This window comes from Tursiops truncatus, chromosome 3, assembly GCF_011762595.2.
Source record: "Tursiops truncatus isolate mTurTru1 chromosome 3, mTurTru1.mat.Y, whole genome shotgun sequence".
Taxonomy (NCBI): domain Eukaryota; kingdom Metazoa; phylum Chordata; class Mammalia; order Artiodactyla; family Delphinidae; genus Tursiops; species Tursiops truncatus.
Genome location: NC_047036.1, coordinates 29,924,606 through 30,068,784, shown reverse-complemented (window position 1 = coordinate 30,068,784; position 144,179 = coordinate 29,924,606). Strand labels below are relative to the sequence as shown.

General features: G+C 41.3%; 2 long non-coding RNA genes and 1 pseudogene across 3 annotated transcripts; 2 read left to right on the top strand and 1 right to left on the bottom strand.

The window, feature by feature from the left end:
• The first annotated feature begins 40,772 nt into the window (after window positions 1–40,772).
• LOC109549135 (uncharacterized) lies at window positions 40,773–116,282 on the top strand. Of its 2 annotated transcripts, none has more exons than XR_012330519.1 (3): window positions 40,773–40,938; window positions 101,711–101,856; window positions 115,842–116,282. It is a non-coding gene; the product is annotated as an uncharacterized lncRNA (long non-coding RNA). The 2 variants fall into 2 exon arrangements; XR_002175353.3 differs by lacking the exon at window positions 40,773–40,938 and adding an exon at window positions 98,728–99,403.
• On the bottom strand, window positions 44,982–46,087 carry LOC101332012 (uncharacterized; annotated as a pseudogene).
• Window positions 116,283–123,242: 6,960 nt separating the features above from the next.
• LOC109549036 (uncharacterized) lies at window positions 123,243–128,482 on the top strand. The gene is made up of 3 exons (XR_002175174.3): window positions 123,243–123,316; window positions 127,154–127,223; window positions 128,191–128,482. It is a non-coding gene; the product is annotated as an uncharacterized lncRNA (long non-coding RNA).
• Window positions 128,483–144,179: the final 15,697 nt, after the last annotated feature.

Below are 144,179 nucleotides of genomic sequence, written 5' to 3'. Positions count from 1 at the left end.
GCGCAGCAACAAAGGCCCAATGCAGGCAAAAAATAAATAAATTTATTTTTAAAAATCCATATAAGGTAATAATGAACCATATGGCAAAGAAGTTTTTGTGTACATTTGATTCAAGTTAATTATGCCTGATTTAGGTTTCTTCTACAGTGACCAGATAGGAATCCTATTTGAAAGTAATCCATTACTATATAACTTTTAATACCTAGCCAAAATTGCTATCTAATTATTTTGGTAACATTCTTAATTCATCCTGTGAATATCGCGCTACCTTTTAGAACCACATCTCTTTAACACCACAGTATTTTTAAAGAAATATTTCCTCACTTTTTAAAAAAAAATAGTGTCTATAGTATCATTGCAGGCTCTCTTTTTCTAACAATGGTATGCTATCTCAGTGAATGCTTCTGTTAAGCTTCTGTTAAGCATAACTAATTGTTATGGTAAACTTAAGTCCAATTTTAGCTTATTTTACCAAATTAAAAATATAAGGTAGCATATATTTTTAATAGATAGATTTCTTTAAAAAATTAATCGGCCCTTTATTTTTGTTGTCGGTCTGTACTAATCAATGAAGAATTGTTTTTTGATGAATGATTTAGAGAGAAAAAGATGGGTTTAGGCTTATAATGTATGCCTGTCATGCTTCTAATTGATACTTTGTGCGTTGTTTTTATACATATTTTAGGGCCAATTAATATTTGGGAAAGTGTTCAAATCATTAAGTTTTTCTTTAGCACTTGTGCAGTTCTTTTTTTAGCATAATAATTTATCTGGAACTGGTTTGTTATTCTGATATAGTTACTGTAAATCCTTGCCTATCCAACATCCATCCTTCAACAACTCTGAATCTTCAGGTACAACTCTTAGCCCATAATTAAAGTAAACATTGCAGAGAAAGTGTCAAATCAGAGCTTATGTTTATGCCTTCTGCATCATGATGGTTGGATTGACCACACCAACCAGCAAACAGACAAAACAAAAAACCACCAGAGTACTCTGATTGATTAATCCTGCCCATAAAAGCAATTTTGCTAACTTTTGCTTGTTAAATCCATGAAGCAGGGGATTAGTGGAGGGAGTTAGAGAAGAAAGAAGATGGGAGAGTAAAGGTAGTAACTGCAGAAGTGGCAGAGGTTAGAAAGGGCAGAAATGATGAGAAGAAGCTGTGGGCATGGGTGGCAACAGAGAGCCCTTAATGAGTGAACAGAGATTAGTCAACTCTGCAGGCCACCTTCTCTGGAGCTCTTGAAAGCATACGATATTTCCTTCATGGACTGTTCGCAGGAGAGAAGAATTGCCATGTAGGCATAACCTTTCTTTGTTTTTTTTAAAATTGAAGTATAGTTGACTAACAATATTATATTAGTTTCAGGTGTACAGCATAGAGATTCAGTTTTTTTACAGATAATGCTCCATTGAAAGTTATTACAAGATAATGGCTATGATTCCGTGTGCTATACAGTATATCCTTGCTGCTTATCTATTTTATACATAGTAGTTCTTAATCCCATTCCCCTAATTTTCCCCTCCCCCCTTCCTTCTCCCCTTTGGTTATCATTGTGTAGTTTGTAAACTATATAGTTTGTTTTCTGTATCTGCAAGTCTGTTTCTGTTTTGCATATACATTCATTTGTATTATTTTTTTAGATTCCATATGTAAGTGATATCATGCAGTAGAGGCATAACCTTTCTAAAGGCACATATTGTATATCTGTAAGATGTAGTAAATTTCTTTCAAGCTAATATGAATGAGAGCCATGCTTTTTTCTGTTGTTGTTCAGTTGATGAGAAATATCAAGTAATACACAGTTTAATATTTCACAAATAATTATATATGCCATGCATTTTTGGTGAAAGAAAGCACCTGTAAATGTCTTCCTTTTTTGTAGAAATACTAACCATAAATAAAACAATTTTCTCTCCTATTGGCTAAATGCAGTGTGCATAAATGGCAAACTTTTAAAGCCTATCTGCCTTAAATAATATTTGTAGAATAAGACAGGGTATAAATAAATACAAATAAATAAAATCATGCTAAATGTAATTTGTATCCTTTGTAACTAGCTTCATAACTTTTGTAATTAGCCAGCCAAAATAAATTTTTTAAAAATTTATTTATTTATTTATTTATTTTTGGCTGTGTTGGGTCTTCGTTTCTGTGCGAGGGCTTTCTCTAGTTGTGGCAAGCGGGGGCCACTCATCATCGTTGTGCAGGGGCCCCTCTTCATCGCGGTGTGCGGGCCTCTCACTGTCGTGGCCTCTCTTGTTGGGAGCACAGGCTTCAGGCGCGCAGGCTCAGTAGTTGTGGCTCACGGGCCCAGTTGCTCCGCGGCATGTGGGATCTTCCCAAATCAGGGCTCGAACCCGTGTGCCCTGCATTGGCAGGCAGATTCTCAACCACTGCGCCACCAGGGAAGCCCAAAATAAATATTTTTGTACTTAGCTTAAAACCTGGACTGTACTGCCTTCCTTTTTCCCCCCATTTTACTATGTGACATCTTTTAAAAATATATATTAATGTGAAAAAATCAGTTTGTGTATGATTCACTTTTCTGTAATCCACTAAAACGTCATCAACCCTCAGTAACTAGAAAAAAAGTTAGTAATGTTTACCCTAATACTGTGGCTTTCAAAATGCTGTGTTCTGTGGAGCTGTGGTAGGCAGAATACTGCCCCTAGCCTACCAAAGATGTTCATGCCCTAATCCCACACTTTGCAGATGTGATCAAATCTATAAACTTTAAGATGAGAAGATGATCCTGGGTTATCCCAGTAGGCCCAATGTAATCATGTGAATCCTTAAAATTGGAGAGAAAGTTCACAACAGGAGAAGGGTCAGAGAGACGTGATGTGAGAAGAACTCCACCCCCTGTTGCTGGCTTTGACAATGGAAGAAGTGAGCCATGAACCAAGGAATGCAGACAGCCACTAGAATTTGGAAGAAGAAAGGAAACAGATTCTCCCCTAGAGCCTCCAAAAAGGAATGCAGTTCTTCTGACATCTTGATTTTGACCCGTGCCAGACTTCTGACCTACAGAACTTTAAGATGATAAGTTTGTGTTGCTTTAAGTCACTAAATTTGTGGTGATTTGTTATGGCAGCAATAGAAAACTAATGCTGTTTCTCAAACCCAGCCTGGAGAAGGGACTTCTGATCATGATGGAAAGGCCTGGGGAAGGCCACAGACCCACCCATGATCTTCCCACTTTCTGCTTGCATCTACTTGTCCCTTCAACCACACCTTATCTGCTTCATAATGTTATTGGAATTCAACGTGAGATTTATTTTGGGGGAAAAAAACCTACTGTTTAAAATTAACACAATATAAATACATATACTGGGTTGGCCAGAAGGTTCCTTCGGTTTTTAGGTAAAAGTAAAAGACACATTTTTCATTTTCACCAAGAACTTTATTAAACAACGTATTCACCATTTTGTTCCACTACCTCCTGCCATTTTCAGGCAACTTCATAATTCCATCTTCCCAAAACTTTTTATCTTTTTGAGCAAAGAACTGTTCCAGGTGCCATTTACAGTCTTCCAGGGAATTGAAATTGTTTCCATTTAAGAGTATTTTGTAAAGACTGAAATAAATGGAAATCCGAAGGTGCAATGTCTGGTGGATACAGAGGATGATTCAGAACTTCCCAGCCAAGCTGTAACAGTTTTTGCCTGGTCATCAAAGAAACATGTGGTCTTGCGTTATCCTGATGGAAGATCATGCGTTTTCTGTTGACTAATTCTGGACACTTTTCGTCAAGTGCTGCCTTTAGTTGGTCTAATTGGGAGCAGTACTTCTTGGAATTAATTGTTTGGTTTAACGGAAGGAGCTCATAATAGAGGACTCCCTTCCAATCCCACCATATACACAATATCACCTTCTTTGGATGAAGACTGGGCTTTGGTGTGGTTGGTGGTGGTTGATTTCGCTTGCCCCACGATCTCTTCTGTTCCACATTTTGGTACAGTAACCACTTTTCATTGCCCGTCACAATTTGTTTTAAAAATGGAACGTTTTCCTTATGTTTAAGTAGAGAATCGCTTGCTGAAATATGGTCAAGAAGGTTTTTTTCACTTAACATATGTGAAACCCTCACATCAAAGCGATTAACATAACTAAGGTGGTGCAAATGATTTTCAACACTTGATTTGGATATTTTGAGTATGAGGCTATCTCCAGCATGGTATAACATTGATTGTTCTCAGTTATTATCTCAATTTGATTGCTATCAACTTCAACTGTTCTACCGGACTGTGGAGCATTGTCCAGTGAGAAATCTCCAGCACAAAACTTCGCAAACCATTTGTGACACGTTCGATCAGTCATAGCACCTTCCCCATACACTACACAAATCTTTTTTTGCATTTCAGTTGCGTTTTTACCTTTCTTGAAATAATAAAGCATAATATGCTGCTTTTTTCCTTCCATCTTCAATATTCAAATGGCTACACAAAAATTCACCAATTCTGATAAGTTTTTTTTTAATGCACGCTGATATGACAGCTGTCACAATACAATCTAACAAAATTGTTTCGAATGAAGTTAAAGACACCTAAGCACTGTAGAGCCATCTTACGTAAAAAACTGAATGAATGTTTTTGCCAACCCAATATATGTATATACAATATCTATTCATACATGTATTTATTTATAAACATTTTATTTGAACAAACTATACAATTTAAAATAATAAGTACATATTTTGTTTCCCTGAAAAAGTGGTTATGATTAGTAACAGGGGCTTAGACTTTAGCACTGTACTGACTTGGATTCAAATCACAGCTCTGACACTTACCAGATATATAATTCTGAATCTCAATTTGTTCATATGCAAATTGTAAGTAATAGCACAACCTATCATTCATTGAGCGTTCTATGCACTCAGCACTGTCCTAAGCATGTTTCCTGAATTAATCATTTAACCCTCCCAAACTAAAACTAGTAGTAAGATGGTAGGTACTCTTATTATCACCATTTTACAGATGAGGAAACTGAAGAACAGAGGTTAAGTAAGTGGCAGAACCAAGCAATCTGGCTGTGAATCCTGAGATCTTAAACAACTATACTTTCCCTGGACTTTGCCTCCTCCTATGACATAACTAAACAGAAAAGAAGCAGCAACTGAGGCACTCAGGCCAACCACAAGGGTAACATTTTCTTCACTTCACACATCTGAGCTGGAACCAGCGCTGGAGGGGCAATGGCCTTGACTCAGGAGATGGCAGAGCACTAAAATTGGCTGTCATCACCAGAAAGAGAAACTAGTCAGGGCTGAACACAATGAGGAATTAATGAGATGATCATAATGACTAACATGAATCTAATACTTACAATATGTCATGTACTGAACTAAATGCTATACATATATTATCTCATTTACTCCTTAAAAGCTATGAGATAATTACTACTGTTTTCTCCTTTATACAGAGAAGGAAATTAAGCCTCAGAGAGATTAAGTACCTGGACTAAGGGTCAACCAGCTAGGAAGAAACAGAACAGAGAATTTAATTGAGATTGCCTTACTCCAAAGACTGGGCTCTTGGCCAGTTCTTTACATTTACATAGACTGGCAGAGTAGAAGCTTGCAAATCTATGAGCTCCCCATCCTCCCAGCCCCACCCTGTGATTTAGGCAAATATGAATAAATGTGATGACTGAGCAAGGCCTGTGGAGTCTGAATCCCAGGAATCCTTATATCTCCTACTTGCTTGCTAGTGCATGAACATAATGTAGGTAACTATTTAATCTGGTTTGATGGGCTCCTTTAAAATGCCTGAACTTAGCTAAGCAAAGTGCACCAAGATTTTTCCAAGCAGCATCACTCTGGAAACTTAACAATTGTCACCTTAGTACTGAACCACAAGCTTCTCTTGCTTGAATCTTGTGAGGAACCATTGTGAAGCTGAGGCTCGTCTCTGTTACTTACTTGCTGTGTGACCTAGTGCAAATCATTTGTATTTCTGAGAAAGTTACTTGCCCCATCTGAAAATGGGTGTATAAATACCTTATATAGAGTAGTATAAGGGTTAAAGTAAGATCATAAATTTGAAAATCGCTGGCATGTAGTAAGTTCTCAGTAAGATGAATTAAATGAAATAAAATGGCCTTCTTATTTCCAGCCTCGAACTGTTTCTCCAGCCTCTCTCTGCTTAAGTTCAGTCTGACCTGCAGTGATTGCTCCATCTCCCAACCTTTTTTCCCCCTCTGACAAACTCTGCAACCACATTCATAGGCAACAAAGGGGAAGGCCTGGACTCAGGAATAGAACCTCCTGACTCCTGAGCGGGACTTAAGTCTTTAAAACCTAGTTCTGACATGTTTAATTATGGTATTGCCTTTAAAAAACATAATGTACTTCCATTATTTTTCCAACTGAAAATTTTTCTAAGCTCAATGAGAAAAGTTGGAAAATTTCAGAAAGAAAAAAACCCACCATAATCCAGTGACCTCTAAATAAACATTATTAACAGTTGGAGGCATATATTTAAGTGTTTTTATTGATATATCTCGAGAAAGGGAGCCTGGTCTCTTTTAAAGATTTTATTCTGAATCAGAAATTCAGCCATAAAAAAGTTAAACCAGCTCAAGTTAGCATTTGATATGGAGGACCTACTGTGTGTGAGACATTTGACTAATAGTCTACAGAATTTAAAGTGAAATAATCAGTGTGTTACCTCAACAAAATGCAGAAAGGCAGACTGGAGCACACTATGAAAAGTTAGATGAAAAAACAAAGGGCTAGATGGTAATATATACAAAAGTAGGAAAAATTTCACATAGCAACTCACGAAAAAATTCCCAAATGAGTGATATCAATAGTGAGTACTATGAGTTCAAACTTGCCAGGATCTTTCAGCTAACAAGAGCAATTATGAAAAGATGAAGTTTCTGATAATAAAATGAGAATAACATAGGTCCTGTGTCAGATTGGGGGTAATGTCTGAAGGCTTTTCCAAACTAGAATAAACAGGTTCAGACTTAGAATTTAGATGCCAGGGAATTCGTTGATTTGAAAAAGACTTGGAAAGAATTTTCTAGTCTAGAAATCATTTTTTTCTATATTAATATTTCAATTTTATCCTCCTGGGTCACAAATAAACAGAGGGAGCTGAAGGAATTGTAGGGGATCTTGAAGGATAAAGTCAACTTTTCATTCACTTTATTGGATGTTTATTGAACACCTACTATGTGCCAGGCACCTAGAGAGCAAGGTGCCATGTATGTACACACATAGACTATGACCTGATTGTGCAGTACACGATCTATACAACTGTTTGTGATAACCCTGCAATAAAGATACAGCAGTGAACAGGTTCCTGCTTTTGTGGAGTTTACAGTTGAGGGAAGAGTGGGGAAGCTAACAATAAATATGTCAAAAGTAAGGGCATTTCAGACAGTGATGATTGTTTTGAAGAAAGTAAAATAGGGTAATGAGATAGAGAGTGATGAGAGCAATATCACAAGAAAAGCCTCTTTAAAGAGGTAACATTTGAGTCGAAACCTGAATGACAAGGAGTTAACCATACAAAGATTTGAGAGATGACTATTCCAGGTAGAGGAAAAAGGAAGGGCAAAGTTTCTGGATGGGAATGATTTTGCCATTTATTCCAGTATGTCAGTGACATAGTGAATGAGGGGTGGACAGCAAGGCTGTAGCTGTAGGCAGGGACTAAATTATGTAACTATGGTAAGAGGTCTAGATTTTATTTTAAAAGAAATATTAAATCTTTAATAATATATGATAAGAAAGAGTCAGGTGCTCCATATTGGGGTGAAGATTTTGGTGAACAAAAATTCTAGCAGAAGGATGGGTATAATAGTTTTGGGGGTTTTGTTTGTTTTGTTTTGTTTTGATTTTTGGCGTTGAGCCAGCCTGGCTAGAGATCTTGGAACCAAGAACAAGCTATGGACCAACTGTTATTCCCAGGTCACCCCATGAAAGCCTCAGGTTTGGTTACATTGACTAGTGATGTAGTAGTCTAAAAGATTGGTGACAAAGGTATCTATACAACAAAGAGATAATACTACACACCCATTAGAATAGTCAACATTCAGAACATTAATAAAGTCAAGTCCTGGCAAGATGTGGAGCAATAGGAACTCTCATTCATTGCTCTGGATCTATGACTCTGTTTCTATATTGTTATGTTTGTTCATTTGTTTTGTCTTTTGATTCCACATATAAGTGAAGCTGTACAGTATTTGTCTTTCTCTGCCTGACTTATTTCACTTAGCATAATACTTTCTAGGTCCACCTGTGTTGTTGTAAATGGCAAACTTTCATTCTTTCTCATGGCTGAATATTATTCCATTGTAAACAAATATACCACACCTTCTTCATTTATTCAACAAATGAGAGTTCATTCAATGGGGATGATAAATGGTACAGCCACTTTGCAAGACAGTTTGGTGGTTGCTTACAAAACTAAACATACACTTATATGATCCAGCAATCATGCTCCTTGGTATTTACCCAAAGGAGTTGAAAATTTATGTCCACACAAAAACTCGCACATGGAGTTTAGAAAAGATTTATTCATAATGGCCAACACTTGGAAGCAACCAAGATGTCCTTCAGTAGATAAATGGATAAGTTAACTGTGGTACGTCCAAACAATAGAATATTACTCAGCACTAAAAACAAAGGAGCTCTCAAACCCTGAGAAGACATAGAGGAAACTTAAATACATATTGCTAAGTGAAAGAAGTCAGCCTGAAAAGGCTATACACTGTATGATCCCAACTATATGACATTCTGGGAAAGGTAAAACTATAAAGACAGTAAAAAGATCAGTGGCTGGCAAAGGTTGGTGGGGAAGGAAGGAATGAATAGGCAGAGCACAGAGGATCTGGGGGGCAGTGAAACTACTCTGTATGATACTATAGTGGTGGATGCATGCCATTATAAATTTGTCCAATCCACAGAATGTACAACATCAAGAGTGAACCCTAATATAAACTATGGAAGTTGGAGGATTATGATGTGTCAATGTAGGCACATCACTTGTAACAAATGTACCCCTCTGGTGTGGGATGTTGATAATGAGGGAGGCTATGCATGTGTGCAGGCAGGGTGTATATGGGAAATTTCTGTACCTTCTGTTCCATATTGCTGTGAATCTAAAACTGCTCTAAAAAATAAAGCCTATCAAATACTAATAAATATATCTTATACTTCAGTGTTTATATTTCTTTTAATTTTGCTTTAAATTTTCTTTTTTAAATTTTATAAACCTTTCTTATTATCTCAGCTCTTCTATCATTCTAGTAACCATAATCAGGTATACTTTTCACTAGCGTTCTCTATTTCTCTAACTTCCCTTTCTGTGTGTGAAGAACTAAAGTGGCCCTCCAGCTTTGCCACAGGGCAAAGCCTCCTTCCATACTTCATCAGGAAGTGTAGAAGAGTGTGGACTGCATGCTTGCCAGCAGGGTGACTCTGGGGTTCTGACTTTTGGACTAACAGAAATACAATATGAGATACATATGTTACTTTAAATTTTTCTAGTAGACACACTAAAAAAGTAAAAAAACTAAAACAAAAAACTCAAAACCCCAAAACAGGTGCAATGAGTTTTAACTATATTTTATTTAACCCAATATACCTAAAATATTCAATACTATCATTTCAACAAGTAATTAAAATAAAAAAATTATTAATGAGACATTTTACATTCTCTTTCATAACACCTTCTAACTCCAGTGTATGTTTTAGGTTTATAGCCCATTTCAATTCAGACCAGACACATTTAAATGCTCACTAGCCACATGTGGCTAGAGGCTACCATGTTGGATAGGGCAGTTCTAGATCTTACTTCCATTGACTTTTGAGGCTTGGTGATTCCAATCTACTTTGTCCTGTGGTGACTGGGCCTCTTGTCTTGGCTCTGACGTGACTTCCTGTTTCTAGATTTCTGTTCACCTTGAACCTTAAACTCCTGAATTGCTGATACCAGAAATGGCTCCTTCACCTGACTCTCTTACTACCTGCTCCCTGGGACTAACATTGCCCTGCTGCTACCTACCAGATGCAACATAAGTAATTACCTAGACTTTTCTGCATTAGAAGAGAGTTCTATTTTATAGAAGTATCATTGAATGGAAAATCATGCTGAATTCTCTGTGGCTCACTTAAATTAATCTGTGGGGAGATTAACTACTTAGAACATAAAACTATTATCTGGTTATCACATCCACCTGTGGCTGCTTACTGCTTGCTGGCATTGCAGACAGAGGAAAACCATTTTTGAATATCAGAAGCTGAATATTACCTTGGTCTTTCTCTTTGAATTTTTTCTGTGAAAATTCCTAATCTTTACCTCAGGCCAATGGATGATTCAAACTTTCAGGTAAATTAGGGCCAATGTCATGTGCTCAGAGAGGCAGAAAAAAACAAAAACAAAAACAACACAATAATTTCCAAAATATACCTAACTCGACCCTTCCCGGTTAAGTTGGAAATCTCAATAGTCTTCTACTCTGCTATTTTACCTTTGAAGGCAAAACCCTGTGGTTGCAACTGTATGCTCATAGGTGAAATTCAACCCTGAAAATGTGTTTTGTTGGCACACACAGTGTTTAAAATTCTTTTGAGCCACTGTTTAGAAATGAGGAGCTTTCACATAAACATTCAGTTTTCTAGCTTCCCTTAAAAATTTTGAAGACTCATCCACATTGAGCCATCTTCTCGCATGGTGCCTTTTGGCTGGGCTAGATTTGAGAGGCTCTATGCTCTTTCTATTTTGATATGGTCAATTACCTCTGGCTCATTTCTTCTATATAATAGATAGATTTGTCCTCATCTGAGCCCTTGAGTTGGCAACCTCCATAACTCATCACATCTGTCTGCCCTTTGTCTTCCACTATTCTCTAGGGTCCAGGCTGTCTTCTGTTTTTTTTAAAAAAGTTAATTAATTAATTTATGGCTGCGCTGGGTCTTCGTTGCTGTGCGCAGGCTTTCTCTAGTTGCAGCAAGCTGGGGCTACTCTTCATTGCAGTGCTCGGGCTTCTCATTATGGGGGCTTCTCTTGTTGTGGAGCTCAGGCGCTAGGCGCACGGGCTTCAGTAGTTGTGGCACACGGGCTCAGTAGTTGTGGCTCGCAGGCTCTAGAGCGCAGGCTCAGTAGTTGTGGCACACGGGCTTGGTTGCTCCACAGCATGTGAGATCTTCCCAGACCAGGGATTGAACCCATGTCCCCTGCATTGGCAGGTGGATTCTTTTTTTTTTTTTTTTACATCTTTATTGGAGTATAATTGCTTTACAATGGTGTGTTAGTTTCTGCTTTATAACAAAGTGAATCAGTTATACGTATACATATGTTCCCATATCTCTTCCCTCTTGCGTCTCCCTCCCTCCGACCCCTCCAGGCGATCACAAAGCACCGAGCTGATCTCCCTGTGCTATGCGGCTGCTTACCACTAGCGATCTACCTTACATTTGGTAGTGTATATATGTCCGTGCCTCTCTCTCGCTTTGTCACAGCTTACCCTTCCCCCTCCCCATATCCTTAAGTCCATTCACTAGTAGGTCTGTGTCTTTATTCCTGTCTTACCCCTAGGTTCTTCATTACATTTTTTTTTCTTAAATTCCATATACATGTGTTAGTATATGGTATTTGTCTTTCTCTTCTGACTTACTTCACTCTGTATGACTGACTCTAGGTCTATCCACCTCATTACAAATAGCTTAATTTCGTTTCTTTTTATGGCTGAGTAATATTCCATTGTATATATGTGCCACATTTTCTTTATCCATTCATCTGATGATGGACACTTAGGTTGTTTCCATCTCCGGGCTATTGTAAAAAGAGCTGCAATGAATATTTTGGTACATGACTCTTTTTGAATTATGGTTTTCTCAGGGTATATGCCCAGTAGTGGGATTGCTGGGTCATATGGTAGTTCTATTTGTAGTTTTTCAAGGAACCTCCATACTGTTCTCCACAGTGGCTGTATCAATTTACATTCCCACCAGCAGTGCAAGAGGGTTCCCTTTTCTCCACACCCTCTCCAGCATTTATTGTTTGTAGATATTTTGATGATGGCCATTCTGACTGGTGTGAGATGATATCTCATTGTAGTTTTGATTCGCATTTCTCTAATGATTAATGATGTTGAGCATTCTTTCATGTGTTTGTTGGCAGTCTGTATATCTTCTTTGGAGAAATGTCTATTTAGGTCTTCTGCCCATTTTTGGATTGGGTTGTTTGGTTTTTGTTATTGAGCTGCATGAGCTGCTTATAAATTTTAGAAATTAATCCTTTGTCAGTTGCTTCATTTGCAAATATTTTCTCCCATTCTGAGGGTTGTCTTTTGGTCTTGTTTATGGTTTTCTTTGCTGTGCAAAAGCTTTGAAGTTACATTAGGTCCCATTTGTTTATATTTCTTTTTATTTCCATTTCTTTAGGAGGTGGGTCAAAAAGGATCTTGCTGTGATTTATGTCATAGAGTGTTCTGCCTATGTTTTCCTCTAAGAGTTTGACAGTTTCTGGCCTTACATTTAGGTCTTTAATCCATTTTGAGCTTATTTTTGTGTACGGCATTAGGGAGTGATCTAATCTCATACATTTACATGTACCTGTCCAGTTTTCCCAGCACCACTTATTGAAGAGGCTATCCTTTCTCCACTGTACATTCCTGCCTCCTTTATCAAAGATAAGGTGACCATATGTGCGTGGATTTATCTCTGGGCTTTCTATCCTGTTCCACTGATCTTTCTGTTTTTGTGCCAGTACCATACTGTCTTGATTACTGTAGCTTTGTAGTATAGTCTGAAGTCAGGGAGCCTGATTCCTCCAGCTCTGTTTTTCGTTCTCAAGATTGCTTTGGCTATTTGGGGTCTTTTGTGTTTCCATACAAATTGTGAAAGTTTTTGTTCTAGTTCTGTGAAAAATGTCATTGGTAGTTTGATAGGGATTGCACTGAAGTCTATTTTGTCTGATATGAGAATTGCTACTCCAGCTTTCTTTTGGTTTCCATTTGCATGAAATATCTTATTCCATCACCTCACTTTCAGTCTGTATGTGTCTCTAGGTCTGAAGTGGGTCTCTTGTAGACAGCAAATATATGAGTCTTGTTTTTGTATCCATTCAGCCAATCTGTGTCTTTTGGTGGGAGCATTTAGTCCATTTACATTTAAGGTAATTATCGATATGTATGTTCCTATTCCCATTTTCTTAATTGTTTTGGGTTTGTTATTGTAGGTCTTTTCCTTCTCTTGTGTTTCTTGCCTAGAGAAGTTCCTTTAGCATTTGTTGTAAAGCTGGTTTGGTGGTGCTGGACCCTCTCAGCTTTTGCTTGTCTGTAAAGGTTTTAATTTTTCCATCAAATCTGAATGAGATCCTTGCTGGGTAGCGTAGTCTTGGTTGCAGGTTTTTCTCCTTCATCACTTTAAATATGTCCTGTCAGTCCCTTCTGGCTTGCAGAGTTTCCGCTGAGAGATCAGCTGTTAACCTTATAGGGATTTCCTTGTGTGTTATTTGTTGTTTTTCCCTTGCTGCTTTTAATATGTTTTCTTTGTATTTAATTTTTGACAGTTTGATTAATATGTGTCTTGGCGTATTTCTCCTTGGATTTATCCTGTATGGGACTCTCTGTGGTTCCTGGACTTGAATAACTATTTCTTTTCCCATATTAGGGAAGTTTTCAACTATAATCTCCTCAAATATTTTCTCAGTCCCTTTCTTTTTCTCTTCTTCTGGAACCCCTATAATTCGAATGTTGGTGCATTTGATGTTGTCCCAGAGGTCTCTGAGACTGTCCTCAGTTCTTTTCATTCTTTTTTCTTTATTCTGCTCTGCAGTAGTTATTTCCACTATTTTATCTTCCAGGTCACTTATCTGTTCTTCTGCCTCAGTTATTCTGCTATTGATCCCATCTAGAGTATTTTTAATTTAATTTATTGTGTTGTTCATCGTTGTTTGTTTCATCTTTAGTTCTTCTAGGTCCTTGTTAAATGTTTCTTGCATTTTGTCTATTCTATTTCCAAGATTTTGGATCATCTTTACTATCATTACTCTGAATTCTTTTTCAGGTAGACTGCCTATTTCCTCTTCATTTGTTTTGTCTGGTGGGTTTTTATCTTGCTCCTTCATCTGCAGTGTGTTTTTCTGTCTTCCCATTTTGCTTATCTTACTGTGTTTGGGGTCTCCTTTTTGCAGGCTGCAGGTTCGTAGTTCCCGTTGTTTTTGGTGTCTGTCCCCAGTGGCTAAGGTTGGTTCAGTGTGTTGTGTAAGCTTCCTGGTGGAGGGGACTGGTGCCTGTGTTCTGGTGGATGAGGCTGGATCTTGTCTTTCTGGTGGGCAGGTCCACGTCTGGTGGTGTGTTTTGGGGTGTCTGTGGACTTATTATGATTTTAGGCAGCCTCTCTGCTAATGGGTGGGGTTGTGTTCCTGTCTTGCTAGTTGTTTGGCATAGGATGTCCAGCACTGTAGCTTGCTGGTCGTTGAGTGAACCTGGGTGCTGGTGTTGAGATGGAGATGTCTGTGAGATTTTCACCGTTTGATATTATGTGGAGCTGGGAGGTCTCTTGTGGACCAGTGTCCTGAAGTTGGCTCTCCCACCTCAGAGGCACAGCACTGACTCCTGGCTGCTGCACCAAGAGCCTTTCATTCACACAGCTCAGAATAAAAGGGAGAAAAAGTAGAAAGAAAGCATTAGTAGAAGTAGAAAGAGAGAGAGAAAGAAAGAAGGAAAGAAAGAAAGGAGGGAGGGAGGGAGGAAGAAAGGAAGGAGGGAAGGAAGGAAAAAAAGAAAGGAGATAAAGTAAGATAAAATATAATAAAGTTATTAAAATAAAAAAATAATTATTAAGAGAAAAAAATTAAAAAAGCAAAAATAAAATGGACGGATAAAACCCTAGGACAAATGGTGGAAGCAAAGCTATACAGACAAAATCTCACACAGAAGCATACACATACACACTCACAAAAAGAGGAAAAGGGGAAAAAAATCATAAATCTTGCTCTCAAAGTCCACCTCCTCAATTTGGGATGATTCGTTGTCTAAAGGAGGGAAGGAAGGAAAGAATGAAAGAAGATAAAGTAAAAATAAAGTTATTAAAATAAAAAATAATTATTAAGAAAAAAATTTTTAAAAAAAGGACAGATAGAACCCTAGGACAGATGGTGGAAGCAAAGCTATACAGACAAAATCTCACACAGAAGCATACACATACACACTCACAAAAAGAGGAAAAGGGGAAAAAATAATAAATCTTGCTCTCAAAGTCCACCTCCTTAATTGGGGATGATTGGTTGTCTGTTCATGTATTCCACAGATGCAGGGTACATCAAGTTGATTGTGGAGATTTAATCCGCTGCTTCTGAGGCTGCTGGGAGAGATTTCCCTTTCTCTTCTTTGTTCTCACAGCTCCCAGGGGCTCAGCTTTGGATTTGGCCCCGCCTCTGCGTGTAGGTCGCCTGAGGGTCTCTGTTCTTCGCTCAGACAGGATGGGGTTAAAGGAGCCGCTGATTCGGGGGCTCTGGCTCACTCAGGCCGGGGACGGGGGGAGGGCGGGGCACGGAGGTTGGGGCGAGCCTGCGGCGGCAGAGGCCGGCATGACGTTGCACCAGCCTGAGGCGCGCCGTGCGTTCTCCCGTGGGAAGTTGTCCCTGGATCCCGGGACCCTGGCAGTGGCGGGCTGCACAGGCTCCCCGGAAAGGGGGTGTGGATAGTGACCTGTGCTCGCACACAGGCTTCTTGGTGGCGGCAGCAGCAGCCTTAGCGTCTCATGCCCGTCTCTGGGGTCTGCGCTTTTAGCCGCGGCTCGCGCCCGTCTCTGGAGCTCCTTTAAGCAGCGTTCTTAATCCCCTCTCCTCGCGCACCAGGAAACAAAGAGGTAAGAAAAAGTCTCTTGCCTCTTCGGCAGGTCCAGACTTTTCCCTGCACTCCCTCCCGGCTGGCCGTGGCGCACTAACCACCTGCAGGCTGTGTTCACGCCACCAACCCCAGTCCTCTCCCGGCGCTCCGACCGAAGCCGAGCCTCAACTCCCAGCCCCGCCCGCCCCGGCGGGTGAGCAGACAAGCCTCTCGAGCTGGTGAGTGCCGGTCGGCCCTGATGCTCTGTGCAGGAATCTGTCCGCTTTGCCCTCCGCACCCCTGTGGCTGCGCTCTCCTCCGCGGCTCCAAAGCTTTCCCCCTCCGCCACTCGCAGTCTCCGCCCGAGAAGGGGCTTCCTCCTGTGTGGAAACATTTCCTCCTTCACAGCTCCCTCCCACTGGTGCAGGTCCCGTCCCTATCCTTTTGTCTCTGTTTATTCTTTTTTCTTTTGCCCTACCCAGGTACGTGGGGGGTTTCTTGCCTTTTGGGAGGTCTGAGGTCTTCTGCCAGCCTTCAGTAGGTGTTCTGTAGGAGTTGTTACATGTGTAGATGTATTTCTGGTGTATCTGTGGGGAGGAAGGTGACCTCCACGTCTTACTCTTCCGCCATCTTCCCGGAAGCCTGGCAGGTGGATTCTTAACCACTACGCCACCAGGGAAGTCCCTATCTTCCGTTTTTGAGAGGCCTTCTTTTTAGCTCCTGAGTCTTCTGAAGATCCAGAGGGTGCAGAACAATGGAGATAAACTGGTGAAGTTATTCGGGTATCTACGTCTCAGGTGCAACTCAACCAAATTCCTTGATTGCCATGTGTTTTAGGGGACTTCTTGGCCAATGATCTGGGGAAATTCCTTTTCCTTGCTAGATCCCTGGAAATAATTGGTCATTTTGTAAGCTAGTGAGTGAAAGTTTCAGATGTCAGTCATAATTATTTTTAAGCAAAGTCTCTTTATTGTCTGCTCAATGTAATATTAATGAATATGCAATATTACTCATACTAGTTACTCAACCCTCTGGTGATGAAGTCTCTTTTCTTAAGGGTTGAACTATTTTAAAACGCCAGAAATTAGAGATCCCCTGCTCTCTATCCCACCCCGACCACTTATCTTAGGGGAGGCATAAAGAAAAGAGATTTGTCTAGGTACAAAGCCATATCCACAAACTGGTTGTTGCTTCCTTCCTAACAATCGTTGATTAATAGTTTTACTTTCTCATGTGGAGCACTGAAAGGCAGTTTCTATCAGAGGTGACCCAATGTAAGTTAAAAGAAAAATTAGTGTTCCATGAACTATGTTATTTCCTTGTTATCATTTATATAAATAACTTCATCAGAAGGGGGAAGACTTACTGTGCTGTACTTTCCTGATGAAAGTTTAGAAGTTCGTATGTTCACGGGCAAGGAACTTGGCAAATGGCCAAGAAAACCCCCAGCTGGCCCACTTCAGGATTATTTAAGGATCTCAGGCATCGCATCTCAAAGTCTCCTTTACCTCTAACCTAACTCTATTCAAAATAAGTCACCTTAAGCCTGTGGTTCTCAACCTTTAATGGGGGAACTTGTTAATATACATATTCCTGGGTCCCACCTTTAAAGACTTCAGTTTCACCAGTTCTAGGATGGGACTGAGTACTCTGTTTTAACGAGCCCTGCAGGTGCTGCTGGTGCAGATGATCTGTGTATACACGTTGAAAAATCACTGCATACGGGAATCCAGCATCTTATTTTAAGATCATACTAAGGTTATAACTATCTAATATTCCTTTCTGAAAACACATTCTAATGTTGGTGGTGGGGTTTGGGAGGAGACTGAATACTTTAAAACTTGGTGTATCACAATGGTAGGGGAAGGGTACTTACAATGGGGACTTTGCATGTACTTAATTCTTTATAATTTCATAAAGCTTCCTTTCAAGTAACAAAATCTTGCTAGAAACAAGAATAGGTGCACAGCATAAGAGAGGAAAAAGAATGGGAGATGAAAACATTTCTCCTCAAAGGGGGTGTCATTAAAAGGCTTTAGATAATGCTTGAAGTTAGGAGGAACAGGCAAGGTGTCATCTTTTAATTTTCAAAAAATCAGTTAAGAAGATTTCTGCTGCAAGTAACAGATTACCCAGCCATTAAATCTATAATCCATAATCCATAAAAACATTCAATTATCTCAGAAAACAAGGAACCTGCCAATAGGGTGTTCCAGATGTGGAACTCAATGATCCAGGCTCACTCCTCTCTGTCATCCTCAGAATGTTGGCCTATTATTCCAGACTTATCACCTCATGGTCGCAAGATGGCTTCATCTTCAAACTTTCAAGGAAGAAAAATAGGTTCATCTTTCTTTGAGCAAAATTCTTCCCCAAAGTGCACCCAACAGATTTCCCCTCATCTCATTGTTCAGAACTAGCCAGAACTGACTCATACCAAACGTTAACAAAGGAGAATGAGTTTACACCCTTGGCTTATGCCAATTATGGTCCATGTCCTGGCCTGGAAGGAGAGTCCACCTTCTATGAAAATGCTGCTGCTGGAAAAAACTCAAGGTCTCTTATATTGATATATAAACTATAAAGAATTGGTGAAATAACAATAGATAGGCAACTAATCATATCTGCCTTGATTTTTAATTAGCCTTAGGATTTTAGTGGTTGCAGAATCCTAGGAATGCATTGAGAATGGGTTGGTAGAGTGGGAGGGAGAGATTATGGTCAGAATTGCTTCTGAGGATGGTGAGAGGGTGGAGTTGGGATGGGAGTGGGAGAAACAGTTGGCTTTCTTTTTTGATATTTTGATCAGTCACGCCTTGGTTGAGGACGCCTTGGTAAGAACTAGAAGTGTTTGTAAAGCTTGTATTGTCATAAAGAATAATAAAATAAAAGTGACAGCAAACTTGTAGCTCTTCTGTAAGCTAATAATCTTTGGTTATGTTCAAACCCTATCTGTAAGATTGCTTATTGCAATAATTTAGTATCTTACCACCTTCTACTTGAATATAAAACAAAGTATTGTTTCAGCTTCTTACAACTCCCATGAAAGACTGTGGTAAATAGAACTGTGTAGTGTTTGCTTTTATCTTCAGCTCTTGAGATCTCACGGGGCATTTAGACATGTTGGAGAAAAAATGTCAGCCATATATGTAATGCATTTGTTTATTTTATGCTTTGCCTTGTTCCGAAAATACTTGAAGTGGCTTAAAAGAATGTACCTAATACGGATAATAATAAGTAGAAATGTCAGCCTATCACCAAAGTAGGAGAAGGTTACTATTTTTAAATTATATATAATGTAAAATGATAAAAAATGCATTTAATCTTTAAAAAATGAATTTAGTCTAACTAATGTTAGACTTTCAAGGATATTATTTCAAAATTAAAATGTAAATTGTAATTGGGAAGTCTGCTTTCAACTTTGTTCTCATTAGAGTTGTTTTAAACAAAGGACTTTATTTCTTTTGTAACAATTTTAGAATAATAAACATGAACATTAATATTCGTGTCAATACACTTAATGGTTATTGGAATTTTTACTTCATAAAAATTTAATTTCTATTTCAGAAATAGTATATTTAATAACTGTTGACATTTAAAATACTTAAAGTCTCTATTGATATGAACAATATTGAAAAAATAGGTATTGGTTTATCTGACATTGTAATATCTTAATAGATATATTTTAACATTTTATGAGGAAGTTAAATTTCACTTAAGTAAACTGGAAATTACTGTTGCATCAAAGTGGTGCAATGCAATACGCTTTAACTTTAATAACTGTTTTAACAATATCTTGAAATATATTGAAACAATATTCTTGAAATATGAAAGAAACAGACAACAGTGTGTAATATAGTCATTTTAAGCTAAAACCTTGCCTTTGGAAAATAAATCTGGGAAAATGGCCCAATAATAGGGATTCTCTTGAAATTTCTTTCAATTAAACAGCAGTAAAGATTTTAATCTCATTTCCCTCAGGAATGGAAAACATGCCATCTGTGTTAATGGTTTTAAAATTTTAACGTTAAGCATTTTGAAATGGTTAGACTATCAAATTCTTAATACTGGACTTTAGAATGAAAAACAAGTTAAATCTAAATTGCAGTGTTTTAATGTGTGTATGTGTATGAGTCTGTGTGTGTGTGTGTGTGTGTGTGTGTGTGAGAGAGAGAGAGAGAGAGAGAGGGATCTGAGAAACTTTTCATAATCATTTGAAATATGATTTTGAAGAACTGAAAAGTGAATTAATTGAAATAACCATTTGATTAATTCTCACTTATTCAAGAGCTTTTAAAATTATTTAGGCTAATGACTGACAAAACCAAAGCACATAAATCAAATAGCATAAAAAGTTAACCTATGGAGGTTGAGTTAAAAGAAGAACATTCTAATAAAGTGTGGGCAAATGGTTAGATTAAGCACTGACTCTTGAGAGTTAAATGTTAAAGAGAAATGCACTAAAGTGTCTATATACTTTTTTCTTCAAAATTTACTGTGCATGATATTTATCATTTCACTTAGTAATGCTATTGAAATATAACTATTTTATAAGAAGTTATATTTTGGAAAAGGGTAAAAAGGGATTGGAAAATTCACTATCTAACATGGTTTTGGGTAAATATACCTAGGGTAAAAATATCATGTGACTGACACATAGTAGGCGCTCAATAAATACTTATTGGAAATGAATGAATATGATGAGTTAATTGGGGCAGCAGAGCTATATGCAGATTCAGTTCTTCTTATTTATGAATAAACTCCTTGAACATTATTAATGATAGTAATATCACTATTACCACAGGGCAGCCACTTTATTACAGTTATTTGACAATGCCATACTTTAAGGAAGTGAAGAGAAACACTTGGGAAACAGAAAGAGATACTATATAATTGTTGAAGAGGGATTTGCCCAGAATGTCAGAAGTAGTAGTTTTTATTCTTCTATCTAATAATGTTTGGCACGGTTGAATCATGTGTATTCAAAGGCTAGTAATACTAAAAGTATTGTAATCATGTTAATCTTATTTCAAAGTTCATCTGGTATATATGTGATGATAGTCATAATTGTACTATGCTACCTGATCTTTAGGCAACAGTAGTGACATAGGGATCACAAAAATGGATATATGAATTATTATCCATCTTACAAGATTGGGCTAGGGTTAGCAGAGGTGGATCAAGGGAATGGGAGGTGGTGGAGAGGAAGGAGGGTGGGGCAGTGACGGGAGACTGAATGCTTCAGGAAGTTACTTAATATCTAACTTTCTCAAGAAAAGGAACTGGGAAGTCACAAAACTTCCCCTCCTCCTCACCTAGGGTGGTGTTTACTTAAAGGAGAAATCTGTTTGATAAATTTAAACGTCATTCAGCTGCTCTCAAATTTCCAGTTCCAAGAGGGAGAGAGAAGGAAATCCCATGGGTGTTAAGGACCGAGGAGTAGCTTTGGGAAATGCACTGAAATATCTGCAGGTGTAAACATGCTAACACCTCTGAGAGATCGAAAAGGAAGTTTTCATTCATTCATGTTTCATTCATTCCTTCAGCGAGCATTTATTGAGCACCTAGTATTTTCTCCAAGCCACTGTATAGATATAATGCAATTCCAAGGAATCTAATCTCTGTTGTCAGAGGCCAAGAGGGCACTCTTTGTGTTTGCTGTAAGACTGTCCCTTCCTAGATGTCTTCGCTTTCATCTGACGGAAAAGAGGAAGCCCTAAAAACATTACTTCCTAATCACAGCTTTGCCACCAATATCTGCTGTGAACCCACAAAAATTAATTTCATATTAAAACTGCAAGTAGTCCCAGACTCCCCTTCCTAATCATTTCCTACTTGAATTCATACACTGCTCACACCCTCTATTTAATTCCTTTCTCCCACTTCTCCCTAACTTCTGAAACCTCTAACACTATGTCCCTTGGAACTTATGGATCCATCATCAACAAATTGTTCTATATCCTCAACCTTCTCTGAAGGTTCCCCTCACTTCCTTGCTCTAATCGAAACCTGACTCCCTCCTGAGTCTACTTCTACACTATCAAGTGATAAGATGTTTTTTCTCCCATAGGATTGGGGTTAGGGTGGGGGGAGTATGTGGTCTATTCTTTATCACCACTTTTAGAGCATTCTCACTCTCCCTCTTCCCTAAAAAATACTCAGATGTGAGTCTCATGTCATCAGACTATCCCTACTACCTCCCTTATTACTTCCGTCTTCTGGCCCCCGGGTCACAGTTCATCATTTCTTAGTTTTATCTCCTGACCCACTGTACACTACTCCTATCTTAATTCTTGGTAATGCCAGTAAACATGTGGGTGATCCTTCCAACACTCTGGTCACTTAGTTCCTTCACATCTCTCTTCTAATAATCTTGACCCTACCTTAGCTCCTCATCCCATAATTATAACCTAGACTTTCTCGTTACCAATAATTGCAATGGCTTCATAATCTCAATTTGCTGCATGCTATTCTCTGACAACCTCTTTTCTTTTTGGTACGCTGGCCTCTCACTGCTGTGGCCTCTCCCGTTGCGGAGCACAGGCTCCAGACGCACAGGCCCAGCGGCCATGGCCCACAGGCCCAGCCACTCCGCGGCCTGTGGGATCCTCCCGGACCGGGGCACGAACCCGCGTCCCCTGCATTGGCAGGCGGACTGCCAACCACTGCGCCACCAGGGAAGCCCTGACAACCTCTTTTCTAACTCATTTCTCTGTAGAGTAACTTTAACAAGCTTTGGATCTAACCAGAACCTCAGTCCATTGATCCTATATAATCACTATGTAAATCACTATATAAGCACTATAATCACTTACTTTCATTCATCCTCAAATCCCTTGCCCTTCTCTCTTACCTCATCACTGCCATAGCAAAACCACAACCCTGATTAATCTAGCCATTGCTGCTGAGTGCCTGCAACCCCACAACTGAACAGAGCTAGGAAACAACACACAACTGTGCTTTTGGTCTCAATGGAAATTCATGATCATTAACCTCATTGGGCCCTTAATGATTTTTGAGAATCGTCCTGTGTTCTCCTAGTCCATTCACTTTACCACTCTCTTAGGTGACAAATTCATACCTTCTCTTTTCTCCTCAAACCTCCAACATCTCTTTTCATATCTTCATGCAAGTGAAGTGTAATTTTTCAATGAACAAATAGCCTCCTTTTAAAGGCCAATCTCATCTTCTCTTCTATTAAAGTACATCTCCATCAACTCTTCTCTCGCCTACATTATCATTTTTTCCCTCTTCATGGTCATTCCCATTAGCATGCAAACATTCTATTTGTTCTTGCATTTTTACTTTAATGGAAACATTTATTGAGCATCTACTTGTGCTGGAGGTATGAAAAAGAAAAAGAAAAAGAATCATTGCCTGTTACCTCTACAAGTCAGAGGTAGCGCTTACCTGAGAAAGATTTTAGGATTAAAGACTGTAGATATAACGAGTTAGCTTACTTTAATATCACCTGTGAATTTCCATAATACCAGCTTCCTATTGACCAGGTAATATCTATAATAGAGGTCATTTTACTCAGAGTAGAAGATTTTTGTGAGGCTTTGCACACTTTCTGTCACTAGAGATGATAATTCAACTTAATTGTGAATTCTCATGCATAGTACCTGGCTATTTTCCTTGCAAACAACAAAGATGACTCTGCTCCTTAAATTAAGGTTAGGGTAATAATAATTGCCACAATTTATTAAATGTCAATAAATTTACTGAATGCCAGACTCTTGGCCCCAAGTTTTTGTACATCTGTTCATTTAATCCTCACTGCAATCTTGTGAGGCAAAGGGTGATCCCTTAATTCAAAGGTGGATAACTGAAAAACAAATAATTTTTTACAGCTAATAAAGATCCTCCCCATGGGTTTTATAAAATTTTTATTCTAATTGGAATAACATACAAATTCTGGTTTGAATAGTCAAAGACAAAAAAAAGCATGCACGCAGATGGTCTGAACTAAATAAATCATGTGCACTTGAGAATGAATGCCGTCTTATGAAAGAGAACACGTCAATAGCTACAGTGGACTTATTGTGTGAGTGGTTTCTGCATGACACCAGAAACCCTGGGCAATGACAGGACAATTTAGCCAACAGACAACTGGTACCATGAGGGGACATGCGGGCAGGAGGGCATGGGTGAGAAAGGAGGAGGGAACACCCAGTTATTGTTAGATAAGGTATACTTTTAAAATTAGGTGGTTTAGCTTTTTTACTCTCAACTTTATACTTTGAAAAATTTCAAACCTATAGAAAAGTTGAACGACTAGTACAATGAACAACCATATATTATTTATATACGTTCAAAAATTAACATTTTGCCGTATTTGCTTCTCTATATATATTTATATTTTTTCTCTTTTTTTGGCCGCGCAGCTTGGAGGGATCTTAGTTCCCCGACCAGGGATTGAACCCACACCCTCGGCAGTGAAAGCCAAGTCCTAACCCCTGAACCACCAGGGAATTCCCTTACTTATTTTAAAAGTTAATTGCAGGTGTCCTGATGCTTCAGCATGTATCTCTCAAGAACAAGGACATTCTACATAATAACAAGCCTTTTTATCACACTTACCAAATTTGACATGAATCCATTATTATTCTCTAATATGCAGTCTATTTCCAAATCATTCCTACTGTCCCAATGTCCTAATAATATCCAATATAGATCAGGTTTAACTCTGCTTTAGAACCTGATCATAGATCCTACATTGCATTTGGTTGTCAAGCCTCTTTAATCTCCCTTAGTCTAGAACACTCCCCCAATATTTTGGTCCTTCGTGACATTGATCTCATAGAAGAGTCCAGGCCAATTGTTTGGTAGACTGTTCCTCAGTTTCGATTAATATGATTTTTTTCTCTTCTGATAAGATTCACGTAAAACATTTTTGGTGGGAGTACCACATAGATGATGTTAAGATTAATTTGAACACATTTTCTTAATAAATGTATTGCCGTAAACTGTGTTTCATTTCAGTAATTTATATGCACATTAAAATTGTTTTTGGCTTATAATGCAATTTTACGCAAAGCTGTTAAACATGAGATGAGGGGCTTCCCTGGTGGTCCAGTGGTTAAGACTTCGCCTTCCAATGCAGGGGGTGTGGGTTCGATCCCTGGTCAGGGAGCTAAGATCCCACATGCCTTGGGGCCAAAAAAACAAAACATAAAACAGAATATTGTAACAAATTCAATAAAGGCTTTAAAAAAAATGGTTCACATCAAAAAATCTTTTAAAAAAAATGAGATGAAATGTGGTCTGTACTAATTGTCATGAATAAGAAATCCTTTGCAGATTAGCAGATTATATATTTTCATAGAAAATTTTAAAAATTAAGAATGATGCAAGCTAAAATGTGTGGATGTAATTGGTTTAAAATATTTATATATTTACCGTGTACAAGACTAACAAGTGCACTATATTATTTTTGTCTCGGTGATAATGAAGTAATGTGAACCCTTTTTAGCAAGTCTTAATAAGTCTTTGCTGCAATGTGGAATAAAACTAGCAAGGTTTTTGGTGAGAAATGCTAAAATTGTGAATTATAGAAACAGGAAATAGAGAAAATCTCCTGAAATAGCCTAATGCTTATTTACAATATTTATTTACAAACTGTTAATGCATGGTTTACAATAACAATGGCTGCTGTTTACTGAGTATGTGCCAGATCTGTAACAAGTATCTCCTGTAATTAGCACAACAATCATAGGAGAAAGATATAAATATTAGCATTTTATAGGTTGGAAACAAAGCAGCTTTTAGCCATTATTCTAAATCCCTTTGGTTTTATCAGTCTACAAAAATGCTATATTTTATTGCCATTATTGATGCTGTAATGTATTCTAAACTTCAGGGTTTGTGTGTGTGTCTCTCTCATAAAAAAAAGAGAAGAACAAGCTTAAACTTATATCTTTCTAAAATTCATTTTTACTGTTTTCCCTGACAGAGTCTTATATTCTGGATAGAACTCTGAGGATAGTATTATTTTTCTTGTTTATCACTTTATTTTTTCAATAAAAAATACTAATTTGGTACAATATAAACAGTTATATCAACAGCCAAGATGGCTAAGAAAGAAAGCTGCTGTTTATATTCTCTTTCTTAATAAGTGTTATGTTTGCTTTGGCTAAATTGTCATTTTTACAAATTATCAGTTTGTTATTTTTCCATGTAAAAAGTGATGTGAAGGCTTAATTTTAACTTCTAAATTTTGAATCGAATTCTTAAATGAACATTATAATGATTAACTACAATATTTCTTTATTTTATTATATAAATATCTTAAAAATAACTTACGGTAAATTCATAATATTAAAGTAAACATGGAAGGCAGGGACTCCATACAGTAAACTCTCTTATTTTTAGTGCTTAGTTGTCAAAATGCCTTTATAGTAGGAGTAATTTTTAGTTCAAATCTTCACCCAGCATCTGATTTTAATTTCTGCATGATCTTCTACACCTAACTGGATATATAGAATGAAAAAATGGAGTGTGTAAACAATTGTGCTCCAATATTACTCCTAAAAGAAGATTTCCCCAAATGTCTGGCTAAGCAATCCGATGAAGGCAGATCTGGGGGAAAAAAGACTTTTGGACACATGTACATGCCTGAGGGATCAAAGAAAACCAGGGTCTAACATGTAATGCAAGTGCTATGATTCGACACACTTATTTAATTTGATGATTTAAAACTGCGATAAGAGGCATGCGAAATGTGGTGTCAAATTCAAAAAGTGTGGTGATCTGCCTTGTTTTCAACTTGTTGCTATCTGATGAAAACACTTTTCCACAAGCAAGACTGATGAGCAGATGGTGCTAATAAGGCCAATTAAGTGCTAAGCTTCTGGAAATGTTTTTGTTGAGTGACATCTTCAGACTGGTTTCTGCTAACATGCATCTTAAGCCATGTGTTTCTAAGGTGCAATAGCATTAATGCTAACCGTCACTGGAATTTTCATTTTCAAGAACATGCAGTCAGTCAAGACAAATACAAGCCCTTTGCCCCAGTTCCAAAGACAGTATGTGAAGTTGAATGATGAGATTCTAACCCTTTTGGGATTCTGGGGGGCTCAGTCTAGGTCACTGGTTTCTAGTAATTGGGGCATGAAGAAGTTTTCTCTAGTCTGCAATGAAAAGAAGAGTATATAAAAAAAAAACCCTCAAAAAAAGTAATAGATATTTGGGGGTGCTTTTCCCTTTTCCCTCTTAACTTTTACTTTCTTTTTTTTTTATTCTTGTAGTTTGGAAGTAATTGACCCTATTCTTATATTGATTTCTATCTGCATACTATGTTTTATTTAGATCACAGGTAAACAGAATTGAATTAACGATAATACATTGCCATCACTGATCCATGAACAATCCTTCTTTAACTTTTTATTTTATTTTTAAAAATTTTACTTCCCATCCCCCCAAAAGATATGACTAATACTCACCCAAGCCAATAACTACCAATAATTTACCTCCACCTATATATTCTTCTATTATCTGTCTACCTACATATATCTCCCTGCCTGTCTCCCTCCCCCATGTATACATTGCCTTCTCCATGTATTGGGTTGGCCAAAAAGTTCGTTCAGGTTTTCCTGTAACATGTTATGGAAAAACCCGAATGAACTTTTTGGCCAACCCAATATGTGTGCATCTCCAAATTTCTCCTTTTTTATAAGGACACCGGTTAGAGTGGATTAGGGCCTACCATAATACCTCGTTTTAACTTGATTACCTCTGTAAAGACTCTGTCTCTAACTGTTACATTCTAAGGTACTGGAGGTTAGGATTTCAACATACAAATTTTGGGGGAATACAATTCAACCATAACAATAGAGAACTTGCTTTTTTGTTTACTACTATCAAGTTAACAGTGAGTCTCTTGAAAAAGTTCAAAGAGGACTTGGTTCAAGTCCTTTCCTGGAAAGGAAAGTGGGGGAAGAGAAAAAATGGAGTAATAGGAAAAAAGAAATTTTTTCTCCTTCCTTTGGTAGCATCACCCTGATTTTGCTCCAAACAGGGTTCAACCAGGGGCTGAATTGGAGCGTACCATTCCATCTTCCTATGCTGAGTTATTGGAGTAGGGATGGCTACTTGACCTAACATGGGCCAATCTTAACATCTGAGAGTGTTATTTGGGACTTTCATTGGAGCCCTTGACCTGTGGTATGATCTGTCTCCTGGAGTTGCCGGTGGCCAACTTTGACACTTCTTCGAGAGAACCTAAGTCAGCACAGGAGAAAGTATAACTGAATGATGAGGGAAAGCAGAATTATAATGACATCATCTCGAGTTCTTAGATTCAGCCATGCCTGAAGTTCACCCTTTAAACTTCCAAGTTACATGAGCTGGTAAATTTCCTATTTGGTTTAGGTTGGGCTCCTGTTATTCTTAACCAAGAGTCTTAACAGATGCTCAGTCAGTTTTTGAGGAAAGATAATAAGAAGTAGGCAATGACAGAAGTGGCATAATTTGTCACATGCTTCAAGTGAGTGCACAAATAACAGGACAGCTCTACATCTTTCTAAAATGAACTAATATATTGTCTCCTCCTTTTTCTCTTTCATTGATTGCTTCCTCTTTCAAAATAATCAAGTGAGAAGAAAAACACTCACATTGTCTATAAGTGGCTGGATATGAGCATCACTGATGAGCTTTAACTCATGTGTACTTATTAAATATTTTGTTATTAAAACATATTTCTAATAAAGTTGCCATTCTATTATTGGTAAGGCCTTGAGCATATATGCTCTGAAATTCCATATTCCAGATGGAAGTGTATTAATCTGTGGGTAGTTACCAATTTATGAACAGGTTGTATTCTAATAGAAATTTGTAAAAAAGACTGGAGATCAGAATACATCTTCCCACAGAAATAATGTTATATAAAGTTGTTGCATACCCAAGCTAGCAACTATGGAGAGAGGCAGTATAATATGTACTAGATAAGAACTTTTCTTCCGGACCCAGGCTACCTGGGTTCAAATCCTAGCTCTGCCACTCACAAGTTTGTCCTTGTAAAATTTATGCCCACTAGAATATCTAAAATTAAAAAGACTGAACATACTAACTCTTGGTGAGGAGGTGGAGCAATAGGAACTCTGATACACTGATGGTGGGGATGTAAAATGGTACAACCACTTTGGAAACTGCTGGTAGATTCTTAAAAAGTTAAATTTATACCTACCGTATAATGCATCCATTCTACTCCCAAGAGAGATGAAAGCGTATTTCCATATAAATATTGATATATATATATATTCATGACAGTTTTATTTGTAATAGCCCCAAACTGTAAACAATCCAGAATTCTATCAGTAAAAAAGTTGTTTTCTATCCGTACAGTGGAATCCTACTCAGCAATAGAAAGGAACAAACTACTGATACATGTGACAACATGGATGAGTCTCGAAGTAATTATACTGAGTGAAAGAAGCCAAACAAGAAGAGTACTTATTGTAGCATTTCATTTGTATGAAATTCTAGAAAATAAAAAACTAGTTTACAATGATAAAAGCAGATCAGGGTTGCTTGGGGATAGGGATGAAGAATAGAAAGGATAGGATTACAAAGGGGGATGAGGAACTTTGGGGGTTGATTTCATGGGTGTAGTTATACGTCAAAATTCATCAATAAACTCATCAATAAACAGCACTTTAAATATGTGCTGTTTATTATATGTTAATTATACCTCAATAAAGTTGTAAAATATATTTTTTAAAGATTCTCTTGTTGCTTCCTAATTCCTGGAAAGTCTGAAAAGCAAAGTGTTATATTTGTATTCCCTTCACCCATCTTTTATTAAAACAATAATAACAAAAACCTCACCTTTGAACAAAAAAACAAGAAAACAAACAATTCATTCTATTTTTAAAATAAAAATTTAAAAAATACAAAGGCAAGCAATAGTCATTTATTTTATAAATCATATCAGCTTATGCCAACATTACTATAAGTGCAACACAAGGTATCAGGCACTGCTATTCTGTACTTCACCACACTTTTATGTGTTTATATAGCAAATGATAAATTTTGTACTATTAAAATTTTTCAGCTTTTCATGACACATTTTAGGAATACTAAGGTGTCATTAAGACAGAGCCCTTCTACACTAATCTAAGAGTGAACACTCTGCTGACACATTAGTTGCTGGTAGTTGGTTAATCAAAAAAGTGGTTAATGCAATGAATAGTAAATAAAGTAAAATCAAAAGAAAAGATAGAATTATCACAGAAAAAGAACAAAGGATGGCAGTAATTTTAAGGTAAAATTGAGCAGAATAAAATGACAAAGCAAGATGCTAAAAAGAGTGATTTATCTGAGTTATAATTGTGAAAGAAGTAAGTATTATCTTCGTGAAATATTAACTACATTAACATATTAAAATGGTTTATATGATCTCAGGGGAAATAATCATCAATATTCCATACCCTAGATGGCTAATTCTAAATATAGAAGCAATTACCTTTATGTATTGCAAAAGCAATGTTTGTGTCACTGTGAATATTTCAGTTAAGTAATAAAAACAAAAACATATGTTTTTTTTGTTATACTGTTTATCAGTTCTTCCACACATCCTCTGCACCAGTTTATGAGTGCATTTGCATATTTTCTACTATTGCAGGTTATATGGCAGAGTTTTATCTTTGAAATTTCTTGTGAAATTACACAAAAGAAAAATAACTGATCTTGCATCAACAGCAAATTTATCATTTTTGTCAACCTCTGAGGGGATTCCCAAGGAATACGTTGAGGCACTTAGACGAAGAAATTACTATACTGCATACGAATACAGAAGGGAACTAACTACTCATGGAAATTTTTTGAAAGACTGCCTATGCCCTAAAAGGTTCAAAACTGGTAAAATTCATATTTATCTGGCATGTATAATTTCCATAGCTGGATTAGTGAGTAATGAAATACATACTGGTTCAGTGAATAATTTTGCTATCACTTTCAACTGAATTGTACAATGACTTATTCTTATAGTATGTAGTGTGTTCACACGTAGAGGTAAAGCAAAGTAAGTGGGAATCTTTTTATCCACATTCTAACTGGTATTCCGGAAGGCTATGCCATTCACAAATGGAACAAAAATGTAAAACTCCAGTAAATTGTCTTTGCTTTGTCTAATTTTCTATCTAATTGTATCCTTGATAACAAGTAGGTAAAGCATCAGTATCATGGAATTTTTATCTAGATGTACTATTTTTAACCTTTTTTGAATTTTTTACTGTGGTAGAATATACATAACATACATAAAATATACATAACATAAAAGTCATTATTTTAACTGTTTTGAAGTGAACAATTCAGTGGCATTAAGTATATTCACAATATTGCACAACCATCAATAGTATCCATTTCCAGAACTATTTATTTATCTATCTATCTATCTATCTATCTATTTATTTATTTAATTTATTTACTTTTGGCTGCGTTGGGTCTTCATTGCTGCGCGGGGGGCTTTCTCTAGTTGCGGTGAGTGGGGGTTACTCTTTGTGTGTTGTGTGGGCTTCTTGTTGTGGTGGCTTCTCTTGTTGCGGATCATGGGCTCTAGGCGCGTGGGCTTCAGTAGTTGTGGCACACGGGCTAGGTAGTTGTGGCACGTGGGCTCAGTAGTTGTGGCTCGTGGGCTTTGTTGCTCCACGGCATGTGGGATCTTCCCCGACCAGGGCTCGAACCCATGTCCACTGCATTGGCAGGCGGATTCTTAACCACTGCACCACCAGGGAAGCCCTCCAGAACTATTTCATCATCCCAAACAGAAACTTTATATCCACTTAAATAACTTTCCATGTCCCTCTTCCCTTAGCCTCTGGTAACCTCTATTATACTTCTGATCTCTATGACCTTGCCTGTTCTAAGTACCTCACGTAAGTGGAATCATACAATATTTGCCCTATTGTGTCTGGCTTATTTCACTTAGCATAACGCTTTCTATATTAAAGCAGGTATCAGAACTTCATTCCTTATTAAGGCTGACTAATATTCCATTATATATACACAAATACACACACACACAGACACAATTTTGTTTATCCATTCATATGTTGATGAACACTTGGGTTGTTTCCACCTTCTAGCTATTAAGAATAATGCTGCTGTGAACATTGCTGCACAAGTATCTGAGTCCTTGCTTTCAATTTTCTTGTTTATATACATGGGAATGGAATTGCTGGATCATATGGTAGTTCCATGTTTAATTTTTTGAGGAACCACCATACTGTTTTCCACAGTGGCTGCACCATTGTGCATTCCCACCAGCAATGCACAGGGTTCAATTTCTCTACATCCTCCCCAACACTTGTTATTTTCCATTTTAAAATAATAACCATCCTAATGGAAGTGAGTTGTATTTCGTTGTAGCTTTGATTTGAATCTCCCTAACGATTAACGCTGTTTAATGCATTTGCTTACCATTTATATATCTTCAGCTAGTCCAGGTTGCTTGACTGCGTTGGGGGATGAAAGTGACTCTGAGGGGTCTGAGCAGTGATCAGGCCATGGTGGACTATGGCTGCTGCAATTACCTATTCACAACTTAAGTAGGCACGGAAGCGCCAAGAGATGCCCCCATGAATCCTTTGAGTTACAAAAATCCTGCCTAGCTTCTCATGATAATCAGAGTCTGTTTTTCTCCAACAGTAGAGTAACCTCTGCCTTTGCTGGTCCACTGGCACAAGGAGCCCAAAGAGACCAGATGGTATTAATAGTTGCAAGTTCAGTGAAATTCTTATTTCATTCTCTAGTACAAGTGTTCCCTTGAGAATGAGAAGTTAATCTGACAAAGCCCAAAATTTCAGAAAAGAGAAGCACAAAATCTGAAAATATGTCACTGGTAATGATGATGAGAGGGACTAATCTCTCTTCTACCTCTTGTTTTCTGGATCTATGTACGCCAACCATTGGGAATTAGCGCCACGTATAGGTCACTGATTCAAAGCTTTCCCCACATTTCTGGGACTGTGCTCTCTCCCACCTTCTCAGAACATTGTCCTTGAAATGGAGAATTGCCCGAACCTACTGAAGGTCATTTAACCATCTAATAAGCTAGACACTTTGTGCTAAAGAAGTATGTGACAAAGCCAGTGTGTCTCGTGCTCAGGTACCCACTGACACACCACTTTTGCCACAAAATGGGTCCCCTCATTAAAGGTAATGTTGTGCTGATAGACCAGGCATTCTGTAAACCTCTGAAACTGTCCTTCCAGCCCTCAGCCAAGACTGAATCAGAAGTAATACCTAATCCAGAGAAAAATGCAGTGACTGGTGCCTCCGTCAATATTTAAAGAATCCAGGATACATCTAAAGCCCAGGTCCCCGACCCCCGGGGCCTGTTAGGAACCAGGTTGCACAGCAGGAGGTGAGCAGCGGGAGAGCAAGAGAAGCTTCATCTGCCGCTCCCCATCGCTCGCATTACCGCCTGAATCATCCACCCCACCCTGCCCCCGTCCGTGGAAAAATTGTCTTCCACGGAATCAGTCCCTCGTGCCAAAAAGTTGGGGACCTCTGAAGACCAGCCGTCATTATATCCCTGCGCAATCCACTTGTTTAGTCTTTACAAAACCTTTCAAATCAAAAATATTTGGGGCCACCTTGACAATCGTTATCATTAACGTGACCACCACTAAGTACCACTGCTACTGCATGTCCCAGCACTTCGCCTTCCACCTGCACTTCATCTCGACCTCTGGCAACTGAGAGTCTCAGGAATTGCAGTGGGGTCTTATTGCTGTGAGTGATGCAGTTCCCAAGTCCCATCCCAAGGGCCTGTTTTCTAGGTCTACTACTGGTACCAATTGTCTTGGTTTAGTATCTTAGATCATGTTTCCTAGGAAACGTACTCTGGGGTGGATATTTACATGCAGGAGGTATACTGAGGAGTGTTCTCTACAGCAACACCTGTAAGGGAGTGAGGAAAGCAGGAGTGAGCGAGGGAGAGGATGAACTGTGACACAGTTGCAACAGAGGGTTTGGGGGTTCCATGGAAATCTCTGGAGCTGAGCTTGCCTTTCGAAGATGTCTCAAATTGAGGCAAGGCTACTTTACCCCCAACTCTACCAGTCATTGGGTTGGGCTGGGGGGATGGGCTGTCAGCTTGGGGGAAGCAGCTCTTTTTGGCCAGGGCCACACCTGAAAGGTACTCAGCTGTGAACCATCAGCCGGCAACAGTCCCAGTGACAGAAGGGGCTGAAGGCGAGATCTGGGGTGGGGGTGGGGGGTGCACCCCTGCATTTACTACTTTTAAAGAGAAAGTAGGGTCAAGACAAATGCTTTGCTGCAGATACTCTATTTGGGAAGTGATGTCAGGGGGCAAGAGTGAGGCACAGGAGAGTGAAAAATAAGGAAGAAAAGCCAGTGCAAAGACGTGCTATATGGTTGGTTGCTGCTTTAGAAGACTGCTGCTCAATGCGCGAGATCTCAGGAGCCTTAGGAAGTTCAGCCCAGAAGTTTCTGCCTAGGGCAATAACAGAGAAGAACTTATCAATTGGCTCCCACCGGTCAAGGTTGGCACCATGGGTATTAAACTTCCCTGCGCTTCTGGGTTCCCATGTGTGAGCGCCGAGAGTGCCAAGAAAAAGTGTTGTAGAAGCCAGCATGGCTTCCCTAGGAGTAGAGTGAAATTGAAGGGTATCTAGTACTTCTGAAAATATCTGGCAGAATTTAAAATGTAAACACTCTATGATCCACAAATTTCACTTACAGGAGTTTATACTAGAGATATTTGTGTTTAGAGGTGCAAATATCTATGTGAATTTGATAGGCTTTGGGCCTCACTGCCTGGGTTGGAGGCCAGGCTCTACCACTGTAAATGCGACACCTGTAAATTATGTCATATCTCACATAGGGTTGTTAAGAGTGTGAACTGAGTTAAAACATACAGTAGGCTTTGAACAGTGCCTTGCACATAGTAAAGTCTCAATGTATGTCAGTTATTGTTAATATTACTCTTTCAATGATATTTATTACAGCTACTATTTGTAGTGATAAAAGATGAGAACCTAAATATCTATTAATTAAATACTAGGTAAAGAAATTATAGTATGACCACACATAGAGAAGTATCACACACACCATATGTGGAAAAAAAAAAGTGGAGAAAAGTGTGCCTAGTATGCTCCCATTTGTGTCAAATACGTGTGTAAGTACATATACAATACAGATTTATTAGTGTTTACCGCTAGCCGATTCTCCTCTGCTTCCTGGGTACACAGAAGTTTGATGCCACAAAGGAGATGAAAAAAATGAAAACACTGGTTGCTCCTGGGGAAGAGAACTGGGGGAACAAAGGGTCAGGGGTTGGAGGGAGACTTATTTTGCCCACTATACCCTTTTGTATAACTTGAAATTTTAGATTACAAGTGCATAAAATTGAAAAATTAAGGGGACTTCCCTGGCGGTCCAGTGGTTAAGACTTTGCCTTCCAATGCAGGGGGTGCACGTTCAATCCCTGGTCAGGCAGTTAAGATCCCATGTGCCTCGTGGCCAAAAACCCAAAAACATAAAACAGAAGCAATATTGTAACAAATTCAATAAAGACTTTAAAAAATGGTCCACATCAAAGGAATCTTAAAAAAAAATTAAATATAGTTTGGGTCTGACGAAACCATCAACCTTCCCTAAAATTTAGGAGAACCTGAAGCCCTCATCCCCCTGAAAACAAGAACAGAAACAAAAGACAAAAACCCTCCACCCTCCCCTCCCTGAAAGACAAAAACCACAGATTGTTTAGCCTGATTACATTGTTTTCTCCAAGAATGTTCAGCAGCTTGAATAAAGATGCAGAAAAGGACCTTTTGGGCAAAGAAGGCAGTAAAGGTAGGAGGGAGTGGGGGAGTAGATTGCGAGGAAGTGGGGGGTCATTTCACTGGAGGTCTCCAAGGGCTGGAGTTTATGCAGTGGTGCCAGAGGAAGTAATGAGGAAGAATAATTGCTGGTGATCAGGAGTTAGACACTTGAGGAAAAGATGTACTAGTCATGAAGGGGTCCAGGAGCTGGCAGCTGAGATAGGCTAAAGTAAAAGGTAGCGTGATTTTGATATTTTAATACAAGTACTCTAAATGTTGGTCTTCTTTCATATTTCATTATGCTTATAATATTCTGACTGATTGCAAAATACATGGCATATTTCATGACATAGAGGGTAATGAGGAAAGAAATCTTTATCACTTTTCCCTCAGGAGCTTTTGCAAAGAAATTTCTGATTTTTCTATAAATTTTATATGCAAAGGATGGCATGACATGTTGCTGATCAATAGTGACCAAGCCAGATATTTGCAGAACAGTTATGACAAAAGGGGATGAATAATGAAGAAGATAAAAGATAACCTTGACAGATAACTCAGTTAAGAGGGAAACTGGAAAGTGTTTAAAGATCCTGATTCATACCAATAGGCCATTCTATGGAATTACATCTAAAATAATAAACAATATTTATATAGATGATCCCCTTGAGTCAAAGAAATTTTTTTTTTGGTGACTAGAGAACTATGGCATTTTGCAAAATAAATGAAGGATTTTATTAACATGAAATAATAGAACCCTCCTCAATAATACTGTAGCAAATATTGTGGGAGAAAATTAATTAATCAAAGTAGTTATTCAGCAACTAGACAAAAGGATGGGGCTGTTTGATCCCAGATCTTAAGGTACTTTCAGTTCATTTGGAGAGATGTGTAATAATGAGATATTCCTCACAAGAATGATGGAAAGAAAATGAGATAGTACTCATTGATGAATTTCAAGATAAAGAATAAAACTGGTATGGAAACTCAGAGAACGGTGAGCTCAGGGTAGATGAAATATGTAGTGAAGACTCAGTGGAAGTTATCATCAACTGGATTTGGAATTAGAAGACCTGGGTTAGAATCTGGTGCTGTCATTTACTAGCTTGAACAAGTTTACTTAATTTGCCCCTGCTTCTTAATTTGTAAAGTAAGAGTGATAATATTTACCTTGCCGTATTGTGAAGTACTTGTCCTATTGTCCTCAGATCTATTTCTTGCTCTTTCTGTATCACAGTTGAGTGGAGGTGACAAGCGGCTGCATGTTCTGGGTGCTATGGATTAAACTGTGTCCTGTCAAATTGATATATTGAAGCATGTATTGAATATGACTGTATCTGGAGATAGGGTCTTCAGGGGGTAATTAAGGTTAAATGAGGTCATAAGAGTGGGGCCCTAATCCAATAGGACTGTGGCCTTATGAGAAGGGGAGAGAGGAATCTCTACCCACCTGCTCCCACTGGCCATGTGAAAACACAAAGAAAGCAGCATTCTACAAGCCAGGGAGAGAATCCTCACCAAAAAATGATCATGCTGGCACCTTGATTTGGGGCTTTCCAGCCTTAAGAACTGTGAGAAATACATGTCTGTTCTTTAAGTCACCCAATCTATGGTATTTTGTTATGGCAGCCTGAGCTAAGACACCAGGTTCCCATGTCAGGAGCATCAGGTGAATGGCAGTTACAGGAGGAGACTGAAAAGTGGGATGAAGGGAAAAGCTAGAGTATTTCTCTTCTCTCTGCCTCAGCAGCATCTCCAGCCTCTTTCATGACTCAGCTCTCTGCATTTAAGCAGACTGTGCTTCTAGCTTTTGCTGGGGAAGTATGGCCCTGGGTTCCAGTAATGCCACCTCCTCCTCCTTTTGTCTCTCAAGCCCAACAGCTCTCTGCTTTTACTCATCTCTGAGTTGCCTCAACTGTCTCCCATTTCCCTTTCACCTTTTCCATCACCTGTATTATCAATTTCCTGTATTAAAGTGCCTCTGTCGTTAACATGTAACTACGTTTTCTATTCTCTGGTTGAATTTTGACCGAGACAAAGAGTAAATTTTAAAATGTAATATTGTGAAGCTGTATGTAATGTGCCATACAAGTAATAATTATACAGGCATACAGATGTCATACTACACATATCTGTTTTTGCTTGCCCTGCCCGTTATGGCTGTGGAACCATATTTGTGATGTCTTCTTTGATCTAACTGATAATTCCAGAGAACCCAAAGAGGGCCCATCACAGGGCACGAGGTTGATCTAATCACAGTCCCTTTCTTAGTAATTGGAACTAAGAAACATAAAGGAACATTCTAGCTGGTGGTTGTCACTGGAGCTGAGAAGCCAAGCTATGAAGTCATGTCTGACGACCATGTTCCGATAAGTAGAAGAATCTAGTTAAGAGAGAGAGGACCAAGTGGTAGGTCACATGGCTCCTGGGAAGTAGAGAGTGTAGCCTTGGTTCCAGATAACTTTCCATTCCCCAGTTCCAGTTTTATACAGGCTTGGTACATTCCTACCACTATATTTTATGAGATTCTTTTATATGCTTTGTGTATCTGCATTGGGATTAGCTTATTTGGATATCTGGGTTTTTGAGTCCTAACTAGGACATCCCTGTACACACACACACACACACGCACACACATACACTTCTTCAGATGTTGAGTTGCCTTTAAAAATATTTAGCTTGTGATAGGGCAAGGAGACAGTTTTATGGAATTCTGTTTAGAATGAAGAACAGGAGCAAAAGTTTGTAGATAAGAGATTAGACTCTAGAATACCTTGTTGACTGCTCTGCTTGTTTTCACTAACCGAGAATTTATCAAGATGTCTTAAAGGTTTGGGTGAAGTTGTTTTTAAGCTAACTTTAGTAGGAATTTTATCATCTTTATTCTATAGTTACCTAATAATGTTGGTGTTCCCTGATGCTTGCTTTAAAATAACGTTAAGTATATCATTCAAAACAAAGAATCAATGATCATAACATTAAAATGTATTAAAAACTATATTTATAAACAGCATGTTTCCTCCATGCCCTGAAGGTCATGCCACCAGGTTTCTGCAAAATCAGATCAGGAAGAGAATACAGTAAAAAAGGGCTCTCTGGAAACTATCTTATTTATCATTTCCTGAAGATAAATTTTTGAAACTCACTCAGACCACTTAATGGATCTTAATGACCAGACAGCACAGTTTTCGTGTGTTGGTTTGTCTTGCTATGAGGTATTTTGCAGTCATTCATTCCCTGCCCAGAAGCATCTTGCTACTGAGATGAACAACACTCCTGTGTTGATCAACGGCTACACTCTAAAACAGGCTGCAATGCTGTTTGGTTTCAATGTAAAATATAACCAAGAAGTGACTTGGATGGAAACATGAAATGTGCTGTCAGAGGAAAGTCTCAGTTACAAAGTTTTAAAAGACATTGGTCAACTTCACCAATATCTGGAAATTGTTTCTTTTAAAACAAAGAATATTTTCTGGACACAGTATTTGTGTGTACTATAGTGAGTTTTAGCTGATTACACAAATCCATTTGTTGTCAAAGGGCAACATATATTTTAATGAACTTTATGATTAGAGATAGTCATGTATTTTTTATTATCTTCAACTATATAATTTGAGCTGGCATTAAAGATCACATAGCCCATGTAAGAAAGCATAAGAGTTTCTCCCCACTCCAAGTATTAGATCATATTAATGATACCAATAATCATTTATATGTTATGTATATTTGGCTGCTATTGTAAAATGGTCAAATATTCAAATTAAGATATAGAGTGTTGTCTTTCATGTTATCAGAAAAATTCAGTAGGATGAGAGAGGGTTAGATTAGGAGTTTGGGATTAGCAGATGCAAACTGGTATGTATAGAATGGATAAACAACAAGGTCCTACTGTATAGCACAGGGAACTCTATTCAATATCCTGTGGTAAACCATAATGGAAAAGAATATGAAAAAGAATGTATATATATATGTATGTATGTATAACTGAGTCACTTTGCTGTAAAGCAGTAATTAACACAACATTGTAATTCAACTATACTTTAATTTTAAAATAAATTTAAAAAAAGAAAAAAAGAAACAATCAGTAGTCATTATTAGAAACAAGACTCATTCTAGGTTTCTAAACCTGTTTGTCTCTTACAGAATCATACTGCTATGAAAAGGTCATAGGGCAGACTTTCTGAAACCTAATTTTGATGAATTAATTGATTAATAATTTAGCTTTCTACTGAATGCTTCAATAATATAACGTAAAATTAGTATCAGAAAGCATTTCTTTTTTTAATAATTAAAAATATTTATTTATTTATTTATTTATCTTATTTATTTATTTTTGGCTGCATTGGGTCTTGTTTGCGGCATGCAGGTTCTTTGTTGAGGCATGCTGGATCTTTCGTTGTGGCGCTCAGGCTTCTCTCTAGTTGTGGCATGCGGGTTTTCTCTCTCTAGTTGTGGCATGCAGGTTCCAGGGCACGTGGGCTCTGTAGTTTGCAGCATGTGGGCTCTCTTGTTGAGGCGTGCGAGCTCAGTAGTTGTGGTCCGTGGGCTTAGCTGCCTTGTGGCATGTGGGATTTTAGTTCCCTGACCAGGGATCGAGCCCACGTCCCCTGTATTGGAAGGTTGATTGTTTACCACTGGACCACCAGGAAAGTCTCGGTACCAGAAAATACTTCTTTAAAAGGCAGGTGTTACTAGAGAATGGACTTGAGGATATGGGGAGGGGGAAGGGTAAGCTGTGGCAAAGTGAGAGAGAGGCATGGACATATATACACTACCAAATGTAAAGTAGATAGCGAGTGGGAAGCTGCTGCAAAGCACAGGGAGATCAGCTCGGTGCTTTGAGATGACCTAGAATGGTGGGATAGAGAGTGTGGAAGGGAGGCTCAAGAGGGAGGTGATATGGGGATATATGTATACATAGAGTGGATTCACTTTGTTGTACAGCAGAAACTAATACAACATTGTAAAGCAATTATACTCCAATAAAGATGTATTAAAAAATAAAAGGCAGGTGTCTTATGCATTTTAAAATTAAATGTTTTAAAATAAGAAAATTTTGTTTAAAAATTGGTCCTACTGGACCCTTTAACCATAACAGGTGCTGTACTAATATTTACTGTTTTGCATTTCATTGCTGTCAAGATCTGTCTTTTAAGTTCTGCCACTTTTCTTTTTTACACATCTGATGTCGCTTCTGACATCACCATGAGATGAACCTGCTCCATAAGCCCAGTGGCCCCAGAAGGTAGATGAGAGACATATGGAGCAGAGCTGCCTCATTTGAGCTGCCCAACCACAAGCCCAGCCAAGATCAGCCAACCACAAGCTCATGAGCTATAAATACCTCTTGATGTAAGTAAGGCTAATGAAGATTTGTGGTCATGTTAAGTGTTGTTGTTGTAGTCATAGTTAATTGGTATGACAGTAATGGTAGATTATTATTGAACTCAGTAGTTCCAATAACATTTTGGTTCCCTCTTTTGTAATTGTGACAAATGTAATAGCTTCCCTAGTGGATCAGTTTATGGTGTTCTGGGAATCATTCTGGAAGCTCAGTATAGAGTTTGCTGCTTCAGTACTTCAAACAATTTTTATCTAATTCCCTTTCTGCTTGAAATAACTATACAACCTCACATCCATTAGCATGGCTACTATAGAAAAACAAAACAGAAATAACAAGTGTTGGTAAGGATATGGAGATACGATAACATTTTCACGCTGTTTTGGGGAATGTAAAATGGTACAGCTGCTATGGAAAACAGTATGGTAGGTCCTCAAATAATTAAAAATAGAATTATCATGTTAGCCAGCAATTCCACTTCTGCATATGTACCCAAAAGAATTGAAAGCAGGGACTTGAAGAGAGACTTGTATACCCATATTTATAGCATTATGCACAATAGCCAAGGGGTGGAAGCAATCGAAGTGTCCATCAACAGACAAATGGATAAACAAACTGTGGTATATACAGACACTGGAATATTATTCAGACTTAAAAAGGAAGAAAATTCTGACACATGCTACAACATGGATGAACCTCGAGGATATTACATTGAGTGAAATACTACATGATTCAATTTATGTGAGGTACCTAAGGTAATCAAATTCAAAGAGATAAAAAATAGAATGGTGATTCCCAGGAACTGGAAAGAGGGAGTTTGGGGTATTATTGCTTAATGGGTACAGAGTGTCAGTTTTGCAAAATGAAAAGAGTTCTGGAGATGGATGGTGATGGTGGTTATACGACAATGTAAATGTACTTAATACCACTGAACTGTACACTTAAAAATGGTTAAAGACATAGAAAACAAACTATGGTTACCAAAGAGGAAAGGGGTAGGGAGGGATCAATTAGGAGCTTGGGATGAATAGATACACATTACTTTATATAAAATAGTTAAACAACAAGGTCCTACTACATAGCACAGAGAGCTATATTCACTATCTTGTAATAACCTGTAATGGAAAAGAATCTGAAAAAGAATGTATATTTATACATACATATATATATGACTGAATCACTTTGTTATACACCAGAAACTAACACAACGTCGTAAATCAACTCTACTTACATTTTTAAAATTTATTTATTTATTTTTGGCTGTGTTGGGTCTTCGCTGCTGCGCACAGGCTTTTCTTTAGTTGCGGTGAGCGGGGGTCACTCCTCGTTCTGGTGTGCGGACCTCTCACTGCGCTGGCCTCTCTTGTTGTGGAGCACAGGCTCCAGACACGCGGGCTTCAGTAGTTGTGGCTCATGGGCTCTAGAGTGCAGGCTCGGTAGTTGTGGCACACAGGCTCAGTTCCTCCGTGACATGTGGGATCTTCCCGGACCAGGGCTTGAACCCATGTCCCTTGCATTGGCAGGTGGATTGCTAACCACTGCACCACCAGGGAAGTCCCAACTCTACTTAATTTTTTAAAAAAATGGTTAAGACGGTAAATTTTACGTTGTATGTCTCTTACCACAATTAAAAATAATTTTAAAATGAAAAAAATAACTAGAGAGATTTCCTTGTCTGTACTAAAACCTGAATGATTCACCAGATGAGAGCAGAGACCTCTGGGAAGGACCATACGAATCATTCACAATAATTCCCAAACTGGGCCTCTGCATTTGATGTCATTCATGACATTCCACATGCCCCCACCCAGTAGAGGGAGCCTAATTAAGGTTGAGGAGGGGACCCTCTTTCTGATCATGAAGGGGTGTTTCTTCCTAATCTGAGTGAAGAATAGAAAGTAGAGAATTCAGTCTTACAGTGTCTCATATCTGCAGAGTTGTTTTCCTTATTAGGATCCTCTTTGGTGGCTGATACAGACGGGTTATCCCACCTAGTAGCTCACTGGGATGACTGTCCACTCAGATGAGGGCATTATAAGTACCACATAATGAGACCCGGCAACTCATGGAGCCTTCCTGGTGGGGCTCCATGTTCTATGTGAGGCCACGCATACCTGCCTCGACTCTTCTGAGGAGAAGAGCAATGCCATCTCTTCAGCTTTCCTCCAAATCACTGAGATGTGGGATTTGAGTTGCAGAGATGCATTATGAAGCCTGATAATGGACCAGGCTTCAGTCCCAGTGATTTCCAGTGGAAAAAAATCAGGAAGTCCTAGTGTGATAAACTGAGATGGGCGTGTGGCAGGTTGTGGGAGCAAAGAACAAATTCAGGAAAAGCAAAGTGAAAGGGTGGAAGACAGTTGCTAGAAGAGGAAGCATGGGACCTAGCTTTCAATTTTACTGAGTGCTAGTGCTGGTTACACAATGTGTGATGAGTCAGCCTGGGTTAAAGGCACAGTTGGAGATAAACCTTAGATTACCTTGATTTTTGTACAAGAAAATTATCTTACTAAAATTGGTAAATATTTTGGCCCTGAACCTTACGCCTTTAACCTTCTGCATTAAAACTGAACAGATTAAAAGGAAAAAGTCACTGCAGGTGAAGGTTGGCGTGAGGAGTTACTCTGGACTGTGCCTCCCACTCTCCCTATCAAACTTTGTTCTCCCTGGCTCCTGTTTTGTGATTCCACACCCACATTATCCTTGCATCACCCAGAGGACTGACCACTCTGGCCCTAACCTTGAAGAACTCAATTTAGTTGAGGAGACAGCCATATAAACAGATTCAAATAGTAGATAGCAAGTGCTGAAACAGGGACATAACTCAAGTGCTATGGAAACAGAAGACAAAGCAGCTAATTCCACCTGGGGCTATTGGAGATGCAAGAACACAAAGGCTCTGAAAGATGAAGAGGGGATATCCAAGCCAAGAGGTTAGGCAAGGACATTTCAGGAAGAAGGACCACAGGTCTTCTCTATCTAGTTGTGATTCTTGGGATCTTCATTTTTAGGCAAGTAAAGAGTCTGGGCTGGTTGTGAACTTGGAGACTCACCATGTGTTCCTTGACAGCTACTGGGGAAAGAGAGTCCATTTGGAAAGTTAGTGTTTTGGAAAAAATTTTTTTAAAAAGTTAACTCCTCTTTGAGAAACCATCTCTGATATATAACTTCTAAAAAGATAGGCATTTGCTTCTTGTGAGTTGAGAACTTTAATGGATGAGGTACATCATCTGAAATTAATAGCCACAGGAAATATTAGGATCAGATCACAGGTACAAAGTCAACTTGATGTATATATTGCTTTTCCTTTTTTTGGACTGGCTGTTTCATTTTGTTTTTTTTTTTAAAGGAAAAACAATTGAACCTCTGAATCATGTGATTTTTAACTTAAAAAAAAAAAACCCAAAAAGCAAAATCAAACAACCTCTAAACATGCTACTGTATGTTCCATAAACAAAGAAAGCAAAGTGGCCAAGTAGAGGTGTTTAGGACAAGATAGTACCTCAGCCTGGAGCAAGCAGGAATTGAAGTAATTAATGTTTTTGCAGACCAGTGACAGAGAGTCTCTTACTCAGGTTGCTAAAGGGAGAATGTCACAACAGAACTGACATCACTCCTTTCTACAAAGCAACAAGGCATCTTGAAAGCTCAACTTCTTGGTGAAGTTTTATGGTTGGTGGCAGGATTTAGTTCACGCATGTGAAAAGACAGCTCAGTCTGCGATGAAAACTCTTCAAAGGAAAACCTTCCCTCAACAGTCTTACTGAGAAACTTCAGCCAACACATAATCAGATTCACTTTTGGGATAAGCCTATCCCAAAATTTTGCAGTGGGAAGAGAGGTAGGTACAGTGACCCAGCCCACATTCACTGCTTCTTCCTTGACTGAATTAGACGGTAGTCGAAGAGAAGCTCTCCTACATTCATCTTCTAGGCCAGGAAAGATGAACAGAGGCAAAAGTGGGGTCTTGTCCTTCACAGATTAATTTTGGTTCTGGCAGACTGTGAGCCATAAGCGTCCTGTTCCCACTACATGCGCTCTGGGATCAGAGAAGTCAGCGCCCATGCTCATGTCTGTCAGTTAGATCTCCTTGGTTTAGTGACTCCTGTGGATCTATGGCAGTTGAGACAGAAACCTCACATGGGTGCCTCCATGACTGCATGGTCACCAAATGATGTGTCACATCAGGCACTGAAGACAGAGGACATGGGGATCCTTCAGTGAGCACCTCATCATCAACTCCTAGGATAGAATCGGTATTCGGTAGTTTCAAGGACTCTCCACCAAGGCTGGGCTGAGAATTCAGACACCAGGTTTTTACTGGTTACTGAAGGCTCTTCGAGCAAAGTACTGCCCATTAGTGGCTCATCAGTTTGTTCCTGCTCTTGACTCCCAGCTGCTCCCATCTGCAAGTGATGCTTTCTCACATGCACATTCCTGCTCCCACTCTGAGAGAAGGTCTTCCCACGGACTTAACACTGATGTGGCTTCTCTCCTGACTGAAACACCAAATGTTTTGGAAGACTAGAATACTCACCAAAGGAACTGCCGCATCCTTCGGCTTCACAAAGGAAAGGTTTCTCTCCTGTGTGGACGCGCAGGTGGTTCTTCAGGTTTCCAGCTGTAGTGAACTGCTTACCACAGTTAGACTCAGGACACATAAAGGGCTTCTCCCCATTGTGGGTCCTCATGTGCCCCTTCAGTCTCTGCAGCACATAGAAGCTTTTCCCACAATCTGCTGCAGGGCAGATAAAGGAGCGTCATTTCGATCAGTTGTTTTTTTTTTTTTTTTTTTTTTGCGGTACGCGGGCCTCTCACTGTTGTGGCCTCTCCTGTTGCGGAGCACAGGCTCCGGACACGAGGCTCAGCGGCCATGGCTCACGGGCCCAGCCACTCCGCGGCATGTGGGATCTTCCCGAACCGGGGCACGAACCCGTGTCTCCTGCATCAGCAGGTGGACTCTCAACCACTGCGCCACCACGGAAGCCCTCAATCAGTTTTGAGGTGGTACTTAAAGTGAGCTGGCCACACAAATGTCTGGTCACAGCCTTCAACTGTACACTTAGCTTCTTCTCCATTTGAGGAAGGGGCCCAGAATCTTGGAGTTGCCCATCATCAGAAGCAAGGAGGACATTTCTCCATTGTTGCTGGTTTGCGCATTCTTTGCCGGTTGTGCACGAGTAGCAGCAATCAAACTGTCATGGGCCAACTCCTGAACCCGGAGGATCCATGGAATGCTACTGTCTGTGCTCTCACTGGAGAAGAAATCATTCCCTGAATCCTTTGCCTCATCTTGTACAAACACGAAGTGTTCAGCTGAAGAGCCCAGACTCTTGGTAGGTTAAGAAGAATAAAAGAAGTGCTATCACTTGGCTATAGATCTTGCAACAAGCTAAGAGACTCTGGAGTGGACAAAGACTCCGGAGGCTTCTGTACAATCTGAGCCCTCGTCTCTTCTCTGTCTGGACCCACATTCACCTGAAGGCTTCTCAACACAGCTCAGTAAGGAACCTCCTTGGAGGAGTTAGTATATTTAGAGTATTATCTGGAAACATTAGCCGACTTCATTCTGAGGCCTCAGTCACTGGAAGGAGGGACAAGCAAGTAATGTCTTTAGCTTCTGATTCTACTAGTCCCTGTCCCAGTGGGATGGACGTATTCTGAACAAACTGTAACAGGAGGTCTGGTTTGAATCCTAACTCATCTGATAACATTGATTCAGCTTCCAAATCCTGTAGCTGTTCAGGGGACAGGTTAAAATTTTAATTCAGAGTCAATGAGACCTTCCTGTTACGCTCATATTCCTCTAGGAAGTGCTATTCTTTTCCTGTAAGATGCTGTGCTGGGTGGGTAATCAATTTAGCCTTTCTGTCCCGGGCAGCCGTCCGTCCATCAGTCGGTCTATTGCTTTCTTTTTTTAAATCGTTCCAATAAAATTTTTTTTATAAATTCAGGCAAGGGGCCTACCAGCCTAGTTTGCCAATTCTTAGTCTTAGGGAGCCCTGCACTATCTTTTTTTTTTTTTTTAAACATCTTTTTTGAAGTATAATTGCTTTACAATATTGTGTTAGTTTCTGCTGTATAACAAAGTGAATCAGTTATACATATATATGTCCCCATATCTCTTCCCTCTTGCGTCTCCCTCCCTCCCACCCTCCCTATCCCACCCCTCTAGGAGGTCACAAAGCACCGAGCTGATCTCCCTGTGCTATGCAGCTGCTTCCCAATAGCTATCTATTTTACATTTGGTAGTGTATATATATCCATGCCACTCTCCCACTTCGTCCCAGCTTACCCCTCCCCCTCCATGTCTCCTCAAGTCCATTCTCTATGGCTGCGTCTTTATTCCTGTCCTGCCCCTAGGTTCATCAGAACCTTTTTTTTAGATTCCATATATATGTCTTAGCATACGTTATTTATTTTTCGCTTTCTGACTTCACTTTGTATGACAGACTCTAGGTCCATCCACCTCACTACAAATAACTCAATTTCGTTTCTTTTTATGGTTGAGTAATATTCCGTTGTATATATGTGCCACATCTTCTTTATCCATTCATCTGTCAATGGATAGTTAGGTTGCTTCCATGTCCTGGCTACTGTAAATAGTGATGCAATGGACATTGTGGTACATGACTCTTTGAATTATGGTTGTCTCAGGGTATATGCCCAATAGTGGGATTGCTGGGTCATATGGTAGTTCTATTTTTAGTTTTTTAAGGAACCTCCATACAGTTCTCCATAGTGGCTGTATCAATTTACATTCCCACCAACAGTGCAAGAGGGTTCCCTTTTCTCCAAACGCTTTCCAGCATTTATTGTTTATAGATTTTTTGATGATGGCCATTCTGACCAGTGTGAGGTGATACCTCATTGTAGTTTTGACATGCATTTCTCTAATGATTAGTGTTGTTGAGCATCCTTTCATGTGTTTGTTGGCAATCTGTATATCTTCTTTGGGGAAATGTCTATTTAGGTCTTCTGCCCAGTTTTGGATTGGGTTGTTTGTTTTTGTGATTGAGCTACATGAGTTGCTTGTAAATTTTGGAGATTAATCCTTTGTCAGTTGCTTCGTTTGCAAATATTTTCTCCCATTCTGAGGGTTATCTTTTCGTCTTGCTCACAGTTTACTTTGCTGTGCAAAAGCTTTTAAATTTCATTAGGGGGCTTCCTTGGTGACGCAGTGGTTGAGAGACTGCCTGCCAATGCAGGGGACACGGGTTCGTGCCCTGGTCCGGGAAGATCCCACATGCCGTGGAGGGGCAGGACCCGTGAGCCATGGCCGCTGAGCCTGCTCGTCCAGAGCCTGTGCTCCACAACGGGAGAGGCCACAACAGTGAGAGGCCCACGTACCACAAAAAAAAAAAAAAAAAAAAATTCATTAGGTAACATTTGTTTATTTTTGTTTTTATTTCCATTTCTCTAGGAGGTGGGTCAAAAAGGATCTTGCTGTGATTTATATCATAGAGTGTTCTGCTTATGTTTTCCTCTAAGAGTTTGATAGTGTCTGGCCTTACATTTAGGTCTTTAGTCCATTTTTAGTTTATTTTTGTGTATGGTGTTACAGAGATTTCTAATTTCATTCTTTTACATGTAGCTGTCCAGTTTTCACACCACCACTTATTGAAGAGGCTGTCTTTTCTCCATTGTATAGTCTTGCCTCCTTTATCAAAGATAAGGTGACCATATGTGTGTGGGTCTATCTCTGGGCTTTCTATCCTGTTCCATTGATCTATCTTTCTGTTTTTGTGCCAGTACCATACTGTCTTGATTACTGTAGCTTTGTAGTATAGTCAGAAGTCTGGGAGCCTGATTCCTCCAGCTCTGTTTTTCTTTCTCAAGATTGCTTTGACTATTCGGGGTATTTTGTGTTTCCATACAAATTGTGAAATTTGTTGTTCTAGTTCTGTGAAAAATGCCATTGGTAGTTTGATAGGGATTGCACTGAATCTGTAGATTGCTTTGGGTAGTCATTTTCACAATGTTGATTCTTCCAATCCAAGAACATGGTATATCTCTCCATCTGTTTTTATCATCTTTCGTTTCTTTCATCAGTGTCTTACAGTCTTCTGCATACACGTCTTTTGTCTCCTTAGGTATGTTTATTCCTAGGTATTTTATACTTTTTGTTGCAATGGTAAATGGGAATGTTTCCTTAATTTCTCTTTCAGATTTTTCATCATTGGTGTGTATGAATGCAAGAGGTTTCTGTGCATTAATTTTGTAGCCTGCTACTTTACCAAATTCATTGATTAGCTCTAGTAGTTTTCTGGTAGCATCTTTAGGATTCTCTAGATTTGGTATCATGTCATCTGCAAACAGTGACAGCTTTACTTCTTCTTTTCCGATTTGGATTCCTTTTATTTCTTTTTCTTCTCTGATTGCTATGGCTAAAACTTCCAAAACTATGTTGAATAATAGTGGTGAGAGTGGACAACCTTGTCTTTTTCCTGATCTTAGAAGAAATGGTTTCAGTTTTTCACCATTGAGAACGATGTTGGTTGTGGGTTTGTCATATATAGCCTTTATTATGTTGAGGTAAGTTCCCTCTATGCCTACTTTCTGGAGGGTTTTTATCATAAATGGGTGTTGAATTTTGTCAAAAGCTTTTTCTGCATCTACTGAGATGATCATATGGTTTTTCTCCTTCAATTTGTTAATATGGTTTATCACATTGACTGATTTGCATATATTGAAGAATCCTTACATTCCTGGGATAAACGGCACTTGATCATTGTGTATGATCCTTTTAATGTGCTGTTGGATTCTGTTGGCTAGTATTTTGTTGAGGATTTTTGCATCTATGTTCATCAGTGATATTGGCCTGTAGTTTTCTTTTTTTGTGACATCTTTGTCTGGTTTTGGTATCAGGGTGATGGTGGCCTCGTAGAATGAGTTTGGGAGTGTTCCTCCCTCTGCTATATTTTGGAAGAGTTTGAGAAGGGTAGGTGTTAGCTCTTCTCTAAATGTTTTTTAGAGAAGAATTCGCCTATGAAGCCATCTGGTCCTGGGCTTTTGTTTGTTGGAAGATTTTTAATCACACTTTCAATTTCAGTGCTTGTGATTGGTCTGTTTATATTTTCTATTTCTTCCTGGTTGAGTCTCGGAATGTTGTGCTTTTCTAAGAATTCGTCCATTTCTTCCAGGTTGTCCATTTTATTGGCATATAGTTGCTTGTAGTAATCTCTCATGATCCTTTGTATTTCTGCAGTGTCAGTTGTTACCTCTCCTTTTTCATTTCAAATTCTGTTGATTTGAGTCTTCTCCCTTTCTTTCTTGATGAGTCTGGCTAGTGCTTTATCAACGTTGTTTATCTTCTGAAAGAACCAGCCTTTAGTTTTATTGATCTTAGCTATTGTTTCCTTCATTTCTTTTTCATTTATTTCTGATCTGATCTTTATGATTTCTTTCCTTCTGCTAACTTTGGGGTTTTATCGTTCTTCTTTGCCTAATTGCTTTAGGTGTAAGGTTCGGTTGTTTATTTGAGATTTTCCTTCTTTCTTGAGGTAAGATTGTATTGTTACAAACTTCCCTCTTAGAACTGCTTTTGCTGCATCCCATAGGTTTTGGGTCGTTGTGTTTTCATTGTCATTTGTTTCTAGGTATTTTTTGATTTCCTCTTTTATTTCTTCAGTGATATCTTGGTTATTTAGTAACGTATTGTTTAGCCTCCATGTGTTTGTATTTTTTACAGCTTTTTTCCCTGTAATTGATATCTAGTCTTATAGTGTTGTGGTCAGAAAAGATAATTAATACTTGATTTCAATTTTCTTAAATTTACCAAGGCTTGATTTGTGACCCAAGATATAATCTATCCTGGAGAATGTTCCATGAGCACTTGAGAAAAATGTGTATTCTGTTGTTTTGGGATGGAATGTCCTATAAATAACAATTAAGTCCATCTTGTTTAATGTGTCATTTAAAGCTTGTGTTTCCTTATTTATTTTCATTTTGGATGATCTGTCCATTGGTGAAAGTGGGGTGTTAAAGTCCCCTACTATGATTGTGTTACTGTCAATTTCCCCTTTTAGCTAACAGCCATAAGGCAAATGACTGTTAGCATTTGCCTTAGGTATTGAGGTGCTCCTATGTTGGGTGTAGATATATTTACCATTGTTATATCTTCTTCTTGGATTGATCCCTTGATCATTATGTAGTGTCCTTCTTTGTGTCTTGTAATAGTCTTTATTTTAAAGTCTATTTATCTGATATGAGAACTGCTACTCCAGCTTTCTTTTGTTTTTCATTTGCATGGAATATCTTTTTCCATTCCCTCACTTTCAGTCTGTGTGTGTCCCTAGGTCTGAAGTGGGTCTTTTGTAGACAGCATATATACAGGTCTTGTTTTTGTATCCATTCACCCACACTATGTCTTTTGGTTGGAGTATTTAATCCATTTACATTTAAAGTAATTGTTGATATGTCTGTTCCTATTACCATTTTCTTAATTGTTTTGGATTTGTTTTTGTAGGTCTTTTCCTTCTCTTGTGTTTCCTGCCTAGAGAAGTTCCATTAGCATTTGTTGTAAAGCTGGTTTGGTGTTGCTGAATTCTCTTAATTTTTGCTTGTTTGTAAAGGTTTTAATTTCTCTGTCGAATTTAAATGAGATCCTTGCTGGGTAGAGTAGTCTTGGTTGTAAGTTTTTCCCTTTCATCACTTTAAACATGTCCTGCCACTCCCTTCTGGCTTGCAGAGTTTCTGCTGAAAGATCAGCTGTTAACCTTATGGGGATTCCCTTTTATGTTATTTGTTGCTTTTCCCTTGCTGCTTTTAATGTTTTTTCTCTGTATTTAATTTTTGATAGTTTGATTAATATGTGTCTTGGCATGTTTCTTCTTGGGTTTATCCTGTATGGGACTCTCTGCACTTCCTGGACTTGATTATTTCCTTTCCCATGTTAGGGAAGTTTTCCACTATAATCTCTTCAAATATTTTCTCAGACCCTTTCTTTTTCTCTTCTTCTTCTGGGACCCCTGTAATTCAAATGTTGGTGCGTTTACTGTTGTCCCAGAGGTCTCTGAGACTGTCCTCAATTCTTTTCATTCCTTTTTCTTTATTCTGCTCTGAGGTATTTATTTCCACTATTTTATCTTCCAGGTCACTTATCCTTTCTTCTGCCTCAGTTGTTCTGCTATTGATTCCTTCTAGAGAATTTTAAATTTCATTTATTGTGTTGTTTATCATTGTTTGTTTGCTCTTTAGTTCTTCTAAGTCCTTGTGAAATGTTTCTTATATTTTGTCCATTCTATTTCCAAGATTTTGGATCATCTTTACTATCATTACTCTGAATTCTTTTTCAGGTAGACTGCCTATTTCCTCTTCATTTGTTTTGTCTGGTGGGTTTTTACCTTGCTCCTTCATCTGCTGTGTATTTCTGCATCTTCTCATTTTGCTTAACTTACTCTGTTTGGGATCTCCTTTTCGCAGGCTGCAGGTTCATAGTTCCCATTGTTTTTGGTGTCTGCCCCCAGTTGATATGGTTGGTTCAGTGGCTTGTGTAGGCTTCCTGGTGGAGGGGACTGGTGCCTGTGTTCTGGTGGGTGGGGCTGAATCTTGTCTTTCTGGTGGGCAGGCTGCATCCAGTGGTGTGTTTTGGGGTGTCTGTGAACTTAGTATGATTGTAGGCAGCCTCTCTGCTAAGGTGGGGTTGTGTTCCTGTCTTGGTAGTTGTTTGGCCTGGGGCATCCAGCACTGGAGCTTGCTGGCCATTGGGTGGAGCTGGGTCTTAACTTGAGACGGAGATCTCTGGAAGAGCTCTCGCCGACTGATATTATGTGGAACTGGGAGGTCTCTGGTGGTCCAATGTCCTGAACTCGGCTCTCCTACCTCAGAGGCTCAGACCTGACACCAGTCCAGAGCACCAAGACCCTGTCAGCCACACGGCTTGTAGCTCTCAAGCCTTTTCTTCAAGGCTCTGTCCTGAGGGTGCCAGGTGGGGATGGTCCAGGCCTCCCCATTTTCCCATGGATGCTCTTAGAGGTGATGTATGGCTGCCCTAGAATCCTTGAGCTTTATTTTCTTCTCTGACGTGGTTAAATTACTGAACCCACTTCACGGTATCCACAGCAGGAGCACCACCTGGGAAGTGGGTGTGCTCAGACTACCAGTTGTTTCATCACTTCTGGTCTGATTGCTTTTAGATTAAAGGAACAAAATACCCAGAGTTCAAATTTCCAAAGCAATTATCAAACAACTTTGGGCAAGGTATAAATTCATGCCAGGATTTTTCATCCAAAAATCCACTGATTTTTTAATGAAATCTTTCATCTTTTAAAGTGTCATAAAATGAAGATTTTGGAGAGTTTTGAGTAAGGAATGATGATGTTACTTTTGTTGCAGGGCTGAACAAATATTGGAGACGCTTTTCATTTTTTGATGGAAAAGTTTTAAAAATTTAGGTATATTTTTCATTGCAATTATGGGGTTAATGTGAAAAAAATTTTTCACTTGAATATTTGTATTTGTAACAGATTCGATATTTGAGGGAGATTAGATACTGTGAAGGAAAATGCTAATAATGAGTATGTAAATCTCCCCAGTTCTACCATTTACTAGGAGTCAGTGGGTTAAATTCTGGGTTACCATAAATGGTAAGGTCCTTTTTGGCCTCAAACTCTGCTCTCTTCTCCTTCTTCATCCATCTTTCTATTGCCAGTGGTGGGAAATTATTTTATCTCTTGGGAGTTATGTTGAAAAAGTAATATATTAGTTAGGGAACAGATTAGGTTGCTGTAAAAAGAGGACCCCAAATATAGTAGCTTAAGCAAGACAGACTGTGTCTTTCTCGCATGGAATTCTGGGGAGGCATTCTAGTGACAGTATGACTGCTCCATAGTGTCAGGAGCCCTATCTTGTTATTCGGACAAGATCAACACTCAGGTTCTATCTCTCATTTGAAAATGCTGTTTCAGCTACAACCAGTGATCAATTTGTTGTAACACTAATGAAGATTCAACTTCAGGATCCTTTACTTGCATGGGTCTTTTCTACACGTCATGTAATGTTGGAGGAGCAGCAGGCTTTTCTGAGATACGACTGTAGGGGTACTTTTAGTGCCATAGACCCTTTTGGCCCTTTGGTGAAGTCTATAGACCCCTTCTCAGAATAATATATTTTTAAAAATATTTATTTATTTATTTGGCTGCACCGGGTCTTAGTTGCAGCACACGGGATCTTCTTTGCAACCTGCAGGACCTTTAGTTGCGGCATACGGGATCTAGCTCCCTGACCAGGGAGCTATTTGCTCCCATATAATGCAAGAGATTTCTTGACTCTCTTTCAGCTCTGAGACCACGTTTTCCCTCTGAATTTTCATGTGGAGCTGGGGGGTTTTGTTCTCCATTTTCTCTTCTTTAACTTGAGGAAATGTGGCCTGTAGTGTGACTGTGTGTGGGAGGAGGTGGTGTCTGTGTTATAGCACCTAGGTTTTGCTGAGAACCAAGTTTCACTCCACCTCTTTTGGATATGTGTACCGTTCCAATGGAGCAGACTATGTACAGCACTGAAGGCTTCATTTGTTAACTGGCTAAAGAAAACCAGCCTCGCTATTCACTTTCCTTGTTTTATCCTCTTCTTTTCCAGTTTCCATAGCTCCTTACTAAAAAGAATGATTATAAAAAAAGAAGAGGAAGACAAGGGTGGTTGCTCAGTTTGCTTTCCTCTGGACTTGAGATAAGTGAGAATTCTCAGGATTCATTAAAATGTCTGGATAGTGGAGGTGGTGTTAGGAGGTGATCCAGTTGCTCCTTTGCTCAGCTCCTGAATCTCCTGTTTCTTTCTTTGGACACCTGTTACTGAGGTCTGTAGCATTAGCTTAAACACCTTTTCTAGTTTGGTGGTTGCTAGTAAGTTTTTTGATCATTCTATTAGGTGAAGTAAGATAGAATTTCTTTGAAGAAGTTTCAGTCTCCCATCTTATCCCAGGAGTCTGAGCCTCAGTTTTCTGAGTAATAAAATGGACCTATGTATATCTAATTCAAAGAGTTGCTATGATGATAAGATGGATTGATGTTTGTCAAATGTCTAGTACAGTATTTAGCCTGAAGAATGTAGGTGGTAGTAGATGGAATGCATTTAATTTAAATAAAATGAATTATTTGTCAAGTATACCCATAAAGCTGGAAAAAATAAATAAAATGAATAACTATAGTAGTATCTTTATATATATTATAAAATATATACATTATTTACAAATCTCCTCCTCAAGATATGTTCAAATTTCTAATACTTAAAAATACTACTTTTTAATACTATTTTAAAAGTAATACTTTTATTACTAACAAAGAACACATCATCAATTCAAACATTCAAAGTAAGTGTCATGCTTAGGCCATTAATTTAAGATTGGCCTCTAATTTATTTCCTAAATTGTCATCTTTTTAAGTGAGTTGGGAGAATCAGGAGAAATCACAGTCATCTAGGAAACATGTCAATACATCTGCAACCAATTCTTGATTATCCACATGGGGATTTTCTGCATGTTCAATTATCAGTTCCTTCCAGATGATGTCTAGAAAACAAGAAAAGATCATGCTTTAGTATTATGCAGATTAATGGGTTTTTCTTCATATTAGTGAAATTTAGGCCAGATGGTGATTCCCAAGCAAACCCTCCTACTTAGGAGAGTCTCAAACAGACGATCTCTTTCCATACTAACCCCATGTTAGAAATCTGTGCTGTCTCTTCCACGCACCTTTTGGAAGAATGACACATTTGTGTTTATTAAATGGAAAGTTAAAGGAGATAGGGAAAGCCTTATAGAACTACTTGGTCAAAGAATCAAATACATGTGTTTGATAAAAATAAAAAATATAAATTTAAAGAGTCACAGGTGAACTTTTCCCTCCATGCTTTCTCTCTCCCTTGTTTTTCCCTTGTATGATTGTAAATTCCTTTGGAGGGAGGAATTCAGTCTTATGCATCTTTTTATTCTTCTTTCTGCTCCATCACCTAGCACAGTGACTAACATTTAGTAGATGTGTAAATATTTTTTGAAGAAATCGACATGTGTATTTAATGTGTGAGCTGAATAAACACTCCAATCTGAATCACAGACATCCTTTATTGAGCTTGTCAGATCCAAAAACATATTTTTTTATTTTTCTGAGGAGCTATACATGTAATTAGAGGACTGTACTATGAGCCATTGTCTAGTACTACCAGAGAAATTGCTGTCACAACTGTTCTTGGAGACTAGACTATGTCTAACCTTCCTTACAATTAGGGTCAAGGGTATCATTTTGCCACATCCTACCAGGAAGACTAGATTCTGGAAGCCATTTGGAGAGGACATTGTGGAGGCAGTCGCCATATCTTCCCCAGGTATTGATAGTATCCATAGTATGATTATTAGAGATTCCTCATATTTCATAGCTGTGCCCTGACGATAGCCTTTTGTCAAAAAGTAAATGACTCTTTTTGTTATTGGGGTGTATGTGGGTGTGTATTAAACAATACATTTGACCAATAACGTTACAGCTAAATAGTCAAGAAAATGTTATGACTCATGCTTCCTTGGGCGTTCCCTGTTTTGGTTGATGGGTGGCTTACCTAAGTCAAGGCTATTGCATTCTCCAAAATTAACAGGTGTGTACCTACATACAGGTGTGTTTTAATATACCTCCTTTCACAATTGGTAGCATTATTTACTTAGAATCAAAGGGTATCTAAGTGCTGAAAAGGTTTTGACTTCCCAGTCTCCATACCTTTGCTTATCCTCATCCTTCTACAGTGAATACCATCTGTTGTCTCCATGTATCTGTTGAGGTCACTTCTATCCTTTAAACCCCATGTCAAATGCACTCATATCTCACAGAGTGCTTTTCATTATAGCACCATTTAGCTTAGCTTTTTTTTTTTTTTTTGCGATACGCGGGCCTCTCACTGTTGTAGCCTCTCCTGTTGCGGAGCACAGGCTCCGGACGCGCAGGTTCAGCGGCCATGGCTCACGGGCCCAGCCGCTCCGCGGCATGTGGGATCTTCGCGGACCGGGGCACAAACCCGTGTCCCCTGCATCGGCAGGCGGACTCGCAACCACTGCGCCACCAGAGAAGCCCCTTTATCTTAGCTTTTAACATGAAAACTACATATATGCATCTCAAGCAAAGAAGATTCAAGAACAGCGATAGGAAGCCAACCAGGTACAGGGAGACCAGCATGAAGTACTTTGAAAAGACAAATCAGTAATAAGAATGTAATGATACCTGTGCTGGGAATATATCTTTAGAATTCAGCATCCCTACTTCATTTGTTATTATCTTTCATGTTCTAGTATTTTCCATTTATTAGGTAGGTTGGGGTGGGGATGTGGGCTGTATCTTGTGGTACCTTGCACATGAATCTTGAAAATTGTTATGGGCTCACACACTTAGGACATAAAAGAAAACCCGTCAGGTCAAGTGAAATGAGCTGGAAGATTTTTAATTAACTTTGAAATGATTGCCAGCCAGGCTGATACTATTTTTCTTCAGGTGACAGATCTCCCTCTCATTAGCTACATTAATTCATTAATTAATACAAGGAAATTTAGTGGGCACTTATTCTACACCAATAACTATGCTTGTTTCTGGACACTGTGTGAAGTGCTATATTACCTTTACTGACATGGGGACCTGTGGAAAGAATTATGGAACATACATAGCATTTAAATTTTTTAAAATTTTAAAGTCATGGTTTGGGACATTAAAACAAATATGAATACTTAATGCAGTCTCTCCATTTTTGTGACATAACTATAGTTTCATTAGGAACTTTTCTTTTGCTTTGTCAAAATAATTCTGAAATATCTTGCCAAGTTTACTGTTGCATGAGGGTGGTCTCTGTTCATAAAAGGGAGGGCATGCTTTTTTTCAGGGTACCCCTTTAAAAATAATTTTACTGCTTCTTTAAAAATTATGTAATAAATTGAAATTATTCTTATTTGTTCTGATTCACTTCTTCAATGAATTCAGTAAGATAATTCAAGCCCTTTTTACTCCCTTACCCTGACACTTTTAAAGTGACCTACCTATATTTTAATAACTTGTGGGGATTCCTGTCATGAAACAATTGTAGAATTTTATTTTTCACTCATAAAAAAGGTAGGTCTGTTGTCACTGGTAATAGTGACTATGGGGACAGATCTTATCTTTACATTAGCTTGAGTAAGGAGAGGCAAATTGACCTTCATGAAAACTTGCCTTTGAAGGAGAAAAATTAGGATGATAAAAGAAAGAATAAATAAATGTGACCAGTTGCCAAAAGGGAAGAGATAATCTTATTTGGGGTTATTGGAATTGTTACTAATGATGAGAAGTATTTTGCAAGTGTTACATATTATATGCAAACTGCATAAAATTTATACAAAATAATACAGTTTCACATCTGTAGAAGATTATGTGGCAGCTTAAAATATGTCCACAAATTCTTTGACACTCCTCCCTTCAAAGAGTGGAGCCTAAATTCCCTCTCCTTGAGTGTGGGCTGTACTTAAAGATTCACTTCTAACAAATAGAATAAAGCAGAAGTGATAGCCCACAACTTAGGAGACAAAGTCATAAAAGGCACTGCAGCTTCCTCTTTGGTTTCTCCCTTGGACTGCTTTCTTTGGGGGGATTTGCTGGTTGCTAAATCTTTAGGACACCCATGCAGCCCTATGAAGAGACCCATGCAGTGAGGAAGTGAAGCCTCCTGCTAAGAGTAAGTGGAAACTGAGGATTCCTGTCAGCAGCTTGTCAGTGAGCCACCTTGGAAGTGGATCCTCCCACCCCAGATGATTGCAGTCCTGTCTGATATCTTAATTGCAACCACAGAAGAGGCTTTGAGCCAGAAACACTAAGTGAATCTGCTCCTAAAGTCCTGCCCCACAGAAACTGTGAGATAATAAATATTTATTATTATAAGCCACTTAATTTGGGGGAAGGGGCAATTTGTTACACAGCAATTGATAACTAATGCAAATTCCTATAGGAGGATTCTTTTTCAAGAAACGGAACTAATTCCAGCTGTTTTAAGCTAAAAGAGGTATAATATAAGTTGTTGAGAGGACTAGAGGAATGATATTTAGGCCATATTTGCAGAATAATACCACTATTTTCACCTATAAGGGGAGCTGCTACCATTGCCACTATTAGGAAAGTGAAAAATTGAGAAGCTCCCCCTGAAACTGCTGACTTCAGTGAGCTCTGCTAAATGAATCAGGAAGCCTCTGCCACTATTGCCACTGCTACAATACCCACAAAGTTTCCTACATGGATAGGGGAATGTGACTGCAGAAAAATGAACAAACAAACAAACATTATGTATATCCATAGCTTCAACCAAAGTATCAAAAAAAAAAACCCAACAAGTCTCTGCTACGCTTTTGCCTTCCAAGTCACATGAAAATATATCTGGTTGGCAAAAATATAACACAAAACAAGAACCAAAGAAAAACTCGTCTTCAGGATCCCAGCTGTTAGGGAATCTGAGAAATGTTGTTCATAGGTTTCTAGCCTCTGCAGTACAGGAAGGCATACTTATTGGGTGCCGGATTGTTTGTATTTCTAGAAATATTCCTGAGCTTTGTTCTTCAACATAGGTAAGTTACTTAACACATTTAGATTCTTTAGAGTCTTGCTTTTAGGATTTGTTAAGCTAGGGTCAGTCTAGGGCTAATTATTTCCCACTATTGAGGCAAGAACCTTCACAGTATTCTACCCAATGCCCTGTGGATTATGAGGTTTTCCAGTCTGGTTGGTGAGCACTGTTTCAAACCCTATGCAGGCACTAGGCACTCCTCTCTCTTGCCTAAGGCATTTTCCTCACACACATGAGATGTGCTGAATACTAAAGGAGTAGCCTCTGTAGATCTCTGGGGTTCTTTTATATGTGCAGCTCTCTCCTATCTGGTATTCTGTCATGTGAACTCTGTCACCTTAGTCTCCCTGAGCCCTCAGTTCCTTCTTCTTAACTCAGAGACTCCATCCAACTCTACCTGGGTTTCTCCTCCCTGCACCACAGCCTAGAAACTCTCTCAAGCCAGTAAGCTAGGGCAATCATAGGGTTTACCTCATGTGTTTCTTGTTTCTCAGCGATCACTATCCTTTATTGCCTCATGTCCAGTGTCTTCAAGACTGTTTTTTCAAACACCGTGTCCTTTTGTTGTTGTTACAGATGTGAGCGTAAATAGGGTCCCTATTATTCCATCTTGGCCTCTTATTGATTTTTTGATCAGAGTATATATCCCACCCTGTAGGAAAGCATTCAACCTAATTCAGTGTTATTTCCCAGGTGACACCGTAAGCAAGTCTTCAATAAGTCATTCTATTGTTCTATAAGACTGATTGCTTCTGGGTGATGGGGTACGTGGTAAGATCAGTGATTGCCATAGGTATCGATTTATCGCATACCTTATTTTTCTGCACATTTTAGTTCTTTGGTCAGTAGTTTCGTGAACAAGACATTTAGTAAGTGTGGTAGAAATATGACAGGGAGGAAAGATAATCTGTATCCAGAATACATCTCTATGCCATTAGGACAGTCTCTGCTTCCCTATGATGGAAGGTTTCCCATGTAGTCAGCTTGCCTCCAGGTACTAGTTTATGGTACTACATTGTGGGTTCATTGCTGGGTTTTGCCATTGGCAATGCTTAGCAGTGGGTACCAAGCAGATCAACATTGGTGAGACAGAGTTCACCCCTCCCAGCTTGGCTACCTGTTCATAAGCCCATTGGACAAGTACAGGTTGGCTGGAGAAAAAATCTGACTAATATCCCCAAACAGTTGTACCTGTCCACCAGATTTTTGAGAACCTCATCTTCAGTGGTTGACTTTTGGCTAGCCTTCATAAGGGCACATATAATTTTACACTTTGGGCCAAGTCTGAGAGGTTATCTATCTGTTATCTATTGCCGTGTAACAAATCATCCCAAACTTAATGGCTGAAGGCATTTATTTTGCTCATGAATCTGCTGTTTAGGCAGGTCTCACAGGAATAGCACATCTCTTTTCTACTTAGTGTCACTTGCAGTGACTTGAAGGCTGGGAGTAGGATTATTCCAAAGGCCTGCTCACTCACATACCTGGAGGTTGATGCTGCTGTAGGCTGGGTCTTCAGCTGGGGCTGAGACTGGAACATCTGTCTACATGTGGCTTTTCCATTTGGCTGCTTGGCTTCCTCACAGCATGGTCACTGAGTTGCAAAGGTGAGCATCCCAAGAGGACTAGAAGCAAGCTGTATTGCCTTTTATGATAGGCTTAGAAGTCATATGACATTGCTTCTGCCATGACCTGCCCAGACTCAGAGAAAGGAAACATAGACCTCATCTCTCTATGGAGGGGTGTCAATGTCACACTGTAAGGAGCACATGTAATATGGGACACATTGGCATGGCCATCTTTGGAAAATAAAATTCTACCCCACCATCACGTACCTCTTCCCCAGAATTCCTCATCTCTAATTTTTCATTCTTGTTCCTTCCAAGACCCTAACCATCTAGGCAAATTCATAACCCTTGCCCGTTAATTGATATTGATTTGTACTTTGGGGCATCTCCATTTCCAAGCAGAGGATAAACACATGTACTTCTCAAAGTTCTCTGCACTGAAAGAATGTATCTGCCTCACTACCCTTCATAGTTCACCTGCATGGCACTGTGATGCTGAGACATTCCACTTACAGAAGGTGCCAACAGAGTATGCAGAATAATTTTAAAAACCTTGCTTTAAATTTGTTATTCCTCAGGCAATTGTCATAACTGATTAGATGAGAAGGATGTGGCAGTGCATCAAGACTAGGAATATTAAGAATGTAAACCATATGTTTGTGAAAAATGCTGGTGTCTTCAGGACCTGCTTGGGCCTAATCTTTTTCCTAGAGGATGGAGTGCAGCTGCATACAAATTTAGGGTTTGCTGGATCAGGAGACACCTCAGCTCATGACAGGAACGTCAGGTTGCATAGTCACTTGAAATCCAGTGGTTAGATAGTGTGGTAGGCTAAATAATGGTCCCTCAATACATCCACCTCCTAATCTCTGGAACCTGGGCATGTTACCTTCTGTGGCAAAAGGGACTTTGTGTATGCGGTTAAGAATCTTGAGATGGGGAGATTACCCTAGTTTATGTGAGTGGACCCAGTGTAATCACAACATTTTTTATAAGAAGAATGTAAGAGGAGTCAGAGTCAGAGGAAAGGACAGTGGGATGATGGAAGCAGAGACTGGAGTGATGCTCTTTGAAGAAGGACAAAGGGGCCAGAAACCTAGGGCCCGAAACCAACTGCCACAGCCACCAGAAGCCAAGAAAAAAGCAAGGGAATGGATTCTCCTCTCAGAGCTTCCAGGAGGAACCAGTCCTTCTGCCACTACTTTGACTTTAGCCCAGGGAAATTGATTTCAGACTTCTGACCTCCAGAACCGTAAGAGAATAAATTTTCACTGTTTTAAGCCGTTGTATTAGTTTCCCGTGGCTACTCTAACGAATTACCACAAACTTGGCGGCTTAAAACAACACAGATTTATTCTCTCACAGCTCTGGAGGCCAGAAGTCTCCAGTCAGTATCACTGGGCTACGGTCAAGGTGTTGGCAGGGCCACCCGCCCTCTGGAGGCTATAGGGGGTATCCATCCCTTGCCTCTTCTGCTTCGGGGGCTGCGGGCATTTTTCAAGTGGGTGGTCTCATCACTCCAATCTCTGCTTTCATCTTCACGTTGTCTTCTCCTCTGCGGGTGTCATCTCCTCTTTATCAAATCTCCCTCTACCTCTGTCTCCTGAGGACATGTGTGAGTGCATTTAGGGCCCCCCCAAATAATCCAGGATAATCAACCCATCTCGAGATCTTTAACTTCATCACATGTGCAAAGACCCTCTTTCCTTATAAGGTAACATTCACAGATTCCAGAATTAGGACTTGCTCTTTGGGTGGCCACGACTGCCCCTACTATAACCACTAAATTTGTGTTAATTTGTTACAGTGGCAACTAATACAGGTAGGTATTAAGTCTCTACTAGGGCACAAGCAAGCCAAAAGCCGTTTCTCAGAAGGAAAATTGTTAGTTTTCAGGAGGGCATGGCTTTCCTATGAAACTCTGGGAGCCTGGGCAGTAATTCTTGGAATGCAGCTTTTCAGATCTGCCACAGACATTTCAAACTCTATTGGATATGTTGTTGGAAGGGACTCATGTTAGCCTAGACCAGCTGGAGAGCTACTCTTTCTCTCTGCTCCATTCAAAGCAGGCTGCCTTGAGGGTCATTTAGCGAATGGATGGGAACCATGCACTTAAACGTGGTATATGTTGCCTCCAAATCCTGGGAGGCCTATTAAGCATTGTGCCTCTTCCTTGGTGGGAAGTGGTGCAAAGTACACCACCTTTTCTTTCACTTTTTGGAGGAAACATTCTGGCATGTTCCAGTCTGGGCTCCCAGAAACTTCACTGAAGTAGCTGGTCCCTGGATTTATCTGCCACATGTGTGCCTTACTAAGGCATTCCAGTCCTATTAACCATTTGTTACATATTCTTTCAAACCCCTTTATTTTCATTTATATATACATAGATATTGCACACTTAATTTACTTCTCACCCAGCTGCTCTCTGTCTTTTTCTCACTATAAAATATACAGTGGTGGGATTGGGATAATCAGTTCTGACATCTACACTCTCGACTCCCACCCACAGAGTCCCTGGTGAATTGAATGAAAGAGAGATATTCTGGAATGAGAGTATACAATATGAGAACAGGCATCCTTTTTCAAGTTCAGTCAAACCAGATGCAAAAAGAATTTGTTATTAGGCGTGATGGGTGTGGTTTTTCTTTTTTGTGTAGATTGGGGAATTTGCAGGTGGGTCTGACTACTAGATTCTTCTATTTCTGAACCAGATGTGCTCACAAATAGAAGTGGCACACATTTACTGCATGTATGTTTGCATGAATAAATTCCTCTCTCATTAAAAGCCGAGGATTGGAATAATCGGTAACCTCTTTCTTCATCTGACAGGCACAAATAGGTGTTGTATTTATCCTTCAATGTATAATTTCCAGAAGAACTTTTTTTTTCACTTCTATTCTGGTTTTATTTATATGTCTCCAAGCCTGGTTATTTACAAAACTATCCGTATATGAATTTAGATGCTTCTGAAACCTTAGTTCAATTGTTTTTGAAACAACTGAAAAAAAAAAGAATATTCAATAAAACCTTTACATCTTGTAAGGAAAAAAAATCTAGTTTAGATAAAATTGAAACACATGTCCGCAGATTTTCTTTTAATGCAGGAAAAAAATAATCATAGGGTTCAATGGAGATTCTTAGAAACTGGGTCCTTAAAGGATATAGGGGAAAACATTTCATTTTGTAGATTGCACACGTGAGGTCCATAGGAGTCAAGAGAGTTGGGACTAGAATTCCAAGGTGCTTTTCTGTGCCTCTCCAAGGAATCAGAGAATTAATACAAAATCCTTGATAGTAATGAAATCTTAAAATCAAAGAAAGATTTGTACAATGAAATATCACCCAGCCATAAAAAAAAATGGAGTACTGATGCATGTGTGACATACGTGGATGGACCTTGAAATCATTATGTTAAGTGAAAGAATCCAGACACAAAAGACCACACAGTGTATGATCCCATTTATATGAAATGTCCAGAGTAAGCAGACCTATAGAGACAGGAAGTAGATTAGTGGCCGCCAAGGCTGGAGGAGGAAATGAGGGGAGGTGAGTACGAGTGGGAATGGAGCTCCTTTCAGGGGTGACAACAATATTCTGGGATTAGATAGTGGTGATGGTTGCACAACTCTGAACATATTAAAAATGACTGAGTTTACAGTTTAAAAGTACGACTTTTTTGATAGATGAAATTATATTTCAACAGACCTGTTATATATTAAAAAATCAAAGCAAAATATCTGAAGAATTTTGCCTAATTATTTCTCACACTTCATAAGATGTAGCATTTCTCCAAGACTTGGAAGAGCAGACATATGTAGTAACATTACAGGTAGCTTCTTACCAGGTTCATTTAATTAGTATGATGGCTCATCTAAAAAGAAAAGGAGAAATATCACCAACAAAGTACTTAATTCACTTAATGATCGAGAGAGATAAAAATCTTCTGACACTAAAAAATTAGGAAGAAAGAGTTTGCCCTGATTAATTATAAATTGAATTATAAGGGCCTCAGCAAACATTAAGAATAGAGATCCTCAAGGAAGCAAATTCTCCTTTATTTGTGATAATTGCTATTCAACATAACGGACACCTGCTGGTATCTTCCAGAGTATTCCTAATGAGAACGTAGCTCACGGCAGCTGGGGAAAGTCTTACATTATAAGAAAAATAAAACACCTTAAATAAATAAGCAGGCCTTTCGTTAAAGCTAGGTAGTCCTCATCATGCATCATGTTGATAAATATCTAAACGGAACTGGGGGCAATTTTCAAGCTTTTCTGTTCGTTTGTTAAAGAAAATCAAGCAATATCGTAGGTTTGGCAGACATTGCAGTGTATACCCTGTATTAATTTCCCCCTTCTTTCTTACTAACAGAACCCTGATTATGTTTGGAAGGGTGTTGTGGGCTGAATCTTGTGCCCTGACAATGCATATGCTGAAGTCCTAACCCCAATACCTCACAATGTCACTGTGTTTAGAGACAGGATAATTGAAGAGGTAATTAAGGTTAAATGAGGCCATTAGGGTGGGCCCTCATTCATTATGACTGGTGTCCTTATAAGAAGAGGAAATTAGGACAGAGACACACAGAGAAACGACCATGTGAAGGCACAGAGAGAAGACAGCCATATAGAAACCAAGGAGAGATACCTCAGAAGAAACCAACACTGCCTATACCTTGATCTTAGATTACTACCCTCCAGAATTGTGAGAAAATAAAGTTCTGTCATTTAAGCCACCCAGTCTGTAGTACTTTGTTATGGCATCTCTAGCAAGCTAATATAAAGGGTAAACAAAAAACTTTTTTTTTTCCAGTTTCCTCGCAACAACATGCCTCAGCTTTCTGGCCAAGGGGATAAAAAAGTGGAAGAGTTCCTGGGTGGGCCAATTGCTAAAACTCTAAAAGGGGTCAGAATTAGCTATCACGTGCCTTTTACTCGTTGCCCTTCCTTTTCTTCCTGTCTGGAATAGGAATATGAATCTGATGGTAGAGTAGCCAACTTGAGACCAAGAATCAACAGCCAAAGATGGCCAAGTGGGAAGACAGAAAACCCGAGACCTGATGGCATCACAGAGCCACTATCCCAACCCAGAACTAGTTAACTCCAGAATCCTTTCATGTGAGAAAAACAGAACCTTTCATTTATTTGGCCACTGCTTTTTTTTTTTTTTCCATTCAAGTTTCTATTTCTCATAGCTGAGTGCTATTTCTAAACGATACCTTAGATATTTAGTAACTGTTATTAACCTCATGAAAAAGAGGACTGTGCTATATTGGGCATAGTCGAAAGATCTAATTGGAAGCCATGCAGAACATGACATTTCTTTACTTCCAACCATCTGATGGCTAGACAGTTACCACCTTCTCACTTGTGAACAAATTTCAAATTAGTTTAATAGTTAAATTAGAGTGATACAGACTTTTTTCTAAGTGGGCAATGATGTGTACAAATATACTTATTCAGTACTATTAAAGAAAATTTCAAAGGAACCATAATTTGGTAGCCAGCACATCAAGATGTAAAGGAACCTTCCACTGTGAATCACTAGAGTAGGTTTCAGAGGAGAATCATGGGATTTCTCTCCTTGTAAATGATCATATGTAGGCTACACAGGTACCTGACTCCTAACTTATTAGCCTGTGTGGTTGTGGACCAGCTATGGGCCTGCACACTGTTACCAATTAGCAAAGAGATAGGGAGATAAGGAACTTGTCACCAAATGTAAATCAACTACATCACTAAGCACATTGTTTAGTTCAGCTTACCTTTTTTGTGGCAAGACTGCTCGAGGAAGGAAGCAAGTATGTTGGTTTACATTCTGGTGTGATCTACGTATCTCATCGTGGATTGGGACTTTGAGTAGCACTGAGAAAGACAACTTGATTAGGTATAATCAACTAATCACTGTGGGAGGTTCGACTGTCAATGTCTGCCCTCTGTAACTCACAGGGCTGTGAGTCCAAAATCATATTTGTGTTAGGTCTAGACTGTAATGACTTTGAGCCGCAACTGTCTGCAAAAGAACTTGGCCATGCTTATGAAAATCCCTAGAAAACTGTCTCATATTTGTTCAGGAAATATTCACTCACGTTCTTGTTCTTCGAGCCAAGTTACCCCAGCATGGCCTCTGAGGCTGATATTCTCAGTGATGAAAGTGAAGTGCTCTATTATTTAGGATACATTTGGCTGCAAGCAACAGGATACCCACCTAGTAATATCTTTAGAAATAAAGATGTAATTTTTTCACATAACAGAAAGTCTGGGGGAAAGCAGATGTAGGTTTGAAACTGGCTCAAGAGTTATCAGTAGCACAGGCTCTTTGCATCTTTCCACGGTGGCATCCTCACTGTGTTGACTTTTTGTCCTTTCACAACTCTAGGCATTATGGTCTAAAGTAAAAGCTTTCTTTTCTTTTATTCAGAGGAGAAAACCCTTTCCGGAGGAGGTATCCTCCTCCACCACACATACCCAGAAGATTTCCTGTGACATCTCATTGGTCAGAATTAGGTCTTATGAACTGCCCTTCAAGGAAATTTGAGAAAGTGATCATCTGCTGAGGGGAAACAGAATAAATATAACTGGCTTAGTCAGATAGGATTCATCCCCTTGGGCTCTACTCATTGATACCCCAAATTAGATCAAGTTTCTGTTGGCAGAGAGGAAAGGGGGAGTTCTGTTGTGTAGTTAGCCAACAGTATTTTCCAGGGATACTGCCTTCCCAAAGTCATCTTTCTTGGAGGGCCAGAGAAGTGCTAATGGTACTGGACAGACCTATGTTTCAAAGCATCTCCTTGACCCGGATCCAGAATCTTGCAATTTTGCTCTTGCAAAGAGCTGCCTAGCCTCTAGCACTGAGTTGCTGAGTCCTTGACAGCATCTCCTTAACACACATTCACATTCTTCCATGACAAAGAGCCAAAGCTTTCCAGCAACACAGCAGTTTCAAATGTGTCCTTGGAAAGAAAACATTTTCTCAAAGGACCATCATTCTACTGAGCTGTTACTGCCTACAGCACAGACATTATCATTCACTGTAGCTTTAGCCCCTAACCCCTTGGAACCAGTCTCAAACATTTTTTGTTTCAGATTGCAATCTTTACATTTGTAAAGATACCATCCAGGTAGTTTTTCCAGAACAAAGAAAAGTGTGTGCAACTCTCTACCTTTTGCAGACACCAAACTGTTAGATGCTTTGCAATGGCAGTTTTCCAGCTTCCATTCTCCCTGTCAAGGTTTCAAAAGTCTTAGGTTCAAGTTTCAGCCAGCGGTCATGCACTTACTCTGACCATCCCCTCCTTCTAGCAATTTCTGAAAAAAAGAAGCTACTCTCGAGAAACTGGCCTAGGAATGGGATCTCAACCCTGAGGTGGTGGCAAAAGGTTTACTTCCCCTTCTTCATCACCTATTTAGTGATCCTTGTAATTAAATAGTACAAAGGAGGGCATGATACATATAAAAACAATTGATAGAATTCTGTTAGATTCAATTTGTGTGTGTGTGTGTGTGTGTGTGTGTGTGTGTGAGCCTACATAAGCTGGATGATTTAGGAAGACTTTAAACAAGATGTAGAGTTAGAACTATGGGTAGGTTTTGGCCAATGGAGAGAAATAAAGAATGGGCATTCCTGGTGGAGGGATGTTTAATATTAATATGTCTCAAGGTAGGTACAAATAGGAGACATGGATGGACAGGTTAAGTTAGGACCGGTCAGTGGAGGGAGCATAATCATATTACCTAGGGTAGAAGTAGTTTAGATAAAGACATGAATAATTTATCTATATCATTTCAAGGTTTTCTGTTCTATGTTTATGCTGGTTATTACAGTTATTGTGGTGGGCTTTTTAGGAAAAACTTGAGCTGTGTGTATTCAACCACTTCATGTTTCCTGTCCAGTTTCTGCATGTGATCTGGATCTCGACCTAGCTGCCTCTAAAACAACGAATTCTGAACTCAAATGAATCAAAAGTTTTGCAAGATCTGCATTCCTTCACATTATCGTTCATACCAGTGAAAGAAAATGGGGATATAACCTGAATTCTCCTGAACTTCCTCCAACTGGTATAACTGCCTTGTATTAATAGGGAGTTATAGAGGAGACCATCCCTGCTTTCAAGAACTTCCAGTCTTATTGGGAGAGGCTGGGAGACAAGTCATGACAGACCATCAGTAAACCTTTATTTAATGAATAAACGAGGATCAAAGACCTAAATATAAGGCCAGACACTATAAAACTCTTAGAGGAAAACATAGGCAGAACACTCCATGACATAAATCACAGCAAGATCCTTTTTTTTTTTTTTTGCCATACGCGGGCCTCTCACTGTTGTGGCTTCTCCCGTTGTGGAGCACAGGCTCTGGACGTACAGGCTCAGCGGCCATGGCTCACGGGCCCAGCCGCTCTGCGGCATGTGGGATCTTCCCGGACCGGGGCACGAACCCACGTCCCCTGCATCGGCAGGCGGACTCTCAACCACTGCGCCACCAGGGAAGCCCCTTTAGCACCTTCTGATCTTCTCCATGCATGTATTCTGAATAGAATCCTCCAAATGTACTATTATTATTATTTTAATAATTCTTAAGCATCCTTTTAATTTAGAGGGGGAATAAGAAATGGGTTGACTATTACAGGCATGAGAGTCAGTTTTCCACCTTTCTATTTTCTTTTTCAAGAAAGTTTGACGATACGCATAGAAACGTGCAATCCTTGTCTTCTGATAAAAGGCAGTCTCTGGCTTCTACTGGCTGAGTTTAATCTCATTAGAAAATTTGGAAAATTGGATTCCACGTGTCAGCAAAACGGATTGTTCCTTAAAGCATTTGAAAAACCAGTGGGGGTGGTGGAGTCAGACAAATGGGAGAGGATATATGGATCCTGAAACAGGGCTGGAGAAATCTTTATTCACACAAGACCAAATGTGTGTTTACTGAAAACAACACATGGAGAGGATGGGGAGCTAGAACTTGCTTTGTTAAGCTAAAGCTTGGGAAATATTGTAATTGAAGATCCACCTGGTGTGTTCAAAGCAGATTATAAAAGCCTCTTGAGCAGCAACTAGCTTCTCTTCTCTGGAGATCAGCTTACACCTACGAACATAACTGGATTGGCTTAATGATATCCAAATCAAACCATAGTTTTGGTCTCACCCATGATACTCTCTCCTACTCATTCTCTGTCTCTCTGTCTTTCTCTATCACACACACACACACACACACACACACACGTTTTGATGGGTATTTTAGTAGATTGAATAATGGCCTCACATATGTTCATATTCTAATTTCCGATATCCTTGAGTATTACCTTACATGGCAAAAGAGATTTTGCAGTTGTGATTAATTTAAAGGTGTTGAAATGGGAAGATTATCCTGGATTATTCAGCTGGGCCCTAAATGCAATCATAAGTATCCTTATAAGGGGGAGGCAGAGGAGTATTTGCTACAGACTGAATAGGAGAAGGCAATGTGACCACAGAGGCAGAGATTGTAGTGATGCAGCTACAAGCCAAGGAATGCTGGCCGCTACCAGAAATTGGAAGAGGCAAGCATTAGATTCCCCCTTAGAGCCTCCAGAGAGAGTGCAGGCCTGCTGATACTTTGATTTTAGCCCAGTGAACCTGATTTTGGACTTCTGGCTTCCAGAAGTGTGAGAGAATAAATTTCTGTTGTTTTAAGCCACGAAGTTTGTTGTAATTTGTTACAGTAGCAAAAGGAAATGAATATAGATACATAGTAGAGTAACATCTTAGATATCAGAATTTAAGGCAAAAATCATATATAGATACGTTGACCTGAAAATCACTTAAGAATATACCACATTGGAGAACAATATAGCACGTTTTCCCCCAGGACTGGAACAAATATTGTTTCCTCAGTTGAGATGCCAAATGCAGTGGTTGGCTTGGTTTAGAGGCTTGTCGCAGAAAAAAAATTTATCTTTAAACATTAGACTCCTCACAAAAATACCTGAGAACCAAGTTCCCCTGAGGAAACTGCAGATTCACATCTCCCATCTTACTCTCAATCAAGGCATATGCTCTCTGAAAGGAATAATGGGCAAAATTGCTCATGTGATTCAAATTGTCCTTTCTCTCCCAAGGTTGAATTTGCATACGATAAATAATAATAGCTAACTGGTATATAGACTCACTATTTGCCAGATGCTTTCCTAATTGCTTATATTAACTTATTTAAGGCTGTAAGCTGGAGTGTAGAGAGGTCAGTAGCCTAATATGCATTTTTCTATTGTATACATATATATACTTAAAAAGTTAAACAATCTTCCAGTACAAAATTAAAGACATTTGAAAATCCCAACTTCTTTTCCTATAAGGCTTCCTTGGGGAGGCTGCCTAATAAAGATGTGTACTCCAATTTGAGAATCTGTGGACTCTAAAAATATGCTACCCCGAAAGAAAACTCCCTTATTTATTTATTTTTGGTTGCGTTGGGTCTTCATTGCTGCACACGGGCGTTTCTCTAGTTGCAGAGAGTGGGGGCTACTCATCATTGCGGTGCGTGTGAGTGGGCTTCTCATTGCGGTAGCTTCTCTTGTTGCGGAGCATGGGTTCTAGGTGCGCGTGCTTCAGTAGTTGTGGCATGCGGGCTCAGTAGCTGTGGCTTCAGGGCTGTAGAGCGCAGGCTCATGTAGTTGTGGCACATGGGCTTAGTTGCTCCACGGCATGTGGGATCTTACTGGACCAGGGCTCGAACCCATGTCCCCTGCATTGGCAGGCGGATTCTTAACCACTGCACCATCAGGGAAGTCTCTCCCCTTTCGTTTCATGTGGACTTTTCTATTACCCATTCAGCTTGAAATGAAAAGAAGTTCTTAGAAAACCCTTTCTCTTCTTTGCTACTAACTTGAAAATATTCTATTTCTAAACTTCTATTTTCACAATTCAGTCTGATGCTGTTAGATTAATACATACTTTATTCCCAGGTTCTGTTTCTAGCAACCTCTGTGGATATCAGAGCTAATCCTGTCCACACTCCCTTTTACTTATTTTTAGCCCATTTCTTTCAATTACCCATTTTCATTTGTCTTTCATATAATGCATTTGAAATAATTTATTTTCCCTTTCTAAACACAGAACATTTTCTTGGGTTCAGTAAGATTGCTGCAATTTTATACAATCTTCGATAACACTCTTACTAGAAAACCTTCATAGTTAAGCTTCAGCCACAGCTTAAAGCTGCCATAAAGCTTTGTCTCTAACAGTTATATATCCAGACTGTAGCACACTTGATGGGATTCTTCAGGTCCCCTGAATGACTGAGAATTGTTGCTGCATAGTTGATGGCCACCCAATGATTCACGGAGATTGAAAAAAGGAGTGAATTGGCGGTGGCTGCCAATTCGATCACAAAGCATGCAGGGGAGATCCAAGAATAATTCTGTAGTGTTAAAATCACCTGCTTCATTACTGTACACCCCACTTGTCTCACTGATCATTTAAAAAATACAGACTTCTTTTTCTGGCTTTTTATCCAGGCAACTCGGCGGTCTACCGTGGTATCGTTCCTCTTTCTACAGCCTCGAGGTTTCCCTCCTTCTTTGCCACAGCAAAAACTTGGCTCTCTCTTAAGGACACTGATGCCTCTGCAGCCCTTTCGGGTTTATTTTCCCACTCCCAACATATCTCAGGTTTGTGAAGAAGGATGGTGCAGTTACCACACGGTTGCTGCCCTGCCCAGATTCCCCTTCCCCTCTGGGCAGCCGTCCTGTCCCCTGGCTGCTCTAAGTGGTGGTTGCCGACAGCACACAGCTGCTCCCTTCTGCAAATTGCCCTACATCAGTGTTTCTCAGAGTGCGGTCCCTGGACCAGCGGCATCAGCATCACCTGGGAATTGGTTTAAAATGCAAATGTTCAGGCCCCTCCCAACCTACTAAGTCAGAAACTTGGGCTGGGTTCAGCTCTCTGTGTTTCTGGTGCACAATTAAGTTTGACAACTACTGTCTTAGAGTGAATGGAAACCCAACTTGGAAATGTACACGATGATACATCTTCCTTTCAGGGATGTTTGTAACCAGTGGCCGACTGAGTCATGGAGAACAGAAGGCTGCTAGCTCCTTAACCTTGACAGGGGGCAACACTGTGATGCCATTCAGGCTCCAGAACTCCCCACGGGATTAGACTGAGGCTGGAATTGAACCGAACCTATATCTTGGCCAAACTTCTTCCCTGCCCTTTTCTGCATCCTCATTCTCTAAAGAGGTGTTATGAGTTGAATTACGTTTTCCCAGAAAAGAGATGTTGAAGTCCTAACCCCCACTAGCTCAGGATGTGACCTCATTTGGAAAGGCTTGTTGCAGATGTAATTAGCTAAGACGAGGTCATACTGGAGTAGGGTGAATCCTTAATCCAATATGAGTGGTGTCCTTATAAGGTGAAGACACAGGGAGAGTGCCATATGAAGATGGATGCAGAGATTGAAGTGATGCACCTATTAACTAAGGAATGCCAAGGATTGCTGGTCACCACCAGAAGCTAGGAAAGATTCTCCCTCTGAACCCTCAGAAGGAACCAACCTGGCCAACATCTTGAGTTCAGATTCTAGCCTCCAGAACTATGAGAGAATAAAAACCCCTTGTTTGTAGTACTGTGTTATGGCAGCTCTGGGAACAAATAGAAGGGGTTTCATCTAAGCACAGTACCTTACTGATCCTCTTGCACAAGAATCCCTGCCTCAGGATCTGCTTCTAGGGAAGCTGACCTAAGGCACTGGGAATTTTCCTTATTCTTCACTAAGACTTCCACCTTCTTGCAAAACACTCTGCTCCTTTGAGGTTCATGTCATGCAGCTACACCATCTTCTCTCTGAAACTGTTACTATTATAACAGCTTTGTTAAACTAGTTGAACCAGCCAGGTGCACTTGGGAAATCCCTTAATGGTTTCTCTACTAAACTGCCTTTAAACACACTCAGTTGTATTTCCCTGACCTTCCCCTGATGGCATCTCAGACTCCCATAGCTTTTCTGGTCACATGTTGTTAACAAAACAGTCTCATTTTAGTGTATTAAAAAGTCCCATCAATATGTACACCTCTCATTTAGTTCAAAGCTGCCCCCCTCTCTCATCGTAGGACTGCTCTGAGATCCTGCAGGAGGGCATCACAGAAAGGGTGAAAGGTCTTGTCCTCTACCTTTTCCTGTACTCTCTTCACTGTCTCTGGCTCCCTCAAGGCAGGGAGAGGAAGGATTAGAGAAAATTTCTCAACCTCAGAACTACTGACATTTTGAGCTGCGTAATTCTCTGTTGTGAGGGTTGTTTTGCGTATTATAGGACGTTTAGCAATGTCCCTGGGGATGGGGGGCAGATTGCCCTTCGTTGAGAACCACTGGATTAGAGGGAAAGGGCACTTTCTTACTTGACCATTGCAGGTATTATCTGGCCATTGGTGTCCTCTGTCATGGTCTATAATTTATTGCTGGTTGCTTCTCTTGTGGAGTGCTTTTGTGTGCTCTTCCCAGACACCCACCACTGCCACTCAGCAGACCTCCTACTGCACATTCCTTGCCAGGGAATCCCCTCTCTGGCTGACATCCTTACCCCTTCCTCTGATGGATATCTTCAAGGCTGTTCTGCTGGGGTTGCCTTCCCCCAGCAGGCAGCTCTCTTGGGTGGAGTCCTTTTGAGAAGTCTCATTCCCAGATGCTCCTGCAGGGACATCTTGGCTCAGAATCAACCTGTACCCCATTTGCTTCTCCTCACCATGTCATTGCAGACAGCTGTTTCAGACAACCGTTTACTCTCAGACTTCTCCAGGTAAGAATCATTGTCATTCTCCAACTCTAGGGACAGGCATGAATATGTCCCAAGAATTCTCACCACTTTGCTGAGGTTCTGTATTCATTTCCTATGGCTGTGTAACCACAGGCTCAGCAACACAAATTTATTATCTCACAGTTTTCATGAGTCAAAAGTCTAGGTAGGAGTTAGCAGAGTCCTCTGCTCAGGGCCCCACCAGGTTGAAATCAAGGTGTTAGCCAGGGCTGTAATTCTCATCGGTGATTCAGGATCCTCTTGCAAGCTCACTGCTTGTGGGCAGAATTCATTTCCTTGCAGCTGTATCACTGAGGTCCCCATTTTCTTGCCAGCTCTTAACTGGGACCACTCTCAGCTTCTAGAGGCCACACAGTGTTCCTTACCATTTGGCTCCACAGACAGTTCACAACATGGCTATTTGCTTTCTTCCAGAGCAGCAGAGCACATCTCAGACCATTAGCCCTCCTCCCCGCTTTTAAGAGTTTACCTGCTTAGGACAGGCCCACCCAGGATAATCTTCCCTTTGATGAACTCACCTGACCCTAGGGGACTTTAATTACATCTGCAAAAATCCCTTTTGTCATCTAATCTAATCTAATCATGGGAGTGATATCCCATCATATCTACATGTGTCAGCCACACTCAAGGGGAGGTTATATGAGCATGGGTCACTGGGGGAGGTCCTCTGAGAATTTTGATAATCGTAAGCCTCATGGGGCTACTGGGCCAAGTGAGCCCCCTCATTTGGCTTGAGGGTAGTGACCATCAAACTCTTCTTCCCTGGAAAGGAGAGGGGAAATGATGCTTTTCCTCAGGACAAATGTTTTGTTTTTTCTTTTATAGCCTAGAGATGGGTAATAGAATAAGAAGTGGTTTTTGCCTGCCTCTTTGCAAGTCCTGGACATAGGCGTCTGATACCACTTCTCTTTTGAATCTGTAAACAGTTATAACCAGTTATCCTTAGACTGGAGTCTCAGCCGAAACTCTGGGATAACAGGAAATACCATCAAACATCCTGTTAAATTATTATTTTCTGATTTCCTGGTCGTGGCACTCATCAAAATCTATGACACCTGACTCACAGTCTCCCTCTCCTGTCCAGATAGGTGCTAGTGGAGAAAGTCACACAGGTGGCTAGGTAGCCGTCGCCACAACTTCACAAGCTCAGGTGGGCCCTCGGCACTGCCTGAACTCTCTTCTCCCTTCTCTAGGCTGCACACATCCCCACTCCCCATGGGGGCTGTTTCAGGCCTTCACTGTCCTTGCACCCCAGCTTCCCCTTCTTTACACAGTATTCCTTGTGCATATAATTAATCCTAGGGTACAATGCAGTGCTGGGGATTCAAAGATCTATAAGACCAGTCCCTTCCCTTAAGGATCTCACAGTCTACTGGGGAAGACTAGATAAACAGATAATTATAATACAAGATGAAAAGAACAAAGGCAGAGCTCTTTGCAGAGGACACGATCAGAACTTAGACAACCTTTGTAAATAGGTTTAAGTTGATTCTATTTTGGTCAAAACTATTTTCTTAAATCTGATTGCCCACTTTTGACTTACTCTTCTAAAAGACCAGTTGGTTCATATTATTCTCAGCCAGACTGGTTTTCCTAAAGCCATCAGGGAACCTGATAGTTTTGGGTTTGTTTGTTTGTTTTTATTGGGGTATAGTTGTTATTACATAATTGTGTTAGTTTCTAGTGTACAGCGAAGTGGAGTTCCCTGTGCTATACAGCAGGCTCTCATAAGTTATCTATTTTATACCTATTAGTGTATATATGTTAATCCCGATCTCCCAATTCATCCCACCCCCACCTCTCCCCCGTTGGTGTCCATATATTTGTTCTCTACATCTGTATCTCTATTTTTGCCCTGCAAACAGGTTCACCTGTACCATTTTTCTAGATTCCACAAATATGCGTCGATATACGATATTTGTTTTTCTCTTTCTGACTTACTTCACTCTGTATGACAGTCTCTAGGTCCATCCACATCTCTACAAATGACCCAGTTTCATTCCTTTTTATGGCTGAGTAATATTCCATTGTATATATATCTGTCATTGTTTGTTTTCATACATAATAAGTGGGGAATTAGGGAAGACATTGGTGATTTCTGAGCTGTTTTCATAGTTGAATAGTATATGGTAAAATTACGTATTTTATCACTATATGAGATGTGTGAGTATACACAGCTCTGGACCACTCTGAATCTGGTGCTAGAGTTGAGATGTTTCTTCCAGAAGCAGTGAATGATTTCTGAGTTGTAAATGGCTTCATGGCTTTCATGTGAGGGATTTCTGACTTTTGCTCCATTTGGAAATCCACTCTCATGGTAGAATATATGTGTATGAGGCCCCTCTCACAGACCACTTCAGATCCTCTCTCTCTGCACAGAGCCTGATTCAGGTTCAAGCTCACAGCACCTCACCTTCTGCTCATGCACATACCTCTCACCTCCAACTCTGGGATCCCTTATTGATTCCACCAAGGGACCCAACTCAGGGTTCATACCCACCTAAGAACAACCTAGAGGTGTAGGGGAGTTAATGCCCCAGGTGGTGAACTTTTGACCAACACAAGGTAGGAGCCAATGGATACATTCTTCCCTTTTTCTCCCCATAATGAGATGCAGTTAATATGACTTCTGGGAGGCAAAGTCCTGTAGTCTGAGCAATCAACAGCAGTTAGCAGTGACCAGTTCCATAATGCAGCCTTGTATTGACTCCCCTTACTTCCCATCCCTCCTCTCCTTCCCCCCCACTCCTCCCACCCTGTGGGACTGTGCCTCCTAATAAAATAGCATCACACAATCCTCTGCCCTAGGCTCTGCTTTCTGAGGAACTCAGACGAAGACAATATGCATACTTAATTAAGGTATGGTTAAATGAGTGGGCTCTGAGGTCAGAGAAATGAGGCTTCAATCCTAGCAAGGTAGTTAACCTCTTCATGCCTCAGTTTTATGGTCTGTGAAAAATAATGCCTACTTCAGGTTGGTGTTAAAAATATTCAAAGAGACCGATGTAGCACCAGACTCATTGCACACTCAGCTGTTAGCTCTTAGTAATTTTGTACTCAGGCCAAGCTGGAGTGGAGTAAGTGACCCTGAATGTTAAGATAGTGATGGTGGTGCCTTACCTTAAGCAGCACTTTATTCTTTTCTGAGGGCCTCATGTTATCGCATTCAGTCTTTCCCAGTCCTGTGAGTTAGATGGACCTTGAACCTTGACCTAGCACCTGTTTCTAGAAATCTTGGTCTGCAGAGTGTAGACAGTTTAACGAGAAGAAAGGCAAGGTTAAGGGTACGAGTAACTAGCTGCACATGCAGCGGCTCCCCTGGGTGATGCAGTGGAAAGGGGACAGATCCAGCTACTGTTGGCTTGGTCATGGGCCCTCACTCTTGTTGATTTCTGCTGCTCACCATTCCTGGTGTTTGAGCCCCTTCACAACCTCTTTCTTGGTGTCCTCAAATGGTGCCCAATACACTGTGCTGCCTGCAGCAGGTAATCTGATGAGAACAGGGTGACATTGCTCTCAGAACTCCCTCAAGAGAGGATTTCTGGTCATACCTCTGCTCAAAGTTGGAGTACTTAAATTAGGAAGAAAAATAATTTTAAAAGGGGATCATGGAAGGCCTTTGGCTTCAATTCTTAAGTGGAGCTAAATAACAAGGACTCCTGGAAGGTATTAAAGGGAAATTCCTGTTTGTTGACTTGTTGGGTTTTGGCATGTCCTTGTTTTTGGAATTTCCCCAATGTAAGCTTTTAAGTCATTTTCTATTTGTAGAATTCTTTCATAGCTCACGTTTGGCCTCTCCAACTGGTGCTTTCCTTAGATGAAGCTTCAGTAAGATGTAACTAAAGAAAATAAACATTTGGCCAGAATTACTATAATGTGCTTATAATGAAAGGACAGGTTTAAGAAATACTGTGTATTAAAACTTAAGTTTCTGAAAGCAGCTTTTCCAAGATAACAAAGCATCATTTGCAGAGTAGTGACTGAAGATGCACTGACTAGCTCTAGCTCATTTCTGGTTAATGTGGAATAATTCTATATACTTCAAGGCCAAATTTGCTTCACTTAAGCTTAATTGTCAGAAAATGGAAAATAGCATGTTACTAATTCCAATTTATTTTGCTTTGATACAGTCAAAATTCATGCAGTGGGGGGAAAAAAAGGAGGTCAGACCATGATCTAACAACTTATTCTTTTTTATTATTCACATTTTGCTGTAATTGCTAACATTTAGCATGGTCCAACTAAGTTAAAAACAAAATACACAGCTGACGTTTCTTCTCGCAAAAGGAAAACGTGAAGTCCAGTATAATTACAGACAATAAAAAACCATATACATGTATGGTTGATTTTTGTGTTTTCTGTGAAAAATAACCATATATGATGAAAACCGTTAGAAATAGGTTTAAGTTGATTCTGTTTCGGTCAGAACTATTTTCTTAAATCTGATTGCCCAGTTTTGAATTACTCTTCTCAAAGACCAATCAGCTCATATTATTCTCAACAAGACTGCTTTTCCCAAAGCCATCAGGGAGTTTGGTAGTTTTATTTTCACATGTAACAAGTGTCATCTTTCTGTTCAAAATGGTCCTCATAGTTGTCTGAGGGGATTGGTGGTCCATAGATCTGCTATTAATAAAACAAGCTCAAAATTGTTCATGGTAAGAACAGATCTTATAAAACCCCTTACACTGTGGGGCACAGATGCTTGGGAACTTCTTTCCCTTTGAAAGGGAATTGTCTCAGGAGTTGGAGGTTGTCTGTCTGGGCAGCTCCAGTCCTCTTGGACTCTGGGACCATGGTTGAATTAGGACTTACAAGCAGACAAAATAGGCAACCACCTCTCTGATGTGAGGAGTATATATGTGTATGCATGAACCTCAGTTTTTCATCTGCAAAATGGAGGCAATTCTGCCTCCTTCATTGGGTTTTTGATGGGAGTTGAAATGAGGCAATTTTTAAAAGGTGTTTTTACATATTTTTAAGATGGGAGCGATAGAAAAATGGGAATTGATCCACGTGAGGGTTATGTTAGTGGTCTCCATGCTCTGTACATATTTGTTCAGTGCCTTGCTTGTCTTTAAAATGGGGATAATGTTATTGACTTACTTTAAAAGGTTGATGAGGGGCTTCCCTGGTGGCGCAGTGGTTGGGAGTCTGCCTGCCAATGCAGGGGACACGGGTTTGTGCCCCGGTCCGGGAAGATCCCACATGCCGCGGAGCAGCTGGGGCCGTGAGTCATGGCCGCTGAGTCTGCGCATCCGGAGCCTGTGCTCCGCAACGGGAGAGGCCACAACAGTGAGAGGCCCGCGTACCGCAAAAAAAAAAAAAAAAAAAGGTTGATTAGAACAACTAATTACTGTTGGTAAGACACTCTGAAAACATTAAATGCTATCTATGAAAATGCTAAATAATAACTTCCTGATGCTGTTGAAATTAGGGAACATTTGTTTGAACCTTGATCCTCTAATCAAAGCTGTTTCTCCCATTGCTATTTTTGTGTTAACTATTATTTTATGCTGTAATTTATTGGATAGTAAGTGTCACGTTTGGCTGGTTTATAACTGTTTCCGGGCACAGTTTTGATCATTTTTCTTTGAGCGATCACATGGGTTTCATGTTGGAAAGCATCTTGTCCAATGTCATCCAACTAGGCTGACCTCCGCTTGTTTCATGCTCTCACTCACAGCTTCCTAGAGGTTCTCACTCAAGCCTTTCACGGTCTGCTTGAAATGTTGTACTGAGTGATGGATTTAGAATTCTCTGGCTCCTCCTCTATCTCTCTGACTATTTTTTTTCACCAGTTACGAAACAACTTAAGAGAATTTTGAAAAATAGTTTAATCATCACTTTAAAAGCTTATTGAGAATTAGCACTTGCTTAAAAATAAAAGTTGTCACTTCTGTTTTCCAGACTTAAATTCGTAGATATACAGGCTTACTCTCCTGGCTTATTCTCTTACTTTTCTTGGTGGCAAAAGGGACTGCCTTTAGAATAGCCTTATCCCAAAGGAGATTTGATGAAAGTCCATTTTCACTTCTGTCTAATGGATATAATTGCTCCAAATCATTTTGCAGTTTTCCAATATATTGTGAGTGGTAATTGGGTCAAAGAAACCTAGGTGATTTCAAAAGCTGAAGAATTCATTTAAAAAATATTGGGCAGCTCACAGAATCTGTGAGGAAGCCCAGGCCAAGAACAATGTCCAAATATGTTGCAGACGTGCCTTCTCTGGATACCAGATCCTACAGCTTGTGCTGCCCATATCCCTTACATTGGTGCCGCCAGCTGCTGCCACCATAACTGTTGTCATTTGTGCCTCTGAAAATTAGACGTTGATGCTGCTGCCACCAACACCCATCCCCACAATAAATTTGGACAGTCCTTCTCCTTTTAATTAGAGACTGAGGGGGACACATCTAATAAATGGAGCCCCAGGAAGGCTGAGAAGTCCAGAGCCTGGCATTTTCAACTTTTACAGTGAGAAATGGGCTCTTCCTCAGGAGTGGAGATGGGACTGCGGAGGGGCGTTCTTCAAACATTGGAAAGAGGCTCAGATGGCGGGTGGCCAGAAAGGATGACAAATGTCCATCCGCAGCAATATCAAAACCACAGTCTACGAGTATGTTCACCTGACTCCTTATTCTTCCTCCTGGAATAAATATTTAGATGTTTTAAATTAAATTAAATTAAAATTTTTTTTTAAGATTTAAAATTTTTATTTATTTTTTTGGCTGTGTTGGGTCTTCGTTGCTGCTCACGGGCTTCCTCTAGTTGTGGCGAGCGGGGGCTACTCTTGGTTGCGGTGCGCGGGCTTCTCCTTGCAGTGGCTTCTCTTGTTGCGGAGCACAGGCTCTAGGTGCGTGGTCTTCAGAAGTTGTGGCACACGGGCCCAGTCGCCCCATGGCATGTGGGATCTCCCCAGACCAGGGCTCGAACCCGTGTCCCCTGCAGTGGCAAGCAGATTTTTATCCACTGCGCCATCAGGGAAGTCCTTAGATGTTTTTACTTTAAAAGATGTATCTTCGTTGCTTTTTCTGATTACAAAATCAAATTCTGCTTGGGATAAAAAAAATTCCATTATTAATCTCAAATTTCTTTAATGAATGTCCTCATAGATTTTTTTCGTACCCGTTTTCTATCAAATATTTTCTTTTACGAGAGCAATAAAAGTCCTCTTCGTGGCATATTTGGAAAACAATGATCAGAAAAGCCACTAGGAAAGAACAATAAACATCTTTATTATTACCTATTGTCATTTGTGTTTGTTTTTTATTCCTTCGGTTTCTATCAGCAAAAGATAGTAACTGGTGCCCATGCTATGCCAGAGTTTTAACCAGCTCCAGATCAGCTGACGGCATCACTGCGGTTTTCAACTCCCACTGTTTTTTTTTTTTCCTCTAAATCTAATTACTGATTTTATGGTTCTCAACATTGCTGATGATGAAAGCTTTTTTCCCCCCGGATACCATGCCGGGCTCTACCAAAATCATGACAATATGTTGGTGACTTTTACAAACCAATAATGCCGTTTGTAAAGTTTACCAACAACATTCCCTGTGGCAATTTCTTCAAATCTGTTTCCAGAGTTCTCATTTGAAACAGATTTTGAATTCTTTCAATGTCAAGATTCCCAATATTTTAAAATAAATGGTACAAGAGAAAGTAGCTGTGTGGACTGCCCACCAAAAATGGATTACTCTCTTCCAGTTGGGATATTTGTTGCTCAGCTCTCCTGAAAGTTTTGGGAAGAACTTTTGGTTTTGTTTTAATGTAATGGTGGAGGCAAAGAAAACTTTCAGGATGTAGACACTTGGATTTTTCATTATTCAGCAGCACTTGGCAATTCATTTTTACCCAACAGAATTTGTTAGATAATGGATCCGGAGAAGCTCTGCTGAACTCTTATGATGAAACAAGTGTAACTTTTGTAAAACTGAAAAGCCTAATTTGGTTGGGGTGCAAACATTAAAGATTGTTTTTTTCCAATGGCTGCCCTGACTGTGCTAGGTAGAATCATCTTTTCTTTGCCTATATCTCAAGGAGATCCCACTGAATGGCCTGTAATAGCTCCAATTTATTCTGCCAAGTACTTGGTTCCCTAACTAGGCACGTCATCATGTGAGTTGTGCATAGTGCGTAGTGGAAAGCAAGAGTGCAGCCTCCCTCATCTCTCGGTGGGTTAATGCCGACGAAACACTGCCGAGAAAAAAAAAAGAACTTTAAAAATTATAAAGACCCTTCTAACCACCAACAGTTGAGGGATGTTCTACCCCTGCTTCTCTCTGGTACTCACGATGCACAACTAAGTGCCCCATAAGGGAACTCTGAGTACTTGACAGAATAAGGTGAAGCTATTATTGGAGGTCATTCAGTGAAGCCTCAGTTTGAAAATGTTTGGCTTGCAGATCAATAACTCATAAGACTGAAACAACTCTGAAAAAAGTTACAGTCCATGATCTATGAGGGTACTGTGGCCTGGGAGGCCTTCATGGACATGTAGAAAGCACGTTGGGTTATTCTGACTGGGACGACTTAGCAGGATTCTTGAAGAAGCACTCTGGGCTCCTACAGTCCATCGTGTTCCAATGGGGGCCATGTATCTATCTATGGTGGATATGTGTATAAGTAATATTTTAAGGACATATTAAATGCACTGTTGGTTATCGGTAATACATTTGATTTTAAAACAGATCCATGCTGGTTTGGTTTAAAACACAAAATTCTTCTCTTTCCGGTAGAGTATGTTGTAACAGGATCCAGCTATTGATTCAATAAATATTGATCACCTACTGTGTATGAAGCACTATGTGAGAATATATACTCTGTCTCCGTGTCCCCCCTTCTCTCTCCCTATGTATATAACACACACATATGCATACATACATTTATGTATATGAATCTGTATATATAGAGAACACACACATACAAAATTGGTGGTACAGTGAATTTAGTAGAGTTTACTAAATATATAGCACTACTGTTTAAGCTGTTCATACGAGTTATCCTCCCTTGTGTAACCTCTTGAATTATTATCTCACGTAGCTATTTGGGTTTTGTTATCTCATAGAGTTATTTGGGTTGTTTGGGTTTTGGCTCCCCATCTAGTCTCTGAGTTCTTCCAGGTTGAACTGTAGAGCAGGCTCTGCCTTCCATCCACTTATTACCCATTAGCAGTAATTCGCAGAGAGCTGCTGCTAAACATCACACTGGTGCAGACCTTTAGCTGAGAGCCGGGTTACGTCTTCCCAAAAGCCATGTCTTGGCCACAGATTTTGAAGGTAATGTATTGACACTACAGGATGGAAAGGCGGCGTTAGAGAAAGGTATATACATTACACAAACTTCCGTGTGTCTAGAAATCACGTACGAATTTGTTAAAGAGTACATTGTGAATCTATAGGCCTGGGGAAGGGCCTGAGATTCTGCATGTAATAAGCTCCCAAGCGATGCCAGGGCTCCTTGTCGTTGGTGGACCACACTTGACCGGGTGAAGGTTATTTGGAATGGGTGCATCAGAGATCAGACCCTGATAACAGTAGATGAAGGAGTCAGGCACTCCCCGCAGCCTTGGCCGCCCCCAACTCCCCCCATCCGCACAAGCCCGCACGTGGTCGCGCGGGGCTGGCCTCTGAGTGCTGTTTCCAGGACCCGCGAGGGCCCACCCCTCTCCCTTCTCTCGCTGCCTCAGTGCCCGGGCTTTCGAGCCGGAGTCGGAGCGCAGCCGCCAGGTGAGCGCAGTCCCCACGAGCCGACGACGCGACTCACTTGGACCTTCTCCCACCGCTCCCCCTGGAGACCCGGCAGACCGGTTTTACCTGTCCTTGTCCGGGGGAGGCTACCGACCCAACTCCAGACCACCGGAGAAGGCAGGCGTCCTTCCTCATCCTCCCTCCCACCCTTCCAGTCGCTTCTCCATTTTTCTACCTGACACTCCTGAAGCCGCCGAAAGCAAGGACCCAGCACAGCAGCTGGTGGAGCACCGTCTCCAGCGACGTGTGTGAAACTGTTCCACCCAAAACACAAACACCAGCCACTGACATGTTTTAAGAAACGCCACAGTTGGATGACTGCGGAACCAAAACAGACCAAATGGGGAGGCAAGAAGGGAAAGCAATTGGCCCAGTTCGGTTGGAGAAGCCGCTCGTGTTACACTCCCTTTGCCAGTTAGCATCGTGGGCGTTTGTTGCTGTGTTAATTACAGTTCTTCCCGGAGTCGGAGGCGAGAACAGCCCTTGTGGAAAGATTTCAAGTGGAACGTTCCACTAGGAGGAAAACAACTGCCTTCCTCCCCAGCTGGGGAGGGATTCCCACCAGGCAGCACTTGGGCAGCAGTCGCGGCGAGGCTGCCCGCACGGTGCGCGCCACCCGCGAGCCTCTCACCCTCCGGCTTCTGCGTGCAGCTCAGAAACCGGGACCCACTGCGCCCAGGGCCTGTGGCCCACGTGCCAGGGCCGGCAGAGGCGGACCAAGAGCAGATTGGTTGGCTTTTCCTGGGGCGCACTTTTCAGTGTTTCTGGTTTTCTCAAGCTTTCCAGGGAGCTCCCGGGGTGGAAGTGGGGCACGGGGGACCACCTGTTTCATCTTTGGATGGGCAGGACGAAGGTGGTTCAGAAGGAATCAGGGACAAAAGTGACATAGTGAGGAAGGGTGGAAAGTACATGGCCTTACAGGCAAAATGACCTCGCTCCAAATCCTGTCTCTGCCTCTCAAAAAACTACGTGACCATGGGCAGGTTGATACTTCTCAGAGTTGCGGTGTTATACTTACCTCACAAGGTCGAGAAGCGCTGACACGCTTAAGTGGTATTGACTGTGTAATGGGATTCTAAACACTCTGCCCTCACAACGACCTTATAAAAAAAGCACTTTTTAAATTGCCATTTCACAGATGGGAAAACTGAGTCCTAGAGATGTTAATGAATGTGCCAAGGTTACACAGCTGATGAGTGGTGGGACTAGGACTGGAAACAAGGTGGTCTAGCTCAAAAGTTTATGTTTTAATTACGCTGCTAAACTGCATGTTAAATGATAATGTGTATGTAATGTACCCGGAACAGAGCAGGGTGGAAGCTATTATTGTTTCCATTACTGTAGACACATAAACATCAGAATGATCCTAGCTAAGATGTAATGGATTCATTATTGATTTACAGGGGAAGGGGCAGAGGAGGTGATGGTCCAGGTGGTTATGGGAAATCCATCAGAGGCAGCTGTACAGGGAATGGAGCATTAGAAATGTGGATCCCAGCTCTCACCCCATCCATGTGTCCACACCACCACCCTACCAGGTGTGTCCACAGCCTAGACATGGATAGAGACCCTAGAAGACCAATTAGGTAAAGCCCCAGTGTCAGGGTGGCTCAACGAAAAGGGACTTAGGTCTGTGAGTCTGTACTAAAGTCTTCTGTCACCTACTGGCTGCACATCACTTACTTAAGATAGTACGAAAAAATTCACAGCTGTTGGTTTTCCTGCCAGTTTGAAAAATACAGTTTTCTGCAGTGCTATTTGGGCTTCCTAAGAGTAAAATTCCTGGAATTGACTCAACAACTGCAGTCCAAAAACCACGGTGTGCACTTGAAACTGCCATTTACACACACGTAAGGGCTGGCACAGACACCTGGGATAATATATGGGAAGTGCTTCGGAATAAAAGCTCTAGGTAATGATATTTTAAAAGGATACCATACACGTTTTGATTGTAATAATAATCTTCGTGAGAGAATTTTGTCAGGAACATGTGTGTCCTTCTTGGTAAGGCCATTTTCAGAATAGGGCAGGAACAGGATGGGAAAGGGTCAAGTCAGGAAACAGGTGATCCTGGGAATGGTACAGTGTCTGTCTATGAAGGATTTTCATGGATGTGGAAGACAGATATTTGGGTTCTATAGAAAGCAGTCTATTTACCTTTCACCAGGGAGTTGCCCATTCATCAGGACAGTTTAGGGCTAGCTGGGACTCTATAGCTCTGAATTAGTTTCTTATTGCTGCTCTAACAAATTACCACAAGTTTGGTGGCTTAAAACAACCAAATTCATTATCTAACAGTTCTGTAGGTTAAAAATCTGACACAAGCCCCTTTGGCATGTAATAGAGCATTCACAGGCTCTGAAGAGCAGGATATGGATACCTTTAGGGGCCATTATTCTGCCTGCCACACACCCCAATTGCTTTGGTAGCAGGGATAGCCTTAACTGATTCATAAATATGTGCTCGTCACTTACTCTGTGAAAGGTACCATTAGCAGGGACCTCGGAGTCACACAGCCCTGTGTTGGAGTCCTAGCTTGACCACTTACTAGTTATGTTATTTGGGGGCAGTTAACCTTTCTAAACTCAGTCTTTTCATCTATAAAATGGGGAGAGTAATAGTACCTACCTTGTTGGATTGTTGTTTGAATTAAATGAGATAATGCTAGAAACAGCACAGTGCCTGGCACGTGGTAAACACTCAGTGAATGTTTTTGGCTATTGTTCTTATTGTGTGTCCTGGAGATTGCAAAGAAGTAAAATGCATGATATCTGTCCTCGTGGAGTTTAGGGAGTAAAGCACACTCACACATGTAGTTATGCAGTAAGCTACACAGGAACAGATAGTGGAACATATAAAACAGTATCCTGCTTAAGGGCTACATGGGGTACTAGAGACAGTAATTGCTGTTGAGGGAAATAGAAGATATTTTCAGTAATCAGGAAAGGTAGGAATGGAGGAAGTAGGATGGATGCTGGAACTAGAAGAAAGGTTGGCTGTGGACAGGTAGAGGAGGAAATGCTGGGCACAGGAGCGTATACATGGCATGTTACAAGATGGCAGTAAGAGGCTCATCTTATGGAAGGGAGGGTTGGGGAGGAGTGTTCATTCATTCATTCATTTTCAATGTTTTTCAGAATGTTTAGGGCAGGAGTGGACTATCAGACAGGAAGGGAAGGCCTCAAATGCTAACTTATATAGTTAAGATCTTTCCTGGTGATCGCAGGGAGCCATAGAATGTTTCAGAGTACAGGTACATTCATGCTGAAAGCAGTGCTTAGACAGGTTAACCTGAGAGTAGTATGTGTAGGTGAGTTGATAGCAGAGCCTGGAGGTATGGTGACCTGTTGGGAGCTGTTTTCAATGGTCCAGATAATAATGGCTGGAGGAGATGTGATAGCAATCACAGCCTCAGAAAAGGAAATGGATGCAAGGAGATACAATAAAGCAAGGGCAAAGGGCCTTGGTGATCAAGAGGGAAAGGATCAAAAATTCCTGGAAGTTTGATGATAGCAATCATAGAAATCAGAAACGAGTTCAATTTGAGTTTTCCTGTGTTTGTTAACGATGTTGGCAGGTCATGCAGGTGGCACATATCCAGTAGGCATTGGAAATGTGGTACTCTCTGAGAGAGAGGTCAGAGCTAGATAATTTGGCTTGGAAGGCTTCGGCAGAGAGGTGGTGGCTGAAATCCTCCACTCCCGCCCCCCAGCCTTTCATGATCAAAACCACTGTAGTGCCACCCTGGTGGGTTCCTAGCCTCATCCCTTTTTTCCTCATTCTATATTTCCCTTTTCACTCCTTGTTATGAGCTGAATTGTGTCTCCCTAAAACTCATAAGTTGGAGTCCTATCCCCCAGCACCTCAGCTTGTGACTATATTTGGAGATAGTCTTTAAAGAAGTGGTTAAAGTTCAGTGAGGTCATTGGGGTGAGCCCTACTCCAATATGACTGGCATCCTTATAAGAAGAGGAGATTTGGACAAAGACGCATACAGAGGTAAGACCATGTGAAGACACGGGGAGAAGACAGCCATCTATGAGCCAAGGAAAGAGGACTTAGAAAAAAACAACCCTGCAGACATCTTCATCTTGGACTCCTTGCCTCCAGAATTGTGAGAAAATAAATTTCTGTTGTTTAAGCCACCTAGCCTGTGGGACCTTTTTCGTGGCAGCCCCAGCAAACTAATATACTGCTCCAGGGACCAGTGCTCTTGTATGACCACCCCATCTGAGCTGAGGGCACCCCATCTGCCAGTGTGTCCCCCTGCTTACATTTCACCAGGTCTGTTTCCCAGCCACTCATTCTCTGGATATGTTGCGGGTGATATTTACTAGTTATCAGAAAAGTTGTTCCCTGTGAACTGAAAATGTTATTCTTCCCTGATAACAGTCCTCTGTACCTCAGGAGCCTCCCCACGGTGACCACTCCAGTGTCCAGAGCAGGGCTTGTGGGAGAGGGTGCTGGTCAGAGATGCCCTTCTGAGCACCCAGCTCACAGCTGTTGGAGGACCATTCCACCACCTGCTCCTAAGGCTGTCTCTGGCGATGGATTCTTCCACGTGCCTTCCTCTGAAAGTACACTCAGAACAGAAGGAAATGGGTCCTTCCTCATGAACAAGACCTGAAAATGAGATTTGACTGCATTTATAATTCATACGAGATTTTTTTTTTTTTTAATTTAGTCATGATTCTGAATCTCAACTGGGCCCTGCTTTTCAAAACGCAAAATAAAGTGCTTGGAGGGTTGAAGACCAAGCCAGAACTTAAAAAGTAGCCCTCAGAGGAAATAAACAGACGGGTATTTTTGCACAACCACCTACGAAGAGCTTATCTATGAAAGGGCCGAATAGCTAGTGCTCAGAAAGCTCCTGTTAGCTCAACTGGACTGATGCCAAGTCCTGTCTTGCAGACTTCTGTGACAGTGAAATATTCAGCCCGGGACCGTGTCCTTGGTGACTTCTGTGTTCATTAGAGCTGGGCTTTATGATGGATCAAGGCCGTTATTATGAGGAAGGTGCTGATGAACTGTTCTCCATCTTCACAGGGGACAGAATGAGAGCAAGTGGGCCAAAGGTGTAGCCAAAAGAGTCAAGTCAGAAATAGCCTGCTCCTGAGGCCTTTTAAAGCCCGACTAGGTTGTGCTTTAGCTCCCTCCTCTGGGCTTCCCGGGTACTACCCCGCATTTCCCACCCTTGTGCCATTTGCTACTTGTCTATGTGCTTGTTCCTACTCGTAGCCTGTGAACACCCAAGGGGCATGGCCTGTGTCTCATCTGTCCTTGTTCCTCTGCCTCAGCCTCTAGATGGCACTGGGTGAGCCCTCAGTGGATGGTGAATGAATGGTTATCTCTTTGTCCTTGGAAAACTTTTTCAGGGTCCTAGACACTCTGTGTGTGTCTGTGTGTGTGTATGTGTGTGTAAGAGAGAGACAGAGAGAGACAGAGAAGGTGAAAAAGACTATGAATAAATGACTCTTGGAAATGACTTTGCTGACTTTCTTCCTTTGGATATCAAATAAGTATGTGAAGAGTGTTGAAAATCTAGCCTATGTTGATGGTTAAGACATTATTATTGACTAATTAACAGGTCTGGCAAACATAGGTATTTGCTAGTGGGAGAGGTGTGGCTTCCTCTCTAGTGAGTTTGAAGGAAAATGATGGTGATATTTTTGAGATGCAGTGTGAGCACCTGCTGAATTCAGACTTTCTCTAGACTTAGAGGGTGATTGGAACAGGAAGCTGGGTCCTGGATGGTCTGTATAGCTGCCATTTATGGGCTCCTACCCTGTGTCAGGTGCTTTGTACATGCTATTTCATTTGATTCTCACATACTTCTTGAGATGACTATTTTCCCCCATTTTATAGATGGGGAAACTGAGGTTCAGAGTAGTCTATTTATTCACTCATACTTATTATATTCTTGTCAACCATACTTATTATATTCTTGCTACATGCTAGACACTGTGCTAGGCTCTAGGGCTATAACAATGACAAGTCCTTGCTCTCTTGGAGCTTACAATCTAGCAGGAAAGAGAAACATAAAAGAGGTAAGAGACATGGCTTAACAGGGTGCTGTTGAAGCTTATAGCAGGAGGGTGCCCATTAGGAGCTCACAGCACAGTGAGATACTGAGGAGCAAGCAGTCCTTTACGACGGACTTGATTATAAGTGCTCCATGTGAATAAGCACTAGGTGCTATGAGAGCACACAGGAGACAGTCAGGGAGGCTTCTTGGAGGAAGTGACATCCAACTGAGACCTAAAAGGTGAATAGGAGTTGGCTAGCTTAAAAAAAAAAAAAAAAAAGAGGGAGAGGGTGGGAAGGTGTTTCTAGGGAACAGAATATACAAAAGTCCAGAGGTGAGAACTAACATGACCCTTGAAAGTTAACCCTGGCTGGAATATAGATTTGGAGTGAGAAATGAAGCTGGAGAGGTAAGTAGGGGCCAGACCCTAAGGGTTATCGTAAAAATCTTGGACTTGATCGCAAGACAGCCAGGCAGCGGATGAAGGTAGTGGTGGCCTGAACAAAGTAGGAGCAGGTCAAGTGACTGGCCCACTGTCTTATGACCAGAAATCAGGTTTGGAACTGAGGTTCAGCCTGAGTTTAAAGGAACAGGTGGAGACTCACTTCTGTTTTCTACCCATCTTTTTCAACTCCAACTCCCAGCCCATATGGGCTTTCCGTTTCCACTTCCCTGGGTCCGCAGCAGCTCCAGAAGAAGGTATGTCTCAGCCCAGGGACAGGTGGGAGATGCTGGCACCGAGGAGCGGTTCTGTGACAGCCCTCCTGCCCCCTGACTGCTTTCCGCCCTTTTCCTGGGCTCAACATTGCTGTCCACTACACATCTGTGCGAGCAGCAAGCCGGCTGCCTCCAGGTGGTGTGGAAGCTGCCTGTCCAGCAGCATCTGGGAGCCTTTTACTGCCTCCCTAAAACATGAGAAGAAAAAGAACCAGGTTCCCTTGTAAGCGGAGAACGTGTTGGGTGGGCAGGAGAAGACACTTGGGTTCTCTTTGCTGCCAGTTGTGTTCTTCCTGGGTGGATTTGAGATGCATATGCTTGTGTTTTGTTTTGCATTGTTTTCCTGTATACCTCCTCACTGGAGAGCTGCCATCAGGCCAATGTTGAACTAAATCTATGAACCATTATTTCATATTTTGGACCCCCAAAATGTTAAAATGCTTTCGTGGTAAACAAAACATTTTTAAGAATTGCTCAATAGAATTTGGAAAAATAAGCTTGTTCTCTTCATCTTGATATTTTCAGCAGGATGGTGGCCTTTGTTCATTTTTTCCTTTTACTCTAATGTAGCAGGTAAGGGCGCCGTCTTTCCCAGACTCTCTGAGTTTAAATCCTGACTCTAACTTTCCCACTGGATGAACTTAGGCAAATTACTTAACATTTCTGTGCCTCCATTTTTTTTAGTCTGTAAGAAAGAGATAATAAAATGAGTTAATTAAATGAGTTAATCAGAATGATGTCTGGCCTATAGTAGGTACTTCACAAGTGTCCAGCTACCATTATTATTCATGACTTAGCTTGCATAGTCTTTTGTTTTTGTTTTGTTTTGTTTTTGAGACTGTAGTCCTCAGCTCCAAATGTGCTTTTAGGAAAAGCTTTGGATAGATAAGTTGTGCTGACCTTCACCCTGAGCACCCTTTGCATGTAAAGTTCATCACCATACAAGGAGATGATTCTGAGGTGAGGCTTCCCTGAGGATGGAAGGAGGGAGGTACAACTCTGCTTTGCTAAAAGTTTCTGAGTGGTCAGAAGCATTTGCAAAAGATGGAGTCATACCCTGTATGTTAAGACGCGTCACATCAATCATTCCCAACAATCTTCTGGGGCAGCATATAGCACACAGCCCAGTGACAAATTGCAGAACCACAAGTGATGTTTTTTTTTTAAATGTAAATAATGTACATCATATGAGTGAAATTCCAATTTTTTCCAAGTCGCAGAGGAATGTACTTTTAGCAAGTGCCTCTATTGCTATGTGGTTGGCTTTCTCTTAAAGCCAGGTAAACTGCTTTGTTTTGAACTAGGTTTTCATTACAGGTCAATTAATTTTTAGCTCTGAATATGTAAGTGATTTTTATTTTCTTCTGAGACAGCTTTAACCAGAAAATGCATGCACAAGTGAAAGAGAAAGCTGCCCTTTGATTCTTCTCGACAGAGGCTGTGATAAGCAAGTTCTCGACAGTCTGCACTGGCTGGGAATGTGCAGGTGACTGTGGAGACAGCCGGGAAAGGACAAGAACGGGCATATGGTCCTCATTGGCACAGCACACCAAAGTAATTAAAAATGTCTTAAAATGCAGAAACCCCCCAAACTGTAAAGTATATCATGGTAGATGTCAAATTAGCATTTTCTGCCTCTTTTTAACAATGCCATAATCTCATTAATCTACAGAAGGAACCAAATGCATGGACTCCAACCAGTTGGCTGGACATATGTTGCATATTGGACTGGCCATTTGGCTGGATCCGATTAAAGTGGAGAAACTGCATTTTATTTTGGGCACTGAACCCAAATCTGGGTCTGCTTATTACTTCTTGAGCTCCTTTGCTAAAGTGATGGGTTTGTGAGTGCCAAAAATTCAGTACCAACTTGAGTTAAAAAAAAAAAAAAGCCTATAAAGAAACTCCACAGAGGAAAGGGACAAGGACTGGAGATGGAAATGTAAGGCTGGCTTCAGATCACCGGGATATATTAAATAGCAGCATTCACAATATTATACATTAGAATTGTCAAATCCACTTATGTGCAAGGTGGCTCAGTTGATTAAGGTATTTTATTTATTTTGCACGTATCATATATATCTCAAGCCTTTCAGCCTTTGTTTTTTTTTTAACTTTTCATTTTATTAAAAACATATTTTTTGGCTGCGTGGGTCTTTGTTGCTGCTCAGGGGCTTTCTCTAGTTGCGGCGAGCGGGGACTACTCTTCCTTGCGGTGCGTGGGCTTCGCACTGCGGTGGCTTCTCTTGTTGAGGAGCACCGGCTCTAAGCTCGCGGGCTCCAGTAGTTGTGGCTCGTGGGCTCTAGAGCACACAGTCTTTGTTTTAAAATTTTTTATTACCAGGTATGAAAACTTAAAAGTCTTCTAAATATTTCTGAAAGCAAAATGAATGTGTATTGTTTACCTACATGGACACACCCACTGTCTTAGTTTGGGTCGCTATAACATTTTATCACAGACTTGTGTTGTGGCTTGTTGTGGCTTAAACAACAGAAAATGATTTCTCACAGTTCTGCTGGCTAGAAGTCCAAGGTCAAGGTGCTGGCTGATTTGGTGTCTAGTGAGGATTGTCTTTCTGATCTGGCTTCTTGTGGTGTCCTCACATGGTAGGGAGAGGGATCAACTCTCTTGCAGTGTCTCTTCTTATAAGGGCACTAATCCCATTCATGTGGGCTCCACCCTCATGACCTAATCACCCCACAAAGATCTCACCTCTAAATACCATCACATTGGGGATTAGGGCTTCAAACTATAGATTTGGGGTGGATACCCTCACTCCATAGCACTCACTAACACTTCTGGGGATTTCGTACATGCTTAGCACATTGTACCAGGCATTGTAAGAATGCAGATTTGCTATGACCCTGTAAAGTATTTGTGGTTATGGCAAGCTCACAACTAGCTCTCATACTGGGTAGGCTATGGCATTTTCAGAAAAGTGTAAAGTGTAATGGGGTTTCAGAGGAGGTCATATCTGGTGTGTGTTTATTTACAGGGACGGTGGACTTGGAGTGAAATAGACCTTCACGAGGGAGGTAGCATTTATTTGAAAAGATGGGGGTAGGATTCTGACGGGCAGAAACGGGAGCAGGAAGGTGATTGGAAATTTGAGGAGTAAAGGGTGGAGGGTAGGAAATCACAGGAAGCTGTGAAAAGGTAAGCACTGGAGGATGAGTTTAGGAAGGTAGGTGTTGGGGACCACCTAGTGGAGAGGACTCAATGGCAGATCAAAGACTATAGGGGCTGTGGCGGTTACGGAAGGTGTTTGAGCAGAGGAATGACACAAACTGGACCTGTGCTTCAGGATGAATAACACGGCAGTGTGTGATGTACGGGATAGATTGGCAAGGACATCAGTTAGGAGATGATGATGGCAGACCAGGAGAGACAGGATGAAGTCCTCCTCTGAGAAAGGGCAGTGAAAAGAGGAGATGTATAGCCAGAGTTACCGTGGAAACAGAATCCGCAGGATATGGACACCAGTGGCTGCTGGGTGGTGCGACAGAATCATAGGACCTCAAAATTCTCATTTTAAACAATAATAACTGTTATGCATGTGTAGGCAGTTTCGTTCTCATAAAGCCTTCTGGTTGACAGAATGCTCAACAGACAAATTCTGCTCTATTAACGACGCCTTTTCAAAAGCTATGTCTTTCATTCAGCCTAAGGTAAGCCATGTGTGGAGCAGGATGGATGGGGGTGAGATGGGGAGCAGTGCTCATGTTCTGTTTTAAGCTGTCCAACCCTGCACCCTAGAGGTTAGACATTTGTTGTTAACTTGTTAGAAAAATTCAAAAACCTGACAGGAGGACCAGAAGTCGGAACTGTCCTTAGGACTTAAAAATGCCACGCACGGGCTTCCCTGGTGGCGCAGTGGTTGAGAGTCTGCCTGCCGATGCAGGGGACGCGGGTTCGTGCCCCGGTCCGGGAAGATCCCACATGCAGCGGAGCGGCTGGGCCCGTGAGCCATGGCCGCTGAGCCTGCGCGTCCGGAGCCTGTGCTCCGCAACGGGAGAGACCACAACAGTGAGACGCCCGCGTACCGCAAAAAAAAAAAAAAAAAAAAAAAGTGCCACTCACACCCCCTTCCACAGTAAGCCTTAATGTTTTCATAAGATCTTGACACTGACTTTTTTTCATCAGTTTTACAAGAATTTCTGCCAAGATGGTGGATGGGGTGGAGAAACGTGTTGGTGAGAATTTTAAGTACTGCAGTTCCAGTAGCCCTGTGATATCTCTATGGAGTTTTAAGATCAAAGGCTGCTTCTGGCTGGACGTGCAGTGGCCTGTGAGAGGCGCTCAGGTAGGTGGAGGAAAGAGGTTTCCCCTTTGATGGGGGTGTTCTTCTAACCGAGACCCTAGATCCAGAGCTCAGCTACCAGCAGGCAGTTTTAGGAGAGATAGTAGCCATTTGAGTTCATTATTTCTCTTTTTGTGGCAGTAGAATTTTCTGTACGGAAATGAGACCTCCGACACTCTTGGCATAGAAACATTAAATTAGGAATCTATCCATGAAGACTTCTCTAAATTTAATTAAGTGACCATCTCCAGGGATTGAGCAGTATGTAGAGTAATAAACCCATCACACAGAACAGCTGAAGACGTGGATTTTAGTGCAAATTTGTTACCATTATAACAAGATTCTAGTGTTATATGAAAGCATTCAGAAGTGAATATTTTTTTATCTTAACATAAAATAAAAGTGCATTTATTTGCATAAATAAAGCTGGACTCTGCATTCTTACCAAATAAATATGGCATAAGGATGACTCAGAGACACCCTGAGTCATGAAAGCTTTGTAAAGCTCCATGTAGAAATGAATAGTTTTGAAGAAATATTTGATAGCATTTTTTGTCTTGATATTGTGACTCTGAGCTAGGCAAACAGGAATTAAAATGTGTTTCCTGAGTTCAAGTGAAGGTAGCAAATTAACACGAACCTTTTGGGTTTCTCTTACTATTGGGGGAGAGGCTACTGAAGAGAAAGGGCTCTTTCTGTCTCGTGATGGGAACCTTCTGGGACAAATTCTACACTGTGTTCTGTGACTACGTTGGAGATATTCAGCAAAGCATATCAGCTTCTAAGAATTCCTGTTGAATCTCTTAGGGCTTTCCCTAGGAGCTCTCTGATACTTGGGGGCAGAAGGAGCTTATGGAGGGTAAGGGAGTTATAACGCATCCTACAAATCTTGGAAGTCAACTTCACACTATTCAGTCCATACAGACCTGCCCACTGCCTTACAGAGAGGAATCTCCATTAATGGTGGGGTAGTGAAGGGGTGTGTGTGTGTCTGTGTGTGTAACTGGCATATTTTCAAGAGACGTAATACAATTCCATTTTACATTTTGTGGATTTGATTACAATAAACAATGGAAGTTTATTTTGTTTTGATGTTGTGCTGTCTTCTTTAAGGATCCTGCATCCTTTCTGTGACAGGTATATTTATTTAGTGACAGCTTGGAAAATTTTAAAGATTTGCCAGATATTTTTTTGGAAAGAACTGCCTTAATACCTTCCCTCCCTAAGAGGGAGGGAATTCCTTTATAAGAGAGGAACTTCTGAGCTCATTTTGTAGATGATGAAACCTAATTAACTGAGGCACTAAGTTAGCGCACCCCCCTAGTGACATCAGTGGCAGAAAGAGCTCAGCTTGGGGGCTCTAGGGTGAGATCTGGATGCAAGTGCTGGCTTTGCCCCTTCCTACCTGTCACCTTGGGCAGGTCTTCCATGTTTCTGAGCCTCAGCTACCTCGTGTGTGAAATGGGGAAATAATAGATGAGAGAATGTATGTGGGAGCCTAGAACCATATCTCGTACCCAACTGGTGCTCAGTGAATATTAGTGGCCGTTTGCATCGTTATTATTAATAACAAGCCTGCTCCAAATTCCCGCGCTTGGATGGCACCTTGCTGCCGGTGTTGACTGCGCCTGCCTCTGGCCAGGACAGGGATGCTCGGCCGCTGATGTGGGCGATGGGCTTCAAATTCTAATCTCAGTCCTTCCCCTCTTATTCCAGTCTCCTTCTAGCTCCATGCACTTTCCTTTCTCTTTGGCTGCCCTTGGATCAGAGTAACCTGTACTGATGTGCTTGGACTTCAAGGTCCATCGCTGCTTTTTAGACAAGAACCTCATTCGGAGGATTGTATAATCAAGAGCCAGAAAGCAGTGCAGGCCGTGAAGCCATATAGACTGGGTCTGAAGCCTAGTTTCACATCCTGCGATCTGAGGATGTCTAGCCCAGGGAGCTAGCATAGCACAGTGATTTCAGGCTTGTGTCCTGGGGTAAAACTCTCTATGTTGAAATCCTTATTCCCTCGATATATTTCTTTAATCTCCCCCAGACTCAGTTCCCTCATCTGTATAATGGGGATACTGATTCCCACCTCACAAGGTTGTTGTGAGGACTGAAATGACAAAAGACATGGAACAATGTACCTACCATAAATATTAACTGTTATAGTAAGTCACTTACATACAAACCTTCAAGTTGCGAACTTTCAAAGATGCAAACGTGGAGCTTACTAATGAAGACCTGACGGAATTGGAGGCCCAGAGAAAGGACGAAGAGAGATGAGAGGAAGAAGTAACTGAAGAACCGAAGAGATTCACGATGTAGGAAATGGCAAGATTTTCTTTATTTGAGGAGAGGCACTGTTAGGTTTTGAGGCCCAGGACCTGAACGTAGAACGGTACACAAAGGTTGCAGCAGCCGTTCAGAAAGCAATCCGGTGCTACCGTGTCATCTATGATGAGAAAAATAGAGCTACTACCCAGACATCACTGGGTCATTTTTTTCAAGAAGGTAGACGTGTGCCATCAGCGTCAGGCGTGAGTGAAATGGCAGCTTGTCCCCCATCCCCGCCTCCTATTGCTGACGATCCTTCAGCTCTACCGTCTCCCACCTCCTCTCCCTCCTCCAGTCAGTCACTCTTCTTGCCTGTTCACTCGATGCCAGCCCCTGGATGCCAGCTGTTGTACTGTACTACTGTACTTTTCATGGTACAGTACTATAAGATTAAAAATGTTTTCTTTATCTTTTGTGTTTGTTTTTTTATGTATTATTTGTGTGAAAAGTATTATAAACCTATTACAGTGCAGTGCTATATAGCTGATTGTGTTAGTTGGGTACCTAGGCTAACTTTGGACTTACTTACGAATGTGCTCTCGGAATGGAACTCATTCGTATGTAGGGGACTTACTCTATTATCATCATAGGAACCCTGGCTCTGCCACATAGTACCTGTTTGTGATCTTGGGCAAGTGACTTAACCTCCCCAAGCCTCGGTTTTCTCATCTGGAGAATGGGGTTAATAATAATCTTTACCTCATAGGATTAGTATGAGGACTAGACAGTATTACGTGAAGTGCTCAGCTCAGAATTAATACGTACCCAATAAATATTTGCTCTTATTATTGCTATCACAGTATGACCATGAGTAAGTTATCTAATCACTCAGAGGCTCACCTGTACAATTGGAATAGTTATATCTGTCTCATAAAGATGGGAGGAACAGATGTAATAATGTACCTAACAGACATGATACACAGTAGATTCTCATGAAGGGAGCTATTTCATTATTTCCCCAAATTAGCCTTCATGCTGGAGAGCCTTTACTGGCTGAGGGCCTTCCGTGGTCAGCTTCATGCCTTCCACTCGCTGCCCAAGTTGAACCACATTCCCCACAGAATTGACAGGTTTCCAGAGTGGATTCTCTTCCAGGTATCACCATGCAATCCAATCCCCACCCGAATGGGGCCTACGTAATTGCTTCGCACACAGACATCCCTCCCAGGGCTCCAGTGGCAGCCTGGCCTGTGAGGCCACTGTATTTGATTTTTGTAGGTCAACAAACAAACATTTGAAATTAAATAAGCCTGTTAGTCATGGCAGGTTCAGGTTGCTGTAATTAGCTTCTGTCTGGCCTGCTGTAGCAGCAGCAGGCCCGTGCTTCTCACTGCCTGTACAGCAAGAATACACAGGTCCCAGAGCTCTGCGGGTGCTGTGGCTGGAAGCACTTGATGCTGATGCTTCAGGACAGATGCTGGCAAACGCCTCTTCCTGGGGCGGCAGTGGTGGTGAGTATGGGGCCTTTAATTTTTCAGGCTGTAGAGGGTCACTGAGCGAGCTATCAGGTGTAGCACTGGGAATACAAAGATGACCTAGACACATTTCTCTGATGGCAGGGAACTGGGATGGCGGTAGTGACAAGGATGGACACACAGAGGCCAGGAAGCAAACAAGGATTACATCTTTCTCACTGGCCCCACGGCTGAAGCCCCTTCAGGTTCAGGCTGTTCTTTGGGTCTGGCTGGGGAGGTGGGGCTCATCCAGGTGTGCGTAAGGTGTGGTCCTGGGCCAGCTTACCTGTCAGTGCCCTAGTGCTCGCCTTGTGTTCCCTCTCCCTGCACGGGCCTAGCTCCTCTCCCTGCTCAGAAAGTCTGAACCGTCTGAACCCCAGGTTGACTTTTCTTTCTTTCTATTTCCTGGAAATTTAGCACCTTTTAGACTGAATTATAGTCTCTGCATATCATTACCTTGCAATCTGGCAAACTGGTGATGCATTTTATCATAATGATAGCAATAATATTAATAATGATAAAAACACATTGCTTTGGTAAAGTTCTTTTGATTTTTCAGAGCAAATTGTATTTTTATCTCAGTTTTCCCCTCCAGAAGTTACTACATATACATAATTCATCACCTCCACCAGGCATTTATTGAGTATCAATCGTTTATCAGCTTTGATGCAAAGAAGCATAATATACAGTGCCCACCTAACCACCCTCCACCCTCTAAGGATGGAAAGTAAAAACATGAGCTTTGTAAACTTCCCTACTACTTAGTAGCTCTGTGACCTTTGGCATGTTATATAACCTCAGTTTTCATGCATGTAATATATGAATAATAATAGAACTTCATTCTTAGGATCTTTTTATGCATGAATCCTACATACAATCCTAGTAAATTTCAGCATTAAGTAGGCACCCAAAATGTGCTAAAGATTTTATAAGCATGATCTCAGACACCTTACTACAGCTTGGCAGCCTAATTATTACTGCCCCCATCTTACAGGTGAGGAAACTGAGGCCTAGAGACTTTGTTAATATCACAAAGTTTTTATGTGGAAAAGCTGGGATTCAAACCCAGATCTTGTCTAGATACCCATTCTTTGCAATACAGCCTCACTGGAGCTTATTAGACACTAAACTCAAGAAGTGGCACAGAGACTTCCCTGGTGGCGCAGTGGTTAAGACTCCATGTTCCCAATGCAGGGGGCTTGGGTTCGATCCCTGGTCAGGGAACTAGATCCCACATGCATGCCGCAACTAAGAGTTCGCATGCCACAACTAAAGAGCCCGCATGCTGCAACTAAGGAGCCTGCGAGCCAAAACTAAGACCCAGCACAACCAAATAAATAAATAAATATTTTTTAAAAAGTCCTCATAAAAAAAAAGTTGTACAAATGCTGAAAACTAGAGGATCACAGAGAAGCAGGCCCAAGAGACCAGTACCTAGTTATTTTGAACACGTTCTTGATTCTGCCGTATTTTACATTTTATGCATGTCTACTTTTAATAAGAAAAAACACCAGTGTACTATTCCTGAATAGTTTGTGTTTATATCAGTGTTTGCATGTAGTTAGACATTTTGCTTTCAGTTAGTGCTAGTGTGAGGTATTTTTATTCAAAGTTTTGCTCAATTATAAGGGGGCATTTTGTTTAAGTGGGAGTATTTCGGTGATAGCAAGGCCAAATATACTCTATGTGACTTTGTGACTCAATTTGGCATCAGTGCCCTCTGGTGGTAATTCTTGGAAATCATTCGTTTCTTACAGAGGCTAAGAACCAAAGAAAAAAATCTTGGATTTACCAAAGATCTTTCTGACATCTCTTGCTAAAATATTAACCAGTCAATCTTGAAATCCCTATTTTTTTATAAAAATATTTTTGTAAAGGTCCAAAACTGTAAGAAAGAGGTGACTCTTTACACAAACATTGGCGGCATTTGCGTTTAATGGTTTTTGGTGGTAAATATTTAAAAATCAACGATTTTGTGTTATATGAGTTAATGTCAAAGAAAGTGAATATAGCCTAAAGACTTCTACTTACTGCCTTTTCCACAGAGTCATTTTAGAGGATGTTGTATTGGAATAAACTTTTCATTTAGTTATGTATTTTTCTCTGTAAAATACACTTAGAAAAAAAAGACATCGAAGTCAGATTTCACTTGGGTTTGTTTGGAGTCATTGTTCCAAAGCCCTTGGTTGAAGGGTGGACATTCACTTTCCCTCAGATTCGCAGGAATCTAAGGGCAGAGTTGCAAGTAAATTAATTGTGTGTTTTTGAGGAGAGTCTTATTGAAATGTCCATATTTTCTCTCAGGTTCTCAAATGTGGCATTTAATTCTGCGGTCCACCGGACATCCTGAATGGTGTTCTTCTAAAAGAGGTTATATGAGCAGGTGCTACGGGCCAGCCATCGTGTCAGGTGTTTTACATCCTGTTTAATCTTCACAACAATCCTTTGAGGTCTGGATATACCCTCGTTTTCTGTAAGAAAGACTCTCAGAGAACTTAAGTAACTTGCTACTCAGCTGTTAAGTGGCAGACCTGGGGTTCAACCTTAAGTCTCTGACCTCTCAGTTTATGGCTTTGCCTTCTTCCTGTGCAGGACTCCAAATGCTGGGTGTGTTCACATGCAGCTCAAACCCCAAACTGCAACTCTATGCTTGGCTGTGTGTTATTTTCCCTCAGGCGAGAGTAGCAGCGAGGCTAATGTGTTTGTGTAAACAGTCTTGGCTGACACGTGGCAATACCACCTCTACAGAGCCATAGGCAACAGAAAGGTCTGCTTTGCCCCTTACCAATAAGTTAAGAGTAAAAAAACCCCAACGACCTGCACTCATGACAGTGAGATTTGCACAAAGTCATACCTGTGCAGCCTGGGGCAGCTCCTTTACATGCAGTAGCCACCTCTAGGCACAAGTTAGAATCCCTGAAATGGACACTGCCCTCAAGCAACACTCACATCTCACCCAGTCCCTCTCCTGGCCCCTGACTTTGCCATTCATTTGCTCATCATGGGCTAACCCTGTCCCTGAGATGTGATACACTTTGTACTTTCTTAATGACGTTAGCTCCCAATGCCTTTCTGCCTCCCTTACTTGGAAAAAGTACTTTGTAAAAGTATTTACAATCCTAATCTTCTCACTCGCTGATACACTGTTGGCAGGAGGGTAAATCGACTCTTTGGAGGGCAATTTGGCAGGGGCTATTTTGCAATTTCACTTCCAGGAATAATTTATTCTATATAACCAGTCATGCACATGTTCAAAGATACATTTATAGGGAATATTCATTGCAGCATTGTTCGTAAAAACAGAAAACAAACAAAAAAAAAACCCTACAACTAAAACAAAAACAAAAAAACAAAAAAGGAGCTGCAGCTGCAGATGGCTTGAGAGGTGGGGAATTTTGCCGCTTCTGGTTTCCAGTCACCCCAGCTTCTTGAAAAACTGAGTTGAGTATGGGTGTTGGGTGGGGGTGGGTAGGACCGGAATGGCTTAATGAACAAGTGAAGCTGCCACATCACTACCATCAGGACCACTCTTCCTCAAGACAGCCTCATGCCTCACCCTCTCATCTCCTAGTCTGCTCAGAAGTCACCTTCTCAGGGAGGCCTCACCTGACCATCCTGTTTTAAATTGCACTCCAAATTTCCCTTACTTTGCTCTTCCCTGCCCCCCAACAGTGATCACTACAAAATTTACTTAATTTTTTATGTTTATTTCCTACCTCCCTTCAAAGCCTCCTTCTTGCATCTTAGAAGGTAAATTCTATGAGCAAGCACAGTGTTTTTGTCTTTGTTCATTGAGAAACACCCAGTGCCTAGAACAGTGCCTAACACAAGGAGTATTCTATAAGTATCAGTTGAATGAATGAACTGTCAGTGGTAAGGGACTTGGGATCCTTTGGTCATGGAATGTTGCCCAGATACACAGAAACCATTTCTGAAGCATTTCCAAAGATTTACTCTGTTTCTCCTCCTTACACTCCCAAATCCCTATGATTTAGATCTTGGCATTCAGCCCAGGAGATATGATCACTGAAAAAAGTTGAGTGAAGCAGTAAAGAGCATGGGTTTGGAGTCACATAGACCCACGTTGGAATCTAAGCTTTTCCCAATACCAGCTGTGTGACTCTGGGGAAATTATCTTCTCTAACACTGAGAATGAAATGTATGTGTGAATGCATGAAGCCTGACATATCGTTGCCATTAATAAGTTGTAGCTCATACCGTCAGCGATGGAGGCGGATGAAAGAAATGGAGCAATGAACCTTAAAAAGGTAGTTTCCTGGGCTTCCCTGGTGGTGCAGTGGTTGAGAGTCCGCCTGCCGATGCAGGGGACGCGGGTTCGTGCCCCGGTCCGGGAGAATCCCACATGCCGCGGAGCGGCTGGGCCCATGAGCCATGGCCGCTGAGCCTGCCCGTCCGGAGTCCGCAACGGGAGAGGCCTCAACAGAGAGACGCCCGCGTAAAAAAAAAAAAAAAAAAAAAAAGGTAGTTTACCTCTTCATAGTCATTTAAGCTTCCTTCGATGAAACTATCTAGTTAATTTTAAAATATCAAGAGATTTTAGTAGATTCCAGGTTTGTCCTTCAATAAATAAAAAACACTTTTAAGCCCAAATAAGCACAGGGTCTTGGAGTCAGGCAATGTCTTTGAGCCTCGGATCTCCCTCCCAGGAAGGTGGGTAGAAACCACAGGGGCATCTCACGCCTGGGAAGCAGCACGAGGAACCAGGCAGGGGATTCGCACAGATCTAACATCTGGAGCCAGGTTACCAGTGCGGGTGGTGAAGAACAAAATGCAAAACCTGTGGGTTCAGCTGAGGCGACCAAGGCAGAAAGAGTCTGAGAAAGCGGGTGATAAGCGAGCCAGAACAAAAGCCCAGGCAGGTGGCTGTGGTAGCTTTTTATGTAGAGCCCATGACCCCAGGCAGAGACAGGAGATGGGAGACGGGAGCTTAGGGCTACCGGGGCCGACCTTCCAGTACTAACCGCACGTCCTCAACAGCCCAGATTGGGGCTCCGGGGTTGCCTCCCCCTCCTCCTGATTCGATGCCCGCTCCATTGCTTGGCTTCTTCCCTATCCTTCTTCCCCCCTCTCCCTTACTGCTTTCTTCTGGGAGCATTTCCTTTAAAAAGCACTTGCACCTGAATCATCAACTCAGAGTCTGCTTCTGGGAGAACTCAACCAAGACAGAAGGCTTTTCACTCCAGTTTTCAACAACTCAGGAAAGGATTCTGATTGGCCAGCTAAGGTCATAGGCCCGCCCCAGGCCTTCGATTGGCAGCTCCTCCTTCACTCCGGCTCCTTCCGCGACAGCCCTGTGATCTGATCTAGAAGACCCCCATAGATCGAGGCCCTTAAGTGACAAGCATTGAACCAGGCACTAAGGCTGCAAACCGTCCCCATTCTCCTAGGTTTACAGTCAAGCGGGAGAGAACCACTAGTCAAAGCGTTTCACAATCACACGTTTACAAGCTGCGGACAGTGTTAGGAAGGAAAAGCAGCGGGAGCAGTAAGTGGGAGGGGCGCGGTAGAGGAAGTGCCCTGCCCGCTGGCTGCCGGGTGGAGAGTGGGTAGTAAAGAGGGGAAGGAGTGGAAGCCGTGGCAGGGGAGCAGGTGAGGGGTGATGGTGGCTTGATTAGAGTGGTGGCCCTGGAGTTGGGGCGAAGTGGAAAAAAACTCAGGAACCCTCTAAGGATCTAACATTGCCATGGAACATGAATCTCATCCTCACCAAGCCCCTGTCATTGCCCTAAGGTGAATGAAAAAACAAAACAAAACAAAAGCTACATTGCACTTGGCTAACTTTCAGAAACTTTAGGAGAAGCAAAAGAAAACTGAGTAGTACCTTCTGGTCTAAAGAGTCATCTTATTTGATTACACCCCGCCTCCCCTCCTCCCTTATTTTCAACAAATGCATCCATCTCCTGTTTGGAACTTTTAATAGAGAAGAATTTTTTGGCTTTTGAAAAATATTGCCTAAATAAATGTCACACCTTGGCATTTTCCCATATTTTCATTTCATTTCATTGTCTTCCTTTGGGGTGGGAGTGGGGAGGGTCTCTAAAGGGTAATCTGACCTGTGAATCTGATCTCTGTTCCTGACTCTGTAGGTGACAGAAGCTGTTTTCACTTGTATTTTTCATGAAATTACTCACATATGAGGAAAAAACAGCTCAGAAATATAAGCCCACAAGGTAGTGTGGAGGGATGGTGACTACTGGTGGAGACACAGTCACTTGGGGTGATGAAATCACTACCCCACAGCGTATTTGGGGCTGCCAAGCCCTCCTCCATCCATGCAGGCCCAGAGTGAAAGTGTAGGAGTCGCCTGGGGTACCGGAGGGGACGGGAAGGCAGAGGCCCTGCCCCTCTGCTGCCACCCTTGGGGCAAACCCAGGGATGGGTTTGTCTGGAAATGTAAGCACATTGAACCAGCCTTGTTTCCAAGCAGTAGAAGGAACTAGAGCATTGGGGGAACTCCTAAGTAACTAGCCCACTAGAGCAGGAAGAGGACTCTGGGGCTTCAAGAATCCAACTGGCTGGTGCACAGTTTTTCTATTTTGTCAGATTATTCTTCCATATAGTGTGTCACTAAGCTTATTAACAAATATTCACAAATGACCTTGCTTAGAATACAAAGGGGTGTCCTTGTTGTCTTGTGTATTGTGTGTGTGTGTTGTCTATTTTAAGTCTTCAGAACCCATCAGGAACTCAAGCTCCTTGGAAGTTCTCATTTTCTTTCCAGACATGCCTCTATTCCCCAGTACCCAGTTCCTTTAACCTCTACTCTTTTTGTTTTTTGTTTTCTTTTTCTTTTAAAGTCATCTCTCTCCTCTCCCTTGACTCCCATTCCACCTGTATTGTTCTTTTTTCGTCTATTATGCTGTGTACTTGCCCTTCTTCCTTCTCCTTTCCCATTCTGTGCTCACCTGCTACATCTCATGAACTCAGAGATTATCCTCTAAATACCATGGGCATCACCACCTGTTTAGTGGCAAGTGTTACTCCCACCCTGGCTTGGAAGATGACATTTTCCAGAGTATTCCCCATAGAGGCTGACAGGTCTGACCCAGATAATTCTACCAGTTAAAAGAACCCTGGCTCAGGACCCATGGGTCTCACCAGTCATTATCCTGTATTGGAAAGCAAAACTGATTTGACAGCTTCATTAGATTACAATCAGCTCAAATCTTCCCTTCTGCCTTCTCAGAGCATAACATCTGTCCTCAGGAGTGGCAGAAGGGAGAAAACCACTTCTCCTCCCCAGCTTTCTGTACTTCTTCGAGGCTCTTGGCTCAAATTAAATATTTACTCTGTTAGAGTAGAGAATGGCTCATTGGCCACCATGTCAATCACCTGAAGTGGGTTTCTAATTTGTTTTGGAAGCTGGTTGAGGGGCTCCAGGAGAGCATCTACCATCTTAAGAGTACAGCTCCAGGGTACAGCTTGTATAGGCCAATGCATGCTGGGTCAAGGAGCTTGGACCACATTCTGTAACAATAGTAATAATAGCTGTCACTTACTGGATGCTTATTAAATACCAGAGCCTGTTCTATATGAATTCATTTACCCCTCACATTAATCCTATGGAATACAATATGTGCTATATCAGGAGGAGGACACTGAAGCAGAGAGAGGCTGAGTAACTTGCCCAAAGTAGCAGAGTTAATAAGTGGGAGAATCAGGGTTGGAGCCCAGATAGACCAGCTCCAGAATCCATGCTCTTAATATTTTCCTGCACCACAGTCTGTAGGCAATAGGAAGATACAGAGGGTTGGTAAGTAAGCGTGACATGAAGATAGTGATGCTCAGGAAGAGACATTTGGATGCGGAGAGATAGAGTGATTGATGGATGAATGAAGGAATCCGGTTAGATCCTCTGATAATGAATCCTGGTACGCGAATTAAAGTCTGAATTAGAGTGGTAGCAGTGAATATGGAAAGCTATAGATGTGAGAGATGGTGTGAAAGACTTAAGACACAGAGGGAAGAGCATGACCTGAAATGTTCGGTCCTGAGAGAATGGTGAGGCCATGGTCTGAAGTAGAGGTGGCAGGGAGGGCCTTTGACTCATGTGTGGCCCTGAGATATTGGGTTGATAAGGTTGTTTCCAAGATGCAGAGATGAAGCTTCCTCCCACCTCCCCATACTCTATCCCCAAAAGGAGGGATGCTGCTGTGGATTAGTTACACTCAAGGGGACCAGCTTGCTAGAGGGTGGGGCTCTCGCTGGGAGAAGCAAAGGAATGGTAAACAGAACCATCCTGCATCCCTTGTCTTCCCTAGGATGATGGAAAGTCAGGTACCAGGGACCTCTGGGCCTGGGCATGACCCCAAACCCCTTGGAAATCCTTGTGGGTGGGACCAGGGAAAAGAAGCATGGAGGGCTATGGAAGGTCATGGTAATTATGAGAGTCAAGAACATGGTGAGGGCTAGAGAGAAATGAGCCAAATAACAGGCTATTCAGCCTGCCCTTGTTCTAGGTCTGGCACTAAGGGGCCAAAGAAAAAGGTGGGGGGGTGGTCTTCAAAGCTCAGCTCCACAGGGCAGGGCTAGGCGATTGGGGCAAAACTCCAGGCTGTATTGAAGACTATGCATTCGCCCTTGAGCTGTGTCCTCGTTGTAATCCAGAGAAGAGTCAGGAGGGAAGAAGGAGGGGAGAAGTGGGATACAGAAATCTGTCAGTAGAATCATCAAAATAAGGGACAGAAAGCATAGAAACAGGGAAGTGGAGTCAAGGTCAGAATTATTGCAGGAGCTGAGGAATGCACCAGATTGGACCTCTCAAATTTTTGATCTTGGGACCCTTTTACACTCTTGAAAATTATTGAGAATATCAAAGAGCTTTTATTTATGTTGCTTATATCCATTGATATTTACCATCTTAAATATTAAATGGAGAAATTTCCAAAATATTTATTAATTCATTTAAAAATAACGATAAGCTCATTACCTGTTAACATAATGTATTTATGAAAAATAACTATATTTTCCAAAAATAAAAAACTTAGCAAGAAAAGTATCATTGTTTTACATTTCTGCAAATCTCCTTAAAGTCTGGCTTATTAGAAGACCACTAGATTCTCATATTCCTTTCTGCATTCAACCTGTTTCTATATCATATCTTATGAAACCTCTGTACACCAGTAAGAGAATAGAGAGTTCAAAAGGCAAAAAAAAAAAAAAAAAAGTCCAGAGAAGAAGTCATGATGGGGTGGGATTTAAGGATTCAGAATCAGCCTTTATCAACCATGATAATGATGTTTCTTTTGTCTAATCAGACTTAAAGTCCCCTACAGGTTCTTTAATGTCTAACCTGTCTATGTCTTCCCATTTTGATAAGATACTTAGTGGTGATAAATATCCTTGAAATATTTGGTGCAAAGAGCTAAAAGGAGATATAAAATTAAGACACCGCCTCCCACCCTCCAGAGTATCGTGGTACCTTATAAAATGATGATATTTGAAGCTCTGATTTAAAAAATATTAATAAACACATGAACACTGAGGACTATGTGGATGTTAATAATTTGGAAATGTAGATGGAGGTATTGGTATTCCTGAATAACACATGTTCATGTGTTACTTGAACACATGATGTGTACTTCATCATTTTAATTAACGAAGTTCTTTTTCTTGTAATTTCAGCAGGAAATATCCCAGGGTAAGAGAACAAGATTTGGATTTATGTGAATAGGATTTATTTCATCACTGATTCCAAACTGTGTTTTCTAGCATGAAAACAGATGGCAGAGACTTTATTTGTGGTTAAAGGCATTATGTGTGAGAGTAAACCTTTCTTCGACAGGCAGATTTGAATAAATTCAGGAAGTGATTTAAGACATGATATGTCTCCTAGAACCTGATCCATGGCAGGTGCTTCTGTTAACAAAACTTACACACTCAAGTCCAGTGAAACAGAGGAGCTAATTTTCATTCTGGCAAATCATGATTTTTTTTTTTTGGCCATTAACTACATACCTGGAGATTAGGATTGTCTTGGAAAACTCAGTCTGTGAGTCAGAGTTTGCATGTTTCTTATATCATAGCTGAAGAATGTCTTCTGAACTGGTTCCAAGACCTCAGTGTGTTTGAAAGAAATTATTTGGGGAGATAACCAAATCCTGGTTTGTTGTTAACCTTAGTCTATAAATTGTAATTTGGTATCTCCAACAATGCAGAGTTTAAATGAGATATTGTCCTGAAGGTGGTAGTGTTATTATTACAACACATGGCTTTGATATAAAGCCAAATTACTCCTACATTCCCAATGAAAATTAGGTTATTAGGTTAACTCTTCCCTGCTTCCAAGGTATTCTTGGATAACTATGGTTTTGGAACCAAAATTGGATTCCAATTTCGACTGAGGGCCATACGCAGATGTGGGAGATAGCTGAAATACATATGTTTTTAGAGTGACTTACTTGTCATGGTCTACTCTTGGGTCAATTTCCTCCTCAGCTCATAGGTGAACTTCTTGGATTGTAATTCTTTGCTTTTTCTTCTCTTCTTGGTTTCTTTTCACTACCACCAATACATAGAATGGTGCATAGAATGAAAGAGTTATTAGGTGACACAGTGTCGGAACTGGGCTGAGAGCTCTGAGCTGGACAAGGCAGAGGTGACGTGCACCAATGAAATTTTTGCTTGGCACTTAGGACTATGCAGGTCTCCATGCATAGGGGATCTTAAACTTTAGTGTGACGAGAACCTCCTTGTTGACTGTTACCTTGTAAAAAACAAAAAACTCAAATTCTGATTCATTACGTCTGGGGTGGAGCCCAGGAAGCTATATTCTGAACAATTATTCTAGGAAATTCTGATGCTGCTGGTTGAAGGACCACAGTTTGAGAGACACTGCATAGAGAGTCCTAATTCCATGGCATCCAAGTGCTCAAGAAAATCGATGACGGTTATTAAAGTGCCTACTTTTCTTGTGTAGAAATAATGTTGTTGTATCTCATTAATATCTCATTAAGTACAAATAAATGAATGTGGCATTGCTGACTCTAGGGGGTTTAGTGCTTCTGATTCCTTCTTCACCAAGGGTGGGAGACGCAAGGCGAGAGCAGATATTCCCAGAGATGTGACAGGGTCACCGTGGCCAAAGAAGCAGTGTGAGGATATAGACCCGAGTTTTCAATACACTGCACTTCAATCACTTTTTTTGGGTTGACTTGGAAATCAATAAGAAACAACCAGAATCAGCCAATTAGTAAATAAACACAAGGTCAGGAAAAGCACAGAGGATGACATAAAGCAGTGGGGAGCTAGTTAATCCTGTAGAAACGATATAAAGGGTGACAGCTCAAAGGCCTGTGAGTTATAAAGCTCCAGAAGCTATGTGAGAGGTGGTGGGAGTTTCTCAACCTCAGAATCCTACTGTGTGGCTTTAATAAATGTCTTTATTTAGATCCTTATTATTCTGGGGGCTCACGTGTAGAAGGTCCAAGTGGGCACATGTGGAAGATACAGAAATGGGTTAGGTGGCCCACAGTGGTTTACCTTCAGCAGGTGCTTGGAGGAAAATGGAGCTTTGGCTCTGACAGCTTCTAGGTAACTTGGCAAATGTTTCTTGTGTACCTACTGTGTGCTTGGCATTGAGCCCCGGGCCATGCTAGACCTGACTCACGTTCTGTGTTCATTACCAGCCAGAGAGCTCTCTTGCATTTCTAAAGCCCAGCTGAGGCTGGGGTTCAATCCCTGGGTGTAGCACACAGACGTGAGCAGCTTTCTAGAATTCTGAGCTTTCACTGTTGCTTAAAGGGCCACCTCCATCCCTCAACCTGGAGAGATTAAAATGCCAACCAGTTGCTGCAGATCACTGATTTCTAGTTCCAAACCTGAAAACAAGAATTAAGGAAGAGCACTGATACACTTGAGAGAAAGGCACCTAACCCCATGCATAAAATAGTGTGTGGGAGAAAGCATCAGGTAAATGGGCAAGCTATGGATTTGGGGGGCCCTGGACTTGAACTCAAATCCTGATTGTGTCACTTCCTGCTCTCTTTGAGCCACAGTTTTCTCATCTCTTAATGAGGGATGATTCTACCTACCTCATTAGACTTATGTAATGGTTAGTAATACACAAATATGTATAGTACATAATAGGAACTTCAGAAGTATAAAATCCTGCCCCTGCTCCTTTTCCTCATATTCTGGGCCTTCATGAAATAATCTCAGTTTTAGCAAAACCTCAAATCAAGCAGATCATGTATTTCGGTTTGAACTGTCCTGAGATGAGTGTGCCTAGGGGAGGAGCCCTGTGTCAGAGTTCTTTGCCAACTAAGCATAAAATATTTGAATTCCAGAATCAGAAATCATCTTTCTCAGAGCTTGTCATAGCCAGGATTCATTCCAGAAAGTAGAGCCAGAGACAAGGGCTCGTATGCAGGTAGTCTGGGGAGTGACCTCAGGGAATGGGACTAGGGGACTAGAAAGAGGGGAAAGAGAGAAAGAAGGGGAGACAATTCATACGAAGTTCACAGTCAAGTTTGGTCCCAGCTGTGGGAAACTGGGGCCTGATCTTCCTGGGACCACCTGAGAGCCATGAGGAAAGCATCTCAGAATTGTGCACTCAGGGGACACAAGTGGGGCCCACAAGCTCCCATTCCTAACCGGCCAAGGATCCGCCCCAGATGTTAACTCCCTCACACTGGCAGGTTTGCACAAGTGCTGAGTTGTTCTTGTAGGTGTCCTAGGCCAGGTGTCTGAGAAGCCCAGGCAAGCACCTAGCAGGAGTCAGATGTGCTCAGGAAAATGGGAGTAAAAAGCGCCAGAGTATGTGAAGTGAACATGGCCAGGCCCCATGCTGGGGTCAAAGGAAATGCCAGCCAACAGGAAGAGGAGCAAGTCTGTTTCTTCCCTCAAACCTCAGATATTTTTACTGTTTATGAAAGTAGCCACTGGAATATTCTTCAGTGACCTCCCTGTGGCATTTGTAGCCTCACTGGTCTCTTGGTTTCCTGAACTCTAATTGCATGGACAGAGTCAGTAACTTAGCACTTGATGATATATTCTCTTCCTTGTCCTCCAATTTCTTTGTATCTTTGAATTGTGTCCCTCTTCCCCTCAGTCTCCTTGGGAAGCTTGGGATGGAGTCTTCTAATTCTTTTTTATCCAATCAGCACCTAACTGTGCTCATTAAAAACCCGAAAAAAAAAAAGAAAAAAAAACCCCACAAAAACCCGTTGACTTGAATTCATTTGACAGATGATAAATCCTTTCTCTAGAAGCACAGTTATCCTTTCAGGGGCCTGTGGAGTCTATTTCCTAACTATACTGAGACCCTCGCCAATTAATGGGTCTGGAAAGCAGCATCTTTAATGAGGGGCAGGGAGCTGGGAGCACGATGCTAGTGCCTTGGGGTGTTGTAAGGTTTTCATAAGCAATTCATTTTGCACTCCTTGTATTTGGTTTCATTCCAATTGTTTCACAGCCAGTGGCACTCAGAAGGGACATCTATTTTGACTAGACATCAAGCCTCTTGTTGAAGCTTTCTGTATGTAACAAAACACAAATGCACTGGTTCTTTCTCTGCCTGTCCTTTTCCCTCTGCTTCAGCCCTTCCCAACTGTAGATGCCCAGTAGATATGAACAGTGACTAGGACTTGGGGTGGGTCAGCAGGGAACTAGTATTTGCTGGATTCTTTTAGACAGCAAAAAGGGAACGTATCCAAGTTACCTTTAATATTATATTTCTTAGTGTGAACTTGGAACCACTTATATGAGAATTATGGATAGCTGCCATGTTTAGCTGGGCAAGTTGTGCACTGCACAACTCTCAGGAGGCGCACACATCATAGTCAATATGAATGTGTCCCCAGAGGAGTGCAAGGAATAACTCGTGTGGTCACAAATAGCGGCCCTATCTGAGGCCCTACTCCAGTCCTGCTGAATCAGAATCTCTGAGGAGCGGGCCCAGATTCTACATTTTAACACATTTCACAGGCTCTTATTAACACTAAAGTTTGAAAATCACTGCTTAGGAGGTAGGTTTTTTTTTTTTTTTTTTTTTTTTTTTTTTTTTTTTTTGCGGTACGCGGGCCTCTCACTGTTGTGGCCTCTCCCGTTGCGGAGCACAGGCTCCGGACGTGCAGGCTCAGCGGCCATGGCTCGGGCCCAGCCGCTCCACGGCATGTGGGATCTTCCTGGACCGGGTCACGAACCCGTGTTCCCTGCATCGGCAGGCGGACTCTCAACCACTGCGCCGCCAGGGAAGCCCAGGAGGTAGGTTTTAAGACAAGCATACACCAAAAGGAAAAAAAATGTGGGAAATTATCTCAGCACATATGCCATCCCTAGATCTTCTGCTTCCCAGGCTTCAATGTTCAGCTGGCTTCACAGATAACTTAGTGAATCATTGCCATTCAGAATATGATCACCTCATCAGTGATCTGGTCATCTTTTCAACTGCTTCCAAATAGACCCCTATTGCTTTCTTTCCTGTGTGCTTTTATATCCCAAGTTTCGGAGAGAGAAGTTCTGATCAGGTGGGGTTGTCACCACCCAATATGGAGTGCTCCATGGAGGGAGCATCTCAGGTCAAGTCATCTCCTGGGCAACAGGTCTTACTCATGTGCATCTTACATACACATGTATTGCCTTTGGCCTGGGCACTCATTTTTGACTCAGTAACCATTAGCTATAGTATCTCTCATTTTTTTGGTCAGGCCACGTGGCTTGTGGGATCTTAGTTCCCCGACCAGGGATGAACGCGAGCCCTCGACAGGGAAAGCATGGAATCCTAACCACTGGACCTCCAGGGAATTCCCTAGCTGTGGTACCTTCATGCAGAAAGAACTGCTCATGACAACTTTCCTCTGAAGGGGGATGTAGGTATGGCCAGAATCCAGTGCTTCATTGTTTGTTAGGACAGGAAGGGGATACACTTATTTAATACACTATTCACATGCCATGTCCCATAACGATAAGAGCTAATATGCATTGAGTATGACCTTAGGCCAGACATTTTTTCTAAGCACTTGATTAACATTCATAATTGAACCTTCAAAAACAACTTTTTCTGGTAAATGCTATTATTATCCTTATGGATTAAAAAATTGAAGCATAGAACTTCCTCAGCAGTTTTTATATCGTGGAGCTACAATGGAATTGACACAATTTAGCTCTAAAGTCATTTCTCTTTATGACTATTTGGGGGTCATGACAAAGGATCCCTCTGTGTGTGTGTGTGTGTGTGTGTGTGTGTGCGCGCGCACACGCGCGCGCGCGTGTGTGCTTGGGGTGAGACAGTTTTAAGAGAGAGAATGAATGCAAGGCACAAATTAGGTCAGGAAAGCAAGAATGTGCAGAAACCTCCACTGGTGCGTGTTAGGGGAAGTATTTGAAAGACATGACAGACAGATGTAACAAAGCAAAAAGACACAGCTGGGCTTGCCTTGAGAGCCAGAAATGATTCTGGCCCAAGACGCTGAGGGGTTTCTCTTACTCACTTCTTCCCTTTTTAAGAATAAAAAGGAGTAGAAATGGCGTCTAAATGTCCATGATTCCTTTTAAAAATAATAGCATATTAAATACTTCCTTTGGAGCCATAAACCTCCATCCTAGCCAATAGCCCCTGGGTCCTGATGCTACTTGATAGACAAGATTCGAGAATTTTGGTTTAGACAGGAAAGTTTGGATTTGAGTGTATTTAAGGAGAGAAAGTGGAGGGTGGTTACATGTACATTGCCCAGGAACATGAAGTTGGCAGTAGGAATGTGGAGATGGGAGACTCCTCCACCATGAAGAAGTCTCTTAAGGTCCAAGCCAGAGCAGCTACCAAGCAATAATTTAGTTTCCACTAAAGACTGAGGCAATTATTCCAGTGATTTAGGAGGAAGGGGAGCTATTGAATTACTAGAATAATCATCTCCATTTCCTTTCTTTTTTGTTCACGGAGAGAGATGTGGTCTGCTCTTGTCAATGTGTGCCACCTTGCTGGGTGAGGGCGGCCTCCTCAATCCTTCACTTTTTAGTAAAACACAGTAATCCTTGAAATATCATCTTCTTGGGGCTTCATGGGCCTTGACGAGGTCTCCTGGGTGCTTCGGAGACAAAACCTTTCCACCTTTCCTTAGTTACGTTTCTCTTCCAATCAGTAGCTTAGGAAGTAACAGGGGATATTTGACTTGAGAAGAAAAGGGCTATTTAGTATCTCATATCATTTCCGAGTCACAGTGGGGTTCTTGTAGGTCAGGGGTGATTTTGCAAAGTTCTGACTGAAGGCAGGGGAAGGACGAGATGATCCTTGCTCTCCCAAATTCTGAGCAGGCTGGAGGGCTGTGCGAGACGTGGGTTCTGGCCAGTACTTGGCACACTGTGTGACACGGGGATTTATACATCCAAACCAATAGGTCTTGGGGCTGAGAGCAGTATTTGAAGGACGGTCAGTTGTTCCTCTGAGAAACACTCACAAAGATGTTCTCTGTTTCAGGCACAATGATTACTCCAGAGACTTGAGGAGCTTCAAGACAACTGAATGCAAGATAAGAAAGGAGATAGCTTGGGGAAGATAGACTGCTTATCCCTACTGGGACTCTTCTGGAAGGCACATTATTGACTTCAAGGCAAGAGGCTATGAAAGTGTGCCTTTCCTTAAGACAGTAAGCTCTCTGTTTTCTGAAGCGAATGGAAAAAAAGGGGCATTTTGGTTCCCTATATCAGTTTCCAGAAATGAGTATATTGTACAATGTACTTGAATCTACAATGCTACCGAATATAACTTATTGTTACTCAGATGATTCAGAAGACCCTCTGGGATCTCATTAAGATAAACAGCAAATATTTTGTGCTGCAGCTGTATGGACAAGCCATTTCCCAGTGACTTCTAGCAATGAGTCAGAAAAATAAAAATAAACGCCTTTCTGTATTGTCACATATTCTAAGCCAATCATTCAATCAATGGGAATTTATAGTTTACCTCTTAACTGTCAGGGATTATACAGGTATGTGGGGAATATAAAGGAATGTCAGTGGAGGACTCATTGGTTGCAAATAGAGTTACATCTACATAGGTTCTTTGTCGGAGCTTAAGACTAGAACTCAGTATTGGGGTTTTGTGATGGGTTTGGTAGATCTGCCCCCAGTGTCCACCCCACCTGCCTTCTGCCACTTCCTGCACTGTAGTGGCTGGAGAGCCAAACACCCCATTTCCCAGACTCCCCTGACCTCAGGACGTGCTCTGGATGTGATTTAAGTCCAGCCATTACTTTGCACCAGTGTAAGGTTTGGAAGGCAGAAATGAGCAGAGGCCATGCCTTTGCTGCTTCTGCTTTTTCTTTTAAAAGTCTGGTTGTAGAGGCATTTGCATTTTCTGCGGCAGCATTAGCAGAACTTTGTGGGTGACAAGAGTCAGGTCACAGGGACCCCATTGTGCAGGTGAGGATTGAAGCATGTCTGGTTTGGAGCGGAGCCAGCTTCCTGTCCCTGAGGGCCTCCACATTGCGGTGGCTTCCTGACTTTGGCTGTCATACTGTGTAGAAGATGGCAGGTTCCTAATCTTGGGATAACCAAGAGCTCCCTTGGTGACCCAGTTTGACTACATGGTCTGGGGAGTCATTTCTGAAATCTCAACCTCAGTCTGTTACACCACCTCTCCCAATGACTCAGTGAGCTTTTTAATGCCCTATGATAAACCCTTTCGTGCTTCAATTTGCTAGGATGGCTTATGTTCTCTGCAATTAAACCCTGCCCATGACTGTGACTGGTAGAGGAGAGTTACAGGCAACAGACTCTAAAGAAATTGGAAATCTGGATTTATTTTTTCTGACTTGATTAGGTTTGAGAGGAGCAACAATGATGTTAGCATTAGAATATGGAATACTGGCAGTGCGTGACATGGAGTGGTGAAATCGTTACTTAATATGTGGGTCACTTGGAATGAAGTGTACAGTGCAGGCAAGGCTTTGGTGCACTGGGTCCCTGCTGACCACTATGGTGAGAATAAGGCATACAAGCACTGTGGCGCTGGGTGGCTGTTTTCACCTACATTAGAGAACTTAAGGAAAAAATGATCTGCTTAGGATTTTAAAGTTACTGTTGTAAGGCACGATCAGAGGACAAGAAGTGCCTACGAATTTCTAGAAGAATCATTTATTTCATGTAGCTGCAGGGCTGATACATTCTAACATCAAATGCGGTCTGATCCTGTGGGTTGATGATTAAAAGATAATCTGAACTCACAGAATCACTAGGTCTCTTATGCGAAAGTTTGAGTGTTGATTGGGAGAGAGTGAGACCATATGAATTGGGACCATTTGGGTGGGTTCAACTGAACCTGAGTACCAAGATCCCCCAAACTCCATTGAACCTCTGTTGCCAGTAGAAGCATTTCCTCTGGCCATGATGTTTGATGAGGCTGGTCCAGCCTTTCTTAGAGACTCTGTAATGACCTTGCTGAGGGAGTTCCCTTGCAAGGGGATGCCAGTTTTCCTCTTACCACAATTCCTATCACTCATTGGTCTAGATCTATTACTAGAGTCAAACGCCATCATGAATTCAGAAGAACAAGTACAATGTCTATCTTAGGAGGCAAAAGTTTACACACCTAGGGAATGGCAAGATTTTCTCACTTATATCAGTAAAAACCTAGGGAATATATGTGGGAATAAATTATGAGAATCTAGGCTAGAAAATAAGAAACATAATTTCAAATCTGGCTTACTTTACTGGTGTGGTTACATTTTCTAGAGATTCTGGATTGTTCTAGTTGGAGCAGCTGGGAATGGTTGTAACTCTTGGCCTGACTGATTGACTGGAAATGGAGCTCAATGGTGGCCTACTCGAAGGAAATTGAGGTATCAGAAACCTGTGGTATAACGTAGGGGGAGGAATCCAAACACTTAGGAGAAAGGACTATCGGGGTAGGTATTTCACATATAATCCAGTAACCCACTAAGAGGGCCAGGGGACTGACTTTTCACCAGAGCACTGAGAAACAGAACTGTGAGAAGTACATCCTTGAGAAGTGTTGCAGTGAAGTCATCTGTAAGTCAGGAAGGTGAGAGATGCTGCTTTTGAAATGGACATTTTGATTGCAATGGGTCTGCTGAGAACCTGGAGAGGCAGAGAACAAGTAGCAATACTTAAATGTTAGAAGCAATGTGGAAACATCTTCTGGCAGCACAGCCAGAGCAGCAATCTGATTTTTGCTGGTAGTTAATTGACCATCTGCCTTCCAGGAATGAAGAGACGGCCGTTCTGTCAGAATCCACTTGTTGATATATATAATCAAAAATACTGTGCATCTGGAAAGTCATAGGCCTTCACAATTTCCAGACCAGTTTATAAACCTCAAGCCATTGAATGAAGGGGAAACCAGAGCCCTGAGATCCTATCAAGAAAATGTACCATAAATATTTCTCCTATTCTTCCTCAAAGAAACCTGTAGCTATTTAATAACTTAACTCTGCTCTAGGAAAAGAGAACCACCAAAACTGATGAGGGCTGATTGGATTCTAGCTTTCATTAACATGAATCACCTAAGACTCCAAATACTACTGTGGTCCTTTAGAGGTGATAAATGAAATTTGGGTCTGAGCTTGTCTCTCAGTGGTCCTACTGAATTTGTGACGCCCTCTTGTAATTATTTCCCTTACTCTTAAATGTGTAGTTGGAGTATACATTTCAGCAACTGAAGAGTAGCCACGCTGGTTTTGTGGAGTAAAAGCTATTAACTATGAAGTGTCCAGTGGAAGCTGGAGTAACCCCTACCCATAAAAATAGTAAACCAAACCAATCCCCCCCCCCCAAAAAAAAAACTACTGCAATCTTGAGGAAATCACAGAGATTAGTGTCATCATAGAAGGCTTAAAATAGTGCAGGGATGATGATTCTTCTCATATCTACATTTAACTCATAGTAGATATACAAGAAAACTACGGGTCTTGGAGAATGACAGTGGATTACTGTAAACTTAATCAGTTGGTGATTCCAATTGTATTTGCTGTTCAACATGTCAAATTAACATAATTTCTAGCACCTGGAAGGGACCTATACATTTAGCAAATACTATATTTTCCTTCTAGTTGGTAGAGAACACTAGACTCAGTTATATTTTACCTCACAGAGATAGTAGTATACTTTCCCTGTTTATCTCTGGGCTAGGTCATGCATCAGATGCTCAGACATGTTTTAGTTTTCAGGGAAGTTGATCACACCATGCTATGGAACATCATACAGGTCCACTATGTTGATGACATCATTCAATTGAGCCTGGTGAAAAAGAAGTAGCATGTGTTCTTGGTAAGATGTATACATGACAGGATATTTAAAAGATCATAAAAATACAAGGGCCTGTCACTTCAGTAAAGTTTATGGAAGACCAATAGTCTGGAGCATTTTGAGATATCCCATCCAAAGTGAAAGACTAACTGTTGTACCTTCTGCTAAGAAAGAGGTTCAAGCTTGACAGCTTTCTTTTGGCTTTTGGAGACAGCACATACCACGTCTGCAGGTGCTACCTGGACTCATTTACTGAGTAACCTTAAGCTGCCAGCTTTATGGGGGGCCCAGAGCATAAAAAGGAATAGAAGCAGACTGCCACTTGGCCTAATAATCCAGCCGATCTAGTGGTGACTTGTAAAGGAAAAAATTCAGCTTTTTTCTACTGCTTAGGGAAAACCCCAGTTCTTCCTGACTGTGTGTTTCTTCCCTGAGAGTTTCCTTTTCTTTTACATAGACACTTCAATTCTGACACTTCTCATCACCAAATGGATGGAAGTTCCCCCCACACCAATCAATTCTCTGCAACACCAGCTGCATATCCTACCATTTAACTCAATTCTTACACTATCTCAGTTCCATAAGAACCACCCCCCCTTCAGGTGCCAGTTAACACCTGTGCTTCTGACCAACGGGCTATAGATCAGAGGCTCCAAAAACCCCCCCTTGGGTTTGATTAATTTGCTAGAGCATCTCACAGAACTCAGGAAAACACTTAATGACTAACAGTTTATTAAAGGATACAGATGAACACCCAGATGAAGAGATACATAGGAGGAGGTCTGGGAGGGTCCTCAGGAGAGGACCTCGGGGACATAAGCTCTGGCGCTGGAATTGGGGTGCGTCACCCTTCCAGTGCGTGTGTGTGTGTGTGTGTTCATCAACCCGGGAGCTCTCTGAACATTGTACTATTGAGATTTTTGGAGGCTTCCTCACATAGGCACAATCAATTATTAACTCCATTTCCAGCCCCTCTCCCCATTTTGGAGAAGTGTTGGAGGGGGAGAGGTGCTGAAAATTCCAAGCTTCTAATCATGGCTTGGTCTTTGTGGGTGACTGGCCCCCATCCAAGAGCCATCAGAAGCCCACCCAGAGTTGCCTCGTTAGAACAAAAGATGCTCCTACTGCTCTTACTACTTAGGAATTGACAAGGCTTTAGGAGCCCTGGGTCAGGGTCTGGGTCAGATATAAATACTAGAACACGAGATGATCCTAGTGTTCTTATCACTTAGGAAGTTACAAGGGTTTTAGGAGCTCTGTGCCAGGAACCCAGGGCAGAGACCAATATATATATTTTCAACTATCTCACATGACTGGAGTGTCTTTATCAGATGAGGATGGTGCATGGAACCTATAGGAGTATGGAGCCTCTACAGGAGAGATACAGTACACATCCCTAGAGTTTGGAGCAAAGTTATCCTCTATTTGTCAATTGATTACTCTCTCTTTGAGAAATAGGCCTGGCTTGCTTCTCATGGTCAAGTGACCACGTGACCTGAGCTGTCCGTCATGGGCTGGGTGTTATCTGATTAACCAAGCTATAGGAATGGGTCTTCTCATTCTTCATTCTCCAACACTTTATGATTATGTAGTCTTGAAGGATGAGTACATTGCATGAACAGAGGGCTCACACTGCCAGGGCATCACCCACTGCTGCATTGCCCTCTCCCTCAATCAATACCTGTAGATCCTTGGGGCGAGCCCAATGAAGAAGTTACCCTAGAAAGAAAAAAAGTCAAGCCTGGTTTATGAATGCATCCATATGATGTGCTTGCATCAGCTGAAAATCAGCTTCTGTAACATTACAGCCCCACTCAGCAGTGACCTTGAAAAACAGTAGGGAAAGAAAATCTCTCTGTGGGAAGAACTTGTCAGTGTTGCTTGAAAATAAAGATGTTCAGATGTCCAGGTCAACATAGATTCATTGGTAATAGATTCATTCTGGATTAGCTGGATGGCCAGAGATTTGGAAGGAAAAAGATTGGAGAACTGGTATCAGACTGGGGTGGAGGTGTGCAAATGAACTCTTAGGATGGGTACAAAGAAGGAAGATATGTGTGAGCACATGTTTGTTCAAAATAGGGCATATTTTGACGAGGAGTTGCTGAAAAATAAATTGGACACATTGACCTGTTTTGTGGATGTCTGTAAGCCTCCTTCCTCAGTCTGATAGATTGTTTCCTCATGATTAGATTCAGGTTATGCATTTTCAGCAGGAATACTGCATAACTAATGTTGTATCCTTCTCAAAACATCAGGAAGCACGTGATATCAATTTGTTCTGTTAAATTGGAACTTTAGATTGCTATTCACCATTTTGGCCACCATGTGCAAATGAACCAACAGGCAAAAGAGGGGTCAGTACTATGTCAAAGGAGTGTTTCAGCCCAGTTATCAAGAGGAAATAGTGTTGCTGCTTTGCTATGGGAGCAGGGAGAGGTATTTTTGGAATCTGGAAGATCCTCTGGGACACTTCACAGAAGTGCCATGCCCAGTGGTAAAAGTTAAATTAAATTATATATTCAATATGCATTTAAATTTAATTTATATATTTAACGATAACTTTTAGTGGAAGACTACAGAAATCTAGTATAGTCAGGATCCCTGAGGATTTAGATCCACCAAGAATGAAGATCCGGCTCACTCTACCAGCTAAATAACTTGGCCCAGCTGTTATGCTGGCTGAGGACAAAACAGGCTGGGGAGGAAATAAGTTGTAAATACCAACTGTAGACTTCCAGCTGCCTCTGGAACTATCATGACCACAAATGATTTCTTCCTTGTTCTGTTATGTGCTTTTATACACATTAACCATTTTCCCTCCTCCCTTTCTATTTTTCTCAAAACTTTATAAATGGTCTACTGATGGTGGTTAATTTTACAAGTTAATTTATATAGCATGGAATATCATGATGGAATTGTTACTGAACTAGAGAAGGAATAAATATCACCCAAAGATAGATACAGAGACTTATGGAACTTTGGGTGTTCCCTTTTGAGGGGAGGTGAGTACATTTGTTTTTTTTTGTTTTGTTTTTCTTGGTACAGGGACAATTATGTTATTGTTTGGAAGTTTAAATATGGAGAGAAGGTAAGTATGGATGTTGAATACCCAGAGGAAGGGTCTACGGCATTTATGGTGGATTGGTGCTCAATATCCATTCAAGTTTTCTTCTGTGAACTTTCCCAATCTGCAGAAGTTAGAAAGTAAAAAAAAGTTTCTGTTTTTTTTTTTTTTTACCTGGACTCTCTTGCAGCTAAGGTTTTGGAATTTGTTAGGCTGGGCCAATCAAATACACTTGTGCAAGATTTGGAAGGCAGAGTGGAATGGAGGCTGTATTTCTGCTGTAATTGCTTTTTTTTCTAAAAAGTACAGGCATGGAGGGATTTTTTTTTTCCCCTGAGGCAGCATTAACATAGGTACCAGTGTCTAGGAACTCAGTTGGTTTGAGTACTAAAAGGCAGAGCATGAGGCCTCCCTGCTGGTGTGTATCACAGCAGGGATGGTGCAACTTCCTGATGTGGCAGGTTCCTCATTGTAGCAGCTTCCTGCCATAATTCTGGAGCCAGCTTCTTTCTGACCACAGAAGAGGCAGAAGCTCCTTTGGTGACCCATTTCTGCACTGAGACTTTTTGTTCTTGAAAGCTTGTCATGGAAGTTCTTTCTTCTGCTTTCCCAATGATTCAGTAAGCCTTTACCGTAAGCTTGTAATAAGTATTTTTCCTGCTTAAACCAGCTACAATGGATTCTGTTCTTTGCAAGTAAACCCTGATCAATATAGGGGCTTAGGAGCCCACTGTCCTGTGCCAATAGTTTACATGAGGAGCAAGCAAGGTTCAGGTGTAGCTTCTCCACTACTGCTTGTTATGCTTCTATTCTGGAGAGAAATCTATCACACCCTCTATGACAGCAATTCTTAAGCTCAGCACATTAGAATTATCTGGGGAGTTTGAAAAATTCCTGGTTCATGAACTGTCCCCAGAGTAATTAAATCAGAAATCTCTATGTGTGGGGCCCAGCATTCAGTGCTTTTTTTTTTTTTTTTAAAGGTTTAGTGTTATTTATTTTTGGCTGCGTTGGGTCTTCGTTGCTGCGCGCGGGCTTTCTCTGGTTGTGGCGATCAGGGGCTACTCTTCATTGCAGCGCACTGGCTTCTCATTGCGGTGGCTTCTCTTGTTGTGGAGCATGGGCTCTAGGTGCACAGGCTTCAGTAGTTGTGGCTCGCGGGCTCTAGAGTGCAGGCTCAGTAGTTGTGGCACACGGGCTTAGTTGCTCCGCAGCATGTGGGATCTTCCTGGACCAGGACTCGCACCCATGTCCCCTGCCTTGGCAGGGGGATTCTTATCCACTGTGCCACCAGGGAAGTTCAGCATTCAGTATTTTAAAAGCTGCCCAGGTGATTCCAATGTGTGTCCAAGTTTGGAGAACCACCGCAGTCTGGAAGAGAGAGGGAGGTGAATTCTCAGGTTATGTATGAGTTGCAGTGGAGGAGAAATAAAACACCAGTAAAGTAGCAAATTTACCATCTCACAGTCACAATACTGAAATAGGTCTCACTGGGCTAAAATCAAGGTGTCTGCAGGGTTGGCTCCTTTCTGAGTACTCTAGGGGAGAATCTGTTTCCTTGCCTTTTCCAGCTTCTAGAGGTTGCCTGCATCCCTTGGTTCTTGGCCCCCTTCCATCTTCAAAGCCAGCAAAGGCTGGCTGAGTCTTTTTCACGATGCTGTCTCCCTGGTTTTGACTTTTCTGCTGTCCTCTTCTGCTTTTAAGAGCCCTGTGATGACATTGGGCCCACTGAGACAATCCAGGTTAAACTTCCCATCTCAAGGTTAGTTGATTAGCGGCTTAATTCCACCTTCAACCTTAATTCCATCTTGCTATGTAACTTAACATAGTCACAGGATCTGGGGTTTAGGATGTGGATATCTTTGAGGAGGCGTTATCCTGCTTTTCCTAAGGAAATAAGGAACAAGATCACTGGGGAAGAGACACCCCAGGGATTCCTTCCCCACACTTTTTGAATCAGAGAGGCAACTGGAGAGGCCAAGGAACTCAAAAGCTATTATACTATTAATTTAGACATAAGTGGGAGCCTGGTACACTGTATATTCATACTTCTGTAAGAAGCATGGCTAGCCAGAATGGACTGCTAAGACGTTAGATTATAATTTGCCACTTTTCTCCTATTTGCAAAATTATGTTTCAATGATTTGAAGCTTCTTTGCAATCCCCTGGTTGCCCAACTATAGATAATGGGAAAATACAAACAGGTAAGCCTTATAGTTTGTTGACCTCTGGTTAGGAACCAAGAGGCTTACCACAAACAGGTGGTCCTGCTAGCTAATAGTTTCCCCCTCTTTAAGAGCCATTCTACAGTAACCATTCTAAAATAAAAAAATTATGCTTTTGGCAGATGTCCTTCAAAATTATTGCTTCATATCTGGCAACCGCTGCGGCAGCCTAATTCATCTAGTTCCTCCAGGGGCACACTGTGCAGCTAATTCATCCAGGCAGGTTCACTGGGAAGCTGACAGTATTTCTGATATGGTTTTTTTTTTTTTTGAACTTGCTGAATGATTGGTCACACTTGCTTTAAGCGTAGTCCATGCCAAGAGCATTGGAGCCACGATCCGTAGTATAGAATGCCACAACCTTAGCCTTTGCTTGTTGCCATGCCAGAGTAGACCCTGGCTCTCAGGAAAATTCCTGGCTTTGTCCTTGGTACCCTGCAGGTGCTGCCTTAACCACTTGCTCGTCTGATCTCAAAAGCACCTGGGTCCACTTTTAACCAGCATCTTGAATTATCTGCACACTGGGTCCTTGACTGAAAACTCATAATCTGTGCTTCCCTGGGGCCACACTAAATAGGAATGGGCGTGGAGTGAGGTTGCAAAAATGCAAACAAAGGTGGGCATCTCTGGCTCACTGTTTTCCCCCAGTCCAGACTGGCAGGCCCGTCAGCCTCACCCTTGCCTGCAATTCTCTTTGTAATTCCAGCGGCCCCTGACATTCCCTCCTCTCTGGGCCTGAGGTTGGCCTCATGGGCCCTGGCTCCTAGGTTGCTGCTCTAGCTGCCTGGAAACTTCTCTCTCAAGCTAAATTTGAGGCACAATTATAGGCCCTATAGAAGCTGTCATGGGCTTTCCTCAGTCTCGACTTTCTATTTTTATTTATATTGTCTCTGCTGCTGATTCTTTCTTCTAACTTTTATTACATCACAATGTTATTGTACAGGTTTTGGTGAAAAGCTCTTCAAATCCTCCATGGACTGATACAGAACACAAATTAGTATACAGAATAGTAGCACTGATGTCCCTGTCACCATCGAGAGACTGGGGATGGTGTCAGCCGTGTATTTTATGTCTCTACATTGAAAGGGCAGAGGGGATGGTGCCAATGTCGCCTATTCCACTATGTAGATCAAGGAGGTCTTGGTTGCCTTGGTCAGAAAAGGGGAGCTTTACCCAATCAGGCAGTTTTTCCAGATATTCCAGATAGACAATGATCAATGAAACTATAACCCACCAGGATTTAATCTCGGGACTGAGTAGGTAGGAAAAATGATCACCTGGGCTTTTCATTTTTGTGAAACAAACCCACAAACCACCCTCCGCCCTCAACAAAAACAAAAACAAAAACCACCTAAATATAACTAACTGAATTTTCAATCTTGGGAAAACGTTTTTTATAAATAAAAAGCATAAAATTTTGGCTCAATTGGCAGCATCTAATAATCAAATTTAGGAAAAGTCATTTTGGGTGGTGCATCTAGGGTAGAAGCTATCCTGAGGAAAACTTGGAAAACTTGTCTGTCTGACTCTTGGTCTCTCCTGGTCTCTCCCCTTTCTCTCCCTCCCCACCTCTTACTGCACGTTCCTCCTCACTTCTCCTCCCTTTGCCTGACACTGGATGGAGTTTCCATGCGGGCCCCACTGTGGTGCTAATAATAGCGATAGCTGCTGTTTATCAAGCCTTTGCCACTTGTCAGGTGCTGTGCGAAGCGCCCTAGATACATTACCTCACTCATTCCTCCCGCAGTCCTCCCAGAGGATGGGCATATTTGTGTAATGAGCCTGGACAGACATGGTGCCTAATAGCTCCATTATATCCTTTGTCAGCACTCCAAATAACAAAGTTATTGGTATTCTTGACTTTTTCATGCTTGGTTTAAAATATATTGGTAAATATGATGCTGGCTACAGAAAGGAACTAGCAGGCAGGCTATAGGGAATTGGGGTTAGGCTTTACATATTTTTTAATCCTTTCTCTGAGCAGCAATTACTGGTGGTAGATGAGAGTACTGGGAGCTGTTGTTTCATATTGAAATTTAACTGCTTCCTTCCCTGCAGTAAAAAAAAAAAAAAAAAAAAAATACTGGTACAGATGATTAAGAGCCTAAGATGTAGGAAAGTGCTAAGTTTTGAACTCAACCTCTCCTGACAGGCTCAGTATTAACCATTATTTTCAACGCTTTGTCATATGAGAACAAAAAGTACCATGTCTCCATGCTGTATATTTTGCAGGCAAGATGTTCCAGGCTGTCTCTGGAGGGTCTGACCTTTTGGATTGGAGCAAATGAGTCTGGAGAGGATGGTAGGTCAGTAGAGGCTGAGATTTTTGCTTTTTCCTCCTCCTGGACCGTATATCACCTTCCTACCTTCCTCACTGTCCTAGTGATCCCACCAGAGTACAGAGTTTACCAGAGTTCCTCTGCTTCACAGGTAAAGCCCTACAGATTGCTTTTAAAGTCAGAATCTTTGCGACTTCAGGGACTGGCAAATGTTGCCCAGTCAGGCAGCCCTGTTCTCAGACAGGGGCACAGAGTCAACTTGTTGGGGCCTGAGGACGCCAAGGGAGCACAGTCTTGCATCAGATGCTGAAGATCTTTCATCATATTGCTCTGACAGTGAGGCTAGAAAACCACAGTTGAAAACGGATGCAACAGGATAGAAGGGGCTGGTAGCACTGGGAGTTAAGTTACCCTTGATAAAGGGAAGACAGAAAGGAAAATAAAAACAGTATCTTGAGACACTGAATTTAAATGACCAGCTGCATATTACCTGAGACCATTCCACATCTTTTAGGATGACCTAAGGGAATATAATTATGTCACTTAGAAGGAAAGTGATGAGTTATGTTAGAGAGTCATCAGAATGTCAGTTTTATTAACATGAATAAGGTGTAGACAGCAGTTTTGTTCTTGTGCTTGTCATTCGTGAGTGAAAACTTCAATTAAAAAAATAAATTACTTCGGGGCTTCCTTGGTGGCGCAGAGGTTGAGAGTCCGCCTGCCGATGCAGGGGACACGGGTTCGTGGCCCTGTCCGGGAAGATCCCACATGCCGCAGAGCGGCTGGGCCCGTGAGCCATGGCCGCTGAGCCTGCGTGTCCGCAACGGGGGAGGCCGCAACAGTGAGAGGCCCGCGTACCACAATAAATAAATAAATAAATAAATAAATAAAATAAATTACTGTAGTGGGCTGAATAATAGCTCTCAAAGATATCATGTCCTAGTCCCTGGAACATGTAAATGTTTCCCTATTTCGAAAAATTCTTTGCAGGTGTGACTGATTAAGAAACTTGAAATGGAGGAATTATCCTGAATTATCCATTGGGCCCTACGTAATCACAGTGTAATCCTTTTAAGAGGGGAATAAAGGGAGACTTGACATATAAGGAAGAAGAGGAGAAGGCAATGTGACCACAGAGGCAGAGATTGGAGGGATGTGGTCACAAGCCAAGGAATGCTGACAGCCAGCAGAAGCTACAAGAGGCAAGGAACAGAATCTCCTCTAGAGCCCTTGATATTGACTCAGTGATGCTGATTTGGATATCTCACCTCCAGAACTGTGAGAAAATAAATCTCATTGTTATAAGCCCTCAAACTTGTGGTAATTTGTTACACCTGTCATAGGAAACTGATACACTTAACTTGAACCTAGGGAGTTAGATTCTTAAGTCATGAACATAGGTCTCTCTACTGAAAAATATGTCCATACCTGTATGTGCTTGTAGAGAAGGAGACATAAGAAATTGGCAGCAATGTTTGCTTCTTGGAAGGGGAACCAAGAGAGTAAGTGTCTAAAGTAAGAGGCAGACTTACTGTTCATTTTATATACTCTGATTCTATTTGAATTTTTTCAAATGCATATATTTCTTTTTTAAAAAAATAAACTTTTAATTTTAGGATAGTTTTAGATTTACAGAAAAATTGCCAATATCGTACAGAGAGTTCCCATATACCTAAACCCAATTTCCCCTATGATTAGCATCTTACATGAGTATGTTTCATTTTTCACAATTTGTCACAGTGAATCCATATTGATATATTATTATTAAGTAAACTCCATACTTTACTCAAATTTCCTTAGTTTTTACCTATTGTCCTTTTTCTGTTCCAAGATGCCACACAGAACACCACATTACATTTAATTGTCATGTCTCCTTGGGCTCATCTTGGCTGAAACAGTTTCTCAGACTTGCTTTTGATGACCTTTCAAGAGTACTGGTCAGTACTGGCTACTAGTCAGTAGAATGTATCTTAATTGGAATTTGTCTGATGTTTTTGTCATGATTAGACTGGGGCATGTATTTCTTTTTCAATTAAAAACTAGTTAATAAAAAAGAAAATATATTATTAGCACACTAATAATACTTATGTAGATTACTGTGAGGATTAAAATAGTGTGTGTGTGTGTGCATGTATCTTAGGTAGGATAATATATACAAATATATATATTTTGGGTAGGATAATGTTGTAAAGTCAGAAAGATCAAGGTTACACTCTTAGCCCTGTCACTTCATAGTTCTGTGATCTGGAGCAAATAACCTCTCTGAGCTTCAGTTTTGAAATCTGTAAAATGGTGATAATAATATATGCTTAATAGGGTGGTGATACATATTTAAAAATATGTGTAGGGCCTCCCTGGTGGTGCAGTGGTTGAGAGTCTGCCTGCCGATGCAGGGGACACGGGTTCGTGCCCCGGTCCAGGAAGATCCCACATGCTGCGGAGCGGCTGGGCCCATGAGCCATGGCCGCTGAGCCTGCGTGTCCAGAGCCTATGCTCTGCAACCGGAGAGGCCACAACAGTGAGAGGCCCACGTATGGCAAAAAAAAAAAAAAAAAAAAAAAAAATGTAAAACTCAAATGCAGCTATAGTAAATTTTGTATTGTTCTTAAGTATAATACAGGAAGATAAACTATATGCAAGGAATTGTGAGTAATTTGCTTGTAATACAGGGAATGTATAAATAAAGCAGCCAAGTTATTGCTTTAAGTTAGCTGTATGTAGCTGTATAAACATCTGTGCCTTTCTCTGTTAGCTGTATAAACATTTCTGCCTTTCTAATTGTGATGTTTTATCCATGAAGTACTTATTTAGTGTCTACTAGAGGTGAAATTTTGTGCAATACAGAATTATACAAGACACAGTGCTTGCTTACAATCTAACCAGGGCAGGAACAAAATGACCCATGAGTGCAGAAGGAGAAGGGGTATTCCTGTCAACTGGGGCAACTTTGTCTTGAAATATAGGTGGCTAGAATTTTATACTGTATCTTCTCTTGATTATCAACATATTGGATGTGCACTGCAGAAAATTTGGGAGAGTATAGAGAAGTAGAAGAAAAATATCCAAACATAATTCTATTTTGGCATAGTTCCTTCCAGTATTTTTAACCATGAATTTTTAAAAAAACTGCTGAGATCATATCTCATTCATATATATATATATATATATATATATATATATATATATAATCTAATATCCAGTTTTTTTCCACCTAATATATGATAAACATTCTTTCATGACATTCAAACTGCTTCTTAAAGCATCATTTTAAGTAGTTGCATACTATTTCCTTCTGCTAATAGGAAGTAGGTTTGGCTGTTGTGAAAGAGACATGGAACAATAGTGGCTTAAACAAGGTAGAAATGTGTTTTTCTGTTGTGGCATTCTGAGCTGGTGTGAAGCCCTGTGAAGTTGTCAGAGGCTCAGACTCTTTTACTGAATTGCTCTGCCATCCCGAGGTGTAGCTCTTGTCTGCATGGTCCAAGATGTCTCACCACCATGTTTATGTGAAAATCAAAAAGGGGAGGAAAAAAGGTGGGGAAGCATGCCTCTCGTCTTTAAGGACACAACCCAGAAAGTATGCCCATCACTTCTGCTCATATTCCATTGGCCAGATCTACTCATATGGCCATAACCAGTTTCAAGGAAGGATGGGAATCATAGTATTTATTCTAGGTGATTATATGCCCAACTAAAATCCAGGGCTTCTACTACTTTAGAAGGAGAAGACAGATATTGAGGGTCAACTAGCAGTTTCTGGCACACTTTACCTGGCTGTCCTCTGCTTATATAAACCATGTACTATTGCTAGAGATTTTTGATATCTCCATTTTCTTTTGCTTTAATGATAAATCTTTATATTTTTGTGCTTACCAAATTTCAAATGTTTGACATATCAGTTCATTTAAGCCTCACAATAATCTTATAGATAAATACTATTATCCCTATTTTAAATTGAAGAGAGTAAAGTTAAGGAATTTGCTCAAGGTAATATAATTAGTTAGTGGAGTGGCCAGGATTTGAACTGAGAGTCCATATTCTATAACTACTACTATGCTTCTCATTTTTTACCATGTACTGATGATTTCCTTAGAGAAGACTTCTAGAAGAGGAATTAGTGGGTCAAAGGGTATGGACTTGTTTTTTGGGGGGCTGTGTTGAGCATCTTGTGGGATTCTAGTTCCCTGACCAGGGATTCCCTGAACCTGGGGCCTCAGCAGTGAGAGCGCAGAGTCCTAACTACTGGACTACCAGGGAATTCCCAAGGGCATGGACAATTTAAAGGCTTGTGATATATTTTTCCCAATTATTTTATAGAAATTTATACTAACTGACCATTCCCTCCAATAGAAGAAAAGATGTCCTCCCACTGGTCCAAAATAAATCTTCCTACTTGGTCACATAAGTCATCCTCCTAGCATTTTCCTAGAACTGGCCCCATGAATCAACTCTTCTCTGCATTTTTGCTTCAAATGTGGTAGTTGTGCTCGTAAATGGGCAGTGGTTATTTTACACACACTTATACAACCACAGTGTCCAGCCAAATGTAAAGGAGCTCATTGCATGCTTATTGAGTGGACACAGGTGACACATACTCCTGTGGAAGGTAAGCCCAGTGCCTGGCCATGGTAGGTGTTCCAAAATACTTCTTACATGAATTTACAGCCTCTTCCCATGTTGAAACGAATCTTTCCTTTGGTCCCCACTACTTCTGTAAGCTATTACCTCATCACAACATTTCTTTCACAGCTAAATTTCACAAAACCACAACAGTACAGCTTTCAGTCCTCCTTCCCATCTACCCTCCAACTTCCTGACATCTAGCTTCCATCCCAGTGCCCCCTCCCAAATGCACTTTCGAAACAGAGTTCTTGGAATCCCGATGTTAATGGCAAGAGAAGGCAGTACTGTATGTTTAATCCACCTCTATATTCCCCTAGCCCAGAGTAGATCCCCAGTAATTATTTATTAGATGAATGAATATATCTAATGGCTCCTTCCTAATTATAAAATCATGAAATCTTTGATCTAGAAGGAATCCAGCAACCTAAAACATGGTACAGGCATAAAATATAAATTGCTTCAGGGAAACACACAAACAGTTATTTGTGCTGTCAGTGGGGTGGGGAGTGAGTTAAGGAGGTGAAGCAACTTCAGTGGTTTACTCTGTATGTTTCCCTGTCATTCAAGTCTTTTGCAAGGGAATGAATTCATGTTCTATTTTTAAAAACATAAATGTAAGCAAAAGAATTTATTATATCTCTTAAAATAATTTAGAACAAGTAATGGCTACAGAGCCTTAAAGGTTTTCTAGTGTATTTGTAGAATACAGTCTTGATTATTTGAGATTGACATGAAGAAGGAAAGGAGTCTTCCATTAGGCTGTAATGAACTGTGTGAGTCTTACCCAGTATGGCCATTTTATTGTCAAATATATGTTTATTTCAGATTTCTAACACAAACACAAGCTCCTCCCTTTTTCCTTCTTCCCCCTCTTCCTTCCTTCTGCAACAAGTGCAGGACTGGGCTAGGTACCATGTGAGATGTAAAAAACATATACTTGGCTCCTGCTTTCAAGAACACTACGTGGGCTTCCCTGGTGGCGCAGTGGTTGAGAGTCCGCCTGCCGATGCAGGGGACACGGGTTCGTGCCCCGGTCTGGGAAGATCCCACATGCCGCGGAGCGGCTGGGCCCGTGAGCCATGGCCGCTGAGCCTGCGCATCCGGAGCCTGTGCTCTGCAACGGGAGAGGCCAGAGCAGTGAGAGGCCCGCGTACCAACACTACGTATTGGCTTGGGAGATAACATAAATGTAAAGGAAACAGATGATCTGTTATGGAAGAGATAACACCAGAAGCCCAACATGTATGTGATTAAGTTCTTAAACTGTAAACCCATAGGAAATGTTATGAGATGTCACTGCTGATGCGGATTAAAACAGAGCTGACCATACAAGTGTAAACAAAATATAGCCCTGCTTAACTCTTTTCAGTCATTAATTGTTCTGAGTGGTCACTTCAGTATTGGTTACCTCCATTCTCAAGTTGTTACTGTGATGTTAACTAGCAAGTGTTTATCCTTAACATCAGAAGTGTGAATGGAGTCCTACCAAGTGATTTTGCCAATAGTTCCCGTTTCTGCTAAAAAAGTGGTATACTCAGACTTAAGCTGCCATGTGTCCACACTCACCTGTCACTTGGGAAGGCCTCTCTCAGAATGCCATGTGCCCAATATCACACAGCCAGGAAGAGGCAGAATCAGGAGTTGAACCAAGCAGTCTGCCTGTAAAGCCTGTAGGCTTAGCCGTTGTCTTAGGGAAAAGGAAGGGAAACCTAACCCCTGTTGAGTATCTACCATGTGCCAGGCGCTCTGTTAAGCACTTTCACTTACACTATTTCATTTAATCCTCATGAAAATACTTAGAAATAGCAGTTATAATCCACAGTTCTGTAGATGAAGAAGAAGACAGAGGCTCAGAGAAGTTAGGTAAGTTGTTTAAGTTTAGGTAAGTTGTTTATAGTCACACAGCTGGTAAGTAGTAGAGCTGGGATTCAGGCCCAAGTCCTTCTGACTCCAAAGCACATGCATGTTCTATCATTTCAGGTAATAATGATAAACATCTTTCAAAACATAGTAGTGGGAGACTAATAAAAAATGGTGTTTGGTGATGTTGGGCATCTATACCCTCTGCTAGTCTGGCTCCATATTGGGCTTGTGTTTGTTAGCAATTCTACTCTGACATTTCTCTCCAATCCCTATAATCTCCCTCTGGCATCCTCTCCTACCCTGTGGTCTCCTGTTTCTTCCATCCTTCAGCCACTTGATAATTCTCATCTTTAATTTCTATTAATATCTGCTGAGCATGCCCATAGCTCTCTCATGATATGTCCCTTTGGCATTATAACTTGTATAAGAGTAGTTTTGTCATGTGTATTTGTTGTTTTTGCCCTACCCTGAATATCCTGAGGACAGGAACTACATCTCATTTATTCATCTCTGTTTCTCTCATCTTTGGTGCTCACAGAGTAGGCAATCAGCGATTACTTTTTGACTTGAATCTCCCTCTGGTTGCCCATAAACGTCTACTTCAATTCCTTTTCCCCGACTGTAGTCCTCATGTACCACCTCTCGCAGTTCCCACCCTTCACTATCAACCTGCAGTGTCCTGAGCTCAGAGATAACTCAATAAATAAGATCTTCTGCCATAATGGCCATGTCCAGTATTTGTGTTGTCCAACATGGCAGCCACTAGCCACATGGACCATTGAGCACCTGGAATGCGGTTAGTGCAACTGAAGAACTGAGTTTTACATTTCATTTCATTTTAAATAAAATCGACTAATTAATTTAAATAATTGACTTATTTTATTTAAATTAATTTAAATAACCACCACCATATTAAAGAGCACAGCTCTTCAAACATGGAAGAAACAAGCTCCTCAGTCCGAAGCTCAGATTGGAGAACAGGCTTCTACAAGAATTCTGTGGAAGGGTATTCTGGAAATACAGAAATGAGGGCTGTACAGTTCATTTCAAGACAGGTAGTTTCTCATGTTTGTTCTCAAGTTGTCTTGAACAAATCATCATGCAGTCAATCTATGGACTAAATGTGTAGATACTACCTATTGTCTATAGAGTGGCAGCTCCATTAAAATAACGTTCATGTATGTAGGGTAAAATGGGGGAGACATCTAAGTGGTCTGTTGCTGAAGGGTCCTAAAATCCCTTCAAAGGCACTGAGATGCTAGCTGGAAAAAAAATTCCCTCTTTCTCCCGCTTCTCTGTTTCTCTCAAATTTAATTTTCTTGTTTTCTTTTCCTGGAACTCTAGTGGCTGTCTAGAATGTATTGCTGGGAGCCAAATTTGTCATTTCATCTTTGGCAGTTGAAGAACTTTAATTTTTCTTTCTAGGGATAATATAATGCATCTCCATTTAGAGGATAGCTAAGTGAAAATGCACTCCTGAAACAAGATTTGTTCTGCTGGCTTCCTTCAATTTGTCAAAAAGACAAAAATCTCACCAGCCTCACTTTGTAATAATGCCCTGAAATTACTTGGAATCATCTTCCACCTACTTTTCTTGTCGCTATTACCTAATACGTGTGGCAGGGAAGACGAAAATGAACACATTTACAATCGAATGTTCTGCTTATATGTGTATTGTCAATGCTAATTGTTTTAGGCAAGGTGTTTTCTTTCCCAGTTTAACTGGGTATCAGTGTTGAATATTCAACATAGCTTTCAAGTCTCAAAATCTCAGCACCATCTTCAAAGCACAGAAGGCATCTCCTGAAGCTAGCCTTTTGCTCACAGACCTGCTCCTTGCCCTGGCAACATGACCAACAGTTTCTTCTTTCCAGATTCCTCCTGCCTCTTCACCCTTCATCTCTGTCGTGAGCAGACTCATCAAGACAAGGCTATTGCTGGACAGCTCACTGTCTCCCAAGAGGGTCTCAAGAGAGCCTGCTAAGCACCAGGTCCTTTCCAGAGCTGATCTTCATTCCTCACGTCAACCCTGAGAGCAGGTGTCCTTTCCATTTCACAGACAAGGAAACTGAAGCTTAGTCAAGTGCAGTGAATGGTCTGTGATCTACCTGATAAAAGGAAACGAGAGCTCAGAAGTCCTGCTATCCTTTGGCTCTAAAGCACCACACCATGCTGCTTTACTGTTGAGAGTAAAGGTTCACTTCATGCATGTGGAGCCCAGGCCTTGTAGAGCTTCCAAGTACCGCTTTGTTAGAGAAGCAGGGCGCTAACCCGCAAAACTCCTCGTGGGAGGAAACCTGACCTGGGCTTGTGTGGCAGGTTGAAGTGTGGTCACCCAACGATGTCCATGCCCAGTTCCTGGAGCCTGTAAAGATGTTACCAGACATGGTAAAGTGGACTTTGCTAACAGTCTTGAGATGGGGAAGTTATGCTGCATTATCTGGTGGACCCGATAATCACAAGGGTCCTTATGAGAGGGAGGATTAAAGTTAGTAGTAGGAGATGTGACAGCAGAAGCAAGAGGTTGGAGTGATGCAAGGAAGGGGCCATCAGCCAAGGAATGTGGACAGCATCTAGAAACTGTAAAAGGCAAGGAAATAGATTCTCTCCAAAACTCGCAGAAGGAATGCAGCCAGGCCAACATCTTGATTTGAGACTTCTGACCTCCAGAACTGTAGGAGATTAAAAACTACAAGAGAGGGGCTTCCCTGGTGGCGCAGTGGTTGAGAGTCGGCCTGCCGATGCAGGGGACACGGGTTTGTGCCCCGGTCTGGGAAGATCCCACATGCCGCGGAGCGGCTGGGCCCGTGAGCCATGGCCGCTGAGCCTGCGCGTCCGGAGCCTGTGCTCTGCAACGGGAGAGGCCACAACAGTGAGAGGCCCGCCTACCACACACACACACACAAAAACTAGAAGAGAATAAATTTGTGTTGTTTTAAGATAGTAAGTTTGTAATAATTTGTTGTAGCAGCAATAGGAAACTAATACAGCTTATTAACAAAAAGAAAACAGTCACCCAAAGATTGGGTTGGCTGATTGCAGTCCCCATGTGTTGGCCCCAGTGAGTCCTGCCTTTTTTTTTTTTTTTTTGGCACAACATCCCGGGAAGGCCTTTTATATCAAAAGTGTCATGAAGTCCTCAATTTTTAAAAAGTTGCTAAACTGTTCTCGTGTTAAATATGCCACCTGGTGAGGGAGCATCTTCTGCGGGCAAACTGCTTTGTCTTCGAGATCACAGGCTCGTTTGGGAGACTGAAACCACTTGAAAGTCTAAAGGAGAAGAGCGGTTAAGAAAGACCTAAGTCTCTAGAATCAAACTTAGTTGGAATGCCAACTGTAGCATTTGTTAGCTTTGTGACCTCAGGCAAGTTATTTAACCTCAGCTTTCTCATCTGTAGAATGGGGATAATGAAAAAAACTATCTTATAGGGTTTTAATAGAGATTAAATGAGACAAGGTATTAAATGGGGGGGTGATAATAGTTTCTATTTCAGAGGGCTAAAGTGACTTGATTTTAACCACGTAAATCTCTTGGATTTCTCTTAGAAAACTCCGGGCACAGAGTAAGCTCTCCAGAAATCTATGTTATTATTTTAATTAAGGCAAGCAAGCCATGATGGGAAAGAAGTAGGACTCTAGACTTTGAAAGACAGCTAGTGAGTGCCTTACCTAAAATGACAGAGGGGGAAGAAAACCAGTATTTTTGAATGCTTAGTAAGTATCTGGAACTTAACATCAAAGGAGATATTTCGAGGCTTAAATAAAATGATACTCCCGTGCCCCGTGTAGGTTGTAGTTTTCTTATCCTGATTTTGCACCTGAGTCTTCCAAAGTTGAAGTAGTTTACCCAGGATCCCATGACCCTGGTATGTTGGAAGTCCCTGTCCTTTCCCTCCACCTTGCTGCATGTAGCTGCAGGGAGAAGGGAGGCGAGTCAAGACGGGTGTGGGGACACAAGGAATCAATTCGGCTGCAGTCAGGCTTGGTACCTGGTTCCTGCTCTGGTCCCTGGCACCGAGTAAACACTATATATACCTATATATGTAAATTTATATATATTTATATATATACCTGATGAATTCCAAATGGCCGAGGTACTGGGTTGCCGGCCTCTTGACAACCACCAGATGTCAGTGCTAACAAGGCATTCATTCCTCCCCTTGGTTCTGTTTCCAGAGCTAAGTGTCAGAGTGTACTTACGTCTTCATTTGGGAAGCACCACCTCTTCAAGTCCGGAGAGTGGAATGATTTTGGAGGACTGTGTCATATATTTTAGCAGAGCCCAGAACTGAATTTGGAAAGTATATGGTGGTAGAACACTTGGGTCTTTAAGATAAAAGTCCAAATCATCACATCCTAAGGAACTCTTTGCACTTTTTTTCTTTTTTTTTGGCGGCGCTGCGCTTGGCATGCGGGATTCCCCTGCAGTGGAAGCACGGAGTCCTAACCACTGGACTGCCAGGGAGTTCCCAAACTATTTGTACTTGGAAGATGAACTTTCCTCGAGGGTAGGCAGTTGTGGAAACCAAAAGGCACTCAAACCCTTAAACTCACGAGGTGAAAAAGTTATGACTGGGGACTGGTTATTGATCAGCAAAAGCTTGGAACTGTAGTTTTAACCTTTTAAACCATGAAATGTAATTTACTCATGATGCAAATCTATACACATACTTTTATAATTAAACTAAAAATTTCCCCAAACAATATTTTACTACATGTGGGGCACTCTGATATTTTCTCTTCTATTCTTTCCTTAAAAAATGCTGGTTGGGACCCACCAAACCGATGACCCACGGTTTGAAAAACACTGACCTGGGAGATTATGCCCTAGTAGGTTTTAGATGAGGTCCTGGGTTTGCAGTGCTTCGTCAGAATTAAATTCCAGGGTTAGAGGAGTCTAGCGGGGAAACCCATGCTTTGGGTTTGGATTTGGGCTCAAATTGCAACCTTGCCTCGAGTAAGTTACTTATTCCCTGAACCTCTACTTTCTTGTATGTAAAATGGGTATAATAATGTCTCCTCACAAGACTGTTGTGAGTGCCTGATAGATAACAGGTTTTCAACATATGCCTTGCCCTTCTGTACTTGAAGGGTCTTATATTATATGTGCTTAGAGAAATTATAATTTAAATAAACCAGGGCATTCTAAAGTGGAAGGGAGGTTAGATCCTAAAACCAGTTCCTGGAAATCCTTAAGAATAGAATCATCCGGGAGTTCCCTGGTGGCCTAATGGTTAGGACTCCGTGCTTTCACTGCTGTGGCCTGGGTTCAATCCCTGGTCCGGGAACTGAGATCCTGCAAGCAACGTGGGGAAGCCAAAAAAAAAAAAAAAAATCCAAAAAAAAAAAAAAAAAGAATAGAATAATCCTGTGCCTATAGTTCAGGCATAATCGTGCTCAGTTAGAAAGCTGGAATAATGCCTCTTAAAGTTTTGGGGAGAGGATGACATGCCCTGTTTACAATGATGCTTCCCTGGAATTCCCCTGTCTGACCCTCTCTTAGAACTTATCACACAAATATTATTACTCATTTAATGATTTTTCCCTGTTAGGATCTGTGCTTGGCTGGTAGACAGTAGGTGCTCAAAATATTGCTGATATTAATGCAGATTTATGACTGAGCCTGGGACTGTGGGTCAGACTTTCTACCTGGAGAATTCTAGCCAAGGAGCCCTGTGACATGCCGAGGGGGAGCTAGGAAGACTTTTTCATTTTCCAGGTAATAAATACTGATCACAAGTGCACTATGATTTGTTTCCTAATGAAACTGCCTGTATAGATTTTTTCAGTCTGTGAAAGCCTCCAAGTTATGTCACCTGAGGAACAGACTGATTTCCTAGCCCTTCAGCTCTTCTGAACCCCTGGTGTAAGAATACAAAGCACCGTTGGCAGTGTTTTCTCGTGATGTATTTATCTCTCTCCTCTCCATTGGATTATAAATTCTTTGAACCTGTTTGATGACAATAAACCTCTTGTTTGGGATTACCTGCTCTTCGTGTGCATGACCACCTACCCTCACAGCTACCACAGCAAGGTAGATGTTGTTATATCTCCATTTTACAGGTGAGGGGACTGAGGCTCAGAGAGGGTATAAAGCTTCCCCAAGGTCACACAGTTAGCCAACAGCAGAGTGAGGATTCCAACTCACCCCTCTAATGCCAGAGTTGGGGTTCATAATAAATACCTGTTGACCTCATACACTGCTGGTGGGAATGTAAATTGGTGCAGCGCTGTGGAAAACAGTATGGAGGTTTCTCAAAAAACTTAAAATCGAACTACCATATGACCCAACAATTCCACTCCTGGGTCTATATCTGAAAAAAAAAAAAACTAGTTCAAAAAGACACATGCACCCCAGTGTTCATAGCAGCATTATTTACAGTAGCCAAGATGTGGAAGCAACTTAAGTGTCCATCAGCAGATGAATGCATAAAGAAGATGTAATATATATATATATATATATATACACACACACACACACGGAATACTACTCGTCCATAAAAAGAATGAAATTTTGCCATTATGCTAAGTGAAATAAGTCAGACGGAGAAGGACATATACCGTATGATATCACTTATATGTGGAATCGAAAGGATACAACAAACTAGTGAATGTAAAAAAAAGAAGCAGACTCACAGATGTAGAGAACAAACTAGTGGTTACCAGTGGGGAGAGGTAAGGGGGAAGGGGAAAGATAGGGGTAGGGGATTAAGAGGTACAAACTATTATGCATAAGATAAGCTGCAAGGATATATTGTACAACATGGGGAATATAGCCATGATTTTATAAGAAATACAAATGTGGTATAACCTGTAAAAATTGTGAATCACTATATTGTACACCTGTAACATATAATACTGTACATCAACTATGCTTCAATAAAAACAAATAAATAAGTAAAATATGTGTTGATGGTTGATGGGTTGATAGACCCAGGACTCCGAGGTCTGATTCCCTGTACAGACCCAGGACTCCGAGGTCTGTGTTCCCCGCCTGTATTGCGGTGTCCAGGTTGGAACTGAGTGTTCCAGGATCCTGGACCCGGTTAGTGGGGCATGCTTCAGAGCACAGAGCCAGGGGAGTGGTGATGCAAAAGATAATGCCTTAGGGGGAATAGAAATGAAAAACTAGCAAGCTGAGTCCTTGGTCTGAGGGCCACGGAGAGAGAGAATGAGAATAGAGGGGTAAAGAGAGGGGAAGCAGGGAGGTGGACAAGTCCTCTGAACCACAGCCCCAGACTCTCTAAACAGTGCCTGAAGATTCCCGCCTGGATGGGAAGGAGCAGAGATGGAGGCTCTTTGTGCTCCGGCAACTGGCTTGTGTTACAATTCAGTCCTCTTTGGCCTTAGTCAATTCCAGCTATAGATCATTTTCATAGACTCATGAAACTTTCGAGCTGGGAAGGACTTTGAAGATTATCTGCTGCCATCCTGTGGTAAGATCTCTCTCTCTCCAGATAAAGCCACCAGGGACACACAGTGTGAAAACAAGAAGAAGAATAACATTAATGATAACAATAGCTGGAGGTGGCAGTGAACATACATTACAATTGCTGAAGCATGGATGCTGACCAATCAGAAAGGACACAGCAGCAAATATCTGGTGTGGCTGGGCTGGCCACTGATTTTCAGCTGTATTTCAGCCCTGGCGTGTGTATGTGCTGGGCATGAGCTAAGCATTGCTTAATTAAATCCCCAGAAAACCCCATGAGCCCAGTGATACTTCACCAGAGGAGGAAACGTTAGGTTTAGAGAAGTGACATTAGTGTCCCAGGATACAAGTGAGTAAGTGGAGGTGTCTGATTTGAACTAGGGGCTCCTGACTGCAAGGCCCATGCTAGGCTTAACAACTCTGGGGTGATACCTGTCTCAGAAGCGCATAGCTGGGACAAGGCGGGAACAGGGAAGCATCTGCTTGGCGTTTGAGACATGTGGGTGAGGGAGTTTTTTCCATTCTGCTTAGAGAGACTTCTTGATTTTGTCCAACAAGGGCCCCCGAGAGTGTTATAGACATTCTGGTATCTGATTCCCATTAGGGCAGGAAATGAATAGAAAATGCTGACCTCTTTCCTATGTCAAGGCTTTCCTTGGCCTTTCGGGGAGTGGATTGGGAAAGCATGTCTGTTATTTTTACTTCAAGCCTCCCTTCCACTTCAAGAGGGCTCTTACCTGAGAAAAACGGCTGGGCTTGGTTTAGGCGTGACCCTGCACTGGAAAAATCCCTTGAATGAAAGAACCTCAGTGAAATTTCCCTGCCACTAGGCCTCATCTTTCTATAATAATGACTAGTATTATCATAATTACATAATATTTTGGCGGGAAAAGTTGGCATGATTTTTTTTTTGCTTTTCTGAATATATTTTCTGCCGAGCCTAGCCAAGGGCACTCATCTGCCTCAAGAAATTAGGATAATTACAGCAGAAAGAAATCAATAGTATTCAGGTTCTGATTCTCAAAACAAGATCTTATTTCAAGGCAATAGACTTGAGAGCAGGTATTGTGAAGAGAGGAGATTTTCTCGATTTCCTCATGTCCTTCCTTAGCTTATCAAAACCCAGTCCTGGTGAACCAACCCACAGGGTTTTTGTTGCGAGACATGCAGGAAGAGCGGTGGGTGGCAGAACCCTATCCCTTCCAGTCATGGGGGTGGCTGGAAAAAGAAGGGAGGCCAGGAGAGAACTATTTTCTTCAAGAGGCAGGCGTTACCTAGGCCGAGGAGAACCCCATGGGCAGAGACCTCCGACTCCCCCCCTTTACTATGCTGGGCTGCCCTGTGCCAGCAGAGGGTGCGGTTTGCTCATCTGAGACCGCTCTCATTTCCTGTACAGTGTGGATATCAGGCTGAGAGCCAGCAGGTCTAAACAGGGACCCTGCCTCGGTGCGAGTGAGTTCCAGGGCTGGATGAAGAATGTGGAGAAGGGGACTTTCCTGGTGGTCCAGTGGGTAAGACTCTGTGCTCCCAATGCAGGGGGCCCGGGTTCAATCCCTGGTTGGGGAACTAGATCCTGCATGCATGCCGCAACTAAGAGTTCACATGCCACAACTAAAAGATCCCGCATGCTGCAACTGAGAAGGCCACATGTTGCAACTGAGTCCGCATGCTGCAACTAAGAGTGTGCATGTTGCAACTGAGAAGTCCACATGCCGCCACTAAAGATCCCGCATGCCGCAACAAAAAGCCCGTGTGCTGCAACGAAGACCCAGCACAGCCAAAATAAATAAATAATTAAATAGAAAAAAAGAAAAAAAGAACGTGGAGAAGAGGGGAGGGAGCAGAAAGTCTAGGGAATCTCACTAAGATGCTGAGTTACCCAAAGGAGACTATTTAGATGGGCAAAGAGTGGGATTGCCAACCCAAAGGATGAACAGAGAAGTTAGAAATAAAATAGAGGATCCCCTGCCTCTCAACCCCCAGTGGAATCCCCTCACACCTAGACTAAAATCCACAATCCTCCACCTGGTCGGCAAGACCCCCCCAGGCCGGCACTCCTTTGACACCTCTCTGACTCCTTTGTCTTTTTTCCAACCACCTTGGCTTCCTGGCTCTTGCTCCCACACAGCTCATAACTGCACCTGGTGAGGGGTGGTGTGGTGTGGGGGATGGGCTGGGGGGGGTTGCACTGGTTCTCTCTTCCCTTTGAAGCCACAGGTTTGATCCTTCATTCCACTTAGGTATCTCCTCACACAGAGCCTCGTCAGGAAGACTTCCCTGACCAGCCTATTTAAATAGTGCTCCAACCCCTCTCCAAGCTCTTACCTGGCTTTATTATTCCTCATAACAATGCTTACAATTTGAGCCTACATTTTAACAAAACACCACATAACAAAATACCACAGACTGGGTGGCTTAAACAGCAGAGATTTTATTTTTTCATAGCCTGGAGGCTGGAAGTCCAAGATCGGGGTGTCAGCATGGTAGGGTTCTGGTGAGGGCTCTTCTCCTGGTTTGAAGAAGGCAGCCTTCTTGCTGTGTGCTCACATGGCCTTTCCTTGTGTGTGTGTGTGTGTGTGTGTGTGTGTGTGTGTGCATGCGCGCACACACGTGCAGAGAGAAGGCCACCAATCCTGTCAAATTAGGTCCCTATCCTTATGACCTTATTTAGCCTTAATTACCTCCTAAAAGCCCTATGTCCAAATATAATTACATTGGAGGTTAGGGCTTCAACATATGAATGTTGGAGGGGACACTATTCGGTCCATGGTGCCCTTATAACTACACATTTATTAGAAATTATTTACTAGAATAGTCTGTACATTGCTATACCTAAATTGCCCATTACTGTGCCTGGCACATAGTAGGCACTCTATAAATGTCTGTGCAATAAACAGATGATCTACTCTGCTTATCCTAGTGGTAGTGTAAACAAGTTTATGACTTCATTATGATAACATCTCAAATAAGCACCATTAACCAAACATATACATATGCCAGTGACTTTACCTTAGTTTCTGATCTAATCCTCAAAAAAATCCTAGAAAATAAGAATGATTAT